The sequence below is a fragment of the Podarcis muralis genome, chromosome 9 (genome assembly GCF_964188315.1).
Source record: "Podarcis muralis chromosome 9, rPodMur119.hap1.1, whole genome shotgun sequence".
Lineage (NCBI taxonomy): Eukaryota > Metazoa > Chordata > Lepidosauria > Squamata > Lacertidae > Podarcis > Podarcis muralis.
The window spans coordinates 59443797-59575103 of NC_135663.1; the positions used below are offsets into that span (position 1 = coordinate 59443797).

Below are 131307 nucleotides of genomic sequence, written 5' to 3' on the forward strand. Positions count from 1 at the left end.
TATTTAAATAATCTCCAAATCTGAGAGGATAGAAATGCATCTGCTCCACCTGCTCCTGTTATGCAAAACATTTCGCACATCTGGACCTCAAAAGCATCCTTAAATGAGATTGGCACTAGAGGGAGTAGTAGCTACAATTTTTATATCATTTAACTTTTAAATTTCCCCCTCATCCTTCTCTGTGTCACAGCTTGCTCTTGTTCTGTCACATGCACACATTCTCTGTCTCTCTTGTCTCTCTGTCTCTCACTCATTCACACACACACACACACACACACACACACACACACACACACCCCAACCCCACAATGTGCACCAGGCTATCAGACTAGCAAACAAACCACAGATCTTTCCATTCAACGGATAACTGCAGCTCCAACGCCACTTCTGACAGATTAATTGCAGGCTTTAACTAAGCAACCTCTGGGCACTTGAAGTAAGTCCTGCAGCTAGGGCTGGATATTGACGTTTCTAATCTATAAGGATTTCTCACTATTGCACAAATATGGCAATCAGTTAATGAGTTGTGTGTCGTTGCTCTTTTCGGAATAGCCAGAATAAATTACTGTTATGTCTACGACACCATTTGCCTTGCAGCAGTGGTAAATTGAAATAACAATTAATACGCAAGGGGAGTGATTTGGTTGGTCTTCTTTAAAAAATATCAGCCTTTTGAGAAGCCAGGAAATGGAGAGCCTGGTCGATGTAGGGTTGCCCCTAAAAATGGCACAAAGGTTCAAAGGGGAGGAGCTAAAAAAAAATATCAAATCCCTCCGCTCGCTCAAATGAAGTCTGGCTTCAACCCTGGATTGGTTGTAAGTTAAGAGGATAAGAAGAAGAGAAGAGGAGGAGTTTGGACTTGATATCCCGCTTTATCACTACCCAAAGGAGTCTCAAAGCGGCTCACATTCTCCTTTCCCTTCCTCCCTCACAACACACACTCTGTGAGGTGAGTGGGGCTGAGAGACTTCAGAGAAGTGTGACTACCCCAAGGTCACCCAGCAGCTGCATGTGGAGGAGCGGGGAAGCGAACCCAGTTCACCAGATTATGAGTCTATCGCTTTTAACCACTACACCACAGCAGGTTGGGGGGGTTGACTGAGGGCAAAGTGAGGTTGGTGCTGCCCCTATGGACCAGCCCCTATTGACTTCTGCTACTAGCCACCTTCCTTTGGGGGGGGGGGAGCCTTATCTTTGGGATGGGGGATAATTTCAATTCAGTTGGCATTCTTACTTCGTAAACCAATACACAAACTGGAACATAAAAGGTAAAGGTAAAGGACCCCTGACAGTTAAGTCCAGTCACAGACAACTCTGGGGTTGTGGCATTCATCTCGCTTTATAGGCTGAGGGAGCCGGCGTTTGTCTGCAGACAGTTTTTCCGGGTCATGTGGCCAGCATGACTAAGCTGCTTCTGGAGCAATGGAACACCGAAACCAGAGCAGCACACAGAAACGCCATTTACCTTCCCGCCAGAGCGGTACCTATTTATCTACTTGCACTTTTTGGCGTGGTTTCGAACTGCTAGGTTGGCAGGAGCTGAGACTGAGCAACAGGAGCTCACTCTGTCACGGGGATTCAAACAGCCGACCTTCTGATTTGGTTTAGACCACAGTGCCACATAGCTACCCTTTTAAACTCCCACCTCTGTGAATTTTGCAATGTAATTCTCCAGCCAAGTAATGTGTACAAACATGCATATACTGGAGGAAAGTGTGTGTGAAAATGTGTTATCTTAGAGGAAGTTGCTCTGCAGAAATGTCATGTTGGGCAAAATTGCATACAAAAATAATCTGTGTATATTAGGAGAAATTCATACAAAGATGCTGTTGAATTTTCAGGAGAAATACGTTCATATTCCGAAGAATGAACTGTTTCTGTTGCATTACAGAACAGACTTCTATGCAAGTTTTGTCTCTGGTGACCACAGAATTTTATTTTTCAGTGCTATTGCCCCTATTCACCCACTGGGTATGTTTGACATTGTATGCCTTCATTAGCCCCTAACCCTGCCCCATGCTGCCCTTTGCTTGTTTTCACTTTAAGCTGTTCTACTTTGTTTAAAACTGTTGCTGGGAGAGAAATCCCTTTTCCTCCCCTATGACAGGAAAGTTATTGACATGCCAAGGAAGATAGATGCGATGGCCAAGAGCAGGAACAGAAAAGATCCCGCCATGGATGCTAAGAGGAAATGGACTGCGCTGCAGAACTAACACTATCAGGGCAACAAATTTCACCAGAGACCAACTCTGACATTAGTTTCTTGGGTTTCTCCCCAGCTGTGCAGCATGTCCAATTGACTAATAATAATAATAATAAATTTTATTTATATCCCGCCCTCCCCAGCCGAAGCCGGGCTCAGGGTGGCTAACAACAATCAAATAATCCAACATTCTAAAAACATTTCATTATAAAAATTAATTAAAATCAAATTGATGACAACCGTTAAGCAAAATTCTGCGCAGATTGCCAGAGGAGGGAGTCAGGCTGCACCCTGACCAAAGGCCTGGTGGAACAGCTCTGTCTTGCAGGCCCTGCGGAAAGATGTCAGGTCCTGCAGGGCCCTGGTCTCTTGTGACAGAGCGTTCCACCAGATTGGAGCCGCAGCAGAGAAAGCCCTGGCTCTAGTTGAGACTAGAACTGGGGTAGCCAATGGCGTGCCTTCTAGATATTACATTCCAACTCCCATCAGCCCCAGTCAACATGGCCGATGGTCAGAGATTATGGGAGTCCAATAACATCTGAGCAGAGCACTGTGTTGGCTGCCCCTGGACTAGAATGAATACTTGATTTTACAATGACTCTTCTACTTCCAATCCTGCACAGATAATATTCATGAGAATTGTATCCTTAGCGTTGTTTGTGGAAAACCCTGTAAGCTGTTGGCTTTCAACTGGAAGGTGGGTCATGACAGTGGCACTGCAAACATTTTCTTTTGTGGTGATGTTGCATAGATTTTTTAAGAGGAGGAGAAAGGAGGGAAGAAATGAAAAAACACCAAGAGAAGGGGAATAATAGTCGTTAAAGCAAGAGAGTAGCAGGTACTTATGGCAACCAATGATAAGTGGATTCACCATTGAAACTTGGGGTTAAACATGGGCTCCAGATATGAAAAGCTTGACACTTATAAAGGACTAAAGTTTCATGGCAACAACAGTGATTCTTGGATATCTGACAAGCCAGGCATTTAAAATATAGCCTTCCAAAATTCTGCATTCAGTTTATGAGTGGCACAATCAGGGAGGAGTGGATTTGGTCAAATATCCTTGGGGAGAACTTCCCACCATCTCCCAAGAAAATTATCTTCTGGGAAATTTCTGCTCACATTAGGAATGAATGAACCTCTACTTCACATTGGTGGGTGAAGGAAGGAATGGACTAAGGAGGGATGCTTCCATCAACAATATTAAAGGATATGCGGTTGCACCCAAAATTCATGAATGCAGAAAATGAGGAGACCATTTCACTGAATATTCTTCAGGGAAGGCCTGAGATTCCCCAACAGTTCAGGAAGAGCTCAAAAAAGAAAGAAAAAGAAAAACCAGCATAAAACATGGGGGGGAGGGGGAATCTAAAATTCATTCACATTTTTAAAAGGCATGATTAAAGCATCCCACCCATTGAAGGAGTCCACAGTTGACTCAGAAATATTATCATTACCATTATTTATATTTATAAGCCAACTTCCAATCTGAAGGTTTTCAGGGTGGTCCACAACACTTAATTAAAATGCAACACCAGAAACACCACTAAGGCAATAAACAGCATAAGACAGTAATTCAGCACCGGAGAAACCAGTTCTTTGGCTGTTGTTTGATGTAAAAGGAGCTCTTCATAGTTCCAAAGGGACTGTTCATAACGGATGTCAAACATCAGTTGCGACAAAGGGGGCATTTTGTTATAGGTTGCAATAGGGTGACGGATTTCCTAATTAAGCAATATAATTCATTACAGATGTGTCTCAAACACACACACACACACACACACACACACACACACACACACACACCAAGAGACTTGCTGGAGCTCCTGCGATTCTCCTGGCTAAACTCCCTGTGAATTTAATTGGAGCCTCAGTTGCAGACAACAAATCAGGATGATGATCCCCGGGAAAAGAACAAAAGATGAATTATAGGGGGAAACCAAAGCCAGCTTTCATCGGAGAAAACTGAAGTGCCAGGCACATTAATTGAGACAAATACAAGCTGTGGCATCATCAAGCATCTTGAGTAGACAAGAGCGTTCAGGTAAGAGTGCCAAAAACATCCCCATATGTAACTTTCTTAACCAAGCTATGGACAAGTACAGAACTGAAGGCTTACCTCAAAATTGCTAGAGGGGGAAACAAGAATAACTCTTCATGCAGCAGACGTGTAAAGTTGTTGTCTGTTTACGTCCATAGTAGCCCTAGTCATAGGAGTAGTAATTTTGGCTGTTCAAAATGCTTTACACCAGGGGTCAGCAAACCTTTTCATCAGGTGGCTGGTCCACTGTCCTCAGACCTTGTGGGGGGCCGGACTATATTTTGAAGGGGGGGAATGAATTCCTATGCCCCACAAATAACCCAGAGGTGCATTTTAAATAAAAGGACACATTCTACTCATGTAAAAGCACGCTGATTCCCAGACCGTCTGTGGACCGGATTTAGAAGGCGATTGGGCCGGATCTGGCCCCCGGGCCTTAGTTCGCCTACCCATGCTTTGCACACATTATTTTCTTGTGAGTCTTATGACGATTCTGCAGAGCAAGTGCACCTTTTCCATCCTCTTGTGGGGGGAGCTTCTGTGAGGGATGACTTGCATGTAAGGGGCGGGGCCAGAGACAAAAGTGGGTGGAGCAATGGATGTGGCTCCTATCTCTGTTGAATAGGCAATACTGCAGCAGAGGGATGGAGGGAGGTTTCTGTGCAAACTCCTGCCTCCATCCAGACAAGCAAAAGGCAATCCAGGAGAATTTGCAGCCAGACCAAAACATTCAAGGGAGCTTGGGAGCAGGTCCAGTGAGGCCTTGGGCCTTGGGAGAGTCCGGGAGGGGCAGACAGAGAAACCTGGAGGGCCCTTGAGATGAAGATTCCCCATCACTGCTGTGAAGTATGTTAGTACAGGCATCCCCCGACTTGCACGCATTGTATTTTGTGTGCAATCACGTATACACGTGGTGCCAGGAAATCAATCAATCAATTCAAACCCGGAAATGGCAGGAGATAGTTGGAGAGTCCCCGTGGCTCGTGAGGAGACTTTCCTGAGAGTCTAAAGAGCACATCAGTGAGGTCGGAGGAAGCTAAGGCACCATGGAGCTTTGTTTAGACTGCTCCATTTCCCTGCCTAACAGCTGGCACACAGGGTAGCGCAGCAGCAGACGACGATGACACTTTCCCACATGTCCTCTAGCCTCCAGCCAGCCCCAGAGCTTCAACTCTAGATATTTTGGTCTAGATTGGAGAGAGAGCTGGAGAGCAGGGGGAAATAGGCATTCAGAGGCTTTTCAGAGGGTGCTCCCCACTTTATGCCATTTCACATGGTTGTAGAGTCCAAGAATGTAGCCCTTGTTTAAGTAGGGGGCACACATGTACTATTATTCTCATTTTACAGATGGTGGACTAAGGTGACTTATCTACTGAGTTCAGGGTAGAGATGAGAGTTGAAGGTGGACCTGTTATACTTTAAGTCATGGACGGCTAACCCGTGGCTTTGCGAATGTTACTAGACTGCAGTCTGGCTAGTGTACAAGCTGGATAGAGCATCTAGCTCTAGCAGGTACATTCTGGTTACCTGTAATCCAATTGATCAGGAGATGACCCAAGGGAGAGAGAGAAACTGCACCTTGTGCCTTTAACATCAGTCTGACATGCAGAAATCACCAGGGGAAGCTTTTCATTGCATGGATATCAATGTTATCACCGGCTCAAATGACACTTAAAAGACTAACAGATAAATTGTGGTATTGGCTTTCATGGTTGAAGTCAGCTTTTGGTGCATGGAAGTTTATTACCTAGCTTTTTAAAGGCACCACAAAACTCCTTGTTTTGCCCGCATACTGCCCACATGTTGGAGGAAGCTCTGAAGTGGGAAAGCCTTCTGAATGTGCAGAGTTCCACCGCATGGAGACAGTCTGTGTGTATTCAGTAGACTTATCCGCTTCTGACCTTTTTCCTGACGCAGGGGCAGTGTGGAGGTGGGGCCAGCAGTGTTAGTGCAGTCTCACTCTTCCTTAATCAATCCTCTCTCTTTCCAACTACAATTGGAAAGCAAATGACTCACCATTCTAGTTATTCAGATGTCCTGGCCAACATATTAGAATGTGGTGCTGATAACGCCAAGGCTGCAGGTTTGATCCCCCTAAGGGACAGCTGCATATTCCTGCATTGAAGAAGAAGAAGAGTTTGGATTTGATATCCTGCTTTATCACTACCCTAAGGAGTCTCAAAGCGGCTAACATTCTCCTTTCCCTTCCTCCCCCACAACAAACACTCTGTGAGGTGAGTGGGGCTGAGAGACTTCAGAGAAGTGTGCCTAGCCCAAGGTCACCCAGCAGCTGCATGTGGAGGAGCGGAGACGCGAACCCGGTTCCCCAGATTACGAGACTACTGCTCTTAACCACTACACCACACTGGCTCTCAACCATTGCAGGTGGTTGGACTAGAATCAGTGGTGTCCAAACTTTTTTCAAAGAGGGCCAGATTTGAGGAAGTGAAGGGCCATGAGGGCCGACCCAACTTGTTAAGGATTAAAGTTGTTTAGCTTTTTTATGATTTTACCCCAAAATAGTTGAGCTTTTTTTTGGGATTGAAGTTGTTGAGGTTTGGGGGGGGATTTTACCCCAGGAAATGAGCTGCCACAGGGACCGGATTAAACCGACCGGCAGGCCGGATTAGGCCCCCGAAACGGACTTTGGACATGCCTGGACTAGATGATCCTCAGGCCCCTTGCAACTCTATGATCCTATGTGCAGCAGGACTGTGGATGGAGCGGTGGCCCTGGGGGAGAGATGTCAGGATCGCTCAGGAGGCTTGTCTTTCTTTGAAACTGGTAATTATGAGCCAAACAGAAGCTACATTATGATAACAAGAAACCATCAGGGTACGATGGATCTTTACCAAGGGAGCGTTCAGGAAATATGCTAAGAACAGCAATCACTTCATGGTTTTTGGTGAGTGTGTGTGTGTTTCTTTTTCTTCCCCAAGATTCTGCATTGCAGTAGATTTTTGGCTTTGAAAATCCCGGGGAGGCGAACTTGCAACTGATGAGCATTCAGCATTAGATAACCTGCATGTGTCCTTTCAGAGCGACTCTGAATTGTTGTTAGCTTTTGTACTCCCGCTGGCTGGGCGACAAAGGCAGCGATGTCATTGTCAGATGTAGAAGAAAACGGAGAACAAAGTCAAGGCGGCAGGAAACGTAATTGAACAAAAGAGGCGTTTGACTAGAGAGGAATCAGGTATAAGTGGCTATCCATTTGCACAAATGAAGTAAAGGAGAAAGGAAAGGTAAACAAGGAAGTGGACCAGAATCCTTAGATATTTAAGCTTCCGCTCCTGAAGCCCCCCCCCCCCATTCCATCTGGCCCTGAAGCACGTTAGGCTTCTGGCAACAGCAAGAGAGGACCATTGCTCTCATGAGCTGCTTTGAGCTTGCAAGAGACATCTGGTTGCCTAATGTAGGAATTAGACTGCTATGGCAGTCAGATGCAAAAGAGGGAGCTGCTGCTTCTTTAATAGCTGTGTCAAATTTCAGCACCTTGCAACCCCATTCGACTCAGAGGAGGAGGAAGAAATTTCAGCAGCGCCTTGCAATGCTATTGAACTCCAAGGAGGAAGAAATTCCAGCAAGTTTGGATTTGATATCCCGCTTTATCACTACCCGAAGGAGTCTCAAAGCGGCTAACAATCTCCTTTCCCTTCCTCCCCCATAACAAACACTCTGTGAGGTGAGTGGGGCTGAGAGACTTCAGAGAAGTGTGACTAGCCCAAGGTCACCCAGCAGCTGCATACGGAGGAGCGGAGACACGAACCCGGTTCACCAGGTTACGAGTCTACCACTCTTAACCACTACACCACACTGGCTCTCTGAAGTTCTGGAGCTCTCTGAAGTTCCCTCTTCTACACAATTATTAAAAACATCGTATTGGGCCACAGTCTGAGAAAAGATATGATGCAAGAAAAGAAAAGAAAAAAGAATGCCCCCCAAGATTATATGTTTAATGTGCTCCAGAAAAAGTTTTCCTTCTTCAGAGCAATCTAAAACCCATGCAAACACCATTACTAGGATTGTTCTGTAGCGTTCTAACATAAAGAGTAAGCAGGCAGTGAAGTATTTCTTCTGCTCTCCACCCCCTTTTTTGTTGCTTTCTGAGAAAGCATATTTGTAGTTCCTGACATAAGGGGATTCATTAAGACTTAATAGGTTTGATTTATGCCAGCAATGGTTTTCTGTTTCATAGTTGTTGAGTGAGTAAGCGGTGCAAGGTTTCACAGGCTGGTCTAAATTGCGTTTGTTCATTAAGAGGTTTTCTAAAAGTTTTTGAGACATTCCAATTTTTTAAAGAAATTTCACTTTATCATTAAAAACGAGCACAATAATATCAAACAGCAATCAACAGCACATTGTGCAATGGTGAATCTTGGGGTTGAGAGAAATAATGAACAGCATATGCAAATGCAGTCAGTCATACCTTGGAAGTCAAAAGGAATCTGTTCTGGAAGTCCGTTTGACTTCCAAAACGTTTGAAAACCAAAGTGTGGCTTCTGATTGGCTGCAGGAAGCTTCTGCAGCCAACTGGAAGTCGCAGAAGCCCCGTTGGATGTTCAGCTTCCAAAAATAGTTCACAAACCAGAACAGTCACTTCCGGGTTTGCGATGTTCAAAAGCCAAAACATTCAGGAACTAAGCTGTTTGACTTCCAAGGTACGACTGTAATGGTCACATAGAAGACAAAATAGATTAGGATTGGCAATTTATAAAGTTATTTCTACTCAGAAGAACAATACACAAGATTAAAATTAACTACGACTCGTTAAATTGGCCTACCTAAACTCCACTAGCCCTCAAGTTAAAGCTTACTACATTATCCCACCCAACCCCAAGGCCTTTTAGTCTAAGAGAAGGACACACCTACCAATCCAGAGAAATCCAACAATATCTGGAAAGCTGCAGGAACAGCTTTCATATGCACACTCATCCCAGGTTGACAATGCAAATATATTCCTACCAACTTCAGAATCTGAGGAGTCTCTTCTGAGGAAAAATATCTGTTTTTCTTTGTAGGTTCAGAAACAGATTTCTCTCTGTATCTCTCCCTGCTGACTCCATTTCCATTTGCCAGAACACACCAAATCTGCACTCGGTTGGAAACCTAATTGTGTTGTGTTTCTCTCCCTGTTTCCTTATAATCAGTCAAATATGTACAGCTGGTGTTCTATCAGTGATAAATTTATTGTCACTTCCACAAGGTCCCTATTTCATTTCATTTTATTTTATTAAATCTGATTTCAGTGTAGCCCCAGTAGGCTGTGAAAATGGTAGGATTTTCTGGGAGAGAAGAGAGTGTGCAAAAACTGGTAAAAGATAGTGATTTTCAGCTTTCTGACGATCCCAGGCAAGGGATCTGGCAGATTTCCCAAAGAGAAGCGTATGAATGAAATGGATGGATGGATGGATGGATGGATGGATGGCATCCTCTTCTTCCTAAAAGGAGCCTAGCCCTTACAAGCGTTCGCATTGGATAATTCTTGTAAAACACCCACTTGCACAGAGGGCTGGCCCACCCATCAGGCAAGGTGAAGCAACCACCTCAGGTGGCAGGATCCACAGGGACAGCAGATCCCAATGTGGATCTTCATTCTCGCCTTATTCCTGATTTGGCTCTTCACTCATCCCTCCTTCTGTATGTATGTATGTATGTTCTTTGGTAATTTAATGTTGTGAACTGCCCTGAGATCAATGGGTATAAGGCGGTATACGATTATTGAATATTACTTGGATTATTGAATATTATTTTATTTGATAGAAGTTGTTTATTTTAAGGTTATGTTTTTATTATATTTTTGTATTGGATCAGGTAGTTACAAGGTGTGCAATCTTTGTTGTTTCTTCAGCTGGTAAACCATCTTGTGCACAGAAATACAGAAAGGTGGTATACAAATTAAAAGTGAAGTGAAATGAAATGAAATTGTAATAATAATAATAATAATAATTTTGTAGTTTGCCTCAGGTGCCAAAATACCTTGGGCTGTCTCTGGGTGCACAGAACATCAATTTCATACTGGGGATTCTGGGGATTCTCATCAGAAGAAAAGACACTCGGCTGTAGACTAATCTACACTGGTGAGTTATAACTTTAAAAATGTGTTATAAAAATGTGACACCAGTGCAGCAATCCATCGCCAATGGAAAACTGCATTGAGAGCTATATTTTTAATAGCGTTTTTTATAGCGTGTTTCAGATCAGTGTAGATCCAGCCATCACAACTTGCCAGGGCTGCTTCAGCTACAGGTCAGCATGAAGACTCAGAGACGAGCAGTAAAGTTGATTCTTTATTCATGGAAGTGGAATACAAACAGAAAAACCTGTGGACAAGACTGGCCTGCAGTAAAATAGTTGCCAGAACTGACGATCTGGGCCTCCCGCTTCCCTTTGCGTCTCCTAATCGTCTGGATGTTTTCCAAGCAGCCTTAAACTCCTTTGAGGAGGGGGGGCCTGTGCTCTCTATGCTCTTTGTTCTGCTACATGCTAGGCCCTCTGTGACTTTAGAGACAAGGAAGGAGGGGAGCTGAATATTACCCTTCTCTGCCTGAAAGTTGAGTTTTGGGGGTCTTGGGGCAGGGGAAGAGAGAGGGTGCAACAGAGCTGAAGTCAGCACAATCGTGCTTCCAGAATGCTTCAGGCATAGCTGGGTTTGCAATCGTTCATCTATGTGTTCACCCCTGCTCAGACACTCACAGCACCTTCTGCTTTCTCTTTAAAGATTAAAAAAAGTGGATAGATTTTCTAGCTGTAAAGATAGACTTGAAAGCAGACAGGCAATGGTTGCTGAATTCTCAGAAGTCAGAGGAGTAATAATAACTGCACAAGCTTTTTAGTAGTGGGGTCCAGGGTTTCAGTGCTCTTCATAACCCTTTGCCCATCTCCATGACTACAAAATGCAGAACAAATGCATTCATAATAATACAAGAAATTATAATTTCACATCCACTCTGTGTCCGTCTGTTCCATATTTAATGCTGCGTTGCCCTGCCAACAAGGGTATACTTTTACTGTTTCATTTAAATAACATGTAGCCAAAATGATTGCCACATTAAGCGTGACTCATCCACAAAGGCAGGGCCAGCTCTGCAATGTAGCAAAGTGAAGTGGCCACCTCAGATGATCAGTTGTAATATTATTAGGATTTCTTTACCATAGGATCCCAGGGTGGGTTCAAAGAATATAAAAATACAGTGGTACCTCGGGTTAAGTACTTAATTTGTTCCGGAGGTCCGTACTTAACCTGTAACTATTCTTAACCTGAAGCGCCACTTTAGCTAATGGGGCCTCCTGCTGCTGCGCCGCCGGAGCACGATTTCTGTTCTCATCCTGAAGCAAAGTTCTTAACCTGAAGCACTATTTCTGGGTTAGCAGAGTCTGTAACCTGAAGCATCTGTAACCTGAAGCGTATGTAACCTGAGGTACCACTGTACAATATTTAAAACAGATATTGGACATCAGCGAAGGGTAGAAAATTTGCTTTTGCATTGTTGTTTTTAACCAAAAATAATAATTTTGGCATATTTGTGCACATGTGTGAACCTAAAGTTATTTTCTTTGAGGCCTTTCAAGCATTTCTATCCCCAGCTCTCCTACTCGCAATATTAAATAGTGGTGTTATAGTAAAATTAAACAATAAATACTCCATGTCTGTTCTTGGTTTTCTCCAACTCTCTTGAGCAGATTGGGGAGAGGGGAGGGGGAGGGAAAGTTCCTTTGCAGAAGCGAAAGTTCTTGTGCAACTGGTACAATTGTCCGCTTTCATGGTAAGGCATTGCATCCCTTTCACAACAGCATATCAGAGTCCATTCATTTGGTATTTCATTGCCCTACCTAGGCAACTAGAAATGATAACCATTCAGGTTACTCCTCTGTTGCTTAAAAAAAAAAAAAAATTCAGGGGCTTCAGATCTCACCAGAAATTGTACGAGAGCACACAAGATCTCACATGACTTCGGGCGAGATCTCACCCAAAACTGGCACAATCCTTCCCCAAATCAGTGCCGATAGTGGCGCCACTTCTCCACCAGCAACGGATGCAGCCGGGCTCATGGCGGCTACAGGAGCAGGCAGGCGGGGGTAGCAGAGGCAGCAGAGGCAGGGCAAAGCAACACTTCCTGTTTCATCACTGTGGGAATGTTCAGGGGGGCAGGAGAGGATATATTGTTTATTAATATCCTTCCTAACCTGCGCTAGCAAGTTCCTTTACTTAGCAGAGTTTCACATTCCCCTTTTAAACGCACAGCAAGTAGCTGGTTGCAGGCTTGTGTAAGCCTCTCAATATCCGGTTCCTGGTAAGTTCCCTTATATCCCTCTTAAAAGAATAAACACGCCACAAAGTATATAAAAGTAATTTACTCACATTCAGTTCACAGATGGATCCCTGAAGGCAGACTTAGTTACAAAGTATATACATGTGGGGCTATCCCATATGGGGATAACCCCAGTGTCCTCTGGAAGCCAACAGAGCATCTCTAGCGAAAAGCTGCTCCAACGATGGAGGAAGTCAAAAATAGGGAGAGTGCTGTGTGCCTTATCCCTTTTGTTACCTGAACAGGTAAGGCCACACCCACCTCTAGTCACATGCAAAGGAAGTATGTCCCAGCCAGGAGGAAACAGGAAGTTTTTGACTGGCTGGACCAAACATTCCCCCGCATGTCCACTCTAGGAAAACAAGGAATGTTGTACTTGACTGCTACTTACGTATCACATCCCACAATCACAAGCACTGAAATGGAACATGCATCCTTTGCAGAGCCCTACCAGGAGCTCCCTCCCTCACAGCCCCCACTTGCAGAAGTGATTCCTCATCCAGCTGTGAATGTGTGTGTGTGGATGCTTGCATACCCTCTAACATTTCTCTAATGAAAATAGGGACGTCCTGTTTAATAATAATAATAATAATTTTACTATTTATACCCCACCCACCTGACTGGGTTGCGAGAGCCACTCTGGGTGGCTTCCAACATATATAAAAACATAATACAGTGGTACCTTGGGTTAAGTACTTAATTTGTTCCGGAGGTCCGTTCTTAACCTCAAACTGTTCTTAACCTGAAGCACCACTTTAGCTAATGGGACCTCCCGCTGCTGCCCCGCCGCTGGAGCACGATTTCTGTTCTCATCCTGAAGCAAAGTACTTAACCCGAGGTAATATTTCTGGGTTAGCGGAGTCTGTAACCTGAAGCATATGTAACCTGAAGCGTATGTAGCCCGAGGTACCACTGTAATACATTAAGCAATTTCACTGTACAGGGCTGCCTTCAGGTGTCTTCAAAAGGTTTTATAGTTTAGGGTTGCCATATTCCGGGCACACCCACCCACCATCCCTCATCTCCCTTGCTTGCCCCCTCCCTGCCGCTAACCCCTCCCTTGCCCGTTTGCTCCCCCCTTCTTCCCTCCCCTCTCTTACCTTTGCTGTCTTCGACTTCCTGCTCATGATGGGAGGTTGGGTGGCCCCAGGGATGTCGCGCAAGGCTTGGTGATGGCCAGGAGTGGCCCAGGGCCCAGCATGGCCCCAGGAAAGCCGTGCCAGGTTTGGCAGCCACCGGGAACAGTGCAGGGCCTAGGACGGCTGCAGGAAGGCTGCTTCAGTTCACCTGCCTTCTGAGCATGTGAATTAAAAAAACATAAACGTAAAAAACAAAAAAACCTCAAGCCCAGACATTTATTCCAAATTGCAAAAATCCACCCGAATGCGGGTGCTCCCCCTCCAAAACCGGACATGTCTGGGAAATCCTGGACGTATGGTCACCCTAGTATAGTTACTTGTCTCCTTTGCTCGTGGGCTGCATAACTCCATTCCCTCCAACATTTTTCCAATGAAAATGGGGACGTCCTAAAGAAAAGTGGGACATTCCGGGATCAAACCAGAAATGGGGACAAATTCTGTAAATCCGGAACTGTCCCTGGAAAATAGGGAGACTTGGAGGGTCTGTGATTCTACTGGTCCTTGCCTATCTTCCAACTTTCTTACTTCCCATCTCTCTTTTGCTTCTCCATCTCAGTTTGGTTTGACTCTCTTTAAGAATGTTCCAGCAGTGCCTCTTTGGCAGCCTTTTGTTTTACCTCCACACGGCCACACCTGCATCTCATTTTTGCGGCACAATCACTAAAATAAGGCATAGCATTAGTTGGTTGACATCTGTCATCATCCCTAGGCTTCTTCGCTCATCATTATATTTCTTAGGTAATTGCTTCAGAATATTTCTGCTCCCAGAATAGCCCTGCTATTCATATTTGTTCCTGAATGCTGCGTACCGATTTAGAAGGGCCTATTTTCAGCTCGCATTACTTTGTCATCATGTGTCAGCCGTGTCAGGATCCCCCTCAAAAGATAAGGCTTCTGAATGATTCAGTGCATGGTGGTGGTGGAGGAGGAGTGGGACTGGAAAAGAACTCAGCCCCTTTAATTACCCCCCCCCCCCATTTTGGCAGGGGGAGTGTATACAGTTCTGAATTTCCTGAAATGACAATCCTTGCTGTCACTAAATCATTTGTTGGTAGTTACAAACAAATATGAAACTTATGTGCTATACCTTGGCCTGTTGCATCTCAGCAAGAATATGTGGGGCGACTTAGGAAGCCGTGGGGAGTGGAGAGGGTGAGCTGAAGAAGCAAGATTGCCTTCCTCTAGTCTTCTTCCCCAGAAAGATTCAGGGCAAGCAAAAGGAAGGACTTCTTCACACCATGCCTAGCTAAACAACAGCATTTGATCCTGCATGATATAGTGATGGCCACCAACTTAGATGGCTTTAAAGCACGATTAGACAGATTCACTAAGGATAAGGCTAGCGATGGCTACTACATAAAACACTCTAGCTTGCAAAATATCAACTGAGACCAAATGTGTTTCGACCTTGGCGTTTCCTCTGTGGTTTCTGTTGTGTGTACGTAAATATTACTTGGCATGAAAGCAAATGTAAATGTACAAATACGAAAACAAATGATAGATGATAGATATAGATAGATAGATAGATAGATAGATAGATAGATAGATAGATAGATGATAGATAGATAGATAGATAGATAGATAGATGATAGATGATAGATAGATAGATAGATAGATAGATAGATAGATAGATGATGATAGATAGATATAGATAGATAGATAGATAGATAGATAGATAGATAGATAGATAGATGATAGATAGATAGATAGATAGATAGATGATAAATAGATGATAGATAGATAGATAGATAGATAGATAGATAGATAGATGATAGATAGATAGATAGATAGATAGATGATAGATAGATAGATAGATAGATAGATAGATAGATAGATAGATGATAGATAGATAGATGAAAGATAGATGATAGATGATGATGATAGATAGATAGATAGATAGATAGATAGGTGATAGATAGATAGATAGATAGATAGATGATAGATAGATAGATAGATGATAGATGATAGATGATAGATAGATAGATGATAGATAGATAGATAGATAGATAGATAGATAGATAGATGATAGATAGATAGATATAGATGATAGATAGATAGATAGATAGATAGATAGATGATAGATACAGTGGTGCCCCGCAAGACGAATGCCTCGCAAGACGGAAAACCCGCTAGACGAAAAGGTTTTCCGTTTTTGAGTTGCTTCGCAAGACGATTTTCCCTATGGGCTTGCTTCGCAAGACGAAACATATTGCGAGTTCTTGCCATTTTTCCCCCGCTCCCCCCCTTTTTCTAAGCCGCTAAGCCGCTAATAGCCTTTTAGCCGCTAAGCCGCTAAGCCTTTAATAGCCGCTAAGCCGCTAAACCGCTAATAGCGCTAAGCCGCTAATAGGGTTGCTTCGCAAGACGAAAAAACCGCTAGACGAAGAGACTCGCGGAACGGATTAATTTCGTCTTGCGAGGCACCACTGTAGATAGATGATAGATAGATAAATAGATAGATAGATAGATAGATAATGATGATAGATAGATATAGATAGATGATAGATAGATAGATAGATGATAGATAGATAGATAGATAGATAGATAGATAGATAGATGATAGATAGATAGATAGATAGATAGATGATAGATAGATGATAGATACATAGATAGATAGATGATAGATAGATAGATAGATATAGATAGATGATAGATAGATAGATGATAGATAGATAGATAGATAGATAGATAGATAGATAGATAGATGATAGATAGATAGATAGATAGATAGATAGATAGATAGATAGGTGATAGATAGATGATAGATACATAGATAGATAGATAGATAGATAGATAGATAGATAGATAGATAGATGATAGATATATAGATAGATAGATAGATGATAGATAGATGATAGATAGATAGATACACACACACACACACTTGCAAATGCAAAATCTAATGGTTAAGATATGGTTGAATATTTAAAGCAACACTCTGGTTTAAAATAGAGAATTATTCAAATTTAAAGTTCTATAAGATAGTTCAGAAGTCAAATCCTGCTGATTTTAGTGGTGCACAGTTCCAGGTTCCAGTGGTGCACAGTTCCAGGTTCCTTTTTGCTCTCAAATAATAATATATATTTTACTACCTGATTCTAGCCTGGTTTTCTCCAAAGTACGTCCCACTGATTTCAATGAGACTCACTTCTGAGCAAGTATGCTTTTGATTGCATCCTTAGTAATACAGTGGTAAAGGTAAAGGTACCCCTGCCTGTACGGGCCAGTCTTGACAGACTCTAGGGTTGTGAGCTCATCTCACTCTATAGGCCGGGAGCCAGCGCTGTCCGCAGGCACTTCGGGGTCACGTGGCCAGTGTGACAAAGATGCATCTGGCGAGCCAGCGCAGCACACAGAATGCCGTTTACCTTCCCGCTAGTAAGCGGTCCCTATTTATCTACTTGCACCCAGGGGTGCTTTCGAACTGCTAGGTTGGCAGGCGCTGGGACCGAGCAACGGGAGCGCACCCCGCCGCGGGGATTCGAACCGCCGACCTTTCGATCGGCAAGTCCTAGGCGTTGAGGCTTTTACCCACAGTGCCACCCGCGTCCCCTACAGTGGTACCTCGGGTAAAGTACTTAATTCGTTCCAGAGGTCCGTTCTTAACTTGAAACTTTTCTTAACCTGAAGCACCACTTTAGCTAATAGGGCCTCCCGCTGCTGCCGCGCCGCCGGAGCACAATTTCTGTTCTCATCCTGAAGCAAAGTTCTTAACTCAAGGTACTATTTCTGGGTTAGTGGAGTCTGTAACCTGAAGTGTATGTAACCCGAGGTACCACTGTAATTCAAAAACTCCTGGGTACCTTGTTCAGAGGCACTCCATACAAAACAAAAATGAGCATGGACTGGCTTTTGAGGGAAAGGTACTGCTGTTTTATCAGCCCCACTGCAGAAAACAAATACCCACTACTGGAAAAGGACAGACAAGAAGGAAGAAATTAAGAGAAATGAGGTGTCTGCCTGCCTGTGGAAACCGCTATTAGGAAAACTGACCCAGAAGGACACAAAGATGAAAACCCGATGGAACTGTTGCCTTGATTTGAGTTTATTTACTGTAAATTGAATCACAGTCTGTAGTGCCCGTTTCCTGCCATAGGGTTTTATCTCGTACATATGACCTTGTCTCCACTAAATACAAAATTATGACCAATATGTTGTTTGGTCTAGCTATAAACAGCTGACTTCTATGACTTCTTGTTCTACCAAGTTAAGTCTTCATGCTAGGAGTATATCATGTTCCGTGAAAATGTACACATCAGCCACCCTCTCTGTCCAACTCCTGCTTTTGAATCACTTTTTTGGTAGGGCTGGGAAAGAGACCCTCAGAAACGTGTGAGGCTGTGCTTGGGGGACCTGCCAAATTTCACTAGGAAGAAACTCTGCCACCACAAAAAACCCTCTTCCTCTTAGAAATAGGGAAATATCACTGCTTCCCCATCCTTAAGGACGACACTAGTGCCATTGTGACATCAGGAGCCATTCTACCAATCCCCACCCTCATCTCTGACCTATTTGCATGCCTATAAGGCTACACACCTCAGACAGAAGCTGTGTACGTGTTAGCAGCTTAAAATGTAGCAAGGCCCCCCTCCCAATGGCATTTCAAATAACATTTGTACATTGCTGTACACATCAGTAGTTTGATGTGTTTGCAATTTGCCCACAATCTGTCCAAACCACTGGGTGGAGACAGGGTGTGGATGTCTTTGTGTTGCTTTCACTGTCATATCAGATCAAAGCTGGCTTGAGGGGAAAGGCATGAAGATGCAGTATTTCTCAAGGAACTACAAGAAATACCGTATTTTTTGCTCTATAAGACTCACTTTTTCCCTCCTAAAAAGTAAGGGGAAATGTGTGTGCGTCTTATGGAGCAAATGCAGGCTGCGCAGCTATCCCAAAAACCAGAACAGCAAGAGGGATTTCTGCTTTCACTGCGCAGCGATCCCTCTTGCTGTTCTGGCTTCTAAGATTCAGAATATTTTTTTTCTTCTTTTCCTCCTCCAAAAACTAGGTGTGTCTTGTGGTCTGGGGCGTCTTATAGAGCAAAAAATACGGTATGTGTCTTGCAGCTAACTTGGTGCGCACGCTGCTTCACAAACTAGCAGCAGGAGTGCGCCAGAGGCAGAGTAAAGAGGGGTGTGCATACAGCCTTAGGGTAAAGCAGGTGTAACGTTAAGCATGCTTTTGATCATATGCTTCTGAGTGGCCAGATCTTCTTCTTCTACTACTTTTTTTAAATGTATTTTTATTAAAGATTTTCTTAATTTACAAAAGTATGTGCAATGTCTCTCTCTCATTCCCCCCCCCCTTCCATGTAACATTTTTACAAATCAGTTTCATTTGTTAAGACAGTAGGAAGAAAAGGAGGAAAGAGGTGGGGGGAAGGATGGATGGGGTCGGGTGACGATGTTTCTATTTTACTTAATATAGGTAGGGTTTGGTGTCAGCGTTGCTTGTGCAGGTTCTTTGCTGTTTGCTTGTGTTCCTTTGGTGGTGAGAGAGGTTGGGGTTGGCCTAGGGTGTGGTTGTTCATTTGTGGTTGGCCATGGTGGTCTTTGTTTTCAAATGTGAGTGGGGTGGGTGGGTGTTTTGGATCAGGTTAGCCATATTGATTTGTATGCTGTGGGTGGATTTTTGTCATTGTCTTGTTGGGCTGTGTGTGTGATAAAGGGGAGCCATACTGGGGTGAAGGCGTCTTCTTTTATTTGTTCCTGTGTCAATTTCAGTTTATTGGTTAGTTTTTCTAGTAATACTATTTGGTACCATTAGTCCATGCTTACAGGTCTCTCCAGTGTCTGGCTATGATGTTTCTGGCTGCTGAAAGTAGGTGGGTTATGAGTTCTTTTTTTTTAAGCAGGGTCCCCTGATCCAGAACTCACATCTCCCACCCACCCACCCACACCCTGACATACTATGTTTGTTAGCTTTTAATGGGGCATATATATTATCTATCATTTTCACTTTATCACCGTGTATCAAATTATAAGAGGATATACTGCTGGTATTTTTAACTCCACAGCAGTTTGCAAATATTGATCCTATTATAAGGATCTACATGTATTTAGCAAGGTTAGGTTCTTTCCTGAGCCTCTCTAATATCAGGAACAATGCAGAAGTCTAGGTATGAGGCAGTGGTGTGTTGTCACTGGACCAGGGGGACCAGGCTGGTCCCCTAAATATTCCTGGTAAATTAGAGTATTAAAGTAGTAAAGCCAAGTGCCTCCTTCCCAAGGCCTGGGAAGCTTCTGTCCAGTTCTGGCCTCAGTCCAGTATATCTGAAGGAGCGTCTCCATCCCCATCGTTCAGCCCAGACACTGAGGTCCAGCGCCGAGGGCTTTCTGACGGTTCCCTCACTGTGAGAAGCCAAGTTGTTACAGGGAACCAGGAATAGGGCCTTCTCGGTAGTGGCACCTGCCCTGTGGAACGCCCTCCCATCAGATGTCAAAGAGAAAAACAACTACCAGACTTTTAGAAGACATCTGAAGGCAGCCCTGTTTAGGGAAGCTTTTAATGTTTAATAGGTTATTGTATTTTAATATTCTGTTGGAAGCTGCCCAGTGTGGCTGGGGAAACCCAGCCAGATAGGCAGGGTATAAATAATAAATTATCATCATCATCATCATCATCATCATCATATTAGGAGGCAGGTGTGATGTTCCAACAGAGTCCAAGAGCCCTTCTGCCACCTTCCCAAAGCCCATCCTGTTTGGGGAAGGAGGCAGGAGGGCTCAAGCAACCTGTCAGAGATCTCCAGCATCCTTTCCAAAGCCTGGGAAGCTTCTGCTCAGCTTAGTGAGGGAGGTGAGATGCTCACATGCATGACATTGTGATGTTGCCCCCACCCCCAATTACCCTTGCAAGCTGGCACCTCTGGCATTACTGTTCCCCTACAAAAAAAAATAAATCACCACACTCCACTGGTATGAGGAATTCTTCCAGATTTTTTTCTGTCCAGTTCCTCTTCTAAGACAGCAAGTTCTTCAACTGGGCTGTTAAAAAATCACATCAAATGTCATGCTTACATTTATTTCAGTTGAGCCATGCCATCTCAATTGACATTCACAGCTCTCATGATTTCCAATGGGCCTTCAGATAAGGACCCGTTGTTTTCAACTGGCATTCTTGCCATTTGCTGTAGTATGTCCCCTGTCTGTGTGGTGCTGTATGCGGTATATTTTGGAGAGGGAAGTGTGAAAAGGGCATTGTGGGGCAGTTGAGTTTACTGAGAAGGGCACAGGATGTGACAGATGGGCAGAGAAGCAAAAGGACCCATGTCCTCATACTCAAGAAGGAAACCGAGTTAACTGGAAATGACACTTTACTGGTGCGGAAGTTTGAGTTCACTGGTGGGGAATTCATGAGGGCTGGCAGGGAATTTTCTCCACTACTTAATATATTTTATATATTTTTAAAATTCTTATAGATTCTCTGAAAACTGAACCGTGACTAAAACATTCTATTTTAGCTAGAAACTTAAGAACAAGGGGAAATTTTATTTGACACCACATGATGCACACTAATAATGCCCACTGATGAAAGTGTGGTTTAACAAAATATGGTTTGTCACTATGATGTCCAAGCTTACAGAATTTGTACAGCTTAAGATATAGGAAAGAGAACCATTTGAAACATGTTGGTCTTCCTCTATTACTTATACAAAACAAAGGTTTTATTGGGAGCTTTCTCACTGCTGAAGCAATATAGTAGATAAAAGAATGTATCATGGTAACATAAGAGAAGATATATGTTTCTGTTTTCTAGAGACAGTCCTGGATTTACAGAAGCTGTCCTGGTTTTTTATTTGATCCTGGAATGTCCTGCTTTGCCTTAGGACGTCCATATTTTCATCAGAGAAATAAATGTTGGAGGGTATGGTAAGACATCCCTATTTTCATTGGGAAAATGCTGGAGGATATGGAGTTATGTGACCCCTGAGCAAACTAAATAAGGTAACTATACAACCTTTAGAATGCGTCTAAAGGCAGCCCTGTATAGGGAAGTTATATTAATGTTTAATGTTTTATTATGTTTTTCTATATGCTGGAAGCTGCCCAGAGTGGCTGGAACAACCAAAACGGATGGGCAGGATAATAATGATGATGATGATGATGATGATGATGATGATGATGATGATGATGAAATGGGACATGCCAATTTTCATTGGAGAAATGTTGGAGGGTATGGGAAATTAGTGAACATAGCTTCAGGGAGAATTTTAGCAGAGAACAGCATGGGAGAAAGGATTAAATCCCCCTTCCCACCTGTGCCACAGTTTCAGTTCAGTTCAAGACTGCTTCGAAGGGAGGGGGAGACATGGGACTCATCTACACAGCTGCAAATAAAACGTTTTAAATGTGTTGTAAAGTGCAATAGGATTGCCTGGCGTGTTCTGGTCCATGGGGTCACGAGGAGTCAGACACGACTAAACAACAACAACAAAGTGCAATATACAAATGAGACACTAGATGGCAACAGTGAGCTATGCAAAATTAAACTTGTTTTTCGAAACTTTTTTTTTCCAAAGAAAAGCATTTTCACAGTGTTTTTTTATATGTGTGTAGATTCCACCATGGTCTAATAAGCATGATTTTAAAAAAATGCTTAAGGCCATACCTGGTGTGACCCTCAATAAAGGCTAAAAGAATGGAATGGAATAACTGAGAATGCTGGAATGGTAGCAAAAGAGAGAAGGAAAACTATAGGCATCTGTAGCAGTCAGTGTGGTGGGACAAAGCTGCCAAGGTCCCTTCCCAACACATTCATGCAGGATGGGACTGGATTGGGGCAGTGTAATGAACACACTGGTGGGTCAATCTGGTGGGTCCACCTGGCACTCTTGACGGTGCAGCCGCAACCTCGCTCCACTCCAGTCACAATGATAAGAGTCACAGTGTCCAGCCCAAATTCCTTTTGTTTGTTTGCTGACAAGTCTGTGCCTTCACTGCAATATTCAATCTTCTTCCATCGTTTTGTGCTTCTCCTGCCACTAGAGGACATAATGAGCATTATAAAACAGGGGACATTGGACAAAGCGTCGCCTCTGACAGGAATAACATCAGCAACACTAATCACTGTTTTGCTTCAAATGTGAGGCATTATTTCTCCGTTCTTTGCTCTGTAAATCAGGCAGAAAAGGTGTACCCCAACCATTCTGAAACTGGAGGCAAACTAGAAATTGTGTGTGTGTGTGTGTGTGTGTGTGTGTGTGTGTGTGTGTGTGTGTAGGTAGATAAATAGATAGATGAGAGAGAGAGATGATAGATGATAGATAGATGATAGATAGATGATGATATAGATAGATGATGATAGATAGATAGATGATGATAGATGATAGATAGATATAGATAGATAGATAGATAGATAGATAGATAGATAGATAGATAGATGATAGATGATAGATAGATAGATAGATAGATAGATAGAGATAGATAGATAGATAGATAGATAGATAGATAGATGATAGATAGATAGATAGATAGATAGATAGATAGATAGATAGATATAGATGATAGATAGATAGATAGATAGATGATAGATAGATGATAGATGATAGATAGATAGATAGATAGATAGATAGATAGATAGATGATAGAGATAGATAGATGATGATAGATAGATAGATAGATAGATAGATAGATAGATGATAGATAGATGATAGATAGATAGATAGATAGATAGATAGATAGATAGATAGATGATAGATGATAGATAGATAGATAGATAGATAGATAGATAGATAGATAGATAGATCAGTGTTTCCCAACCTTTTTTGGGCAAAGGCACACTTGTTTCATGAAAAAAATCTCGAGGCACACCACCATGCCAGATGGGGAAAGGTCACTTTTTACTTATGTAAAAAAAAAAAAAAATAGTAACAGCATAGAAGGTAATGGTTAGGCTAGCATCCCTCTTCCAAATATGCTAGGTTTTTATTTGCAGGGACTGTTCTACATGGGAAAGCATTCAGCACTGTCATTCTCCCATCTGCCATCTGAATTGGTACTATTCTGGGTCAACTTACTCTGCTGCATGTGTAGATGAAAATGGCACCAAGTGTGGGGGGTTTTGGCCCTCTCTGAAGTGCTTCTCTGCAAGATATGGTAGGATGTGTTACACAAGTAAACACTTGCAGGGTATGATAAAGAGAGCATTCCAAGAGTGACTTGGGATGCTATGAAGATGCTGCAAAAGTGGGCATGTGATTATTGCATGCCTTAAGCTAATGCTGAATACCCAAGAGTGTACAACTGGACTGCTGAATCCTAACTGGGTGTACTGAAAAGATGCTGGATGAGACCCAGACCAATAGTACCTGCAAAAGCAGCGTTATTAAAAGCAGCTTTCCCTTTGAACATCTCTTTGTTCAAAGTGCATCTGAAAGCCTAATGACCCACTGGTTCCTTAGGAGTGAGCTTTAATGCAAGGATTTTGATGTTAATCCATGGATCAGATGTGTGTGTGTGGATAATCGCATTGTTGGACAGTCCTTTCTGCCTGTTGGCCGTTAGCCAACGACCCCCTCCTCCGCCTGAATGAAATGTGCCCCGTGGGAGCGTTGGAACATCAGAACCACGAGTTATAGTTATCAGGGGCGCCGACTTATAAAAAATATTGGGGGGTCCTGCCGCTGGTTCGCTCGGGTAGCCGGGAGAACGCAGTTCAAGGTGGCGGTGTTGGGGAGAGACCCTCGCTCAGGGCGCCACGAGACTTGGCGGCCGGCGGCCTATCTGGGGGGTTTTGGAGCATATTTCGGCGGAGCGATTGGGGAGGAGGGGGCTTGTTGCCGGATTCTTCAGCTGGGCCGGAGATCCGCTGCTGGGGGTCCCTGGGCCGAGTTGTGAGCACGGCCTGCTGAAGGGAGATCCAGCCGAATGCGCGACGGGGACGGCCGGGGCTCTCCGGCTAGGGCGCGCGGCTGGCTGGCTGGCGAGGGAGCAGGTGGGGAGGAGGCGGGGGTCCTCACTCTCTTAGGAAACACACCCGCGCGCCCGATTGCCACGAAGTCCGAAGGGTGCGTGTGTGGAATTAAAAAGCAAAAACGAGATACGGGCAGGGCAGGCAAAGAGTTTTCCGCAAGAGGATGGAGGGCAGGTTGAAGAGAAAATCACTCAGGATGAGACAGTCAAATCAGCCATGATAAAATGGGCTCAGGATATTGGGTATAACATCATGTTTGAGGACTGGGAAAGGTTATGGACCACCGGAATGAAATTCACGGCATGTAATGCCTTGAAGGAAAATATTATGAAAATGATTTATAGGTGGTACATGACCCCAGTCAAGCTTGCAAAAATATATCACCTGTCTGATAATAAATGTTGGAAATGTAAGGAGGCTGAAGGGAAATTCTTTCACCTCTGGTGGACTTGTCCAAAAGTGAAGGCCTTCTGGGAAATGATCTATAATGAGTTAAAAAAGGTATTTAAGTATACCTTTCCCAAGAAACCAGAGGCCTTCCTCTTGGGCATTGTTGGCCAGAAAGTGTTAAAGAAGGATAGAACTTTCTTTATGTATGCAACTACAGCAGCAAGAATACTTATCGCAAAATATTGGAAGATTTGCCCACACTGGAAGAGTGGCAGACGCAATTGATGGACTACATGGAACTGGCTGAAATGACTGGCAGAATCCGAGATTTGGGAGAAGAAACAACGGAAGAGGACTGGAAAAAATTTAAGGACTATTTCCAAAAGCAATATAAGTTGTATGAATGTTAAAAATTTACACGATTCGGAAACTATAGCTTCAGCAATTAGATTTGGGAAACAGAAAATTATATTTTAAGTAAGAAAAGGTCAAAATCTAAGGTAATACTATGTTTAATTTAAGATATAAGTAACTGATGAAAAGTATGTTAAATTTAGAGGTATAGTATTTGAAAAGTACAAAATAAGGTACGAAACAAGGTAATAATTTGCTGATATCTTTATTATAAAGAATGCAGGGTAAGGGAGATGCGACTAAGTCCAGTTAGTTATATAAAAAATGTGTTGAATGGTTGGTTTTCTTTTCTTCTTTTTCTTTTTCTTTTTTTCTTTTTCTTGTTCTTTTACTTTTTTCTTCAGTGTATGTTTCTAACTTTGTATTTGAAAACTTAATAAAATATTTATATATAAAAAAAGGGAAAATCCTTTCGCTTTTCTGGGGTGCAGGGAAGTCTCAGAGCCGGAGGTTGGGGAAGGGACCCCCTTTGCTCTGCCCTCTTCTCCCATCTTAGATTCGCATGGGGGTCCCCGCCCGAGCTTGCCTGGCCACCGGGCCACACAAGGGCCGCGCTCTACGCGGCGCACCTTGCTAGCCGCGCAGCTGTCCTCCGCGGCTGCGGAGCGGCCCTGCGCCGGTGCCCAGCCCCTCTGGGCGCCCGCTGCGCTGCCAATGACAAGCGGGCGACGTCGCGGGCAGGGAAGGCGTCGCTTTCTTTCCCGATCCTTCATCCTCCCAGTCTTCCAGCCCTTTTTTGGGTTGGAAGCTCGTCTCGTTCGCCCTTCTCCTTTCTTCACCCTGCGTGCAATTTTCCTCCCTCGTCTCCCTCCCCATTTCTCCTTCCTTCCTTCCTGACTGACGGGCTCGGGCTTCGGCTCGGGCTCGGGCAGCCACAGCGTCAGCGGTGTTGGCGATCGGCGGCGCGGGGGGATGGCCCTCCCGGGGGAGCCGGCGCTGCTCAATGGGGTTGCCAAGGAGACAGGCCGGCCGCCCCCCTCCCCCGGCCCGGCGCCCCCCGCCGCGCCGGTGCCCGTTATCGAGCTGGTGCGCGCCGGGCGCCCTATAAAAGCCGCGGACGTGCCAAGCTCCCTCTCCCGCCGCGCAGGAGCGATGCCTCTCTCTGGCTCTCCCTCCGCGCAGGCTGAGGGAGGGAGGGAGTGGCGCGTGTGACCCGTCTCTGCTGGGAGACCAAACCCAGCGAGGCAGAGTCGCGTGGAGGCGCCCAGGCAGCGCTGCCGGCTGCGAGGAGGAGCGCCAGGCAGCAGCAGGAGGCGCGGCCTCTCCTCGCCGCCGCCGCCCCGCCTCTCGCCGCCGACTCGCCCGCCTCCCTCCAGGCAACATCTCGCGGCACACTAGGCAACGTCTGGCGGCACACTAGTGTGCCGCGGAACACCGGTTGGGAAACACTGAGATAGATAGATAGATGATAGATAGATAGATAGATAGATATAGATGATAGATAGATAGATGATAGATAGATAGATAGATAGATAGATAGATAGATGATAGATAGATGATAGATAGATGATAGATGATAGATGATAGATAGATAGATAGATAGATAGATAGATAGATAGATAGATAGATAGATATAGATGATAGATAGATAGATAGATGATAGATAGATAGATAGATAGATAGATAGATAGATAGATAGATAGATGATAGATAGATAGATAGATGATAGAGATAGATAGATCATAGATAGATAGATGATAGATAGATAGATAGATAGATAGATAGATGATAGATAGATAGATAGATAGATGATAGATAGAGATAGATAGATATAGATAGATAGATAGATAGATAGATAGATAGATGATAGATAGATAGATGATAGATAGATAGATGATAGATGATAGATAGATGATAGATAGATAGATAGATAGATAGATAGATAGATAGATGATAGATAGATGATAGATAGATAGATAGATAGATAGATAGATGATAGATAGATAGATAGATAGATAGATAGATAGATAGATAGATAGATAGATATAGATAGATGATAGATAGATAGACAGACAGACAGACAGACAGACAGACAGATAGATAGATAGATAGATAGATAGATAGATGATAGATGATAGACAGACAGATAAATGATAGATGCAATAGCCTATGTTGCATACTAGAAAAACAAAGTCAAATAATATGTGTTCACTGATAATGCTTACACATTTTTTTGTGTGGATGCAACCTTTATTAAAGAAGGTCACCCAATTTGCATTTCCTGATCTTGATTCTGCTTCCACCAACCAAATCTCTATAGTCAATGCACGTAAGAATTTTTTTTTAAGGTACACATCCAGTGTGTCCCACTGAAATAAATGAAGCTGGTGTCTGGTTCATGCACACATGGTCACCACTTAATAATTTGCAGGGGAGAATGGGCAATCACAGTTGACACACCACAGACAGATATTCTTCAATGTCCTCTCTTAGACACAGTGCTCGGTTCATTTACATTCACTTGCTAGTCATCAAATGCATAGAAATGAAGTGATATATGTGTGTATCAGAGTTAACTACAGTGGTGCCTCGCAAGACGAAAATAATCCGTTCCGCTATTAGCGGCTTAGCGGCTTAGAAAAGGGGGGGGGGGAGCGGGAAAAAATCGCAAGACTTGCAAGACGTTTTCGTCTTGTGAAGCAAGCCCATAGGGAAAATCGTCTTGCGAAGCAGCTCAAAAACGGAAAACCCTTTCGTCTAGCGGGTTTTTCGTCTTGCGAGGCATTCGTCTTGCGGGGCACCACTGTATATTAGTACATGTTAGGAAAAACTCTTTGGGTATCAAAGCAGAAGGGTTAATAAGTGAAAAGGCATAGGAATCTATATGGCATAATCCATCTCTAAAAACAATTTTGGCTCGCCTTCAGGAAATTACCCTTAAAATGATCTTTGGAATCCCACATGCCTTGCAACTCCACCCTTAAATCTAAAGAATGAATTTCTTTCCTGTTCACAGCAGCTAGACTACTTATTGCCCAACAATGGAAGGAAACCTCTAATATACCAGCAGAGACTTGGGTTAATAATATCTGGAGTATTGCTCTATCAGAACGCCTCACATACCATTGGCGACTAATCGAAGGCATCTCCAAAAAATATACCTTTGATACAATCTGGTCTCCCTTTTTCTCTTTTATTGAAGAAAGAAAGGATATTTTAATGCCATCATCACCACAGAGGTGTCTGTGGAGGGGATATATTCATTGAAAATGTTACCTTTTTTCCTTTCCTTTTTTAAAAAAGGAACCTACCTGTTAAGTCTAGCTCCAGAGGTCCTTCTTTAAACATCCTTGCCACTCTGTAGGCTTTCTTAATAATAATTACCACCATTTATATGGCACCAGGGTTGCCTAGAGAGCCATGTGTGTTGTTGTTGTTGTTGTTGTTGTTGTTGTTGTTGTTTTAAAAAAAGATTGCCCAGGATTTAAACTGGTTTTATATATATTGCTTTTTTTTATTTTCACTGTTGCTATGATAACTGCTTTTGTTTCTGAAGTTTTTGATCTGTTTTATATTTGTTTTATGGTTCTCTTTTGTAGGCTATCTTGAAAACCAAGAAGAAGAAGAAGAAGAAGAAGAAGAAGAAGAAGAAGAAGAAGAAGAAGAAGAAGAAGAAGAAGAAATAATTAAGGGTATCAAAGCAGAAGGGTCGATATTCTGTCAACTGAAAAAGGTAGGTGTAGATGATATGACATGCTACTGGACAAAAAAATTACACAAATTTGCCACAGTTTTACCTGAAGCAAAATAATCTGAAGGGTAAATTGGTAGTTCCTGTTTCGGTAAAACATTTGAAGCAATTTCCAGAGAAACTGGTTTTGGTAAGCTTAGGAACAAGTGGGAGGGGTGTGAGTATCTAGACAGTGCCCTAGATTGACTGTGCCCAAGATTGTGCCCATGTCTGCAAGCTTCCAATAGAGAGGTTTGTCCAAGCTCACAAGATGCCTCCCAGATGGAAGAGAGAATCAGAGAACTTGACTGTCATCTTGTCTCCTTGATGGCCTAACTCTGAGAGAGGCATAGACTATGGCCCTATTGCCTGAAGTGTCAATTCAGCTTTTTTTTATAATTCTGGATTAGTTTCACACATAATGCATTCCTTCTCTCTCCCTCTCACATAAGCCCCCTTATGTGAGAGAGCCACTATTTAAATGATACAAAGAGTTATTTTTAACCTGAATTGGCTGCTTTCAAGGCACTCTAAAATTAGACGTAGGGATAATGCACGTCTGCTGAGCAATGAAAGCGGACAGAACCTGGAAGTAGAAAAAGCCAATGGAAGTCTCTTTTGTTAGATCAATGTTTTTCAAACTGTGTTTTGGAGAATGCTGGAGTTACTTAGAACCTTGTCAATGTTCTTCTGTGAAAAGACCCACCACTATAGGACATAGATTACCACAGTAGAGTGTTGGGTATGTTGTTGGACATACCCTGAATTTTTAAAAATATAATTTAAAATATAATTTCCATTTAACATTGTACATTCACATCATCTTTATCCATTATACCGCCTTGGCTCTTAGAGCCTATCAACTTCCTTCCCTCCCGCCTCATGGCTTTCAAAATTTACCTTTATATCACTGCAATGTATACATTTTCCAATTCTAATTACACTCACTACAGAATATCTTTAAAAATTAAATAAATACGGAAAGATAGAAAATTTCTCATTACATGTCTTCAGACAACCCTGCTAGCAATGTTAATTGCTTACAATGATCTTTCAGATATCATATAAATATACTCCAGTCTTTTTGGAAATACTTGATCTTGCTGGTTTCGGATTTTTCCTGTCAGCTTTGCCAGTTCTGCAACTCTTCTTCTGCCACTCTTCTTTCGTTGGCACTTTTTTATTATTATTGGCTTAAATATATATATATATATATACAGACAGCAAAACAAAGAAGCTTAAATTAACATTGCCTTCTACCGATAAGAAATAATAATAACTATTACAATAATGAAAATACTAAAAGTACATTTACTTCCCCTTTTAAACTTCTATTCTGGTTACAATATATTATTATTCTATAAGAATCTATTATATCCTCTGCTGTCCCATATATTATTTTATTTCCCAAATTCAACCTAACTCTCTCCTCCTCCCCACTGCTTCCCTTCACCTGTGTGAGATCTTCCCATCATAATATTTCTTTTCTAGTTGCCTTGATAAAATAGAATAACATGAAAACTGTTAAATTATAATGACTTCTTTTGTCCTTACACGCTTAACAATTGCATATTAAGAGTTCTGCTTTAACACCGTATTTCTTCATGTATTCCCCTATGCTTTCCCATTCTGTATAGAATTTTTGATTGGAGGAGCCCCTGATTGCTGCAGTCATTTTTGCCATCTTTCGTTGGTACTTCTTGTTGTTTCCATTTTGGGGCTAAAAGAATTCTTGCCGCAGTTGTTGCATAGGATGTACACTGAATTTACATGGGAAGGATCAGGCCAGTGGTCCATCTAGGTCAGGATCCTGTTCTCAAATGGTGAACCAGATTCCAAATGGGATGCTCACGAGCAGAACCTGAGCTCAAGAGCAGTCTCTGTTGGGAAACTGTGTACGTGCAGCTACTCACACAGAGTCACTTAAGGTTTGGCAGACAGCCAGAAGGTCACGTGAAGGAGTAAGTCTGCCTGGTGATAACAGAGATATGGAGACTGCTCCCTGATTGGTCAAGCTCTCTCAAGGGAGTGATAATTAATGGCCTACCAACTGGTAGTTCGTGAGTTCAGAAGTTCAGTGGTTCAGTGTGTCAGGGTAGGAGTTGTGAGTCGTGTCAGAGAGAGCTAGCTAAAGATCCGTGTTCTGTTCCTGTAAATAGTCCACTGTATATAAGGTAAAGGTAAAGGTACCCCTGCCCGTACGGGCCAGTCTTGCCAGACTCTAGGGTTGTGCGCCCATCTCACTCAAGAGGCCGGGGGCCAGCGCTGTCCGGAGACACTTCCGGGTCACGTGGCCAGCGTGACAAAGCTGCATCTGGCGAGCCAGAGCCGCACACGGAAACGCCCTTTACCTTCCCGCTGGTAAGCGGTCCCTATTTATCTACTTGCACCCGGGGGTGCTTTCGAACTGCTAGGTTGGCAGGTGCTGGGACCGAGCAACGGGAGCGCACCCCGCTGCGGGGATTAGAAGCGCCGACCTTTCGATCGGCAAGCCCTAGGCGCTGAGGCTTTTACCCACAGCGCCACCCGCGTCCCCTGTATATAATAAACACCTAATTACAAGTTCCTGGTTCCTGCTTCGTCTATCCTGTTTGCAGCCAAGTCGCCAATTGCTTCCGTGGATTCTGCGTTGACTCTGCTAGGTCTGGCTAAGGTCCTGCGACTAGTCAGAAAGTTGCGAAACACCAAATAGGTTTTACCAATAGTCTCGCCATCACAACACAATTAAAATAATCAAATACAATAAATAACAACCAAGAGGTCAAAAAACCCCTAGAGTTCTTATAGTGGCAGGCATCAACAGCCAGCCCAAGACATGGTGAACAGAGATGTTTTCAGCCTGCACCTGAATTGCCCTTGTTGGTGCATGCCTTATTTCCAGAGGAAGACTATTCTAGAATTGTCTTGAATTATTTTTCATCATAGGTTTCATAATAATAATAATAATAATAATAATAATAATAATAATAATAATAATAAAAAATTTTATTTATATCCCACCCTCTCCAGCCGAAGCTGGGCTCAGGGCGGCTAACAACAATCAAAATAGTCCAACATTCTAAAAACATTCATTATAAAATTAAGTAAATCAAATTAAAATCAAATTAATGGCAACCATCAAGCAAAATTCTGTGCAGATTGCCAGAGGAGGGGGTCAGGCTGCGCCCTGACCAAAGGCCTGGTGGAACAGCTCTGTCTCGCAGGCCCTGCGGTAGGATGTCAGGTCCTGCAGGGCCCTGGTCTCTTGTGACAGAGCGTTCCACCAGATTGGAGCCGCGGCCGAGAAAGCCCTGGCTCTAGTTGAGGCCAGCCTAACCTCTCTGTGGCCTGGGATCTTTAGGATGTTTAATTTGCAGACCGTAAATTTCTCTGTGGGACATACCAGGAGAGGCGGTCACGTAGGTACGAGGGTCCTAGGCCGTATAGGGCTTTAAAGGTTAAAACCAGCACCTGGATTTTAAATTTAAATTTTTAAATCATGCTGGATTTTATACGGAAGACGGTAAATCCATTAATTTTATAAATGTACTTCAGGCAGCCTTGGCTTGCTTGATCTTTTGTTTTTAAGCAATGAGAGGTTCAAAGGAGGATGTATTTGTAATGATTGCCCACCTAAAAGGTAAAGGGACCCCTGACCATTAGGTCCAGTAGTGACCGACTCTGGGGTTGCAGTGCTCATCTCTCTTTATTGGCCGAGGGAGCCGGCGTACAGCTTCTGGGTCATGTGGCCAGCATGACTAAGCCGCTTCTGGCGAACCAGAGCAGCGCATGGAAACACCATTTACCTTCCCGCCAGAGCGGTACCTATTTATCTACTTGCACTTTGACGTGCTTTCGAACTGCTAGGTTGGCAGGATCAGGGACCGAGCAACAGGAGCTCACCCCGTCGCGGGGATTCAAACCGCCGACCTTCCGATAGGCAAGTCCTAGGCTCTGTGGTTTAACCCACAGCACCACCCACGTCCTATTGCCCACCTAGGTCATGCATATTCCTACCCACAATGTTAACCAGGCCAGTGCTGTTCAGCCTGATTTCAATTGCAAAATATCTTAGTAAGGAAACAGCTGTCAAGCAAGATTTAATAAACAGGCTCCTGGGTGGCTGTGGTTATAAATCTGAAAGACAGCTTGCCTTTGAGAGAGGAGCCCTTAAATATTCTACCAAAACTGGGACCTAAAATAAGATTTACATTTATTTATATGTTTTTTTGTTGAAAGAGAGGCTGGAGAAATCTTCCCGGGAAGAAAGAAGCATTAATGAGTCAGTCAAGAATGAAACTTATCTAGTAGTTTAGAACTTGACCTATTTAAGCTTTCTGGCTGGATGAATGGAAAAAGCACTATAACTGCAAACTTCAAACAAGAAGTAGCAAGATACCAGCTAATTAAATGACTACAATAGATGGATAAAGATGTAAACTCCTGCTGAGATGGCAGCTGGCAGCGGGGAAGGAGAGAGCCCAGGATACAGGCAGTAAAACTATCCACGCAATCCTAGGCATGTCTGAGTTGCATGGGGCTCACTCCTGGGCAAGTGTGCATAAGATTGCATCCTAACTAATCTTAAAGTACACAGTGTGGAAATGACAGGTGTGTTAAAATGGTGGGCACTATTTTCTCAATAGGCAAATTTTGAAGAGCAAAACATAGGACACACTTGCCAACATCTACGTTTAACTATGGATCGTTATGACGCTTCTCATTCTACATACCCATGAAAAAGAGGACACGTCCTGGAAAAAGAGGACATATGGCAACCTGGCTGTGAATACTTTAATGCAGGGACGGCCAACTTCCAAGAAACTGTGATCTACTCACACAATTAAAACTGGCAGTGATCCACCCCTTTTGGGGGGGTTCAGGTCAAAGTTGTTCAGCTTTTTTGAGGAAGGAACAAAATCTTTATGGAACAAAATCAGGGATCTGGGAGAATGGAGAATTTTAAAAAGTCGCTCACCAAGAGAACGCTAATGATACACTAAGCCTCGCAACGAGAGCTCCGTCTTTTGGTATAGCGATCTAGAGGGTGGGGCGAGGGGCCGAGGCCGGATGGAGGAGCCGGCGATTGGCCGCGATCTACCAGAGCCTCCCAGGGATTGGCCAGTAGATCGCGAATGACCTGTTGGAAAATATGTGAGTTTGTGCATGTATGTGTGTGTGCGTGTGTCACATACTAGTGAGAGAAAAATGAATAGACAAATGTGGTCATTTAGATGGCTCTATAGTCAAGGAGATAGGGACGTGGGTGGCGCTGTGGGTTAAACCACAGAGCCTAGGACTTGCCGATCAGAAGGTCGGCGGTTCGAATCCCCGCAACGGGGTGAGCTCCCGTTGCTCGGCCCCTGCTCCTGCCAACCTAGCAGTTCGAAAGCACGTCAAAGTGCAAGTAGATAAATAGGTACCGCTCTGGCAGGAAGGTAAATGGCGTTTCCATGTGCTGCTCTGGTTTGCCAGAAGCGGCTTAGTCATGCTGGCCACGTGACCCGGAAGCTGTATGCCGGCTCGCTCGGCCAATGAAGCGATATGAGCACCGCAACCCCAGAATTGGTCACGACTGGACCTAATGGTCAGGGGTCCCTTTACCTTTACCTTATAGTCATGGAGAAAGCCAGTGGCAGTTGCTCCACCTTCGCCCAGACCTCTTCTCTCTCTATCCCATGAGACCATGTTTTTAGGTGTTCTCAATGTTTTTAGGTGTTCTAAATGTTTTCAAGTGATATTAAAACAGTTTAAATATATATTTATTTTAAATTGTATTGTTTTAACATTTTTATGTTTGGTGCCCTCTTTGGGCTCTTTGAGAGGAACATCAAAGTACAAATTAAATGAATGAATGAAACAATTCAGCCTCTTGCCTCTTAATGTGAAATGAGCTATGTTCACAGGCATGCAAATAGTTCCAAGGTGAGGATCTGCCTTGGAATAATGGCTGCTGCTGCCACAAAAGTGCTGATATCAAAATAAAACATAGTATTCTTCTAGGAAATAGAGGTGGCGCAGTTCCGTCCCAGAAGAATGGATTGCAGGTTCCTCAAACACTCTTTGTAGACAGGCCTAAGGTTTCCCAGCCCTGCATTAAGGGAAGCAGGAGACCTTCAAATGGCTGAGGTTGGTAGAGCTTGAGGACTGAAGGAGCTGAAGGGCCACAGGACGCATGTGCAAGAATACAGAGCATATAGAGAATACAGGGCCAGAGTGGGGATTTAAGAAGGGGCACCATGTGGTCAGATTGTGGTGATGAGAAAGACGAATGAATGGTGTGACAGGGTTCCACAGAGGTGAGGGAACTGAGAAGAGACAATGGGAGTCTCCAAAGGAACGAATCGCGGTAATGAAGGTGAGAGATGAACAGAGGCTGAACCAGAGCTTCCATCAACAGGGTGGAGAGAGTGTGCTGTAGCTTTGCAGTGTTGTAAATGGAAAAGCAACATGACTTGGCAATTGCCTGGGAACTGAAGGGAGAGAAGAGAGTCAGGGATAAAGCCAAGGCTTTAAGAATATATAACAGAATGGAGTGTGGCATTTTCAATGGATATGAAGAATATAAGGTGAGAATGGTAGAAAAAGATGAGATGTGGACTTAAATATATCGAGTCTGAGAGTGGAATTGATTAAGAAATCACGTTTTATCTGCCGTGCTGTATTAACACCTCTCAAGCATCAAGCATGCACTGCTGGAAGGGAGAGCAAATCACCCATTTTACTCATAAATAACTACTATGATTATTTGACAGAGCAGTAGTTTGGAGAGGAGATGGCTAGATCTGTAGTAGATCTGTAGTAAAGTGCTTTATTTAGAAATGCTGTTTGCATCTCTGTTATGACTGAAAATGGTGCAAAGTGTAGGAATCCACATCCTGAGATTGGCTGGTCACAAAAGTGTTTCCACTGACTGCAGGTGTTGATTTCAATCTGTTAGAACATTCCCCCTATTCTAAGAGCACTGGTTTTTTAAGGGTCCTGGGTGTCGCTGTTTGCTCATCCTTCAACTGTTAAGCAAGGACAGCAGGGTTTGGATCGATGATTCCATATACCTCTCCTTGCCCTGATCTGGATGCACAGGCAAAAAGAAAAAGTATCAGCACCATGGATAGCCCCTAAACCTGATGATAGACCTCCAAGGTCCTAGTAACTACACATGTTTGGAAGCCACCAATGGGGGGAGTAGCTTCTAGGTGCGTGACTGGGAGCGCAGAAGAAAATAGAGAAAGAGTTCAACACCCTTGCTCTTGCCACCTTTCTGCTCCAGATCGTCCCATCCCAGAGGTGCATTTGCTTACAAAAGTGATGGGTGGGAGTTGAAAAATGTAAATAGACTTCTGCTACTTCAGAATATCTATTCAATGCTACTGGGCTAAGATCCTTCACTAAGCCTAAGCTCCCATGCATGTTGCAGGTCTTTAAGGTTGTATGTCTGACAACTTGACGCACGGTTGCCTCTGGCCTGTGACCATGTGGCCCTTGTCTAGAAGGGAATGGGCCAAGAAGGATAATGCAAGCAAAGAATAGTGTTTTCTGGCTCAATGTGATGAATGTCTACAAAATATAGTTGCTAAATTCCACACGTCAGGGCTTTTGTTTCTGACCCATGGCAGAACCTGGACCACAGCGATGGGTAATCTGTAGCCCTCCAGATGTTGTCAAACTCAACTCCAGATGGTCAGGTATTATAGACACTGTGTAGATCAACCACATCTGGAGGGCCAGGGGCTCAGCCAAACTTGCTGTACTGAGTCATTTTGAAGATGAAATATAGGTCCTTTCTGGTTCTGGTTCCAAACTTATTATCTTGGACATTCTAAGCTGTACGTTTGAGCTTAAACTCTCTGAGCACCACAACAGGATGCTTCAGCAAAACAGGGAGAGAATAGAATCCTTACAAAGAATGTAAACAAGATGATTTAAAGGCTACTCCTATGGTGGTGGTTGTTTTAAGATTTATATTTCAAAAACTTGTCACTGTGGCAGCAGCTAAAATGGAATATTTTATAAAATAAAGGAGGGAAATTAAATAATCAAAATAATAATACTGGATGCGGCAAGCAAGCTGTCTCCAGTCCTGTCAGTATTGCTTTAGATGATGTCATTCCAGACAGAATGTAGCTATCATCGGGGGAAATAGAAGGTTTGCTTATATTTGTGTCGCATAAACTTTGCTGTTGGTAGGCATTACTTAGATGTGCAGCTTTTAACCTCTGTTTTGAATAGGTATAAAGAGGTGATGTTGGAAAGCATACAGGAGCTCTATGCATTCATCAAAACATGTACTTTCTGGCTAAAGTTGTGTATATAAAATGGTTGTTCATCATTCTTGTCATCAATTTGAATGCATCTCTGTGTTTCGAAAGGTTGGCTGTGAGTGTTAACATGTATAAGGGTGCAAGGAAGTTGCTGTGCTCCAGAATTAAGTGATGGGTTATGGGAATGCAACTCTGTTGTGTCAAGTGAAGAGGTGACCCCTCTTTGTTCAGCTTAATTGCTTGCTTTAAAAGCCATTGGCAGCTGAGAACCTGAAGGTCACACCCACCAGGCAGGATGACAAGGGGAAAATCTGCTTCCTGTATGTGTCTGTGTGCCATAGGAAAACAGTTTGTGTTTAGGCAGTGAGAGAAGACAACCCAAGTTTTACAAACAGTGGGCAAGAAGCAAATTTGGGAAGTTGTTTGTTGTTTAGTCGTTTAGTCGTGTCCGACTCTTCGTGACCCCATGGACCAGAGCACGCCAGGCACTCCTGTCTTCCACTGCCTCCCGCAGTTTGGTCAAACTCATGCTGGTAGCTTCGAGAACACTGTCCAACCATCTCGTCCTCTGTCGTCCCCTTCTCTTTGTGCCCTCAATCTTTCCCAACATCAGGGTCTTTTCCAGGGAGTCTTCTCTTCTCATGAGGTGGCCAAAGTATTGGAGCCTCAGCTTCAGGATCTGTCCTTCCAGTGAGCACTCAGGGCTCCTTCAGAATGGGTCGGTTTGATCTTCTTGCAGTCCATGGGACTCTCAAGAGTCTCCTCCAGCACCATAATTCAAAAGCATCAATTCTTCGGCGATCAGCCTATTTTATGGTCCAGCTCTCACTTCCATACATCACTACTGGGAAAACCATAGCTTTAACTATACAAACCTTTGTTGGCAAGGTGATGTCTCTGCTTTTTAAGATGCTTTTTAAGATGCTGTCTAGGTTTGTCATTGTCACTGCCTTGCCGTGGCGAAGGGGCTTGAATAACTCAGAGAAGCTATGAGCTATGCCGTGCAGGGCCACCCAAGATGGACAGGTCATAGTGGAGAGTTTTGACCAAACGTGATCCTCCTGGAGCAGGAACCGGCAAGCCACTCCAGTATCCCTGCCAAGAAAACTCCATGGACAAAGACAACAGGCATATAAAATTTGGGGAGAGTTGCAAGTAAATGCTGTTGCTTTTGGGGAAACGAATGCTGCTGCCTCCAGACTGAGACGTTATACCTCTGAATTGCTGGCAGCCACAAATGGGAGAGTGCTGTTTCACTCAGATCATCCCTGCAGACTTTCCATAAGCATCAAATTAGCCACTGTGAGAACAGGATGCTGGACCTGATAGGTCTTTGGCTTAACCCAGCAGAGCTCTTTTTATGCTCTTCACTAGCATTGTGTGTCACAGTTTTGGCTTGTTCCCCCAGCTCAGCATCAATATGCAAAATAAACAGCTATCACAGCAGTACAAGCCTGCCAAGGGGACTCTCCCTGCTAAAGCGTGCCCCAAAATGTCCTGTTAGTCGAGGAAGTGGAGAACGCAGTAAATAAACCAGTCAGTATATGCTGCGGTTGATGATTAATGTGTTAATACTGAATTGGGGGGATCGAGCCAATCTCACATAAAGCCATTATTATTATTATACCCCACTTTTCCCCCTCACATGAACCCAAGGCAGTTTACAGAAAAAATAAGAAGAGGTAAAACACAGAAAAATAATAATTTAAAAACAATTAAACATTGATCAAATATATACATATACATTCAAAGCAGTCACTTCCCCCAAAGCCTGCTGGTACAAGAAATTCTTCAGCTGTAAGGGAAGGACAACAAGGAGGAAGCCAGCCTAACTTCTCTAGGGACAGACTTCCAAAATCTGGAAGCAGTGTAACTTTGGGATATACTTGGGTCTGGATATTCAGTAAATATGTTGCAGTAATCAATTAGATGGCACTTTGGTTCGATAGACCTCTTTTTGTTTCTGGCTCACGCCCAATTCTACCCAAATAGATCATATTTATTGGTGTGGCGCTGTTTGCCGGCACCCAGGGCAGGAGTGTGTGTGGATGCGCCCCCCACCCCAGCAGGGCAGAGCACTCTAAGCTTGCCCCCACCGCTTCCGCTGTCTGGCGGCTGCAGGCCTTAAAAAGTGCTCTTCACCCTCCACACCCCACCCAGCTCACGGGCTGGAGCAGGGCAGGGCATTGCACTCACCCAGACTCACTGCTGATGGGTGGGCGGTCTCACTCTGGTGCCTGGTTTGTCTGCCCCCCCCCCATTCTGCACCTGGGGCCATGGCCCCCCCTGGTTCCCCATGCTATGACAGTGGCTGTGAGCCCCCCCTCCTTCCCACATTATTATTACTAAAGTGGGTGACCCGGAAGCTACCTCTGCCTGGTTCCCTGTAGCTTTGCTTCTCACAGTGAGGGAACTGCCAGAAGGCCCTCGGCACTGGACCTCAGCGTCCGGGCAGGACGATGGGGGTGGAGACGCTCCTTCAGGTATACTGGGCCAAGGCCGTTTAGTGCTTTAAAGGTCAACACCAACACGTTGAATTGTGCTCGGAAACGTACTGGGAGCCAATGTAGGTCTTTCAAGACCGGTGTTATGTGGTCTTGGCGGCCGCCCCCAGTCACCAGTCTAGCTGCCGCATTCTGGATTAGTTGTAGTTTCTGGGTCAGCTTCAAAGGTAGCTCCACGTAGAGCCCACAAAGGCTCCAGGCAAGTCTCCCTGGGAAGAACATTCCACAAGTGAGGAGCCACCACAGAAAAGGCCTGTTCTTGTGTTGCCACCCTCCAGACCGCTCATGGACATGGCACACAAAGAAGGACCTCAGATGATGATTGCAGGGCCTGGGTAGGTTCATATGGTGAGATGCAGTACTTGAGGTATTGTCCTTCTGAACCATTTAAGGTTTTATAATCATCACTTCCCATGGGCGTAGTGATTCCCTCGAGATGGAAAAGATTAGCCAAGCCTGCAAATTCTAGAGGAAGCTCAGTGTCAGAACACTGGAGTCTATTTTGCTTCACAGCTAAATTTGCAAAAGCAGCTGTGGTAAAAACAGATGCAAAGCAGTCTAAAATTAATGGACTGCTTTTCAAGGGTAGTCTTTCTGGGGGAAAATAAAAAAAACCCAAATCCTTATGTTTTTCATCCTGCCTCTCATATTACAAATTCTGGTGACAGGCAGGATTGAAAACATCAGGATTTGAATTTTTAAAGATTACCCTCGCAAAAGTGTAATAGGATTCAGAATGTATCTAGGGCATTTTAACTTAGGTCTTATGTCATAATGTATCACACCTCTGAAAGTCTGTCCATCTCATCCTCTCAAAGTGTTTTTCAGGTGTGGATAGAAGAGGCATTGTCTGAAAGTTGAGAATGGGGAGAAGGTAAAGGTCTGGATTTTGAGAATTCTCAGTCTTTCGCTTTGCCAAGAGCACCTCAAGTGCTATTTTTCTTGAAAAAGAGGTGTCAGAATTAAACACAAACGCCTCCCTTGTTCTCTTCTAATGGCAACGGCGCCCACCAGAGAGCTGCCAAAACTGAGTACCAGTGAGTTCTGGCTGGAAAAAAAGCCCTGGGCCTCCCCCACTAAGATTTGCTTTGGAAAATTGCACTGTTTTCCTCTGCTTAAGGGAAACCCTAGCCCCTCTTAGGATACCGGCAGCCATTATACCAATCATTCACCTCCTCTCAAACTTATTTGCATGTCTAGCAATCAGCATAAAAGGTAAAGGTAAAGGGACCCCTGACCATTAGGTCCAGTTGTGAACGATTCTGGGGTTGCGGCGCCCATCTCGCTTTATTGGCCGAGGAGCCGGCGTACAGCTTCTGGGTCATGTGGCCAGCATGGCTAAGCCACTTCTGGCGAACCAGAGCAGCGTACGGAAACGTGGCAAATGGAGCTCATCCCGTCACAGGGATTCGAACCACCGACCTTCTGATCAGCAAGCCCTAGGCTCTGTGGTTTAACCCACAGTGCCACCTGCGTCCCTAGCAATCAGCATACTTCATGTTAAAGAAAGGAGCTAGCAAGGAACACATTCTGCAAGGCTTTGACAATTAGAGTGGGCATCTTGTGAGAATGGCCACAGAGCTGGGTTGAATAGGACTGAACTGGAAAAGAGGAAGGAAGGATGCAGATGAGGCAAGGGTGGAAGAGGGCCCCAATGGATTGAAAAAAAGTGGACAGTGGGAAGGAAACTGAGGCCAAGCTGCCTGGGAACAGAAGCTGGGCCACATCTTATCTCCATTATCTATAGTTACCTTTATCTTCTTCCAACAAGCTTTTAAATGGAGGTCTTAACCCTGGTCTTTTATCTGCATTGGACTAGAAAATGTGTGTGTTTTTACTGGTGATGTTTTTACTGTTAATTGCTTTGGGGTGCATCATGGGAAACGATTCACAAATGAAATAAATAATACAAATAATTCATGCTTTAAATAATACTGTGCCTTGTTCTGTGGAGTACTATGCAGTCAGGTCAATCTTTTAAATGCCAGGGATAGTTGGCAATTTTAGTATAACACCTAGAAGTGGCAGGGGAAGGGAGAAGATGTGAAAAAATGTTGTCTGGCAGGGTGAAAGCAAAGAATGTGGAAGAAAATCTTCTTGGTAAAATTTATTAGTTCCTAGTTTTACAGTGCAAGCCACTGCATGTCAATTCAGGAGTAAGCCCCAATGAGTTCAATGGGACTTACTCCACTGTAAGTGTGTATAGGATTGTGGCCCAAGTTGCACTGCTGTCATTTTGGCAGCCCCTATCAGGGGCAAGACCATAAAGAAGAATTGATGCTTTTGAATTATGGTGCTGGAGAAGACTCTTGAGAGTCCCTGGACTGCAAGAAGATCAAACCTATCCATTCTTAAGGAAATCAGCCCTCAGTGCTCACTGGAAGGACAGATCGTGAAGCTGAGGCTCCAGTACTTTGGCCACCTCATGAGAAGAGATGACTCCCTGGAGAAGACATTGATGCTGGGAAAGATGGAGGGCACAAGGAGAAGGGGGCGACAGAGGACGAGATGGTTGGACAGTGTTTTCGAGGTTACCAGCATGAGTTTGACCAAACTGCGGGAGGTAGTGGAGGACAGAGGTGCCTGGCGTGCTCTGGTCCATGGGGTCACGAAGAGTCGGACACGACTAAACAACAACAACAACATCAGGGGCAAGAATTACTCAGCTCAGGAGGGTGACTAGAAAGAAAGCAAAGTCAGAGTTTTGAATCCTGCAAAGATGCAGTGATCAGCCTTATCTGTCGGTTGAACTTCGGGCTGATTGGAGCTGTTAATATTTCTTGCAGCGGTTCCATCACAGAACACAAGTATGCCTGGCACACGGTTAGGGGATTCCTGTGAAAAGATTAATCAGGAGGATGTCCTGACCATGTTGCTCTTGGAGGCAAGTCTCAGGGCCACCTGGCATAGCTGTCAAGCGTCCCTTATTTGAAGGGACAGTCCCTTATTCCAGCGCCATGTCCCGCTGCTGTCCCTTATTGATGGATGTCCCGCTGCTGTCCCTTAAATGATGTCCCTTAAATTTCAAAGGAAGCAGCTCCTCTCCCTCCCTCCCTGCCGGCCAGGGAGGAGGGAGGCTCCAACTGTGTTGCTTGGCTGTGTTGCTCACCCAATAAGAAGTCTAAGAACGACTGGGGGTGGAGCTTGCATGCCTTGTGCCGATAAAATCGGCTGCGTTGCCTGGGGACTTTGCTCAGCGCTTCCCAGCAGAGAGGCAACGGTGGTTTTCCTTGAGACTTCGTTTGGCTGCTGGCTGGGCTTTCTGCCTTTGGCTCAGAGGGGCTCAGAAGTTGAACATAACTGTGCTGAGTGCTCGGATCGGAATCGGATGGATACGTCATCGACGGCCCACTCACCCTTGCCAGCAAAAAGGTCTGTCTGGAGCGGGGGCACATGGTGGGGGGGAAGGAAAGGACATCTCATGGGAGGGGGGGCTTTTGAATTTGTTTTGGAGGCTCCTTCGATTGGCTTATGGGGGAAAAGAAAGGAGCTGGTTGACTAAAATTGTGGGTGACTGGTGATCTCGTGGCGAGGGGGGGCTGTGTGTGTGTGTGGCTAGTTAATGCAAGCTGAGGGGGTTTTTGAATGCTGGACACCATTTTGTTGCATGTGCTGCTGCAAACTTTGCAGTGCAAAGCCAGACTAGGGAGCCATCTTAAGTTGAGGCTGCATAGGCCTTGTGGTGCATGTGATTCAGATTCTATTCAGTTGAACCTCTGGTTACATAGTTGGTTGGACAGTGTTCTCAAAACTACCAGCATGAGTTTGACCAGACTGCAGGAGGACAGGAAGACTGGAGTGCCTGGAACAGGTGAGGCTGCAGGTCCCTTATTTTGGTTGCTGATCCCTTATTTTCAAGCCTGCTGGTCCCTTATTTTCAAATCTGTAAGTTGACAGCTATGCCACCTGGTGACATTTAAAAGAGAAAGCATTGAGACCAAATGTGTGTTCTCCCTCCCTCCCTCCCTGCTCTCTCCTGAGAGTTGCATCTAAGTTGTGATTGCCAATTTCTTCCATATCTCTCCACTCCCAAAATGGCATATCCATTTGTCCAGGAACTAACATGACTAATTTCTCTTTCACACACATTTTATACGGTGCTATTTGTCTAGAAAAAGAGGTGCCAGAACTAAACATGAATGCCTCCCTTGTTTCCTTATAATGGCAATAGCGTCCACCTAAGGATTGCTGGAACTGAGTCCCATAAAGTTCCAGCTGAAAAAAATAAACTCTGATTTTATAATTTGTAATCTCTGGCTAAGACAAAATGGCGTCGGCCCACTGTCCCTGAAGGAGCGTCTCCACCCCCATCGTTCTGCCCGGACGCTGAGGTCCAGTGCCGAGGGCCTTCTGGTGGTTTCCTCATTGCGAGAAGCAAAGCTACAGGGAACCAGGCAGAGAGCTTTCTCAGTAGTGGCACCCGCCCTGTGGAACACCCTTCCATCAGATGTCAAAGAGATAAAGCCACTCCCGACCTAAAGAGACCTAGGGGCGGGCTTACCAGGTGCTCTTAAGGTCGGGGCAGCCCTGGCTCGCCCCTTTTCTTTCCTACAGCAGCTGCGGTAACCCCTTGGGGAGCGCCAAGGGATGTGCATCTCTGGGGTCCCCCTGCTGGTGCTTAACCCTTCCCGGTTAGACCGGATAGTCTGTTAGGGCCAATGCCTAAAGCCAATACCGCTCTTACCTGTAATCAATAAAGTTGTGGCCATTTTCGCCCATTAACCTAAATTCTGGTGTCCGGTGTCTTTATTTACTCCATCTGTGGGAGGGGGCGGGAATCGCCACGCAAACAACTACCTGACATTCAGAAGACATCTGAAGGCAGCCCTGTTCAGGGAAGTTTTACATTTTAGTGTATTTTTGGTTTTTGTTGGAAGCCGCCCAGAGTGGCTGAGGAAACCCAGCCAGATGGGCAGGGTACAAATAATAAATTATTATTATTATTCATCTTCTTTTACAAATATTTTTAGTGATGCTAAATAATGCCTCCTTTCCTTAGTGCTTTGGAGGGGAGGGGTTGTTGCTCCTTTAAGCAATATTATTTATTTAAACTGCCCTCAGTTACCATGACTTCCCCCATCATTCCACAGCCAAATCTGATTTCATTTCCTCTACTGAGGACAATTGCCTTCAACCGGGTGATATTCTGTGAATTCTGATTGGGTGGGATAGTCCATGTGACCACAATTCTGAAAAAGAGTGGAGCAGTAAGGGAGGAGGGAAAACAGGACCAAAATGGCAGAGAGGGTTACAGTGGCATTAAGCAGATTTGGGGCAGAGGGAGGGTGAATATCCAAACACCGTTGCACAGGAGGAATTCTACATCAAATCTGCAGCATTAAAAGCTGAAACTGAAGTGAATATTTAGCACAGATCTAGGAAATTTGCATAGGAACATTGATCGTGAACTAGTTTCAAGCTGAGAGGCAGCTTCTTGAGACAACTCAGCCAGAGATATTGGTTTACTCGTTCTGCTCTTTCCTGTACACATCTTCAGATTGCGGCACATTATTTTCCTTCTCCTTCTGAGACTGTCCTGTAAGGAAGACAAACTGTAATAATACTTTCTGCCTAAGGGATTTGTTCTACCATTGTATGGAGCTACCAAATAATTTTAGCCCAACAGAGTTCATATCCATAGCCAACTTTTATGTCCATATTACAGATAAAGAGGGGAAATTACAATAGAAGGAGGCTGTACAATCATTGCTTATTTCAATTTACAGGAAGGAAGATATATTAATACTATATTTTCACACCCAGCTTTAAGACTACTATGTTTTCTTGATCAGCTGTGCCTCACAGCTCCATACACTACTAGAGGACTTGGAGAGGCCAAATGTAATTGACGCTTCATTCCAAAACTGGTCATTTCTTTGACCAAAGCAGACTCCTAATTTGAACTTCTGCATCTGGATTTAACTCTGGACTGATGCCTTTGGAAACAGCAGGATATGGCAAATATCATATATTTCAAATTCACAAAATTGATAGAGTTTGCGCACAGTTTGTACACAGTTTGTACACTTTCAGGAGGTGGTGGAACAGAGTCAGTGTGGTGCAGGAAGAGTCCCAAATGCCAAACAGAGAGACCTAGGTCTATGATGGACTGGGAGAAGGGAGGAGGCAATGAATTTTCTTCTCTCTTTAATTCTTTTAAAGCTTCACCTGTCATGACCCCGCACCCCAAAAACTCCATATTCTGTTCACGTACGAGCCCTGCTTCCAAGTGGCCAGACCAGGAAGTGAGACAATGAAATGACCAAAGGGAGCTTGTTTGAAATTAACATGCATTCCGGCGAGGACATCAAATTTCTCCTAATTAGCTTGCACATAGAGATGATAGCACACATCTTAAAAAAACACCCATCACACCTCCCTTAAAAGCTCTGAACAGAAAATGAACTTCTTAAAAGTAATTGGGAGAGGGCAGAGAAGAATGCAATTAGTGCCCTCACATTAGAGACTCCACCTCAATTAATACAACACTAGAATTATCAGTCTGGTTCAGCAGCAACAAAAAGCCCCGAAGAACAATGTGCCACCTTAAAGACTGTTAAAATGTATTGTGGGATAAGCTTTCAAGAGCCAGATCTCACTTAAACTAAAGCAGGGATGGGGAATCTATAATCCTGTAGCTGCTCTTATCCCCAGTCAGCTTAAATAGATATCACTTGCCAAAATGGCTTCTAAGCAGGTAAATAAAGGTAAAGGTAAAGGTACCCCTGCCCGTACGGGCCAGTCTTGCCAGACTCTAGGGTTGTGCGCTCATCTCACTCTATAGGCAGGGAGCCAGCGCTGTCCGCAGACACTTCCGGGTCACGTGGCCAGTGTGACAAGCTGCATCTGGCGAGCCAGTGCAGCACACGGAACACCGTTTACCTTCCCGCTGGTAAGCGGTCCCTATTTATCTACTTGCACCCGAAGGTGCTTTCGAACTGCTAGGTTGGCAGGCGCTGGGACCGAACGACGGGAGCGCACCCCGCTGCGGGGATTCGAACCGCCGACCTTTCGATCGGCAAGTCCTAGGTGCTGAGGCTTTAACCCACAGCGCCACCCGCGTCCCTAGTAAGCAGGTAAATAAGTAAAGGTAAATGACCAGTGGATGGTTAAGTCCAGTCAAAGGTTGGTACAGTTTGTGTACCATGGGATGTGGTGCTCATCTCACTTCAGGCCGAGGGAGCCAGCATTTGTCCACAGATGGCTTTCCAGGTCATGTGGTCAGCATGACTAAACCACTTCTGGCACAACAGGACACTGTGATGGAAGCCAGAGAACACGGAAACACTGTTTACCTTCCCACCGCAGCGGTATTTATTTATCTACTTGCATTGGTGTGCTTTTGAACTGCTAGGTTGGCAGGAGCTGGGACAAAGCAATGGGAACTCCAATCAGCAAGCCCCAGAGGCTCAGTGGTTTAGACCACAGCTTCACTCACGTCCCTCATGGTGGTACAAAGAGGGAACCAGAAGGCCGGATCATATTATTATGTGATCAGTTTCATTCTGAAGAACTTCACTGTCCAATTTTGTGACCTGCCAAGTTTAATGCACCATGACCCACCAGTCATAATGACGTCCTATGTTCCTGAAAGCTCCTCTTCCCAGTTTTACAGTTCCCAACCAAAAATGAAAAACTGGAGACTTATGGAGCCATTGATGAACCACCACACGCGGCTAGTGTGCTGCTTTTACCCTGTGCATCACAGGATATGCAGGCTTGCTGCAGAACAATATGAAATGATAGTAACTCATGCATCTAATTTGTGGACAACTGGCACTCAATGGGACATGGATGTTGTGAAAGGAAACAACAGCCCATAGCCACAAATCTATCAAGCAGACAGGGTGTCATCTATATTGAACACTAATTAGCATCAGGGTGAGAGAGAACATATTGATCCTGAAGCAAACCACAGAGAGAGGCATTCAGTAGCATTTCTAATTGTTTGGCTTACCATTTTTCACACTGGCTGGCCTTGAGTGTACCAAAGAAACTTCTTTGTTTCTTTATTTGTAAGATTTCTACCCTGCCCTACTGGATCATGCCAAAGACCCATCTAGAAAAGCACTCTGATCTCACAGAGGCCAAGATGGGAAGCCCATATGCAGGACACAAGTGAAGTGTAACTGCACTCTCACATAATCATGTTCTCTGGTATACAGAGGCATACTGCCTCCAGCTAAGTATTAGCTCATTTCCTGTGCTCCTATGACATCAGAACACATAGCAAATTGCACTACACATTACAGAGGCAGAAATCAATATTGGGCTACTACATTCAGTGGTAGCATGGAGCATGCAAATAATAATAATAATAATAATAATAATAATAATAATAATAGTATAAAATATTGAAGTATAAAGCATCGTTTTCAGATTTCCTTTTTTTTTTAAGGCAAAGGATGTATAAATGAGAGATGTGGAGAGAGAATGAAAACAACAATAACAGGAAATGTATTTTTTTCAGAACGATGTTGAAAATGCACATTTAGTGGTTTCAACTGCAGGCATAGAATTAGCTTAATTTGTTTAGCTTTTAGCTGATTAATGGACCGAGCTGCATCTTGACAATAATATTAGGATGCTCGCCAGCTTCTGTGCCACTTCAATAAATTATACAGCACTTTAACATTCATCATCTCACTGATGAAGCCCATCCTCTTACCTGTCCATCTGCAACATCTTAGTGATAAATCAGTGGGATGACTACAAAAAGGAGCTCTGAGTCCCATGGTTACAGAAGTTTGAGCAAAAAATTGTATCCTTATGAAGAGAAAGGAGATACTGCAAGAAGACAAATTGCACCCCTAGACGGATCCTATCGTTGTAGGCTTTGTCTCTGTCCTGATGCTGATCTCCAGAGCAGATGTTGGTGATGATGATGATGATTTTCCATAGGACAGAATAGCACTAATTCCCTTACGTGGGGGAAGATAAAAGGATGTACTCTGAATAGATCTGCACAACTTGTGTTTCACCAAGCCAAAAACATGCACACACCAGAAGGGGCCCTTTGATACAAGCAGTGGCGTAGCGTGGGTTGTCAGCACCCGGGGCAAGGCAAGTAATTTGTGCCCCCTAACCCGTGGATTTGCGCCCCCTAACCCATGGATTTGCACACCCTAACCCTACCCCCCAGATGTTGCGCCCGGTGCGGCCGGGGCCCCCCTGCACCCCCCACGCTACACCACTGGATACAAGTTCCCTGGAACTGCAGACTCTCCAAGTGCCCCTATTTTCCAAGGACAGTCCTGGATTTACAGAAGCCATCCCCGTTTTTGATTTGATCCCAGAATGTCCCACTTTTCCTTAGGATGTCCCTATTTTCATGGGAGAAATGTTGCAGGATATGGAATAGGACGTCCCTAGGGCTTTTTTCCCGGCCAGAACTCACCAGAACTCAGTCCCAGCACCTCTCAGATGTGCACCATTGCCCTTCTAAAAGAAAGAGGGATGTGTTCATGGTGAGTTCCAGCACCTCTTTTTCTAGAAGAAAGAGCACTGAGGCTGTATCTAGACACATCGAAGAAGTGTTACACGCGTTGTAAATTTAAACAGGGAAAACAGGTAGAGACAAACAGGACTCCACTGCGCCATCTGGTGGCACAATGTTATATTGCATATACAACGCATATAAATCTCTTTTTCTTTGCCAATCTAGCTGAGTCCTGGGTGTCCCTATTTTCATCAGAGAAATGTTGGAGGGTATGGCCATAGGATGTGCTTTTCATTGGAGAAATGTTGAAGGGTATGGAACTGCCGCAGTGAGGGGGTGGACTCATTTGGGGAGAAGGTCCCATGGAAGATGTCTTGACCAAGGGCCCCCCAGAATCTGGAGCCGACACTGGTTAAGAACTCTCACAATATAGTATTTTATTGACATCAGCAGCATACATTGGAATATAACAGGAACAGTTTTGCACAACCTCTCCCTTTTCAAGATGGATTTCTTTTTTTTTCTTCAAAAGACACAGATGTTCATAATACAGGTAAGGTAACAATTAAGCTGCACAATACCAAAACAAGTTTACAGTTATTTTCACCACTCTGGATTTTTGTGGTTTGGGTCAGGTGACCGAGACTGAATGTATACATTCAGATTCAATAATTAGCTGGGCTATTTTATCATCGTCGTTATTATTTACTCATTAATCCTCTGGGCACATTGCTTTACCATGCAATCCTACATTCGGATCTACTCAAACATTAGTCCCACTGAGTTCAATGGGCCTTACTCACCAGTAGACAGGTATAGGATTGCACATGTACAGTGCAAATCTATACATGTCCATGCAAAAGTAAACCCCATTTGGTTCAATGGGACTTATAGGAGAGTGTGAATAGAATTGCAACTTGTGATGAATGGACTGGGACACTTTTGGACTTGATGACTCAGATGAATGTGCTGTGTCCATTTCAAACAGCCCCCAAACTCCATTTTAAGAATCATCCCAGCTTGAAACTAGCACAATCAAACTAAACTGTGCAGAAGTTCGATTTCCTCTGCATAATTCAGTGCTGGATGGACCTGTCACATTTTTCTTCTTGATCAGGTTATTTCTAGGATGTGGTTGTGTATTGTCTGCCTACCAATCTCAGTGTTTTCTCCCTTTTAAATGGAAATCTGCCTTGGTTAGTAAGCTGAGATTCAGGTATCCAACTTGATGTTATGCCTTAAGCTGTTCTGATTGGCTTTTCACAAGCCCGAAAATCTTCACATACTTGAATAGGGCATGAAGAAGGAGAGGAGGAGGAGGAGGAGGAGGAGTTTGGATTTGATATCCCGCCTTTCACTTCCCTTAAGGAGTCTCAAAGCAGCTAACAATCTCCTTTTCCCTTCCTCCCCCACAACAAACACTCTGTGAGGTGAGTGAGGTTGAGAGACTTCAGAGAAGTGTGACTGGCCCAAGGTCACCCAGCAGCTGCATGTGGAGGAGTCGGGAAGCGAACCCGGTTCACCAGATTACGAGTCCACCACTCTTAACCACTGCACCACGCTGGCTCTCTTTACACGACAGTAAACAGGGCTCTCTTTTTGCTAATTGTGAAGATTTTCCTTGTCATGAAGCAAGATTCGAGTGCCTGAAAAATTCAGAGTTCATATCCAGATAGAGTTTGGAGTTCAGTGACGCTGTGGGGTACAGTGCTACCTCAGTTTATGAACAACCCTGTTTACGAACTATTCGGTTTACAAACTCCACAAAACCAGAAGTAGTGTTCTGGTTTGCGAACTTCACCTCAGTCTATGAATGGAAGCCAAACGATGGAAGGGCCCCAGCGGCAGGAGGCCTCATTAGGGAAAGTGTGCCTTGGTTTAAGAATGGATTTGGTTTAAGAACGTACTTCAGGAACGGATTAAGTTCATAATCCGAGGTACCACTGTAATTTCTTGCAGTGCTGGGCCTACCATCCTCCAGAGTGAGATTTGTCAATGTGACTGCTGAAAGTGCTATAAAATGGCCAATATTCGAAATCTCAGCTGTGGCCTTCCGTTTTCAACAGCTCCTCTTTTACTCTGCCACAGTTCCAGGTCTTCTGTTTTCTTTCCCCACCCCGTCTAACATTTCAGCATATAGTTTTGTGTGTATAACATCACTGGAACTTCCAGTTAATGGCTATTTCAACATACAGCTTCTTGTGTACAAGATCTCAAGTTCAGTCACTGGCATCTCCAGTTGAAGAGGCCTGATCTAAGGGGTTAAGATAAGATGGCAGATCCCGGAAATGGTAGAGTGAACCAAACCACTGCAGGTAGTCAGTGCCACTTTGAGTGGTCTTTCACACTAAACAACAACACCCTACATATACAAAACTATCGCAGCAGGGAGAATGTTGTGACACAGCCCATTCCTACTGTGCTAATTCTCTAGCTGTGCAAGTTGCTTTTTTCTATACAGGGCGCACACCAAAATGTGGCCCTCTCTGCCTGCAGTGTAGGGCATCTTTCCCATCGTGCCACAGATTCTGCTGCACGTGTAAACCAGACTTCAGATAGTAGAGCAGGGAATGCCTTCGGCCTGAGCCCGTCAAGAGCCGCTGGAGCCAGTCCACATCAATGTGCTACCTGAGGCATTGGTCTGAGTCAGTATTAAGAAGCACCTTTTACCTCTATTTAAAATACACATTGACAAATTAAAGAGTTGTTTTTGTGCTATTGATTCCAGCAGGCATGTAACTGGACATAGGACAACTCTTTTTTTCTGACAGTCAACACAATCCGCCCTATGGAACGCCCTCCCATCAGATGTCAAGGAAATAAGCAGCTATCCCATTTTTAAAAGACATCTGAAGGCAGCCTTGTTTAGGGAAGTTTTTAATATTTAGTGCTGTATTGTTTTTAACACTCAATTGGGAGCCGCCCACAATGGCTGAGGAAACTCAGCCAGATGGGCTGGGGTATAAATAATAAATTATTATTATTATTAAAAAATATTAGTATTATTATCATGCCATCTGTGCAGGTTCAATGGGAATGAATGGGTGAATTGTATTAAAATGCTACAGTACTCTCACCCAAGAGTTGTTCCTAATGAACATGGTACAAATATCTAGTTGCACACATTTGCAACTTGTTCATACAAGTTGTTTACTGGCTTTAAAACTAAATCCATGATAGTGTAGGTGACCACATTTGTGATGTATTGGTGATATGCAGAAATTCTGAAGGTTGTGTGGATCACGCTGAACGTTTTTGCTGTGGAGGGGAAGGGGGGAGGTAAAAGTGTTTTCTGTGGACAGGATTCAACCAATGTGTCCTGTCAGTGGAAGTCTTGCAGAAGGGCTTCTGCTAGGACAAGGGGCCTTTCCCACTTTCCCTCATCCTGCACCCCTCACAATTGACTCAAGGGTCAAGAGAACCACTGGAACAGCAAACAGGGGGAGGGGAGGGAGATTGTTCCATCTGGCAAGCCAAAATGTTTTCCCTGATGGAAGGATCGCCTTATGGCAATGTTGAATTCCTCCTTCCATCTTCAGTATAACAACCGTTTAACAGTGTGGGATATAACAAGGAAACATTGGCTGTGCCCTGTCCTCAATGGACTACCACCACAGCAAGATGGAAGCAACACCAGCTGATGTCTAAGAATGAGACCAAACACTTTGAATAACTATAAACTAAGTCTTATTTTTAAAACTTTTTGTAGTGCTTCAAAACCCTGCGAAACCAGTTGGGCCAGAGGCAACAAGGAGAGAAAAGAAACCACAAATGCCTCTATCATGCTACTGTCAGCTCCTAAAACGCTCTTGTCTCCAATATTTCCAACCCTAGATTTGAAAGGAACAGCAACAACAACAAAATAACCCCAGACAATAAGATTGTCTCTCTTCCAATTCAACCGAAACAATGAAGCACATACATAGTCATCTTTTCCCTTCTGAAAATGCATTATTCATGGTTCCTCTTGCCATGAAAGTGAATAAGCTCTGAGCTGCTGGGGAGGGAGCCTATGACATTAATTGGTGCAGTGATGAGGTTTATAAGCCCCTTCAGCTGAAATGTGGAAGAAAGCAAAATATTCATGATTTCCAGGCTCCCTGGTTTCTTATGTTCTCACATAAGAGGACAACAAGCTGTCATAATTAAGAGTCAACAAGCCAAGCTACAATATTTTAACACGTAAAGTGACTGAGTTTGGGAGTCCTGTTGAGCAATTCATGCAGATTTCTGCCTTCTCCATCAATCTCCATTCCACCTCTCTCTTTTTTTAATAATAATAAAAAAAACCAATAAACATGCTTATAAATAACAGTGACTTGAAAAGAAACACCTTTTGTTCTGTATGACAACCACAGTTATACAGTCCTTGTTTCTTTGTAGAAGAAAACAGTGGCTTTTGATAAGTCACTCCAGAAGACAATGTGGATACAGAATTTTGTTAAGTTGTACAGCAAGCATGCTGAAACCAGATAATCGGAAACAAGTTAAAAAAAATAAATCAGAGTAGATCAACAAACTAATCAAAGTTAATTATAGCAGTACACATAATACACATTAGTTCTCTTGTCTCATTATCTTCCACTTCTCAATGCCTGCAAGACATTTGATGTTGCAGATAGAAGTGTGGGGGGTGGGGAATAAAAGGAAACAGTTGCAAATGAGCTTTGCTTGGTAAGATGTACAACTTGTGGGTGTGCACACACTTTGTAACTCTACGTATTGGGAGAAAGATAGTTGTACTTAGGTGCATTGAAACCAGTGGGGGAACTAACTCAATGCTCATTCCTTTTGATAGGACTTAAGCATGGCAAACCTTCTTGGGCTCCAGGCCTGCTAAAGACTATGAGTTGGATCTTGCCCTCTTGAACAAGGGTGCTGCTGCTTGGAGGAAACTTTCCTTCCATGAACTTCCTTAAGTTGATTTAGGAGCCAGTCTTGTTTGAGGTGTTTCCTCCCTCTCCCACCTGTCCTCCCCTCACATTGCTTTGGAAGACACCCACCCACCTGCAGGGGGAAAGAAGGGATGGGGAAATTGTCTTCAATTCAATCAACTTATCTTAGGGGCCAAGCCAATGGCCCTAATCCAACTCCTATTAGTAAGGACTAAGCCCCATTAAAAGCAACTATCCTTGAGTTAGTCACTACTATCTTGTTCCATTGATTTCAAGGGGAGTAAGTGCTAACTAGCAATCTACGGCTGGACTGAGAGCACTGTTGATGAAACATCTACGTTGGGCTGATCCCAGATATTTAGGCCCAGTTCTGTAGGCAGAGGGAAGATTCACTAGGTAATGCTGGTTGTGATGAAGTTAATTTATTTATTATTGTTGTGTTTCTACTCCCAAGAGGTGCTAGTGAGATTTCCTCTCCTCAAGTGCTGAAATAACTTGACCACACTTAGGCTGGATCTACATTGATTCTTAAAAACATTATTAAAAATAATGTTATATAATGCTCAATGCATTTTTCCATTGCTGGTGGATCGCTGCTCTGCAGCACACTCAGGTGTCACATTTCTAACATTATAACCAACGGGTGTAGATGAGTCCTTAGATTCTATGCAACGTGACTTGCTCTGGCCAGGACATTTGCTGTGAAGGCAGCAAAGTGTATTTGTCAGGGCCCTGGTGATAGCCCCCACACCTTGTGGAAGCTCCTCTCAAGAAGCATCATGAGAAGGAACCATTTGTGAGAACCAGCAGCGCACTGTTGTGTGCTCTTTGTGCAGCTGGAATTGGAAAAATCACACAAAACATGCTAAGCACATACACTGGAGGCTGGTCCACTTGTCAAAGAGGTACTGGGTCACCAACCTCACTTTGTTCTCAGCCAGCCCTCCACGTCCTTACTGGAGGCTGGGGGCGGATACTGTCTTTCAGTTTCCTTCTCCTTTCCCATGCACAACTCAAAAGGGAGGAAAATGGGGACAAAAGATGAATTAGTTGGCCCTGCCTGTTGATGTGCCTCCACCTACTGATGGTCTCCCTACCTTCTGCCCTAACATTCCCATTGAGCACAGGGCATCACTGATCCTATATTGAACACCTATGTGAAAGTACCAGTCCTCACAAAAGATGCCTTTTTATGGATGGAACCCACTGGATGACCCCTTCATGTTCCCAAGGGACTCTTGATAACAAGGAGCTCTAGTTTATATAAGTCATATGTTTGATTGAAGAAAAAAAATTCACACTGTTTCACACTGCCCTTTGAAGAATCTCTGTCTGGATTTGAGAAGTTTTCTGAAGCCACCTTCACAGAATTGCATCTGTTCTTGACGCATTTGCCGATTTACAAAGGAAAAGAAGCTAATTTACAAAGAAAAGCTAATTTACCAATTAAAAAGGAGGATTCTCTCATTGCCTTCTTCAAAAGGATTGAAGACACAATTCAAATTTTACATTCCAATAGACTGGTTTGCTTTGAAAATCCTTATAATGCAAGAACACAGGAAAGATGTCCCCCAAAAGTAAATCAAATTACATATTACAAAGCAACACAATAGAAAATATTTTTTAAAGCATATCTGTTGCATCAGCAGATTCAGTACTGGAAACCAAACATGCTCAGCTGGCGGTGCTTATACATCAACAAAAAAAAAAAAATACATTTTGCTTCTCAGAGACTTAAGCTCAGAACACTTAAAAAAACACTGTATAAAAATGATAAGGATGGTTGTTCCTTCTTGACTTGGAATAGAATTATCTTTATCTGTGTTTTGGGGATGTAAGCACACAGGTGTTGAGAGGTATTTATATGATCCCTTGTAAAATGACAGATTAAAAGGGGAAAGATTTGAAAATAGCCTCAGAAACTTTCTTAAGAGGGAAAGGAAATCTTGCTCTGTATTCAAATCTATAAGGGGCTACTTCCATTCTCAAGTTGTACAATCCCAGGGAGATATTGGTTGCCCTATTCCTTTGCCAGTTCCTAGACACTACTGTGTTTGATCCCAGAGTTGGGAGGTGGGGAACTGTAGGGAAGCTGGGGCTTTACTCATGATTTCCCAGCATTTTTTAAAATGGCCATTGGTGAAGAATGACAGCATGAAAGGACAATCACCATTCAAATGAAGAAAGAAGTACGAGAGGGAGGGTGCATGTCAGATGAGGGAAGAATGTAGATTGGTGAAGAAAGCAACCTTAACAGCAATATTGCAGGCTTCTGAGGCACCCAGAAAATCTGTGTCTCCTCTGACTAGAAACTACTTCAATGAAGCCCAGGTCATCTGAAACAGAGGGGAAGCAAGCAATTTCGCATGCTTTATTGGAGAAACCAGTAAACAAGTTGTATTTGTGGGTTGTGACTCTGCCTGGATAGCTCAAAGAAGGAGATTTGATTGTGAGTTATTAACTGCAGTGGGCCCAGCTACTTGTGGGGCTGAAGACAGATATGGTGCAAGAAGAACAATGTGAAGAACTCAAGAAAGATGGCACCCATGGTTGGAGCATGGAGTGTAGGAGGCTGGGGCCTACTTCACATGAACAAACTATTCTTTTGCCACACACAGCAGTGTACTTGGGTGTCTGACCATGTGAAGAAACTTCAGTGTGAACCTACTACTTACTCAAGGACAGCTGCAGCCATCTTGATGAGCGAATATAAACAATTAGTCGATTCTCAAGAGAGGTCTGCACAACTCGCAACCCACCAAGCCAAACACAGCCCACCAGTCATGCACTGTGGCCTGCCAGATAGCTGCCAGCATACTACAGAAAATGATAATTTATCAAGCCCCTGGTAGCCCACTAACTACAGCTAGCAGACTATATACAGCTTGTTTGCTTAGTCATCGTGCAGGCCCAATTCCCAAGATGGCATGGAGGAAATGAACAATGTGATTTCATAAAGGCAGAGAAACAATAATGTAACCCAACCAAAAAGCTTTTACTATCTACTACTTGTAGGTCTTTGAAATCTTTGAATCATTGTTATGTACTTTCAGCAGAGTCCAAAATTCACAAGGTGTGACAGAGAAAAAGGCTTCTGTAAGTGCCATCTGTAATGCATTGATTTCCTCTGATTTCCCCAGTCTTTGCTTCATAAATGTACTACATGACTCAAAATAAATACAAAACATTCCAACTGGACAGCTACAATATTGAAATTTCCAGAATGTGGAGGTGGACACATATTTTACCGTGAATCTGCACCTGAATGATTCAAACAAGTTTGCCTTAGAGTGAGAGGACTCATTTAAGGACAATTTGATCACCTGTATGGGCTCAGGCTTAACTCTGATTACCACCTCCCCCTCTCAGAATCTAACTTAGATATGGGGCAATAATAAAACCATTAATTCATTTCACTAGTTCCACCATCTATGGAATTCTAATAACATTGGGCTTACCAGTTGTAGAGTCTGTTAAGCAAGAATGGCGTCATCTAAAGATAGTATTCTAGCTAGCTGCCATGCATAGAGCCATCTGTACCACAGTCGGAGTTACTGCCATGAAGGTAGAGACAGGTCACCTGGTCACACCTTTAGCTCTGCCTATTTTATTGTGCCGTTCCTTTTGACTGCTCTTCTGTTTGGCTACTACTTCTGAAGTGAGGCCCCTCCTAAACTCACAGAGATGCCCCACATGTTTTAAAACCCTAGAAGATCAGGATTCAGAAATGCATGGGGAGCCTCCATTAGAACAGGAGGTCCCCCATTTCAGAAGTAGAATTATTATTATTATTATTATTATTATTATTATTATTATTATTATCACGGTAATACCCCACCCATCTGGCTGGGTTTCCTCAGCCACTCTGGGTGGCTTCCAACAGAACATTAAAAACACGATAAAAGATCAGACATAAAAAACTTTCCTAAACAGGGCTGCCTTCAGATGTCTTCTAAAAGTCAGAGAGTTGTTTAGTTCCTTGACATCTGATGGGAAGGCATTCCGCATTGCGGGTGCCACTACTGAGGAGGTCCACTGCCTGGTTCCCTGTAACCTCACTTCTCGCACTGGGGGAACCACCAGAAGGCCCTCGGAGCTAGATCTCAGTGTCTGAGCTGAACGATGGAGGTGGAGATGCTCCTTCAGGTATATTGGGCTGAAGCCGTAAGAATGCAAGTAACTTTAATATCAGACCAAGCACCCATCTAGTCCAGCATCCTGTTCTTACAGTGGCCAGCCATACCTGAGTATGACAACACTCTTCTCTGTCCTGAACCTTCCAACTTTCAGCTTCAATGGAGGACCCCAACTTCTTGTATTTTTATGGGAAAGGGAGGAAAACTTGTTTCAATTCACATTCTCTGCACTATGCATAATCGAAAACAGTCAAGAGTCACGCAGTGATGGGCAGTGCTTCTTCATGGCACTTGAGAAGGCTCTTTTTAGAACAGTATGAAACCAGGTGAACTATAAGAAGAAAGCTTGGAAACAGGCATTTTTAAAGGGACTTTGTCAATATATCTTTGGAAAACATGGGCAATAACGGCTGCCTGCTTTTAAAGGCACTGAATACACTACTAGAGAGAAGACAGAAGTACAGTGGTACCTCGGGTTACAAACTTAATTCATTCCAGAGGTCCGTTCTTAACCCAAAACCGTTCTTAACCTGAGGCGCACTTTCGCTAATGGGGCCTCCCACTGCCGCTGCACTGCTGGCGTGCGATTTCCATTCTCATCCTGGGGCAAAGTTTGCAACCCGGAGCAACTACTTCCGGGTTAGCGGAACTAGCAACTACTTAGTTAACTACTTACTTAGTTAGCAACTAGCAACTACTTCTGGGTTAGCGGAGTTCGTAACCTGAAGCGTTTGTAACCCGAGGTACCACTGTAGTGTTCTAGGGGTGATCCTAGAAAGTTATTCATTCACCTGAACCTTCACAGCTTGCATTACAGACAGACATACCAAAATGTTGAAGGAAGTATTCCTAGTTACTTCCCATGCCAATGTTCTGACCTACCCCTCTTGTACCATATTGACTGTCTACCTTTTGGTAAAACATTCAATCCAGGGAGTGGGGAGACTCGTGGACAGATAAAGAAGAAATGCAGAAATGAGCAGAGACAGGAGGAGAGAGACAATTTTGATGGAAACAAAACTTTCCGAGCTTGATCTTTCTTTTCTTTTCAGAGCTGTAACTCAAGAGAAACACAAATGGCTCTCCAAAGCAATCCCGTAGGACTAGCTCACAGACTAGCTCCAGCGCAATGTTATCATAATGTTGCTGCAGTGCTGCCAAAATTTAACATTTGTAGTTTGTAGCTGCCACTAATCCACATTCTAAATATTTATGGGTTGGTGCTGTGGGTTGTACAATTCGGCTAAACCAGTAAAGTGCTTAAAACACGGTACTCTCGGAATTGGCTCATTTCTTATGTTCTGACACTGGTATGGGAATCGCTTTGCCATGACCCAGTTCCATGGTCAGATAGAGTCTGTTCAACATTCATGTGGGAAACATAGGTTCCTACATACAAATGTCACAGAAGTACCTAGGTTAAAATCCACAGGAAGCAGCCCCAGTGCCACAGTGGAGAGACCTGAAGTTACTGTGATTAAGGCCACTGAAACAGGAACAACAACCAGGCCCTGGTTCAATATTCACATATTCAAACTAAGATGTATTAGAAATCTAAGCTAAAGTCATCAAAGCAAGTGAAGAGGGGAAACATCCTGGCAAGCGAGGGAAGGAAAAACAAAAATATCACGGAAAGTAGAGGGGCAAATCCATCCATTTGGTACTGCTTTTCTATAAAACAACTGTTGAAGGGTAAACATTAAGTGAACTTGAACCTAACATAGCTTAAATGGAAGAATGATGCTTAAATGATTTATGGAGGATGCACATGAAATGCAGGGCAATGCAACTAGCAAGTTGATTTAAATGATGCAAGTTCCAGTTTACTTAGACAGGTTATATTATCCAATTCAAGCTTAGCACTATTGTGTCCCATTCATATTAGTGGAACTGACTTAAATTGGGCTTGGTCATGACCCTAATTTGCCAGCCAAAAATATTTTGTGCAAGTGTTTTACCTTAAGACCCGCCCAAGCTTAGTTCAAAAACATAATTGCCTGTGCATTTTGTTTAGTGGAAATTATCTACCCCCTTATTTGCATAGCTCTTTTCTCCTAAAGCTTCCCCACATACAGCAAGTTTTTTTTTGCTTTGCTTTCCACTACATGAATGCTTGTGGGGTTTTTTTCCAAGGTGTGTCTTTACCAGCAAAGGTATGAATAACCTCCAATTCACAGCCACCCCAACTCACAGGAGAGAATACTGCCCTGCAGCTAGGCCATGAAAACATCAGCTTCTACTTACTGATGCACACTTTCGGGAAAGCCAGACCACATTTATTGTATACATGTATCTGCATATCACTATAATATATTTGCTTCCCATCTCTGTTCTTCCCAATGGCCCCATGCATTTTTGTTCAAACAGAACACCATTTCAAGAAGGCCTGGAAGACAGTGTCCATACTCCCTGCCCCTCCATTTTGCTGCGTTAATTTTCCTAATAATACCTGCCCTTTACCATGGGAAAACGAGCACAGAGCTTTCTCTCTCTCTTTTTTTTTATAAAATAAGCATTAAAGGTTTCTTTTTTAAAAAATAGCTTTAAAAGAAGAAACTCTGCATTCAAATGTGTGTAGAATAAATTTCAGAAAAAACCTACTACATAGCAGCAAGACTACATTAGACTTTTCGATTTCTCCATCGTGTCCTTGGATAGATACACCACCCAGTAGACCATATTAAATGCTCCAAAGGTGACGGGGAACAAAATGCGTGCATATTTGTCTATCTTACTGGTGCCAGAGCTTGAGGGTGGGGGAGGAGGGGGAGGAGCGACGACTGACGACTTGGAAGGCGCCCCCAAAGTATTTGCTGTAGTCTGAATCTGCTCCAGTCTAGATCCAAGTAAACGGTGAATGGTTGGAGATCCAGCCGTGGCTTGCTGGGGAATATATCCTGTTAAAACTGGGGTAGAGGGAGGAGCTGAAGGAGTAGCTCTTGCAGAAGCCAATGTTTCTGATATGCTAATTCGGCTGAAGGGGTTCGGACTTGATGCTGAAGGAGATCGGGGCATAACGTCCGAAGGCCCCTGAGTTACCGTTGAAGGTGGCATGGAACTGTTTCCTGTATCAATTCTCCTGACGCCCTCCGTTTCCGCCTGTACGGTGGTATTAGTTCTTTTTCTCACATTTGAATTCGAGTCCGTGCTCTGCAATATGAAAAAGAACAACATCAGAAAATATCATGAGCAGATCAAATCGCGAGCAGGATTTGAAATATGAGCAGCGGTAGAAAATTTGATAATATATGAAATAGAAGAGAATGTCCTCGGCGAAACGTTTATTAAAATGCAATATGTAAATGGGATGGGATTAAGAACAGCACGGGGGGGAGCAGGAGGTCAAAGTTTAAAGAGAAATGTATAACAAATTTGGGATCTGGAATTTATATCTAAAGATTTTAAAGTTTAATAAAAAATTGACACAAAAAGAACATCTGCAGCTTTAGAAAAAAAATTGCATAAGCAAAATCCTGAAATTTAGGAATGTGGCTAGGGCATTCAGTGCAGATTTGTTGATCAACATGAAATCTCTTATTCCCATTACATTGCAACATATTCATATGGCCAGTTAGACAATCATAGTTAGAAAACTATCTCACTGAATTTTCGTTGTGATGTGGCAATGTAGACACTAGACAGCTATTTTGGTTGGGTTGCTGACGATTGAGAAGCTATTCGGCATATTACATAAAGTTATATCACAGTAGAATTCCAGACTGTAGCATTTCATACTGCAGAGTACAGGGAGTTATTTGCTCCCCTACATAAAGACCTCCCAAAATGTAAAAAACCAGTAGATCAAGGTCATGCTAAAACTTTCAGCCTGAAGAGCTACTTTGCATAGAGTAGACGGAGGATACATACAATGGACAAACCTCTCAATGTGAAGGAACATTCCACTGTGCAGTCAGAAGTGGTACAGTTCATTATTCTACCACTTCTGTCTACAACCTCATTCTGGTAATATGTTGAAAGGCTCTGACAACAGGGACAATATCCATGGGAAAGATCCATGTAAGATCCATGTGCAAGCCACATCGATATTTCTGGAAATAGCCCAGGTACTCAGTTGTGTTCTAGCGCAACTCTATGCCCATTTTAATAAACCCCCGGGTAGGAAATGTTTTCAGCACACTGTAGTTTGCATAGTTCATGAGGACTGAATTTCAAATCTGGATGTAAAGCTTATTCATAGAGATTGTATGCTTAGCCCAGTGTGAAATGGTGCAGTGTGACTGACCTTAATACTCACAGCTATGGCTAAATGTGGCTCCAATTTTCAGGGAGTAAAAAAAAATAAAAATCTTAATTGAATAAACACCAATGATGTAACTCATTTGAGCATTCTTTCTTCCTGACAAAATAAATCTTGACCCAAAGTAATCCTCTCTCTTGCAGTACGAAAGAACATAGGAATTTGATGAGTCTGTGAAATTTTTTGAACGCTGTGGATATCTTTTTGTATCCAGCATTGCTTCTGATGACAAATGGTTTTACAGCAGAATTCTGTATGTGCCTACTCAGAATTAAGTGTCTCTGAGTTCAAAGGAACGTATTTGCAGGTAAATGGGTATAGGTTTGTAGTCTTTAGTTGCAGCCATGCATACATTTACGTCCAAACACACTGCCCAGGCCTGCAGCCACAGCAGGCGCTGTGATTCTCCAGCAGTTTCAGAGGTGCACTCCATTGTCTTGTGAGACAAAAGGATGCCACCAACCCTCTACATGTACAAACATGCAATTTGATGTATAAATCCATCTCCATTTTTCCAGTGTGCTGATTTGTTAAGGCGTTCATGCTGTTAGACTACAACTCCCATCATCGCTGATCATTAGCCATCCTGGCTGGGACTGATGGGAGTTGGAGTCCATCAACATCCCAAGTACCACATTGGTTATGCCTTGGCTTGAGTAAGTGGAATTGGGAGGGGAAATAAGCATAGGCAAAGTTGAGGAGAGTTAGAAGAATGGCATGCCTGCAGAATGGCATACACTTAGTAGAGTCCCTTTGTTACACATACAACCTAACATGTGGCAGGATATACACGTATACAACTGAGCTTCACAATTCTTTCATCTCGAAAAGGGGAGAAAGCAATGTACCATGTGGACTTACACACAGGTTGTGTAATTTTGCATAGAAGTTTATAACACTCTGAGAACAGAGCATTCACTGCTACTTAAGAAATCCTTGACAATACAGTGGTACCTCGGGTTACATATGCTTCAGGTTACAGACTCCACTAACCCAGAAATAGTACCTCAGGTTAAGTACTTTGCTTCAGGATAAGAACAGAAATCGTGCTCCAGCGGCACAGCAGCAGCAAGAGGCCCCATTAGCTAAAGTGGTGCTTCAGGTTAAGAACAGCTTCAAGTTAAGAACGGACCCCCCCAGAACGAATTAAGTAGTTAACCCGAGGTACCACTGTAAAGCACTTTAAGCCTTCAAACATGCAGAGAAATCCAGTGGCAATGTGCACATCTTTGAAAACACAGAGTAATTAAATGGTAAGAAAACTCGGTTACGCCATCGAGTGCTCTACATGATGGCACAATGGGGGTGGGGATTTGTTAGGAAGGAAACATAATTGTTTCCCACACAAATCATTTACATTTGAAGAGGAACCCAAAAATATGATTGTGTGCTGCCACAATAATGTATAATATACAGGAAGAGCTCTTTAATGTGGTCTTTTGAACCCTGTTACTATTAGGCCTACTGCCAGCGTTTCTGCCACTTGAGAATGCACCGCATGAAGAGACAGAAGAAGAATAACAGTGGAAAATAAAACCGTTTAAAGATAAAGGTTTGTTTCTAGGACCCCTGCCTGATATGTTATTATTGTTTATTTACTAGAGTGGTGATTATGCAGGGTTGGGGTGTTGTTTTGATGAACAGGATGGTTTTTTTTTATGAACAGGGTAACCTTTGATACTGTTCCCCACAGAAACTGATACAAATTACATTGCAATGTGTCAGGGACCTGCCATCAGTGCCGGAGGGAGAGAGCAAGATCCAGAGGGATTGCAGAGAGCGTCCCGGGATTGGGAGAGGCAGCCCATCTTCTGGGGAAGAGAATCAGCGTAGCACCAGTGGAGAAGGGGGGCAGATGGGGGAAGCGGCGAGGCGGTCCCATGACTCCTTGCCTGGGACCAGCGGGGAGAGTAGGGGTCCGCCACTGCCTACGCCCTCCTTGCGCAGAAGGCTTCCGCGCAGAGAGAGTAGGAGGAGACTGGGCGTCAAAGAGCTTCTTTGCTGGAAGAAGTTTAAGAAACGCCCACTGACGGATTCTGCCAGCGATTGAGACAGCCACGGGAGAGTGGCTGTCCGGACAGAAAAGGTTCACTCAGGCAACCCAGCCAGGTGTTTGCACCGGCTTACGCACGAGCAACCCCTAGAACCATTACACAATGCAAATGCTTTCCTTTCGAAATGGAATCCGAAGCACCTTATTGTGGAAAAAAAGATAGCTTAATTTTCCTCAGAGGTGTTCTCTGTTATGCATTCAGCTGACAGTGTGTTCCTGGCCTTTACTTCAGGTAGGCCAAAACTTGCAGTATTAAGCAGAATTTACTTCTGAGATCTCCCCTTCCAGAAACATTTAGTCATTACCTCTCCAACACAGTGTTTTGAAAAGGTGTGTGTGTGTGTGTGTGTTTGACAGCCAGAAACAGCAGACTTTTAACTTTTTTGATTTCTCCCAAGGGCTCGCACAAGATGCTCTTTTCATCAGTACAGTCACTTGTGGAAATCTTATCAGCTCTATTTGGCACAAAGGTATGATAACTAGGCAAACTTCCTTGCAGGCATGTATAAATATTGTAATTAATGCTGCAGCCGTCTCTTTCCAAATGGAAGCACATTTAATTGACCGTGTGTAATCCAATGGAGTATGCCGTTGGCATAATTTGCTGCAAATCTGTCTAATCTATTGTTAAACATTATGGCAGCTCTGTTCAATAAGATTGTGTGTCTCACCTTATGGTTCAAAATCCATCTTGATACAATAAGGGGCGGCGAGGGGTGGGGGGAGAGGAGCTACTAATCTCTGTTTGCAAAAACAACTCACAGATCCTCCGCTGCTTCCTCCTCACCAACTAAACTCTCTAGGTGTGACCGCTTGTTATCAAGCAAACGTGGTGCTCAAGTACAAGCCAACCCATGCTCTTTGATTTTTAACAAGGTTTGCCCATTAGAAACAGCTGTTCACCTACAGTGCAAATTTTGAAGAAGAAGAAAGTCCTCTGAGCCACTGTAATCCTCCACTTGAGCCAGAAAAAGAAGTATTATATTGTTTTGCTCGTATTAGCAGCTTATGACAAGCAAGCCAATTTTGCACTCCAGTGAAGTCAGATTGCAAATTTAGCATGAGCTGAAACTGTGCATCCCGGCACAAGCTGAGATTTGCAGCAGGTGGCTCACCTGCCTACTAATCAGCACCACAAAAATTACAAACAAAAATTACAAACAATGGAACCAAATGAACAAGTAAAAAACATACCAAAGTAGATTTAGAGAGCAAGACACAGAATTCCAGAATATCATGGAGATGGTATATCTAAAGGTATGTATCTGCCCCACAAGCTGAACAACTGCAGAATTTAATATTTGGGCTCTTCCTAGCACACAGCAGCCAACACTCTTATTCTTCATTCTAGAATCTACCCTGCCCTCCCAGTCTACTTTAAGTCCTCCTGGGAAAGACTAACCCAGCCTTTCCCAACCTGGTGTCTTCCAGATGTTGTTGGACTCATACCTGACCATTGGTCGTGTTGCCTAGGGGTGATGGAGCAACATCTGGAGTGCAACAGGCTGGAGAAGACTGGACTAGCCTATGATTATTCTAAAATAGTAACCTGAATGAAGGAATGGCACTGTTGCAGTAGTTAGAGTGACACCACATTCAGTGTTTTGCTCTCCGCCGGAAGCAACGTGCACTGAACTGGCATGGAGATGGGGGTGGGAATGCGCAATACAATGGCATCATGTTATTGTGGGAGATTAGTAGCCAAACCTAGCATTCATATTCTTGCTAGTTAGCATGAGAAGGGGTTAATACAACAGAACTGCATTGCTGATACTCAGATACTCAAACCATAGAAATACAATTGGGAGGGAGGGCTTTGTGTGATGTCATTTCCCCTCCGCTGCTGGAAAGGAAGGAGAAAATGATATTTCCTGTTCCTCTCTCTCTTCTGTTGACCAGCAATGGATACAAGAGATGCCTCCACTTGCTCCAACTTTAGGCACATGCCAAAAGCTGTACCTTTACCTTTACCTATACTGTAAGTATTTTCCCTGCATAGTTTTTACTGCTGCCATTGCAATATTATAAGTGAGTAATTCATCTTTTTAAACTTACTTCCCAAGTTGTTGCCTGATTCTTTGTTAAGCAGGGTGAGATAGGGAGAGCCACAGCTCACTCCATAGCTGGACTTGCTCAAAACAAGGTTTTACAGTCTAATTTCTATGCTTTTAATTTTGCTGCCAAGGGTGGGGTATTAAAGCTCCACTCAACCCCCACAAATGGGCACCTGGAGGGATAAATCACAATTAATATCCTCTCCTGCCCATTAAATCCCATCCCACAGTTATGTGTTTCTTTTACTAGACCTTGTTTTTGTAAAGTGCCTAAAGGTTTTCTTACAATCAGGCAGCGTATACATTTTATTAACTAAATAAAATAGATAAAAACCAGCAGGGAGATGGGTGGAATACTGATAGCAGACACATATCCTCCAAAAGAACTAGTTAGGTTCCCCCTTGGGATTTTTCATGAAAATCATTATTATATTCTTCATGCTCCTGAGTTAGGTTCTTCTTGTTTTTATTCCAATAAATTGTATATTTAAAGATGTATGGATTTTCTTTTAAAAAAACAAAACAAATTCTTGTGAAAAAGCATTTCCTTGCGAATCAGGTCAAGGCAAAATGTTTCCTTTTCTGGTAATCTCCTAATCTTTATTAGCACAATATTTAACCCTTGTCATGTACCCCTGGAGAGCGCAGCTTAGAAACTAGGTCAGCTTCCAGCAAACCCTCTTCTAACATTCGGTGTCTGCTTCAAAGTAAATGGTAGGATTCCCCACCCCCCAAAACTAAAAGTTAGTGGCAATTAAAACTAGCAGAGTTTATTCTCTGATTATCTAGGCTGCTTTCCCATGTAGCAACTACAGGTTGGGTTTTAACTTCTGTTCCGAAGCCAGCACAAAAGGAGGCATGCTAGTTCAGAATGTTTCCGAATGTTTCCCATTATGCTCATTATCTTTCCCTCACAATTGTCCTCCAATGCTCTGTTTGTTGGAAGTCCTCACAAAGAAGCCCCCTTTGGTGGCTTCGGCAGGGCAATTTGGCATGGGGAGGCCAAGGTGGGACTGGCATGCGCGTTCCCATGCTCCCTGCTCATGTCTTCATTCACTATTCAGGCACAACTAAAGGGTTAATTCCATTAGCGCTGAAGTCAACTAGCCAAAAGGGATACGGCTGGAGGTGTTGCTTAGCAACCAAGAAGAGGGGCATAAATTTGCTGGGGTGCCATGTGTCCTGATTAGTTCTGTAGTTCAGAGGGAGTTTTCCCCCTTGTATTGGTTGAATGTCTCCCTCTGATGTACAAAGTCCGAAATAAGAAAGACAAGACCTCTCTGTTCCTTTCTTCTCAAATTATACCAGTGTCCTCAGTACTGGTGCTGACATTTAAAGCCCTAAACGGCCTTGGTTCTGTATACCTGAAGGAGTGTCTCCACCCCCATCGTTCAACCCAGACACTGAGGTCCAGCACCGAGGGCCTTCTGGCGGTTCCCTCACTGTGAGAAGTGAGGTTACACAGAACCAGGCAGAGGGCCTTCTCAGTAGTGGCGCCCGCCCTGTGGAACACCCTCCCACCAGATGTCAAGGAAATAAGCAACTATCCTACTTTTAAAAGACATCTGAAGGCAGCCCTGTTTAGGGAAGTTTTTAACGTTTAATGCTGTACAGTGGAACTTTGGGTTACATTACCGGCCCCCCCGGAAGTGTTTCGCTGCGTGCGCAGAAGTGGTCTACTGCTGTGCGTGCATGCACAGAAGCAAAAAAACCGCAGAAGTGCTAAATCGTGCTATGCGCAGAAGTGGCACCTCCAGTAGTGTAAACTTCAGGATACAGCCAGACCTCAGGAATGGATCCCATTCGCAACGAGAGGTACCACTGTGTTGTGTTTTTAATATTCGATTGGGAGCCGCCCAGAGTGGCTGGGGAAACCCAGCCAGATGGGTGGGATATAAATAATAATATATTATTATTATTATTATTATTATTATTATTATTATTATTATTATTTGCTATTAGGTTTTATTTTCTCTCCAGTCTCCACCTGCATCATTTAAGTGACTTTGCTAACACTATTTACTCTCACACTATACATTATGACTCACCAAGCCAGACTCACGTGGCCTATCAACCTTCTATTGTGGCTTGTGAGATACTTGACAAACTTCCCTTTCTGAAGTCCAAGCAAGGCAAAAAAAAACCACCTCTCAACCCCTAGGAGACTCATTGAGCATCTCTGTAGCATCCCTCTAGGGCAGGGGTAGCCAATGTGGTGCCTTCCAGATGTTTTGGACTGCATCTTTCATCGGCCCCAGCCAGCATGCTTAATGAGAAGAGATAACTGGAATCCTGAATACTGCGAATAATTCAGAGACGTTTTTTAGGTGAACACTCAGTTCATCCTGGCTACTGGCTTCCTTGATTTCACCCTATATAAACAGAGTGCATGCCCTGGAATAGAATTATAAAATAATACCCCACATTCCCTGCAGATGCACATTGCAGGAGATGATGAATAGTGATAGCCCTTTTGGAATAACTTGCTTAGCAATTCTGATCTTCTCATTAAGGATTCTCAATAAGCTTCGGAGGAACTCCAGGGTTCCACAGAACATAATTTGAAAACCACTGGGGAAGCCGCAAAAGATTGAGGGGGGTGTGTGTGTGTGTTATAAGACTGTTGGAAGGGGCAAAACAACCTTCCTCCAGGTCAAACCCCTTGTCACAAGGGAGGGCATCCATCTATCAGCCTCGCACACAGTAATCCATACAATCCAAAGCATGGTGTTTATAAGTAGCAAGTAGCAAAAAGGTACTAACCCTCCAGATAGCAAGTAAGTGCTTTTCCTTCTTAGAAACTAAATGTGGGAAGGGCTGTAACTCAGTGGCTCAGCATCAGCTTGCATGCAGAAGCTTCTATTGCAGGTACCTTCAGTTATGAATACGAGCGACCCAGACCTCCAAGTGTCCCTATTTTCCAAGGACAGTCACAGATTTACAGACGTCATCCCTGTTTCTGATTTGATCCAGGGCAGCTGTCTACCAGCTCCACCTGCTACGGAGGCTGAGACCCTACATGCCTGCGGACTGTCTTGCCAGAGTGGTGCATGCTCTAGTTATCTCCCGCTTGGACTACTGCAATGCGCTCTACGCGGAGCTACCTTTAACCCGGAAACTGCAATTAATCCAGAATGCGGCAGCTAGACTGGTGACTGGGAGTGGCCGCCGGAACCACGTAACACCAATCTTGAAAGACCTACATTGCCTCACAGTACGTTTCCAAGCACAATTCAAAGTGTTGGTGCTGACCTTTAAAGCCCTAAATGGCCTCGGTCCTGGATACCTGAAGGAGCGTCTCCACCCCCATCGTTCAGCCCAGACACTGAGGTCCAGTGCCAAGGGCCTTCTGGCGGTTCCCTCATTGCGAGAAGTGAGGTTACAGGGAACCAGACAGAGGGCCTTCTTGGTAGTGGCGCCCGCCCTTCAGATGTGAAGGAAATAAGTAGCTATCTTATCTTTAAAAGACAACTGAAGGCAGCCCTGTTTAGGGAAGTTTTTAATATTTAATGCTGTATTGTTTTTAACACTCGATTGGAAGCCGCCCAGAGTGGCTGGGGAAACTCAGCCAGAAGGCCAGGGTATAAATAACAAATTATTATTATTATTATTATTATTATTATTATTATTATTATTATCCCAGAATGTCCCACTTTTCCTTAGGATGTCCCTATTTTCATCAGAGAATTGTTAGAGGGTATGGAGTTATGCGACCCCCAAGCCAATGAGATAAGTAACAATACAACCTTTAGAAGACATCTTAAGTTTCCTGTGTTCCTACAAATGGATTAACAAGCCTAATTTGAAATGTCACCATAAGTGACCTTCAGATCAATCTTGCTGGATCCGTATTTCCTATCACAAATATTCTGAGGCATCTTCTCCCAAGCTACACTCCACCTGTGTATTTTCTTTTCAATTATCTTCAAACTGCATACTATAAATATGAACTCCTGCAAGCCAATTACTTCTTATGACTTCACCCCAGCAAAGAAACTCTGAACCTAGAAGCAATCAGAGGCGAAATGAACTCTTATATGTAACCCATTTTTATTTCAGATGAAATAAAGTTTGTTGCTGGAGTGGAGAATAGGGCCCATGAATTTTGCATGATTTTCCAGTTCGTGGAAACCAATTATTCACTTGTTGCCTCAAAAATATGGGTAACGAAAGAAAAACAATTTAGATAAAGCAGCACGGCAAGCTTTTGTTTTAATGCTATTATTTTATGAGAAGCTGGGGACAAATAAAAGAGGGGGAACCTGGGGGGAAATGCAAGAAAGGGTGATTGCTTTTGCAGTGTCCATAAGGAAGGGGCTAGTAAAACCAATGTAGGGCAGTGTTTGTGCATATACAATGAAGTAACCAAAGTTAAATTAGCTTACGAAGGGACATGTGAAACTTATAGCCTTTGGAGGCCTGTTTGGAGAAGTTATTGCATTGGGTTAACCAAGAAAAAAAATTTAATTGCTTATGCTTTAGGCCAAATGTTGGTACTTGCGGTGGAAAGAGCGAGGGCAGGGAAGAGTTTAATTACAGAAGTACAAGTAAATCTCAGAAGGAACCAGAAGGTTTGAAATTATTTCCAAGTCCCATCAAACTCTTTCATTACATTTGCATTCATATCACATGAGACTGGCCATGGATGGTGCCATTGCGTCCTGCTTTACAGATGACAATCCGTTAACTGAAGAAGACCTCTATCTGAAGGGCAGCCTGGCCCAAGTCCAGTTTAAAAATGAGGAGCCATAAAAACTTCTGGGAAATGATATCTAACGAGATGAAGAAAATGTTGAAATATACATTTATTAAAAAACCAGAAGCATTTTTATTAGGCATTGTAGGAGATGATATAAATAGAAATGATTGTAAGTTGTTCTTATATGCAATGACAGCAGCAAGGATCTAAGTGGCATGAAAATGGAAGCAAGAAGAATTACCGACGAAAGAAGAATGGAGGATGAAACTGATGGACTATGCAGAACTTGATAAACAGGAAGAATTCAAAACATTTGTAGGTTTGCAGGAAGTTTTGTAAGGGGTGGCGGAAATGACCGGCAGAATCCAAGACCAGGGAGAAGAGTCGGTGGAAGAAGATTGGGAAAAATTTTAAGTATATTTACAGAAATACTGTAAAATTAATGAATGCTAGAAGGATGCTGGAAGTAAGTTATAGGGCTTTAGTAGAAACGCTATAAAGAACTAAGTAAGTATAGTGATAATGGGTAAAGGTGTAAAATGTAAAGCTAAATTGCGTTAAGATAAATTATGGAACTAAATTTGAGAAAGAGGAAAAGGACTTGCTGAAACAACTAAATTGAACTAGAATACAAAAAAGGGAGGTGTGAGGAAGTCAAGGAAAGAAGTAAATGAAAGATAAGGACATGAAAATATTGGTTTTTTATTTTCTCTTTTTTCTTTTTTAAATGTCTTTGCCTTTTAAATGTTTTTGTTCTTTCTTTTTTAATGTTTTGATGCACTGTTGGTGTTTTTTCTTATTGTATTTTTTTCTTTTTTAATTATCTTTGAAACTTTTTACTGTATTTGTTAAACTCTAATAAATATTTTTTTTTTTTAAAAAAAGGAAGTTTTGTAAGGGGAACAATTTGAACTATTGCCTTATTGAACGAAAGGTTGACATTGGTTATGATATGAAGGTAATATGAATTTAAGAAATGCAGGAGAAATTATTAAAATGGGAGATCATCAGAGGAGCTGATGGAAGTCCAAAAGATTGTATAAGAGGTGGACATTTGTAAAATGTATGACAATATAAATGTTTTAAAATGAATAAACAATTATAAAGAAATTAAATAAAAACGAGGAGCCATAAGAAAGGAGAACAAAGGCTTTGAAGTTGCCCATCAATAGCTCCTGAATAGGCATGGGGGCCACCTTGCCCCAGTCTCCTCCACTGCGGTGAGATGTGTTCTTATTTAAATTATAGTAATTATATTTGGGGGATGCGGGTGGTACTGTGGGTTAAACCACAGAGCCTAGAACTTGCCGATCAGAAGGTCGGCGGTTCGAATCCCTGCAACGGGGTGAGCTCCTATTGCTCGGTCCCTGCTCTTGGCAACCTAGCAGTTTGAAAGCACGTCAAAGTGCAAGTAGATACCGTATTTTTTGCTCTATTGGACGCACCGGACCATAGGAGGGGGAGAACAGGGGGGGAAAATTCTTGTTCTCCCCCTCTAAAACAAGGTGCGTTCTGTGCGTTCAAGGTGCGTTCACCCAAAGCCTCCAGAGCCCAGTGGGAGTTCCCGCTGGGCTCTGGAGGCTTTGGGTTCCTTTTGACCTGCTCTTTGGGGCTGGCGGGGGGGGAGCGCTGCTTTCCCCCACCACCAGCCCGAAAGACCAGGTTAGGGAACAGCGGGAAGGCGGCGCTCCGCCTCCCCACTGTCCCCCAAGCTTGTGGGGCTGGCGGTGGGGAAAGCAGTGCTTCTCCCCACTGCCAGCCTCCAAACCAGGTTGGGGAACAGCGGGAAGGCGGCGCTCCACCTCCCTGCTGTCCCCCAGCTTGTGGGGATGGCGGTAGGGAGAAGCGCTGCTTTCCCCACCACCAGCCTCCAAACCAGGTCGGGTTTGGAGGCCACTATCCGCAAGCCTTGGGAGCCCGGCGGGAGTTCCCGCCGACCCCTCTCGCTCTCCAGGCTTCAGCGAAAGCCTGCATTCACTCCATAGGACGCACACACATTTCCCCTTCATTTTTGGAGGGGAAAAAGTGCGTCCTATAGAGCGAAAAATACGGTAAATAGGTACTGCTCCGACAGGAAGGTAAACGGCGTTTCCGTGCGCTGCTCTGGTTCGCCAGGAGCGGCTTAGTCATGCCGGCCACATGACCCAGAAGCTGTACGCCGGCTCCCTCGGCCAATAAAGCGAGATGAGCGCCGCAACCCCAGAGTTGGCCACGACTGGACCTAATGGTCAGGGGTCCCTTTACCTTTAATTATATCTGGATTGACATCTATACATATACATTTTCATATTATATGCAAATCCATGTCCTTTTCGCTTACTTATGTACTTCTTCTTTTCTGATGATTTAATATGGGGCAGTCAAAGTGCTTTTCCTTTTCCTTTCCTGCTCCCCACTTCCTTTTTTAAAAGCTTCCCACCACATCAAGCATCATCTTGCTGGCTGCAGCAATCTTGTGGCTTTCCTGGGAATAAAATACCCTTGGGAATGATGCTATGTTATCATTCCCAGGAGTATTCTTCGGGGGGGGGGGAGGTGGCTGATCCCAAGGGGAGACTTTGAACACTGAGTGTGGGGGCTGGGAGTGAAGAAGAAGGAGACTAGAGCTCCACGACATGTAGGATTTATCAGCCCTGTTGTGTCTCCCTTCTTGGCTGATTGGCAAAGGAACCTTTTCCTCTTGTGATGGATCTTAAACCCTTGTTCCTCACTCCTGAGCTGAGCATGCGCTGGATATGTCAGCTGTTCTATTGCTGTAATATTTTGAGTCTGAGTGTAAAGTACATGCCCAGCCTTTTTGGCCAGTTCAGATGGTGTGATAGCACTTTGATGGTGTGGCTTTATCTCAGGGTCAGCCTAAATGAGCTGAGGCTTCATTTTATACAGCAATGTCTCATGTGGATGTCTGCTTCCGATAACAGTTTAATGGAGGGTAATTTCCTTCAGATGCGTCAAGTGAAAATAAAAGCCTCTGCGTTTCCTGTTCATTTTATCGCACCCTTAAAACATGGCACTAAACAAGGACTGTATACAATTCCATCTCTGCCTGTAGTGTCCAATCCACTTTCTTAGGACTGGGCCAGGGAAACTTTTTGAGAATATGCAGCCTGAAGAATGGTCTCGGAAAGGATTTTCCAAAATGTCGTTGACACATAGTAGGCACCAATTTGAAAGATAAAATTGTGAGAAACCAATTTGAAAGATAAAATTGTGAGAAGCCTTCCCAGCTTCAAAGCTTTCTAGCCTTTTCTAGCCTTGAAAATCCTAGTTAAAAGTGTACAGAAGAGTCACACCATGAGTCCCAGGATCATAGGTTGGAGTCAGTCCCAAAAACTAACCCCACAGCAAGTCCAGCATCCAATCTTTAAAGTAATCATGGCGGTGCAATGTAGACTGAGACCACAGCATGCAAAGAAGGGAAGTTTAATCGTTCCTTTTCCCACTATGATTTCCCCCAGAATCAGCCCCACACCAAGTAGTGAAAGGTGAGTGGAAGCTCCCATTGGTGCCCATGGGAGATTTTTTGTATTTACTACTTAGAGCAGTGTTTCCCAACCGGTGTTCCGCGGCACACTAGTGTGCCGCGAGACGTTGCCTGGTGTGCCGCGAGATGTTGCCTGGAGGGAGGTGGGCGAGTCGGGCGGCGAGAGGCGGGGCGGCGGTGGCGAGGAGAGGCCGCCCAGCGCGGGGCTCTCGCCGTCTGCCTGCCTGGCTGCCTGCGTGGCGCTGACGTCACGGGGCTGTAACGTGCCCCACATAGGCACACGCGGGGCGGCGAGCGAGCTCCCTCCCACATCCCATCGCCGCTCGCTTCGGCCAGCCTACTGGGCTGTCGCAGGCGGAAGGCCTGCGCATGCGCGAGGTTTTTGCGCCTTCGGGATTCCCTTCACGCCTTCCTCCTCCCGGGTCCTTGAGAGCGCGGGAAGCGGCAGCGCGAGACCGGCGTTGAGCCTGGTAGGTATTGCGCTTGCCAAGGCAGTCATTTGGGAAATGAAAACTTGCAAAGCAAGCAACCAGTTCAATCTGAAGTACGTGTATGCTTAATATCCTGTATCTGAAACCTGTTCTGCCCCCTCCCCCACACTTGGTGCCATTTTCATCTACACATGCAGCAGAGTAAGTTGACCCAGAATAGTACCAATTCAGATGGCAGATGGGAGAATGAAAGTGCTGAATGCTTTCCCATGTAGAACAGTCCCTGCAAATAAAAACCTAGCATATTTGGAAGAGGGATGCTAGCCTAACCATTACCTTCTATGCTGTTACTATTTTTTTATTTATTTTTTTACATAAGTAAAAAGTGACCTTTCCCCATCTGGCATGGTGGTGTGCCTCGAGATTTTTTTCATGAAACAAGTGTGCCTTTGCCCAAAAAAGGTTGGGAAACACTGACTTAGAGCATGGAGGCGGCTGGGAATGATGGTACAGGAGATAATAAACAAACCTTTCTTCCCCACATGCAGTGATCCTGATCTGGATAAGGGCCCCACAAGCTTACTTTTAAGTTTAAATATGCTGCATGGAGCTGCCTACTCTTGAACATAATCTATAATTTTGACCTTCAGACCTCCTTGCCTATCTAGGAAAATGGCAACAAGGAAGTAAAGCAAAGAGGTCTGGTTTTACGGGGAGAAAAAGAGTGTACAGGGGTATCTCAGTTTTCGAATGTCTCCACTGACGAACATTTCGGTTTTCGAACACCATAAACCCAGAAGTACCTGCTTCGGTTTTCGAACACACCTCAGAAGTCGAACGTGCCACGTAGCTTCCGCTGAGTGCAAGATCCTGAGGCCTAGCTGCTGGCTGTTGAGTTTTTGGTTTTCAAACGTTTCAGAACTCGAACTGTCTTCCGGAATGGATTACGCTCAAAAACCGAGGTACCACTGTAATTGCTACTGGTGTTGCAGATGCACTGCTTTCTGCCTTAGTAACACTGAAATGTTACTGTAGTAACACTGAAATGTTACTGTAGTAACACGTAGTAACACTTAGTAACACTGAAATGTAAGACTGAAGGGAAATGACAAAGAAGTCAGTTTAAGTAAGGGTGCAGTCTAGGCTGTGGACAAAAGTAATAGTCTCAAAGGAAGCTAGAGGACAATGGAAAGCAAGATGGGCTCAAACCACCCTAGAATGGAAGCTGACCATGCACTTCACCCCTGACACAGCTTTGAATGCACTTTTGGTCAACATTTCACTAGTCACGTTTTTAAAAGGTAAAGGTACCCCTGCCCATACGGGCCAGTCTTGACAGACTCTGGGGTTGTGCACCCATCTCACTCAAGAGGCCGGGGGCCAGCGCTGTCCGGAGACACTTCCGGGTCACGTGGCCAGCGTGACAAGCTGCATCTGGTGAGCCAGCGCAGCACACGGAACACCGTTTACCTTGCCGCTAGTAAGCGGTCCCTATTTATCTACTTGCACCCGAGGGTGCTTTCGAACTGCTAGGTTGGCAGGCGCTGGGACCGTGCGACAGGAGCGCACCCCGCCGTGGGGATTCGAACCGCCAACCTTTCAATCGGCAAGTCCTAGGCACTGAGGCTTTAACCCACAGCGCCACCCGCATCCACGTTTTAATGCATATTAAATAGACTAAGTACCGTGGGTGCCTCTTCTGCACAGTTTTCCTTCTGCATGGGAGTCGCTGGAACTTCAGGGGCAGATCTCGCAGCCTTCCTTTTGGCTTTCTCCATCTGAATGTTAGTGAAATAGTTGACAGCTGCAAACTCAATCAGCGCAGAGAAGACGAAGGCGAAGCACACGGCAATGAACCAGTCCATGGCAGTGGCGTAGGAGACTTTGGGCAAAGAATGCCGCGCACTGATGCTCAGAGTTGTCATGGTCAAAACCGTTGTTATCCCTGTAAAAAGAAAAGAAGCAAAGCAACACTGCTGCATTTGAGAATCATATCAAAAAAAAATTTTAAAAAAATCACTCCAATATATTTGGGGCCATAGCCGAATACAAAATGGCGCAAGCTGAAATAGTTTGGAAGTGTTTCAACACTCTTCTTACCAAAGGGGGGGAGTGCATGTGAGGATTTCATTAAAAAGCATTGAGACAAATGAGACCCCAGCTGAAATTAAAGTGGGGAGGATGAAACACTGTATGAGTGAGGTATTGATTGATTGATTGATTGATTGATTGACTGACTGATTGATTGATTGATTGATTGCAATCATATCCCTTTTCCTAGCCCAGGGGTCTGCAACCCGCGGCTCCGGAGCCGCATGTGGCTCTTTTGCACTTTTGCCGCGGCTCCGGGGCGGATACTAGCGAGGGGAGGAGGCACATTGTGCGCCCCGACACTCCCCACTGTGGCGGGCGCTGTACTGGCTGTGACATCGCAAGGGGGCGGTGTGTGTGTTAGTCACGCACTGTCCCGACGTCACCTTCCTGCCCGCTGTCAGATCGGACATTAAGGTAAGAAACAATATATGCAGTATTATATTTGTTTTAAATGTCGCAATGGTTTTGCGGCTCCCAGGTTTTTTTTCTTCGGAAACGGGTCCAAGTGGCTCTTTTTGTCTTAAAGGTTGCAGACCCCTGTCCTAGCCCAAGGAACTCAAGGTAGTGTCAGGGCTGGGTCCAGATGTCGGTCAGCACACAGGAAGCAGAGACTATTGATGCAGTTAATTCTTTATTCAAGAATATGCCATACAACTTAGCAAAACTCCCAGCAGGACTTGCTCTGCTAGTTCCCAGGACTGACAGTCCTCGCCTTCCACTTCCTCTAAGGCTCCTCCTCTGCCAGATGTTTTCCAAGCAGTCTCAAACTTCGCCTGGGTGCCTGTAATCTCTGCTCCACTCTACACATCACATTGCATGTCCTTGGAGACTAGAAGAGAGGGGAGCTTGTCGCAGTAAGAGAGGCAAGCCCCTGGGATTTTTCTGCAGCCTCTTGCCCCCACCCCCTCTGCTTTAGCCTCTGAGTCAGAACAGTTCCCGGTCACCAACTCTCCTGCTCCCTCTATCCTGCTGCCTCTCAGCCTCCAATCACTCCTCCCACTCTTCTCCCTCTGACCTCCATCAACTTCCTGGCTCTGAGCCTTCCTCCTCTGGGGTTTCCCATGGGGGTCTCCCGCCTGGTACCTCCTACCATCCAGCCAGTCCATGACAGGTGGCATACATGGTTCTCCCTCTCCTCAGTTAATCCCCACAACAGCCCTGCAAAGTAGGTTTGGCTGAGAGGCAATGAGAGGTCAACCAACAAGCTTCTAGGTAGGTTTGGCTGAGAAGTCACCCAATGAGCTTCATGGTCAAGGGCAGATTCGAACCCTTGGTCTCCCAGGTACTAGTCCAGCACTCACTGGAGAGCCAGTGTGGTGTAGTGGTTAAGAGCAGTAGACTCGTAATCTGGTGAACCGGGTTCGCGTCTCCGCTCCTCCACATGCAGCTGCTGGGTGACCTTGGGCCAGTCACACTTCTTTGAAGTCTCTCAGCCTTACTCACCTCACAGAGTGTTTGTTGTGGGGGAGGAAGGGAAAGGAGAATGTTAGCCGCTTTGAGACTCCTTAGGGTAGTGATAAAGCGGGATATCAAATCCAAACTCTTCTTCTTCTTCTTCTAGCCACAATGCCACACTGACTGTGTCTAAGTTACTCCAGTGTGGTGAAAACTCTCCTTTAACAGCACCATAACTATTTTAGATTAATGCAGAAGTTAAAACGATGGCCTCACCCATTCCGTATTTTTATTCCTAGCTACTAGAGATAGCCAGGATCCATGAGACATCACAGGAATTAACATGGGGGCTGCCATTTCACACGCACCCTAATATCATCTGGATACAGTTGCATGCACTCATTATAAGCACTGAAAACAAATTCATAATTTTACAGTAAAATGGAGTCATTACTTCCGTGAAAGAATGCGTAGAACTCTGATTGTGGTCAAAAAAGTTTTCATACTTGAAAATTGATCAAGGTCTTGGTGGAGCAGTCAACTGATTATTTTTTCGCCTGTTTTAGCAATTGAAACCTGCTGTGCTATGTGCTGTATGCTTTTCCAGTGTATTTTTAAAGACATACCACCACAGATTGAAACCCTGGGTCAAATACATCTTGTTATTGCTTTTTAAAAAAATCTTACTTAGTTGTGGTCTACCTGACCCCAATAGCAATTAAAGTGTTTTATCCAAGGAGGGTTTGTGTGTGTGTGTGTGTGTGTGTGTGTGTGTGTGTGTGTGTGTGTGTGGCAAAAACCTATTTTTTGCAAACCTAAAAGGCTCCACTGAAGCTCAGAGCTCTAAAGGACAGTGATTCCACTGCAAATTCTGTTTATGGCTCTCTCTCTCTCTTTCTCCACCAGAAGGCAGAGAGGAAGAATGAACTCAATATTGCTTTAAAATAACATGAGAGACTATACATTTTAATAAAGCAGCCAAGGAGACAGCGGTATGTGATCAAATACAGCAGTACAGTGTTCCTCCTGACAGTTCTGTAATATAGCTCTAATGATATGGAACAATCCACTTACAGCTCTTGGACTGAGGCTGCAGCTTGAATTAGTACAGAGCATAACCACCTCGGGGAAAGGCTCTCTGTGTTCTGCAATGCTGTGTGCATGTGTGTGCATGCACACATGTGCTCATTCCAGCAAAAGGAAAGCTGTACATGGAAAGTTTGTGGTTAGACTGTACACTTTCAAAACTGTATCTGTGTCACAATGCACACTGGAGACATAATTATTATTATTATTTATTTATACCCCGCCCATCTGGCTGGGTTTCCCCAGCCACTCTGGGCATCTGTCAGCACATATAAAAACATATTTAATGTGGATTCAGGATCACCTGAAGTGTGGGTTTGATATGCACATTCCCATCTGCCATGCAATGCAGAAGAGAATAAAGAAATTAAGAGAAGCAGAGAGGAGGTGACCTCAACATTTGCTAGACCTACACTGAAAAGACCTACACTGGCTCCCAGTACGTTTCTGAGCACAATTCAAAGTGTTGGTGCTGACCTTTAAAGCCCTAAACGGCCTCAGCCCAGTATACCTGAAGGAGCGTCTCCACCTCCATCATTCTGCCTGGACACTGAGGTCCAGCTCCGAGGGCCTTCTGGCGGTTCCCTCGCTGCAAGAAGCCAAGTTACAGGGAACCTGGCAGAGGGCCTTCTCAGTAGTGGCACCCGCCCTATGGAACACCCTCCCACCAGATGTCAAAGAGAAAAATAACTACCAAATTTTTAGAAGCCATCTGAAGGCAGCCCTGTTTAGGGAAGCTTTTAATGTTTAATTGGTTGCTGTATTTTAGTGTTTTGTTGGAAGCCGCCCAGAGTGGCTGGGGAAACCCAGCCAGATGGGCGGGGTATAAATAATAAATTATTAGTATTATTATTATTATAGACTACAGTCCATTGAAATGAGGCTGAGCCCAAGGGATCTTGGGTAGAAAACTCTCATTTCGGAGCAGCTTTCCTTACTCAAGATTGATGCCTCTAACAATGGCAGGCCAGATGCCTCATTAAATAAAGATCAGATACTGTAAGGGGGGCAAATCAGGTTTCAGCAGTCGACAGCATCAACAATCTGGCCAAACTGAGGGCACTAAGAAACAATTCAGGGTCGCTGAGGACCATTGGCAATGCACGATAAGTGTCCTCCCCCCCCCCCCCCGCCCTGAGGTATGAACAGAGACATGGAATTTGGAAGGTTGCCATGGTAACTGGGTGTGATGTCACAAGAAGAGGTTGGGGTCTTTGGCACGAGGCTTGGGGGACAGCTGAGATCTTGGATGAAGGCAGGCCGGGTGAGATACCTTGGGCTCCAGTGCTGTACGGCTGTGAGGAACAAGCCCCTCTTGAGCTGACCATGCTGACTAAAGGTGTAAATATGTGTAACTAAACCATATTTCTGAAGACACATCCTAACTCTCATGGGAACACAGGCCCTGGCTGAGCGTCTGGAACCTCCTGGAATCTTGCCACAGCTTAGCAGAGTTTGGGGGTGGCATCCAAACTTTGTAACACAATGCCCAAGTTGCTGCTCTCCTTGCTGTGTCCAGCAGGGCAAATGTTTGGAGACTTGGCCTCAGATCCATGAGGGATCACCCCAAAGAGTTGCTTCCCTTCTGGCAGCCTCCAAGAGGCAGCCACTTCCCAGATCTCATGCTGGAGAGTTGGGCAGTACAAGCAGAAGACACAGGGGAGGGGAATTGTGTTGCATTATGTAGACAAGGATTGTATCCTGCTGGAAGACAATTCCTTTATTTGGGAACTTACACATTTTATTTTGAAGGGGCCTTTCAGATTAAAATAGTAATTCCAAACATAACAAAAGACTACTGTTAATCCTTCTGATTCTCTCTGGGTATATACACAGAAGCACAGCAGAGAAGTGCTCCCCGGATATTTAATTGTTAAGTATTATCCTATCGTGTATTTCATTAAAAACTCAAGTCTTTTTAAAGAGAGTATCAGATTGCCTAATTGGCATATGAATGCTAATATATTTATGTTGTAGCCTAAACTGTGACTGTTCTTATTCCTCGCGTAATCCAAATAAAACTGGTGACATTGATATTAATGGGAACAATTCACTTTGCTGCTTGGAGGGAAAATGGCAGGGTTATCACTTGGCACTTTTTAAGGAAGCTCTTTATCTGTTAAATCTTTCTGCAGGAAGACTACTAGGAATGAAATTGAACCGGGAATATGGAAAGAGAGCATACCCTCCAACATTTGTCCAAAGAAAATAGGGACATCCTATCCCATCATAATAATTTTATTATTTATACCTCACCCATCTGACTGGGTTGGCCCAGCCATTCTGGGTGGCTTCCAACACATATAAAAACACAATAAAGCATTAAACATTTTTTAAAAACTTCCCTATAAAGGGCTGCCTTCAGATGTCTTCTGAAGGTTTATAGTTACTTATCTCCTTGGCTCGGGGTCACATAACCATACCCTCCAACATTTCTCCAATGAAAATAGGGATGTCCTAAGGCAGGCGTGTCCAAAGTCCATTTCGGGGGCCTAATCCAGCCTGCCGGTCAATTTAATCCAGCCCCTGTGGCAGTATATGTCCTTGGGTAAAATCCTTAAAAAAGCTCAGCAACTTCAATCCTAAAAAAAATTCAACAACTTTGGCAGGCCCTCATGCATGTTCACTTCAAATCTGGCCCTTTTGGAAAAGGTTTGGGCACCCCTGTCTAAGGAAAAGTGGGACATTCCAGGATCAGATTAGAAACCGGGACGGCTTCTGTAAATTTGGGACTGTCCCTGGAAAATAGAGACACTTGATTAGTCTGCTTCTGGTGAGTAGAATGGCATAATATTCGCCTCAGACAGAGAAATGTCTTAGCTGGCCCTTGCCCTTCCTCTAGTGTCACACCTAGAACATCTCACTGTTTCATAAGCATTTTTTGCAAGGGAGGGGGATGATGAAACCCTGATCCATTGTTCATGTTTATTTTACATGAAACTGGCTCACATTAGCTATCCCTGGCTCTTGGCATCAACTGTACTTATAAGAGCTTCCCATTGAAAACTTTTCACCCAGACAAAAGCTGCTGGGTCTCTGTAAACATTAAAAATATAAAGAGCTTCTTCATGCCTGCTTGAAGATGGAGAAATGTAATCTGAATGGCTACGCAAGACCCTGCTTCTCATATAATCAAATCTAACAAGACAAAGGCAGGCCGCTGGGAGCCCGAAGCTCCTTTGATGGGAAAGAGAACAAACAAAGCAGGAAACACTGAACTGTACTTCTTGGAACGATGGAATTTTCCAAACTTGCTGCAAGACTGCTAGCTGGGGAAAAAATCCATAGAAACTATAAAGTATTTTTTTTAAGCATTTTCACCTTTGAGCACAAAGACCAGCAAATGATGGTTTATTGCTACAAATGTATCACTTCAGGGTGCGTTCAGATGGGGACTTAATACCACCAATGGTTTATTGGCAACTAGGTTTTTTGGTCCCATCAGCTGCTTGCAAATAGAAGGGGAAGAAATGGAGGCAGTGAGAGATTTTACTTTCTTGGGCTCCATGATCACTGCAGATGGTGACAGCAGTCACGAAATTAAAAGACGCCTGCTTCTTGGGAGAAAGGCGATGACAAACCTAGACAGCATCTTAAAAAGCAGACATCACCTTGCCGACAAAGGTCCATATAGTTAAAGCTATGGTTTTCCCAATAGAGATTTATGGAAGTGAGAGTTGGACCATAAAGAAGGCTGATCGCCGAAGAATTGATGCTTTTGAATAAAGGTGCTGGAGGAGACTCTTGAGAGTCCCATGGACTGCAAGAAGATCAAACCTATCAATTATGAAGGAAATCAGCCCTGAGTGCTCACTGGAAGGACAGATCCTGAAGCTGAGGCTCCAATACTTTGGCCACCTCATGAGAAGAGAAGATTCCCTGGAAAAGACCCTTATGTTGGGAAAGATGGAGGGCACAAGGAGAAGGGGACGACAGAGGACGAGATGTTTGAACAGTGTTCTCAAAGCTACCAACATGAGTTTGGCCAAACTGCGGGAGGCAGTGGAAGAAAGGCGTGCCTGGCGTGCTCTGGTCCATGGGGTCACGAAGAGTCGGACACGACTAAACGACTAAACAACAACAAGGTTTTTTAACTGATTGGATTTTCCATGGAAAGGGTAAGTCTAGATGAAAGCTGCAATACCTGGTTTCCTGGGAGTAAGCCTCATTGGGTTAGGTGGGACTTCCAAGTAGACACTTCTAGGCTTGTTAGGTAAATAAGGGAAGGGGGAAAAATACAGGCTGGCATTTGGATGACATTGTGTAGAGCTCAAGAAGCTTGCCTGCAGGAGCAGCACCCATCCTACAACAAACAGTTCTCTGGCAACACACACGGTACAGCAAGCACATTGCTAAATGCTCATCAGCCTTACTTATACAGGACAGTCGAAGGCAACAATGTTATTTAAGTTACCATGGATCATTTGCAACCTTCTGAACTCCACTTGGTATGGGTAAGCCAACCCCCGTCATAATTGACAGCCACCCACCACAGCCCATTACAGCATAGACATCATCACCTGCCTGCTAGGTGCACATACAAAAACTATCCCACTAAAGATAGTCATGTCAGCCATGGGGGCGGGGGGAGAATCCAAAATTCCTCCAATTTGGAATCCTGTCTCCCGGGTCTTTTGTGGGGGGTGTCTGTGTGTGAGGGAGAGTCTCCAACCAACCCTCTAAATCAGTGTTTCCTGAACTTGTCTCTCCAGCTTTTTTTGGACTACAACTCCCATCATCCCTAGCTAGCAGGACCAGTGGTCAGGGATGATGGGAACTGTAGTTCAAAAACAGCTGGAGACCCAGGTTTGGGAAACACTGATGGAGTCATATTAGGAGTTCAGGGCAACTCAAAAACTTTTGTGACCTTTTGGTTAGCCCAATAAAGGCATTGCCCTAATATGGATTTCTGAATCCATCCCGCCATTATTTATTTATTCATGAATTTAATAATCTGCACTTTCGTAGAAATCAAGCAAGGTGGAGTACAACATATAAGGACAAAATCAACAGCAGAGCCATAAAAACATCGATGAAACATCAACGTCATCTCTGACAAAACCTATTTATCAGGCTTTAATTTATTATGGGAACCTGTCTGAGCAGAGACAACATAGGATTAGGTGGGGATAAATCTACACACCCCAAGCCAAAATGGATCTATATCAAAGCACTTTCAGTTCTTTAAAACCTATTACCTTTCTACAGCCTCAACAAGAAAAGGCGCCACTGGAGTTTTCTTTTGCGATTTCTTGCTGGGATGAAACGGAGGAGGGCTAAGTAATACATACATATTCAGATTTCTCTTTCAGATGGAAAGTCCGCCCCTGCCAGGCCTAATTTTAACCTCTTTTATTCATCTCTCTCTGAAATGTACTGCTTAATAGGTCTTTTGGTTCAATGGTCTCCACTTGATTAATCCTTCTCCAATGCATGGCAATGCTGAGGTTTAGAAAGATAACTTCTTTAGAAAATTGCTTCAGCCGTATCTGTATTCTCCTCTCCTTTGTCAGAAACCCAGATTTCCCCCTCAGCTCCCTGTGCTCCATGCCGTTTGTCTCCTCTTGCTTTCAGTGTCAATTGGAGCATCCTCTTTCAAATTGCATTTTAATGTGCCTCATTCTAATATCGCGTAATCGATTTTCCTAATTGCTTTTTCAATTCACTCTCGCCAAGGCAGGAGGAGAAAGGGGCCTGTATCAGCGAAGCTGACATTACAGATTCAGAGCCGGAGGGCATACTCCTTCCTTGGCCAAATCTCTCATTCAAATCAGTTGGGCTCCTCAAGAAGACTAAAAAGACATACAAAGTCAGCAGTAAGACTTACCAAAAACAGTTCTGGCAGGAACAGACTCCTTATTGATCCAAAATGAAACTTGGGAGAGGATCACAGTCATGATGCATGGAATGTAGGTTTGTATCATAAAATAACCCATTTTTCGTCTGAGGTGGAAGTGTACTGTCATAACGACATATTCACCTTAAAGGGGGGGAAAGCCAAAAGTGATATTTTTAATAAAAAAACAACAACTTTCAGTACACCCAGATTTATTTTCTTATTTTAACATATTCTCCAGCTACTCAAATTGCATTCAGTTCATTTGACTCTGAAAACATGAAGTTTCACTAAAGTGAAAAAAGTTTCAGCCTAGCTAAGACAGCAGTGGGAGCTCACATGAGTCACTCCAAGCTCCACATAGGAAGAACAGGATATATAATAATAAACAAAAGCCATACTGAGTCCAGGGAAAGTAAGTAGATCTTAAAATACTATCCAGGAGGTGGGATGTAAAACATGAAATAATAGGGACTGTTTGACATCCCTCATACTTTCACGTACCATAAAGACACTTAGGTATACGCTGGAGGGAGGGGAAAAATAAGTATAAGTAAAATATTAGCTATCTGTTCTGATATAGCAGCATCTGGAAAACATATAATTACTACTTCAGGATTATCTTTTCAACAGATGCACCAAGAAAATGTCTTCCTTTCATTGATTTTTTTAACCAATGAATACCAAACATAGTTGTTATTCACCAGGTGAAGCTGTCCCATTTAAACCCCATTAAAATGAATGGGGATGGCACAAAAGCACCTCCCTGGGCTTGTGTAGTTGAGTACCCATTCATTTCAGTGGGGCTGCAATGGAAAATTTTCCATAATAGTGACTGTATGGAAAGTATGTTTGGGACCTTGGGACCAGTCCAATGCTCAAAGCAGGAGGGGGGGAATGAAGTGAGGTGGTTATAGGTCCATCTGAATAGAAATGGAATGGCTCTCTATCCTACTTGGAGTCAGGCTTAAAGGTAAAGGGACCCCTGACCATTAGGTCCAGTCATGACCGACTCTAGGGTTGCGGCGCTCATCTCGCTTTATTGGCCAAGGAAGCCGGCGTACAGCTTCCAGGTCATGTGGCCAGCATGACTAAGCCACTTCTGGCAAACCAGAGCAGCGCACAGAAATGCCGTTTACCTTCTACTTGCACTTTGAAGTGCTTTCGAACTGCTAGGTTGGCAGGAGCAGGGATCGAGCAACGAGAGCTCACCCTGTCGCGGCAATTCGAACCGCCGACCTTCTGATCAGCAAGTCCTAGGCTCTGTGGTTTAACCCACAGTGCCACCTGCATCCCTAGGAGTCAGGCTTAGGGCCTACCAAAAAACGCCGCACAAGAGCAAAGGAGTTTCAAAGCCAAGACAAGTAAAGAGCTAAGGATTATCAAACATATTGAAGGCTTGCATGCCTTCTCCCATGCTCATGTCCTAGTCTACAGAGCCAGACATAGTGGACTAGATGTGTTGTAGCTGGCCACCTGCCCGTCACTGTTTTTCCATCCCTGTTTCTCCAGTCTAGGGCATGCATTAAGAACAGGAGGTTTGTTAAGCCCATGGTGGGTCAGGTCTGTTCCAAAGTGCAACTGTGTGCAGGATAGAACCGAACCAATGTTCTTCATTCCACACAGTGAAAAGAAATTGCCTGCCAAAACTCAAAGCATGATCAAAATGCTCAATTAATTGCCTCACTTCCGCCCATCTTCTCCTCCCACATACCACCCACCCACTTAAAGGAAAGCTATAAGCAACCTGAGCCTTCTGGTGGAAGTTCTGGTATGAAACTATCATTTCAGATTTGGGCTGCTATTCAAACTCAATTTTAAAAGAAGTGGAAGGAAATGTATCTTGCTGGGAAGTCCATTACACTCCAGGATCTAGTTGTTTTATAATTACCATATTTTTTGCTCTATAAGACTCACTTTTTCCCTCCTAAAAAGTAAGGGGAAATGTGTGTGCGTCTTATGGAGTGAATGCAGGCTGCGCAGCTATCCCAGAAGCCAGAACAGCAAGAGGGATCGCTGCTTTCACTGTGCAGCGATCCCTCTTGCTGTTCTGACTTCTGAGATTCAGAATATTTTTTTTCTTGTTTTCTTCCTCCAAAAACTTGTAGGCTGGTGCGTCTTATAGAGCGAAAAATACGGTACATACTGAGATTTATTACCAAGATCATGGAGACACCTTCTTAAGAAGCAATCTAAGAATCTTGGCCTGATATTCCATTATAGATCAGTGATATCTCACTTACAGATAATATCCAATACATTAGGAAAATATTGCTTCATCTTGCTATCAATAACGACACTCGGAAATCTGTCGCCTACATCTGCTCCCTCTGTTGCTTAATTCTGTCGTGATCTCTGCGAGAGCATGTTTCAAACTGCACCAGTAATAGAGCGTTTAGCAATACAATCATATAACCAACCAACAGCCATCATTTTTTTAAAAATGAAAAACAAAAACACCCACAGATCTTAAAAACTGCCACTTCTCACACTGCTGCCTGTTGCTATTTTTTATCACTACACAAAAATATATAAAAAAATATAAAAAAAACAACCCAGCAGTAATAGCTGTTATGTTTAATGTGTTTGCTCCAACAGCAATTCTAATAGGGATTTAGTTGGACAATCTGCGTGCAATTTGTAGCATGATAAATCACAAAGATCAACACTTGCCAGCAGCACGGCTATGAAAATATTTCGGTAGCTACGATCTTGCATTTTCAACCATTTTCACTTTGCTTTCCGAAGAGAGACAGCACAGCACGCAGCAACAGGCTATCTGCATTAATGTAAGCCTGGAGATAAATGGTCTAGGATTTGTCATATGCTTATTATGTCTCTTAGGCTACACTGAGATTTCCAAAGCATCTTTGGCTAAAACAAAATTCCACCGCTAACTCCACCCCTTAAGTTGATGATCACCAATTGGATTCTTACCTGTAATGGATTTAACAGTATCAGTGGATGCTGTATGCCCAAGCAGGTCATACTGAACTAAACTGGAAGACTCTTCAGGAACTTCCACTGAATTCTTAGGTCCTTTTGTCCAGGTGTAAATCATTTCACTCTTTGGATATGCATCTGGGGGGGGGGGGAATACATACAATTAAAATGTTGGGTCTTGACTTATTGATGCCAACAGGCCTTTGGAGCGCTTCCATTTTTGTTTTGTTTTTTACTTTGATTAGCCAGTCACCTTAATAATGATATTTTATTTTTTTTTTACTAGGGAGTGAACCACTGCTCAGCTCTGCTTGCCAGACCCACCACTGCCATTCACCCCATATTAACCCCTAGAGCTTCCTCTTCCCACCCCATACAATTACTAAGCTAATTTTTCACCTTCCCAACCCCATTTCTGAAGCAGTTTCTCTCTTCAATTCTGCACTTTACAGCCATTTCCACCTTCACCCCTATATCCATGTCTCCTTCTCCTCTCCCTCCTTCTGTGCAACTTCCTCTTGAACACAAACTACCCTATTGGTAAACTCCTGAATCTTCCTCAAGCCACACATAGCAATTAGCTTCATTTTCACCTTCCAATCAGTTGTGAAACCACCACCCCATTCTATTCTGCATTTCTTTTCATGGCACTTCTCCCATTCCCTTGCCTCCTCTCCCTTCTTTTTTTGCAACACCCCATTTTTACCTGCAGCCCACATTTCCTCCCCCTTCCTCACTTTTCTCAGCTCTTCTTTACACCCAGATCGCCCCCATGGCCATCTTTGTGCACGCACCCCATGATGATATATGTTACTGTATCTTTAAGATTAACAGAATTTTAAGAGCAAGCCTGCCATTGAACTTGTTCACTTAGAGAAGGTTAAGTTCAGTTGATGGGTGTTGTACACATATGGGTGTCTTCTTGTTAATGAAATAGATATATATTCTAAATTAATACATTGCACCTGGAACTTCACGTTGTAGAAAACACATGGTGCCAGGAGTGAAACACATTGTACTATGGAATATTAGAGGGCTCCACAAACTTTATCTCTGTCAAATGAGCTGCCGAGAAATGGATGAGGGAGAGCTTTGAGTACAGTGAGAAGGGAGAGAGACTTAAAGGGGGGAACAGCTATTTTAAACAATAGCAGAAGTTTGAGTAAGGCAGGGATGAAGAAACACTGACAGGAACATGGTGGTTTTAAATAGCCGCACAACTTTGAGTAAAGCAGGAATAGAGAAACACTGAGGGGTGGTTGTTTTTAACACACACACAAAGTTTTAACAAGGAGAAATGGCAGAGGTGGGTACCACACAGTAGGCCAACACCAAAAAGCAAAACAGCAGAGCTTTTCCCAACTCCCTTCTCCCTTGTTTTAAGCTGCCATTTCTCAACCAGTCCAGTGATATCCCCTGCTCTTAATTTCAATTGACCTAAGCCATGCAGCTCTGGATATTATCTGACCAGTTTCATACATAAAACATTAAGTAGAGAAGGTCTGTGTGACTTACAACTCCCAAATTTCAGAGGACAGGCGTGACCATCCATTGGGAAATCGACCAATCTCATGGGGCACTCAGCACTTATGGTGAGCCTATAAGGAACAAAATGGAATTAGCCCCAGAATGTGTTCCCTCTCTCACGCAAAGTAAAATAAAAGAACGGAAAGATAGATAAATCAACTACCTCATTGTATAAAGGATGGTACCATTTCTCATGATTCTGAATAGTTTATTTGGGGCTGTCATATTATGCGAGACAGATTTTTTCCCATTCCGGAAGAAAGTGTCTGGTGTCCACACTTTGGTAACCATCAAGTTGTTAAGTCTTAGAATTTCAATGGGACCATCATATCTTAATCTTTTGTCGACCCACGTCTGACGAAAGAAAACATCCATCGTGTATTCCTACAGTAATTTGGAAGAGACACAAACTTAATATGTTTTATAAGCATATCCTTTCTATGAATATCCCTCAAGGACAAATTAGTCACTGGTAACTGTAAACTCCCTAAACACATTTCTATCAATTAAACAGAACTATGTACTCCTTTAATACTTTAATTTTCCACATTAGTCATATAAATAAATTGCTATACATATTAAATCAATCAAAAATAATTACTATAATCTAATAGAATGGCAAGAAGCACGCAATTAAACTTGTACTCTAGCACAGAACTGGAAACAGAATGATTAATTCATTAACATATGTTAATGGTTTTCATGTCCACGCTATTTTTTTTAAACAGATGGACAAATTAAAATATGCAGTGGGCCACATGATTAATTATATCAGCCAAAATCAAAGGAATATTATCTAATTTCAACAAATAAAACACAGATGGGATGATCCAAATGGGAAGTAGTGTGTCACAAAATGATCATGCAGCCCTTTATTTGGACACCACTTATGAACAAGCATGTTTCCAATGGCCTTCATAAATGTGTTCACAGGACTAAAAAAATGTGTGCGTGTGTGGATAAAGATCTATAGGTGCAGGCATATGGCTTGATGCAGAACCCTATGTGAACTGCAAAGGTCATATGGACATCTAGAGCAAAGAGGCTCCAGAGCAAATGCGTACAAACCTCAGCAGAGAGGGCAAGTCCATATGGAAAAGGATATGCACACGAAGTTGATATTTTCAGCTGAAATCAAGTCCCAGATAAATGTGACTAGGTCTGAAACCTTAGCGAACCCATTGTGAAATCACTGGGCACTTGAAAAACATGCACTGGAAAATGCACGGATTGAGCAAGAGCAAGGCATAGACTAGAGTCACGACTATGCATTTGCTGCGACTTCCAAGCAGGAAGAGAGAAAATGTGTGGAAGATGGAACTGGGTGTGAAACTCAACTACCTGAGAACCTCAGCTTGCACTTACAGTGGTACCTTGGTTCTCAAATGCCTTGGTTCCCAAACACCGAAAACCTGGAAGTAAGTATTCCAGTTTTTGAACATTTTTCGGAAGCTGAGTATCCAATGCAGCTGTCGGCTGTTGTTTCTGGGGTGCCTGCACCAATCAGAAGCTGCGCCTTGGTTTTTGAACATTTTGGAAGTCAAATGGACTTCCGGAATGGATTAAGTTTGGCGCTTTTGTTTTTGCTATTTATTTTGCATTTTTTGTTCTTGAGGCTTTTTCAGTTAATTTGTTTTTGTGACTGTGTGGAACCTAGTTCATCTATTGATTGATTGATTGATTGATTGATTGATTGTGTGATTGCGGAAATGGATAAAAGCCACCTATCCAAACAATGACTATCATCAGTGCAGGTAAGAACAAAATTTACCTTATTTTTTGCACCATAACACTCACTTTTTTCCTCCTAGAAAGTAAGGGAAAATGTCTGTGCGTGTTATGGAGGAAATGCCTACGGGTGGCATGCCTACGGATTTTCCTCCTCTAAAAACTACGTGCGTGTTATGGTCGGGTGCGTGTTATAGAGCGAAAAATACGGTAATTTTAATTTTTATCATCTACAATACTGTCTTATTTTTTTATAGTACAGTACATTGATTATTGCTTTCATTTTATGGATCAATGGTCTCGTTAGATAGCAAAATTCATGTTAAATTGCTGTTTTAGGGTTGTTTTTAAAAGTCTGGAACGGATTAATCCATTTTGCATTACTTTCTATAGGAAAGCGCGCCTTGGTTTTGGAACGCTTTGGTTTTGGAACGGGCCTCCGGAATGGATTAAGTTTGAGAACCACGGTACTGCTGTATTTGTTTATCTATTGGGAGGATTTATAGTCCTCACTGTTGGAATGAGAACAAGCAATACCTGATGAAACTTCAGAAGATTAATAAGATTTCTAGTAACTGAGGGCACAGCCTTATAGCTCTGCATTAGCTTCTTGCCCCTCCCTGTGACTTAAAGGAGTAGTATAAATTGTGCAAAATGAGGCAACTCAGGGGAATGGACGTCTTTTGCTTAATATGTACAGTTCATAGACTTCAGACTTCCATGGCTCAGACTGAGTCTTTGATGCCAGTATCCAATACCTCTGTTTCTGCCATTGTTGTCCTTTGCATCCAGCAAGGTTATGAATTATTCTATATTGGGGTGACTATTCTCCAAAGAACTGGCTATATCATTTCCATAGCTGGTGTAAATCTGCTGGAAGCGATTTAAACAAAAACCAAAAAAACTCACACACATTGGTCTAAATCCAGCCTGCATGGGAGGACCAGAATCAGGGCTGCCACATCTAAAAATAGCCTGAAAATTAGGCTGCTGCTAATCTTCCCTACTTTGCATGATTGACAGCAGTGCACAAAGGCATCTGAATTAGTCGTTCACTCATTACTGGGGTTCATTTCCTCACCGCCACCTCAACCCTACAAAATCAAAGAAAGCGAGTGATACCTACCATCTCTACATCAGAAACAGGTCCAAAACTGGTGACATAGATATCTGTTTTGACTTCAGTTACAGGACCTAATATATATAAAAAGGAAGTGAGCAAGGAAAATTGGAATGTTTCAGGTTTAAAAGCAGGAAAGATTGTACTGGCAAAAAAAAAAAAAGCCACATCTTATGCAATTGTCACTTTGACGATTCATTTGACTAATCGGAGGAAAATGCGCAGGCAGCATGTTCTTCCAACCAAGCCTGCTGAACTTGGAAATTCTTGCATAATGTTGATTTTCATGCCATCTCTTGACTTACATAAGTACACTGGTATAATTCAGAAATGCTTTTGTAATGCGTTGTCTCGGGTTGACATGGGCAAGAAAATACATGCACATGAAGATCTGGGAAAAGCTCTTATTTATAAAGCGAAAAGTGTTCTGGTCCTTCAAACTTTGCTTCAAATTGGGTTAATAGGGAATATACAACTGCATTCGCAAAGACTCAGTTCACATATAACACCAAACCATGGTTTGACACTAGAGGAGCAAACCCTATACTCCTTTGGTCACACTCCCTATCCCTCTTCCACTTTTGTGCTCCATCTGCTGCAGACCATGCCATTTGCCACAGACCATATTTTGCAGTTACATCCAAGCTGGCAAACTATGGTTTGTGCTCGTTTTGCAAATCAGTGTAACACCCTAAGATCAAATACTATTTTACAGTCCCATTCTGCAACGTAGGTACATGCCATAGTTTGCCAGTTTGGATGCAATGGCAAACTGGTTTACCAACCATCAGGAAGTAATCAATTGATAAGGGAGTGTGGAGGGAGGAGGATGGGGTAAAGGTGTGGGCACAGAGTTCATTCCTGCGTGTGAACCTATCCAGAGTGTGATCCAACTACACGAGAAATAGAAAACATAAAGGAGTTAGAATTCCCAATGCAATCCTACCACACCTCGCTCAGAATACACACAGGTCCCACTATCCACCTGCTCATTATGTGAAAATTCACTTATCCAAACACAAAGAATTATGCCAAAACCTTGCTGCACACATGGCTGATTCAGATATCCAAACAGCCAGAGTTTGCCCACTTCCTTACTTTTTTTTGTGCTTTGCTGGCTAGGGGCTGCCATTTTAAGGTAAAAACCATGGAGAGAGGAAGTGGGGAGAAAGATTCGGACAAATCACCAAGCAGGATAATTCAGACAAATCAGGGAGCAGGAGACATTAGACAAAATCAGATTTTTCCTCTGCCTCTCTTTTGCTAGTTGGCTGCAGGAAGATAGCTCATGGATTAGAAACGTTCCCATAAGAAATAATGGCTCATCAGCTCATTATGTGAATGCTCACTTAACAAATTCTTTCCTGGGAATCCATTGTGTTCAGAAGGTGGGACCTGCATTAATTTATGAGAATACTGTGGCTCCCAAGCATTTTCGGGGGGGGGGAGAGATTTGCCCTCCAAGTCATTTGAGTTTAACATCCTTGACCACAATTAATGTCCAGGCTAATCAGTTCACAGCAAAGGAAGGAGCAAAGTGGCCGTGCGTGCAGTCAAAATGCTCATACATATTTTGTCTTAATAAGCCAAGTTATGGTTTATTAAGCCAAGTTACATAGCCAGCATGTTCACATACTGAGCTGGAAAACAAGTCACCAGCATCTATTGTCCATTATAGCCTCTTAATACCCTACGCCCCATTTTAGTTTTTCAAACACTTATAGCAAACAAAATAGCAACAGTGTCCATAATATTTCTACAAAACAATTTATCCTATTAGATTTTTTAAAAATCAGCATACTGGCTGACATTCTTTGCTGCCTCCAAAAGCTATTTTGTCTCAAGTAGGTATATTTGAAAGGCACAATCTATTGGTGCTTGTTTGAGCACATCCTTCCATCCCCTTAAACTATTATCCATAACACATTTATTACTTCAACCCCCCTGAAAGGCACACAGACTTACACTTAGGTAAGTCTGTGGTGGGAAGGAATTATTTAGCTAGGCAGGCAGAAACCTCCACCATGCTCTCTCCAGGTTCAAAATCTTTAAAGTATCATGGGGGCAACCTTTGGTCCAATCTAGCAGAGCTTTTCTTATGTTCTTATGACTTTAGCAGGTGGACAGGGATAATAATATAGATGGGTTCTGCTGCAAAACTGTGTATCTTAAAAAAGACCTCAGGCATATAGAATTTTTTTTATTTTATTTGGTTGGTTGGTTGGTTAGTTAGTTAGTTAGTTAGTATACACACACACCCCTTCATCCATAGATTCAAGGCAGTTCACAACATAAACGTCTAATGCAGGAATCTCAATGCTATCAGTGATGGACCTCCATTTTGGGGGCCCTGAAGCTTGAACCATCATGGAAACCTTTTCACAACCAGCAATGAGGTCTGGGCATAGCTGTCAACCGTCCCTTATTTGGCGGGAAAGCCCCTTATCCCAGCACTGTGTCCCGCTGCTGTCCCTTATTGATGATGTCCCTTAAATTTCCCGGGTTTCAAAAGAAGCAGCTCCTCTCCCTCCCTCCCTGCCGGCCAGGGAGGAGGGAGGCTCCAGCTGTGTTGCTTGGCTGCGTTGCTCACCCAATAAGGAGTCTAAGAATGACTGGGGGGTGGAGCTTGCATGCCTTGTGCCAATCAAATCGGCCGTGTTGCTTGGGGACTCGCCTTTGCTCAGCGCTTCCCAGCGGAGAGGTGACGGTGGTTTTCCTTGCTGCATCCCCTTTGCCGGGTTGCTGCGCTGTGGGAACCACCGCTTGAGGCTTCGTTTGGCTGTTGGCTGGGCTTTCTGCCTTTGGCTTGGAGGGGCTCAGAAGTCGAACATACCTGTGTTTGGAAAATCCCTTATTTTGGCTGCTGGTCCCTTATTTTCAAATCTGTAAGTTGACAGCTTTGGGTCTGGGTAGCCACTATTATCTTCTGCAATGGGCTTGTTCCACGACAGATCAGCACACCTTTACAACATCTGTGCTACTGACTCTCAAACTTTGGGATGGTTGAAATATATGCAACAAATATATACAACTCAGATGGAGTCATGTGACTCTAATTGGGTCGCAGTGTGGACGAAAGTCACTTCTGGGGCGCCACCAGGATTAGGAGCCCTGAAGTTTAACCTTCATTAGTTTAATTGTTGATTCATCCCTGATTGTTATTCTCTTTGGCTATACCAAAGAAGAAGACGTTCCATATATTTCGAAGCCTTCAAACTTCCAGGCTGTTGAGTTTATTGGGCTCTTTTAAACAACTCTTGCAGCCTAGCAGGCACAATGTGACAACACTGTGAAGATTTTGTTGAAAGGTAAAGCGCATTTGCCTTGTGCCTAACATTGTTGTGTGCACAAATGTCACTTAGTGTCAAAATGCAGAAAGGAAGCATAAGCAATGAGAAAAGTGAAATTATTATTTCCCATTGGCCCGATATGGAGGTTTCAAGCTGCTAACTGAACACAGAACAAAAGCATGTAAAATTACCTCACTTCACAGTTTGTAAATTACACCTAAGAGTTCAGTTCGGAAGAAGATGAATGCAGGAATCACTAGAAGTTTTCCCCAACAAAGCAGCAATATGCAAGCTATGTTCGGATCACAGTCACCTCAATCTGCTCCTGCAATTTTCTAGTTCAAAAGTCTTCACCTTCTATCTCTTTTTTCCGACTTTCCATTTTTAATTCATAGGTCATCAAGATTGTGCAGCTGCTTGAAATCAACTCCTAAAAGTCCCCACATCTTCCTGTTGGAATGACAGCTTTTCTGAACATGGCTTTATTCGCTTAGCACAGGGTTGACAAACCTCTGACCTATGGGCAAAATTAGGCTTGCCAGGTCTCCCTATTTCACCTGCAAGGCCATTTTGGACTCACTGTACATCTGGCTTGGATGTCCTTGTTGTAAACTTATTGCTTATTGCAGGGCATTTGGTTCCATGCGTGTAAAGCTTTTGCATTGCTGGGTTCTCTTTTACACACCTGAAGTTCTTATATCAGTAGTCAAGCTAACATGCCAAAGCACACAGAACTAATGCTTCAACTGTCATTGGAAATCCATCGGATTGCTTTTGTTTGATTCAAAGCCAGCGGACCTGATGGGATACCTGCCGAAGTCTTCAAAGTGGGCAGAAATGAACTGACACAACAACTTCACAAGCTCATTGAAAAAAAATCTGGGGGAGAGAGGAGATCCCAGCAGACTTTAGGGATGTCAAAATTATCAACCTTTTTTTTAAAAAAAAGGTGATAGAATGGATTGCGGAAACTATAGAGGCATCTCTTTATTAACTGCGGCCTGCAGTTAATAAAGATCTTGTAAGGATCTTAGCAAACTGTCTCCTAACTATATCTGAGGCTGCCCTTCCTGAATCCCAAAATGGTTTTTGACTTTCTAGGGGGACAGTGGACATGATTTTCACTGCTTGACAGATTCAAGAAAAATGCAGAGAGCAAAACCATCCCATGTATATGGCATTTATCAACCTGACTAAGGCCTTTGACACTGTAAATCGTAATGCCCTGTGGACTGTCCTTCTGAAAATCGGCTGCCCAGATAAATTTGTGGATATCCTTCAGCTCCTCCATGATAATATGACAGAAACAATTGCAGATAACAATGGCTCTCAAAGTGAACCATTCACAGTGGGAGCAAGTGTTAAGCAGGGTTGCGTTATTGCCCCAACTCTATTAATTGTTTTCATTGCCATGATCCTACACATTGTCAAAGGGAAACTCCCCAGCAGGGCAGAAATCATATATCAACAGATGGAAAGCTCTTTAACTTGAGTAGGGTGGTTACCTACTCAAAGAGTAAGTTACCATAACTTCCATCATAGAGCTTCAATATGCTGATGACAATGTAGTGTGTGCACACTCAGAGGATGACTTCCAAACCATTCTAAATATCTTCACAGAAGCCTACAAAAAGCTTGGCCTATCACTCAACATCCAAAAAAAACCAAAGTGAGGCACCAACAAGGACAAAACAACCCCTCTGTAGTGCCACAAATCCAACTCAATGGTGTAATGTTGGAGAGTGTCAATCACTTTTCCTACCTAGGCAGTTATCTTGCCACAAGGGCCAACATTGATTCCGAAATTCAGCATCTCCTGAGCTCGGCAAATGCAGCTTTCTCCCAATTGAAGAACAGAGTGTTTGAGCACCAGGACATTCTCAGGGAAACCAAAATGCATGTTTACAAAACTATTGTACTACCAGCCTTACTGTATGCTTGTGAAACACGGACCACTTATAAACGCCATCACCAACTCCTCGAAAGATTCCAACAATGGTGTCTGTGAAAAAACTTTCATATCACTTGGGAAGACAGGCAAACTAATGCTAGTGTACTGGAAGAAGCAAAGATCACCAGTGTCGAAGCAATGATTCTTCAACATCAACTTCGTTGGACTGCTCGTGTTGTTTGCATGCCTGATTATCATCTTCCAAAGCAACTACTCTATTCCGAACTTAAAAATGGAAAGCGTAATGCTGGTGGTCAACAAAAGAGGTTTAAAGACTTTCTCAAGACAAATCTTTAAAAATGTATATAAACACCGACAACTGGGAAACACTGGCCTGTGAGTGCTCCAATTGGAGAACAGCCTTTACCAAAGGTATCGTAGACTTTGAAGATGCTCAAACTCAGGACAAAAGGAAGAAACATGCTAAGAGGAAGGCACGTTTGGCAAACCCTCACCTTGATCAACTCCTGCCCGGAAACCTATGCCCCACTGTGGAACGATGTGTGGATCCAGAATTGGCCTCCACAGTCACTTATGGACTCATTGTTAAAACCATGTTTATGGAAGACAATCTTACTCGGCTATGAGTGATCGCCAAAAAAGAAGAAGACATGTGCAATGGTAGAGGCCTGGCTGGAAAGATTAAAACTCGCCACTGCTACACAGGAGATAGAATGAAGAAAAGGAAATACGAATTTGCTCTACCCCATAGCTTGACCAAATGTGGCTAGGAGCTAGGTGGAGTCATAAGGTAAAGGTAAAGGGACCCCTGACCATCAGGTCCAGTCGTGGCCGACTCTGGGGTTGCGGTGCTCATCTTGCTTTATTGGCCGAGGGAGCCGGCGTACAGCTCATGACTAAGCCAGCATGACTAAGCCGCTTCTGGCAAACCAGAGCAGCGCACGGAAACGCCGTTTACCTTCCCGCCAGAGCGGTACCTATCTACTTGCACTTTGACATGCTTTTGAACTGCTAGGTTGGCAGGAGCTGGGACCGAGCAATGGGAGCTCACCCCGTCACGGGGATTCGAACCGCAACCTTCTGATCGGTAAGCCCTAGGCTCTGTGGTTTAACCCACAGTGCCACCTGCGTCCCTCAAGGTGGAGTCATAGATCTTAACAAAGTGTAGACTTGCATTTTGACTTGAAATGTCCGTTTTGAGCTTCTCAGAAGTATGTAAAGGCAAGAAGTGGGTGGGGAGCACTGGCCCGCAATGGCGCCTGCCAGAGAGGTGCCGGAACTGCGCTCCAGTGCACATCAACTGAAAAAACACTGATTAAAGCCTTTATAGATACATTTTTTAAAAGCCCACATTCCTTCTATTGCTTCCCTCCCTCTGCTTCCTGCACTACTGATTGTTAGTTCTTTTTGGCAGAGACCTGCTCTCTCTTTTTTATTGTGTTGTTCTCTGGAATTCCATGTGTCATGAAAGCACTATGAAAATTAAATAATAATATACTTTGAACCACCCAGTGCATGCGACACGTATAGTAAACAACCAGCAATGGGAAACATCCATAGTAAGATCTACTAACTGAACCTCAAGCTAATCCTAAGGGAGTACACATACTCTGAAGCGTGAGACCAAAAGCAGTCAGGGAAATGTTTAGGAATTCAAAGACTAATTTAACACCATTTCAGACAGTACAGAACACCCTGGGTGCCAGCTTGCGTGCTGAAGTGTAAGACACAAACATGAAATGCCAGCCAGGACCTGCTTATCCTTAATACCTAAATTTATTTTGGTTTAGAACTTAACATACCCAGGCAAAGCGGCACAACAAGGTGCTACTGAGGGAAATTGTTTTATTACCACATTGAAAAGAAAAGGGAAACATCTGCTCACAGTCCAGATGAACATTCTGATGCTAAGGTATACAGTTATTACACAAGAGCAAGCTAATGCTGGGTTGGAGAAAATTAAAAACTGCTTCTTGGTGGACCTTCTAAAAAAATCCCCATTTGCCTTCTAGGAACTATTTATAGATTCAGTGGCGAGCATTTTTAATGTCAGCTAAATAGTAGGGGAGCTTTACACACACTGCAATGGGCACTGTCAAGTATGAATCACCGCTCAGAGGAACAAACATTCCAAAGAATGGAAAGCAACTGAGTGCAAAATCCAATTATTACTCAGTTTCACATCAGACAGGGAGAGTGTCCAGTGGCTGCCCCACCCCCCATCTCATGTCGGCTGCCGAGCCTCACTCTCTGCCACTCACTTTCGGCTGAGATGATAACAGGCAAACTGGGAACAGAAGAACAGAAAAGGGAGAGTTTCGGTGTGGGAAAGCACGACCATTTGGAGCAGGCAGATCTGTAACTTCCCAGCAAATTACGCCTTTAAATTGATAATAAATATTTATGAATATAAAATGCTTTTATTGGTGGGCTGGGGGGGGGGCAGTTGCACTTCTCTCTCTCCTACTCAGATATCTAGGCTGGTTGCTCAAGAGCAGCAACAGACTTCCAGTTCATTAGTATTCCAAGTCTTCTTTGCCTGCACTGGCTCCTCGTTAGTTTCTCAGCCCAATTCAAGGGGCTGCCTTGAAAGCCCGCAAGAGCCTTTGTCCTGCGCACCTTACGGAGCATCTCTAATATGCTGCTTCATGTTCTTTAAGAACTGGTGTCGCCTAGTGATGCGTAAGGATTATATAACCTATCTGAATCTCTTTGAACACTTGAAAGCACTAAGTAACACTTAGCATTTATAATTCTTTGAATGTGACCTTGGACCATGTCCCATTGCTGGTGCTAGGCAGAGACTCAGGACTTCTCTAAGATGGTATGGTACTTATACTTTTTTCATAATGCATTTAATGCACACAAAAATATTTATATCCTGCTTCCCAAGTTCATCTCCAGGTTGCCCAGGGTGGTGAACACCATCAGAATTTAATAATAATAATAATAATAATAATAATAATAATAATAATAATAATAAATTTTATTTATAGCACACACATACAGAGATGCAAGCTTACAGAAAGAGCAAGTTTTTTTTATTTTAAAAAGATAATTTTTTAGCATTCAGTAACCAGAAAGGCCTGCCAGCACACACACACATACAAAATTCACTTTGTGCAAAATACCAACACAGACAGCTCTCTTGGAAAAGAGAGTGCTGTCAATTGGGTGCTGACACAGAGACGGCCTTTTCCTGAGTCCCCTCCAACAACATGTATGGCAGACAAGTGGGGGGAAGAAGAAGAAGAAGAAGAGTTTGGATTTGATATCCCGCTTTATCACTACCCGAAGGAGTCTCAAAGCGGCTCACATTCTCCTTTCCCTTCCTCCCCCACAACAAACACTCTGTGAGGTGAGTGGGGCTGAGAGACTTCAGAGAATTGTGACTGGCCCAAAGTCACCCAGCAGCTGCATGTGGAGGAGCGGAGACGCGAACCCAGTTCACCAGATTACAAGTCCACCGCTCTTAACCACTACACCACACTGGGGAATCAAGCAGAGCTCCTCAAAAGTCCTGTGTGGGCAGACAGGCTCATAGAGTTAGAGCTAGTAATGGCTGGTGCCCATTTGGGCTGGCAGGATGGGAGACAGGGAGGTCAGCAGTGGGTGGCACCACAGCCAATGACAGGCAGAGCCACCCTCTGACTGGTTGCAAGTAAGAAACGAGGCAGCCTGGGGCTTACTGAGGGCGCACTGAAATTGGTGGGTTAATACCTCGTTTGCCCTAATGAAACCCCTTCTATTCCTGGAAGTATTTTGGTCCCAACTATTTAGGGTGTAAGTATGGTGCTCTCCGATCTCCCCCTTTTTTTTATTTAAGTTTTTTATCTTTCAGGTCGCTGTTAGTGTTTCTATGCGATTTTGAACCTGTGCATCGATTTGAGCGTGGTACCTCGGGTTAAGTACTTAATTCGTTCCAGAGGTCCGTACTTAACCTGAAACTGTTCTTAACCTGAAGCACCACTTTAGCTAATGGGGCCTCCTGCTGCTGACGCACCGCCGGAGCACGATTTCTGTTCTCATCCTGAAGCAAAGTTCTTAACCTGAAGCACTATTTCTGGGTTAGCGGAGTCTGTAACCTGAAGTGTCTGTAACCTGAAGTGTATGTAACCTGAGGTACCACTGTATACAAAATGAACTAACCTACACACACACACACACACACACACACACACACACACACACACACATGCAACTAGAAGGGCAAATGTTCTCCACATCCACAAAACTATGAAGTCAGCGTATATTTGCCGCTTGTTTTGTATAACTGTACACCCTACTCGCAGAAAAAATGATGTTTTGGTCTGCATAGCTGCAAAAATAGACTTGAAATGGTTTCTCCACACACATCCAAGCCTATATATCTGTAGCCACACTGCCTAGAAATTTGGTTGTGTGTTTTTTAAAAAGACAACCACAGTTCTCAGGAGGCTGTAGTCATACTGTTTGCTTGTATGGCAGTTCTTCAGAATCACAGAAGCTCTGTAGCCCTGCTGCTGCGTAGTCTATGCAGTACCAAAAAGATCTACTTTATTGGTATGGTTTTGAAGCTGTGGCACTGCATATTCCTTAGGGAGGAAGGTCATAAGGAACCTCCTCTTAAAGTTTGTATGCCATTATTGGTTTTTCTTTTCTTCAGTGAGTAGCTTCAGACAAGTGTGTGGTATTTAATATGATGGAAAGGCAGATATCAACCTCTCCACCAAGTTTCCCTCGCAAGCTGACCATTGGCCTGATGGGAGTTCATCTATAAAGCACCTCATTGGCCACCACATGAAGATATGTGCTGGGACACCTCAATAAACAAAAAATAATAATGTCTACATAGAAAGCATCCCCTAAGGAAAAGAAGTTTGAAAACATTGCTGTAGAGGAGATAAACTGAAGATCGCAACCACATCTATGACATCTTCCTGATTCAAAGAAGGTCATTTGAAGAAATTATGAGGTAATTTGCTTTTCACTGTTATTCAACACTCAGCCTATCAGCTAAAGATGCCAACAAGGTATCAACCGGGGCCAATTTCGTGAGCAGGACACCTGTCCACTGGGGACAGTGCTAAGAATACCATCTAATTTTGCCAAGGTCACTGAGCAGTAGACAGATGGTAATAACTTCAGTCACTACCAACCTGGGAAAGAAATCAAGAAAGACAATGTATAGGTAAATACTAGGCCCATATCTTTTTAGCAGTCATCTGAGTCATCCAGTTTTGCCATTTGGACAGCTGCCTGGAAAACCGATCAGCCTCACTTCATGGCTTAAATGACACTGACAATTTTGTTTTTCAGGTAAGCAGAATAAGTTTGTAACAAAAGGATGAAGCCAATTGTACAAATGGCTTTTTGGAACACTTGTTGTATGAAAATTATCTCCGAAGAATCGTAGAAAACCACATTCTTTGCATTTCCAGTTTTTCTCTTGTTTTCTGACAGACTGGCTACCAAGGCTTAAGTCAAAGTTTGCACTGAATACAGGTGGGGAGCATTTCGCATGGGGGTTCCATTCCCAGCCCACCCCCCACATCGACGGAGTGCATATAAGTGTGCCCCATTATACCCCTTCTGCTCCACCTCCATTCCTTCTACAGTTCCACCCTCTTCTGGGTCCAAAAGGACCCCTGTGTTGGTGACTGCATGTCATATATGACTTTAGCTATAGGGCAGGTAGAAATATGACTGGGTCAAAAGCAGGCTAGAGGCTTCATCAGGTGATGAATAGCACACACAAAACATTTTGCAAGCACTAGCAAGTATTATTAAGGGACATGGGTGGCGCTGTGGGTTAAACCATAGAGCCTAGGACTTGCCGATCAGAAGGTTGGAGGTTCAGATCTCCGCGACAGGGTGAGCTCCCGTTGCTCGGTCCCTGCTCCTACCAACCTAGCAGTTCGAAAGCACAAAGTGCAAGTAGATAAATAGGTACCACTCTGGCAGGAAGGTAAACGGCGTTTCTGTGTGCTGCTCTGGTTCGCCAGAAGCGGCTTAGTCAAGCTGTGCACCGGCTCCCTCGGCCAATAAAGTGAGATGAGTGCCACAACCCAAGTCGGCCACGACTGGACCTAATGGTCAGGAGTCCCTTTACCTTTTAAACATATATTATTATTATTACCCATTCTTCATTCTGACATCCAGAGTGAGTGACAGCAATTCAAAATACAACATTTTAAAAAGTTTAAAACAATCAGCATCAAATGATATAGTCGCTTCCCAGTTCACAAGCTCCTGAACCAGACCTCATTATATTTATCATTAACTGCACCCACGTACGCACCCCTGCTGCAATTATCTGCCTGGTTACTGGTGAAGGAACTTAAGATCAAATCATATATTTTTTAATAAATAAATAAAAGGGTTAGAACTCCTGCAGAGAAATGTCTTTTGATCCAGGGTAAATGCAGTCACGTTTTCCAAAGGGTGAAGTTCTTTGGAGTATTATAATTATTACATTTTCTCTGAGCTGTCAGACCACTCCGTGTATAATCATCACAGTAATGGTTAAAAGAAGCCTTCAAGGTAGGTCAGTATATTTAAACCCATATTACAGATCAGGACTGGGGGCAAAACTCCCAGTACACACAGTAATAACTCGCCAACGATCTCCAAAATAATAAATAGGTAAGAAGGAAATCCAGGATTGGGCCATTTTGAGTGCATAAGCAGCAGAGATGGAAGAGGTGCTTAACCCATTTGTTAATGTCCCTAGCATAGCTGTCAACTGTCCCTTATTTGGCGGGAAACTGCCCTATCCCAGCGCTGTGTCCCGCTGCTGTCCCTTATTGATGATGTCCCTTAAATTTCCCTGGTTTCAAAGGAAGCAGCTCCTCTCCCTCCCTCCCTGCTGATCCCTTATTTTCGAGGCTGCTGGTCCCTTATTTTCAAATCTGTAAGTTGACAGCTATGGTCCCAAGCTCCACCCACTGCTACAGGAGCCCACGAAGCTTGCAAAGCCACGATGGGAAAAAGCAGGGAGCAGGGAGTTAAGTGGAGCAGAATACCAGTCAGCAGAAAATAGGATAAGCACCCCTCCACCCAGGCCCTTTCCAAAAATGTTTTTCATTTTCAAATAAAAGAACACAGAGGCTTGGTTAGGCTCATTTGCACCTAACACCTAGATTGCTCTTATGAGATACGGGTTTCAGTGCCGGATTTACGTATAAGCTAAACAAGCTGTAGCTTAGGGCCCCACTCTCTTGGGGGCCCCCCAAAAAATTAAAGGGAAAAAACCTGGATGTACATTTCCAAAATATAAGATAAAAAACGAAAAAAACAAAACCTACATATAGCAACAGTGTTTTGTGTTGTGTAGGCTCCTGTGATGTAAGTAATGGGCCCCGCCTGCTAGCCTGCTCCCTAAAATATCACTGGTTTGCTCATTTCTATATATAGGGTGCCTACATTCTGCGTGGACTGGTTGCATGGCAACATGTGCAAATGGCTTTAGATACCTATTAGGTCCATAAATTACCATATAGCATATATTCAACACACAAAACAGTGACTGTTTGTTGTTGACAAAGGACAGCTGTATTTTGGCATTTGTCCCGTGTTCAGTGCAATCCTATGCATGCCTACTCAGAAGGAAGCTCTGTTGTGTTCAATGGGGCTTAGCAACCCTAGGCGTACCGCAATGTGAGTTCCGCTAAAAATGACAGAGTTTTCTCTAGAGAAAACATTTCTGCTTCTGAGTAAACACAAACAGAATTTCACTGTGTATCATTTTCCTCTTTCCCACTTATCACAAGGGATCGTGTGGGTGTGAAATGTAGCCAGGGAAGGGATCATTCCCTGACAGGTGAAATGTGTGCTCATTGGCTAGGTAGGTTTCTCTGGTAAAGCAGGGCTAAATCCACATCCTTTTTTTTTTTGCCTTCTCTACACCATATGCTTAAAGTACATCCAACATGCATTACTTCCCCCAAAGAATGCTGGGAACTGTAGTCTACCCCCTTAGGTAAAGGTAAAGGGACCCCTGACCATTAGGTCCAGTTGTGGCCAACTCTGGGGTTGTGGCGCTCATCCTGCTTTATTGGCTGAGGGAGCCGGCGTACAGCTTCCGGGTCATGTGGGCAGCATGACTAAGCCGCTTCTGGCAAACCAGAGCAGCATGGAAACGCCGTTTACCTTCCCACTGGAGTGGTACCTATTTATCTACTTGCACTTTGACACGCTTTCAAACTGCTAGGTTGGCAGGAGCAGGGACCGAGCAACGGGAGCTCACCCCGTCGCGGGGATTCGAACCGCCAACCTTCTGATCGGCAAGTCCTAGGCTCTGTGGTTTAACCCACAGTGCCACCCGCATCCCTTCAGTCTACCCCCTTACAGAACTGCAATTCCCAGCACCCTTAACAAACTACATTTCCCAGGATTTGGGGTGGGGGAGCCATGTGCTTTAAATGTGCACTGAGTGTGCTTTAAAGTACACATTCAGCTTTTCTTGTTAAGGTTGCTTTCATGTACCAGTCCCCCATCCCTTTTTTTGTCCCAAATCCTTCACTTAGAAATTACTGAGCGCTTTGTGTGTGTGGCTATAAGCATCACTGCAGTCCCCCTGATTATTTCCTTCTGAAAGAACAGCAAACTCTAGTGATAAGTGGGAGTGGATAAGCTATGCTGTTGCATTAAATTAGTAACAATTAAAATGGCATGTTAAAGATTAAGGCGACCATCTGGGTAATACTTACAAGCTTGCAAATCCCATTGAAGAGAAGGCAAACTTGTAAGTCGTGTCAGGGCTACATCCTTTAATCAGTATCTGTGAGGAACAGCCACCAAATCCAACCTGAGAACACTTAACACTTAAATAAACCATTAAAAAAAACTAATTATAGTTATAGAATAACCAATCCATAATCACTCTTGGCATGTATATATCAAACTTCAAGTGGGCAAAGTGCATTGCATGCAACGTCTTCGTAGTTCTTACAACAACCCCAGAAGGTTGGTCTGTATCATCATCATCATCATCATATTGTACAAGGTTTGTACTCAAGGGGATAGTGGCTTGTCTAGTAAATTGACAGCTCAGGTGAAACTTTTGGTATGAATACTTCAGTAGGACAGGGATATGGAACCTGTGTCCCTCCAAAAGTTGATGAACTCCATCTTCCCTAGCATTGACCTGTTAGGATTCTTTCCCCGTGTTGCAGTCATGGGATTGGTTATATCACATGACGGTCTATGTTTTCATTCCACATTGTGGGAAGTGACAGAGACAGGATGTTTGTATTACTGTGTTTCTGTGATGTAGGACATTTGTCCTTTGTTCTTTCTCTTTGCTGTCTGAGATGAGTTACGATGCTCCGAGTGTGTATATGTAAAGAAACGTAGATTAGTCAAAATGTTGGGCTATTGAGTGTGTACGCTGGCTGCCTGTAGTCTGCTGATCCTGAAGTGTGCTGATGCTTCTAAGGCATCAGTCGCTGTAATGTTCGGGCTGGACAAAGATTTTAAATCTCCCGAACGAACGAACGACCAGGAGGGAGAGAACATACCAGTCAGGCATGTGTCTCTGCCAGACTCATACTCATGTGTAGGAGTCTGAGGGGAACTGGGATCCGATATCGCCTGAAAAGCCACAAGTTTTCCATCCTTTGGGAAAGCATTGGGAAGTATGGATACAACACAAGAAATTGTACTATGCGGTGATTTGGTAACCTTTCTAGAACTGAGCAATGGGGAATGTATGGAGCCAAATAAGCAGGTGCAATTATAACACTGGTTTACTATGAGCTTGAACAATCAATAAATAGTGAGTGTTTGAGAAACAAGGCCAGAGGCCTAAATTGATATAATCCACGGCCACAAAATGGCTACCCCATTTGCTCCTCACAAATCCATTGCTGAAGTGTTGGGTCATTTTTCTGAATTGCTCAATGCATTTTTTATTAAATTAATAACCCTGACCTTTCTGCTTCTTTCTGCCATTACTACGGACAGGCCTTCCTTCTGTTAGGGAAATTGGCCCAAGATGATTGGCTGACAATTCTTTTCCTTACTGAGAGCTCATTGATATTGTTAGACATCAATTTTGAGGTGGTGGCATATCTCAGCTATGGGGAAGGAATTGATGGACGTGTGTGTGTGCACCGCACGCAAGCATAATCCAAAGGGGGTGAGAGAGACAAAATTGAAGACGTTAGAACCACCAAGTCTTGCTGGGCTTTTTATAGCCCTCCCTTTCATTCAGGAATGTGTTGAGGAAACCACAAACAGACTCATGCCCCACCAGTGAACCCCTCTCTCTGTTTATGGAGAGGAAGATCAGCAGAATGCTATGACCCCTGGGATGCCCATCCAGGAACCACAGAATTACATTCTGAAAGTTAACAGTGGCATTGTAAATTTGAACAGCTGTAGTTAAAGGCCCTTAAGAAAATAGGAAGCTGCTCTATACCAAGTCAACCCAATGGTCTATCTAACTCAATATCATCTACTCTAGACTGAATAGCTGTAGTTCTCCAATGTTTCAGGTAGGGGTCTATCCCAGTTGTTCTGCATGTAACGCAGTTGCTTTGCCACTGAACTATAGCCCTCCCCTGCTTCTAAGGTAGAGATATGGCTGATCAGTGAATTACTGCTGAGACACCAGGCTTTCAAGAACCAATCAATACATCTGTGCACATGGCACCTATAAATATGAGTCATCGTCCCCAGCAAAAATTGGTGGGTTCAACTCCCACTGACTTTAATGGCCACTCTTAATACAAAGCAAACACAGGGCCTGAGAAACTATTAAAGAACTTTTGCTCAGTTTGCAAGTAATCTGAAAATGAGCTAATATATTAAAATAGACACTTTAGCATGTTAATTCATGAAGAACTTTGTTATTGCCTCATCTGTCTTGGCTCTCCCAACTCTAAATATATGGCAAATCCTGAAGACTTTGGGGCATTTTGCTTGTTTCCCAGATTCATATTCCCTCTGTACATTCATGATGAGAAACTCAGAGTGTTTTAGAATTAAAGATAATAAAGCATCGCAGAAGTATCAAACTGCTGCTAGCATGATAGCCAAAATACAATAAAATGTTTTTTTATTTAAAAAAAATACATAGAGGCTGTAAATCCTGCAGTCAGTAGAAAAGGAAATTTTCAAGTTCACAATGCATGTTCATTATTCATAAAAGCCTTCCTAAATCAAAGAGTATGCACCTATTCTTTTTATAGAGATAAAGCCCTTTCGGACAGTCTGTATACGTGCCTTGTCCAAGGTTCTGAAAGGTTTTTCCAAAGCCTTGCTATACAGAAGATCAGCAGGAGATGGACAGCTCCATTTTCCCCAATTCTTAACTAGGACTAGCTGGCAGGGGAAGGCTCCATAAACGGAGCTATTTCTGCAGGTCCCGGCACCAGGCACAGAATCAACCATGTGAGGACACAGTATCGTCTTCCATGCAAGGAAAGATTAACCCATTGGCAGGAATCTATCAGCAAACTATTCCACTTAAGTTATTTGAGTAAGACTCACGCTTTCTAACTTACAGCTATACTTCATGATCATATAATGTAGCTGGCGAGAGTCTGACTTGCTTTTGCATGTTGGAATAATGTAGTGTCAGGTGTTCTGCTAATGAACAAGTGCTGTGCATCATCCTAAATTGTCTCAGTGAAATATGCCACATATATGATGCAGGTGGCGCTGTGGGTTAAACCACAGAGCCTAGGACTTGCCGATCAGAAGGTCGGCGGTTTGAATCCCTGTGACAAGCAAGATGAGCGCCGCAACCCCAGAGTCGGTCATGACTGGACCTAATGGTCAGGGGTCCCTTTACCTTAAGATAACAACTTCTTCCAAAGCTATGTTTTTAAGCCAAAGATTTTGATGACAAGAAGTCTTTCCTTTTATCTCATCTTCTCTCTTTTTTCTAAATACAACCATTTCCTTAATACTGGGTGAAATATAGCTGGTGGCCAATAAATATTGTTTCGCACGGTTCACCAGCGTTAATGATTTGCTGTGAATGTACAGATCTCACGTGTCTTGCCTCTCCCCACTTGTGTGCAGAAGCAACAAACCCAAATCCCTGGCTTAATGTTACCTTCAAACTGGGTATCATAATTTGTTTCACTCCAAACAAACCCTGAAGAATAAATCAAGAGCAAACTCTGGCTACAGATTTAGGTCTGATTGGAATGAAACAAATTATGATGCTAAGCCAGGGATCATGGTTTGTTTCTCCCACACACCAGTGGGAAGGATCAAAGCATGCAGGGATTGGCATGGCTTACTGTGATGTACAAACCAAGACCATGTTTCTGTATTTCAGTAAAGCGTTGCAATGAAGGACTGATATAAATGAGTTTGTTCCAGATGTTGCAAAGAACCAATGTGACTCTTTTTAGCACAAACCAATGCTGATTTTAAACAATTACTACTGAGTGATAAATTGACGACTATTAAGGAACAGCAGCTAGCAGATTACAAACATAAAATAGCAAGTGGTATGTGATTACAAAATATAGGCTATCAAATATTGATAATTAAATATGGAACATAGTTTTTTTATAATCTCACATCAAGTCTCAAATTCTTATTTCCCCCCCCCCTTTAAATTACCAAACTAGTCATGCTTCGTGACTGGCATTTGTTTCACGTTATTATATAAGTCATTTATAACATATACAGTTGAAGGAGAAGCCAGAAATTATATATGTTTCTGAAAGAAACCTACAGCAAATTGAATTCCTTTCTTACTGAGATCAGAAGTTATGATTGACAACATTTTACAGGAGTCACATGAATTTATCTTTATCATATGGCCTGCATCAGCTTATATTCTGGCTAGTTATCCAACAGTTTTTTCCTTAAGCATAGCTTTAAACACAAGCCTAAATCCTTCCTTGGTATCCTGAAAATCACAGATTCAGAACTCTTGGGGGTGGGGTGAACTCTTGAGGGGGAAAAACCAAGAAAACCTAATATTAAAAAAGGAAAGAAAAATACACAGTGCCAATAAACACTGTCAGCTCACACTGATGAGACAATATCAAGCAGTACTTCCATCCAAGATTGAACTTATAAGTCAATAAAAGCCCTCCAGATGTCCAAACAGGTATCCAACTATAGTAGAACTGTAATTGCACAACAGCATGAAAATCCCAATCACTTACTATCCATCAACATTACAAAAATATTTCAGGTAACAGCGCAGAGAAAACACAACGTAGTTACATTTTGAGATCCTATCTAGTTATAAATTAAAAGCTGGTCCAAAGTGCTGGTTAGGAGCCCATGGGTGAGTCACCTACACCAAAAAAGTGAACAAAGAGTGGTTCGAGAGCTGTCTTACACTCAATGCCTGTTCCATCACAATACACTTCCTGTCAGATGAATAACTGGTGATCTTAAGGTATATCTATGTCCTGAGAGACAACGACTCTTTTCCTGCTGCATTTCCTTTTTAACAATAGAGAAGGAAGGTCCAGCTTCAAAGTTAACTTCCACACCGGCTGGTCACTGCAAGTAACAGTAATGACTGCTCACCTTGCCCGTTGAGGGGGGCAGCGTTTGCGACCCACTGCGTGCTCCCCGGGCTCCTGGAGACACGCCTTGGCTGGCTGGCTGTTGCTCCATCACCTGGGATGGCCACTGAGGCTGCAGGGTTCCTGCCTGACCCTGGTGTGAATTAGCCAATAGGCGGTGACCAGGGGGCGGAGCCGGGGGCCAGGTAAGGAGGCTCCTGCTGATGCAGCCCTCACAGTTGGTGCAGTAAAGGTAAAGGTAAAGGTAAAGGTAAAGGGACCCCTGACCATTAGGTCCAGTCGTGGCCGACTCTGGGGTTGCGGCGCTCATCTCGCTTTACTGGCCGAGGAAGCCGGAGTACAGCTTCCGGGTAATGTGGCCAGCATGACTAAGTCGCTTCTGGTGAACCAGAGCAGTGCACGGAAATGCCGTTTACCTTCCCACCGGAGTGGTACCTATTTCTCTATTTGCACTTTGATGTGCTTTCGAACTGGTAGGTTGTCAGGAGCAGGGACCGAGCAACGGGAGCTCACCCCATCGCAGGGATTCGAATCGCCGACCTTCTGATCAGCAAGTCCTAGGCTCTGTGGTTTAACCCACAGCACCACCCACGTCCCTTATCACCCACCCTACCCTCCCTCTAACTGTTTTAAGGTTGTTGCAGGTTAACCTTTTCCTTTTCAGGTCCGTGGGCATTGCTGCAGTCGCACGATGGTTGCTGTTTCCCAGATTCTGCAGGCTTTGCCTTCCCCATAGCAATTGTCACAACTTTGGTGGTTTTAGGCCTTGGGCGGTATTCTTTAGTCCATCAACAGAATGGAGGGGTAGCATGGTTACGCAGCCCTCGTGCAGTGGTGTTAGCAGGGCCCCATTAGAGGGGTTTTCACAGAGAGTCACTGGCCACAAGTGCTCGGTGTATGGTCAGACTCCCAGAACTGGAGGGGGGCAGCTGCATAAACGTCCATTTTGCAGTCTCCCCCATATTTCCTGCCTTGCCCCTGTCCAGCCCCAGTCCCCAATTGGGGGCTGAGAGGGATACCCGCCCAATGCCTAAGCCAAGGTTTCCTACATGTGAAATTTAATAAAGTTGTGGCCTAATTTTGATCCTACTGCGTTGTGTCTTGTTTTTCCTGGCCCTGGCTCCCAGGGGTGAGGGGTCTGTGGCTGGGCACACAACCCATTAGTCTGTCTGATCAAGAGATTTGAAGTAAAATTCACCTCTAAAGGATGGAGGAAGAGAGGGGGGATGGAGAGAGGATTGGAGAGGAGAATACCTATCATGGTTCCAATCCTGTTGTAATTGAATGGACTTCCAAAATTATAAGTTCCAGCCCAGCAAATTATTATCAATGAAGAATCGAAAGAGAAGTTGGGGGGGGGATTATCATCTGGTTTCTTTTCTGTATTGACTGTCTTTTAATGCCTCTGTCTCTCTATGTTTCCCAGTAAAATACCTCTTTTGGGTATAAACTCCTAGAAGAAGCAGAGGGTGGATAACCAGGGGGGGCTGGAACTAACAGTGCCTGGGGGCTGGGCTGATGGCTGTTAGAACCATTCATACGCCCACTTTTAAAAAGCAGGGTGGTACAAATCCCCTTCTCTAGATGAGCAAGCCGATAGCACTTCCTACTCATTTTTCAGCCTTTTACCCTACAAATGCTAAGAAGTGTACTGACGGGGACTAATTTTAAGAGTCGAAGGCAATGTTGCAATTGATGAAATCTCTACTGAAGCCAAGATGGTTTCAGATTTCTTTGAATCTGGGCACATGCCATCTTTAGGAAATCAACAGAAAGCCAACAGTATCTCCACATTCCAGGAAAACTCTACGACAAAATTACTGATAAGGAAATATTTATCGGGTTGGGGGGGTGGGGAGTTTGGAAAACATCCAGGCTTCAGCAGACACTTCCACGTCATTCGGCTCTAACCTAGAAAGCAGAATGTTACATGATGATTTGTTGTAATAAACCGGCCGGATTTTATTTATAATTCACAAAGGGCACAGCCCAGCCAAGCTGACACATTTAAGGCCCATTAATTTCAGCAGGAAATCCATGTGACTTAAAATTTGGCCAGATCCTACCCAAGGTGTTTATCAGTAGAAGTCAGCCCATTCTGTTTCAGCCTCTACATTTTTCATGCCAGTGCAATTTTAACAGGGGTTAGAATGTGGGTGGTGCTGTGGGCAGAGCCTAGGACTTGCCAATCAGAAGGTCGGCAGTTCGAATCCCCGCTACGGGGTGAGCTCCCATTGCTCAGTCCCTGCTCCTGCCAACCTATCAGTTTGAAAGCACATCAAAGTGCAAGTAGATAAATAGGTACCGCTCCAGCGGGAAGGTAAATGGCATTTCCATGCACTGCTCTTGTTCGCCAGAAGCGGCTTAGTCATGCTGGCCACATGACCTGGAAGCTGTACGCCGGCTCCCTCGGCCAGTAAAGCGAGATGAGTGTCGCAACCCCAGAGTCATCCGCAACTGGACCTAACGGTCAGGGGTCCCTTTACCTTTAGGATGGAGATTGAAACTAAGCTAAATGGACATAGGCAGAAGTATGATAGAGGTAAAATGTTGGAGTCCAATGGAGAGAGAGATGGGGAGTGGAAAAGTTGCCTCACTGGTAGTCTCTCCCAGCCCCCTCAAGAAAGTGCTTTCACCTTTTCTTTTCTTTTTAAAAAAAACACAGATACAGGTCTTAAGCCCTTGCAGATAAGTGTGCTCTTTGATATTGGGTGTGGCCATGGTCACATGCTGACAGCTCCTCGGAGTCACAGGTGAAAGCTGTGTGCAGGGTGTGGACCAAAGGTGGACAAACTCCCCCACAAGGAGCACAATGTGTCCCCAACAAGAGATACTACCCCTCCCCTAACACTAAATAAAAGGTTGAAATGAAATGAAACTAAAAAGAAGGTTTAAGCAGAGGCTTCTAAACTGAGGTTGGGTGGCCATCTGTCATGGATGCTTTAGCTGAGATTTCTGCATTGCAGGCAGTTGGACTAGATGACCCTTCCAGCTCTACAATTCTATGATTCTGTGATTTTATGAATATTAACAACTGCCACACAGGTACTTTCACAGAATCTGTGACATGTCAACCCAGCTTCTGTGAAATCTGTACAGAATTTAACCAGAGCTAAATGTGCTGGAGAACATGATTCAGCAAGCGCATTAAATATTCCATTGCTTGTCAACCTGGAACACAACTTTAACATTAAATGTCCTCTTCTCATTGAATCTTGCCATGCTCTCTGACATTTGTTTACTTATGTGTTCATTGGTGAATTACATGATTTCCAAAAAGAAAAAGAAAAAAAGAAAAAAGTGAAACACTTTTGGCATAAAAGTTTGTCAGCAAAAAAGGGGAAAAAACGAAGAAGAAAAAGAATATTTTAATGATTAATCAGCTGCTGCTATTCTGAGTTATGTCAAAGCAACAAACCTTTGCACACTGCCATACAATCACGATTAAATCATAACATGAGTTATTTCTAGCAGAAAGGTACCTTTACTACAAAAATGGACAATGCAGGGCTAGATACTATCTCCCCAAATCAGAGTCTTCTATTCAATCTGCTTCTTAGGAACTTTAAAAAAACTGTTCACCTTTTTGAGTTTGGACAAAGAAGCAACAAAAATGGCCCAACACCCAACTTGGATTTCAAAGGTTTTCTTTCTAGGGCTTTCATTGAATTTTCCTTCCATTCCAAATGTGAACATAAAGTAAGCCCTATCTTATGCATGGTAGTTCTCCAACATTCCTAGTTTACAGGGTTGCTTCATTCATTTACATGGCAGCAACCCCAAGTCTGCTGCTGGATCTTCATTCAACAAGAAACAGCTGCCCCATTCCACACCTGAAGTGGTCTTCCACTGTTTCATCTTGGTCCATTATGTCCATCCATCATTCCGCTATCAAAACTTTCCACCTTCCTCATCACTCAAGACCATATAAAGCCCATCCTTAAATTCCTGCTTTGGCTTCCTGTTTGTAACGAGATTTTGCACATGTGTCTTGTTCTTATCTTTAGAGTCCTCATCACTCTGCGCTTGTATCCCAACAAACCTTCACTTATCCAGCTTCACCAACCTTAGCTGTCCAAATGCTCCCTGAAACGCCTCCACCTTTTCTCCCTTGCTGCCTAGGATCCACTCCTAGAATACACCTAGGAGGCCAACTACCTTCACTTCCTCCAGATCCCTCCTCAAAACTCTTCTTTTTCTGCAAAGCCTTTGGAATAAACCCCTACTCACAATACCCTACTACTGCATCTAAGACTGCCGTCCTGTGCACACCCGGCCGGCAATAAGGCTTAGTGGGACGGACTTTCAAGGAGACATGCCTAGAATTGCATTGTCAGTCACACGTACCTAAAATAAGTACATGCACCTGAAATAATTGCACATCCTTCTCCTGTTTACCCTACCTAAATGTCCTTCCTCTGACTCTGCTGTTCTGCTTGGGTCTCTTTTGAGGTTGTAAGCCCCTTGGAGTAGGGCCTACCAAGCCTACAGAGTACAAGGGTAGTGTTATAACCCAGGCTTGCCATCAAACATACACCTTCACCTCTCAAGCAGACATACCTGTACGAGACAAAGTGTTTCCAAACACATGCTTGTATCATTTACACACATTTCTCCTTAAAGTGTAAGCCTATAACTGTAATTGTTGAAGCAGCCCAAATATCCACTATCTGCCCCATGTTGGACCGGGGTGGGCAACCTTTTCTCCTTTTAAGGGTCACCATCTTTCCAGGGGGGGGTGCGGGTGGTGCTGGGGTCTAAACCACTGTGCCTCTTGGGCTTGCCGATCAGAAGGTTGGCGGTTTGAATCCTTGAGACGGGGTGAGCTCCCGTTGCTTGGTCCCAGCTCCTGCCAACCTATGTAGCAGTTCGAAAGCATGCCAGTGCGAGTAGATAAATTGGCACCACTGTGGTGGGAAGGTAAACGGCATTTCTGTTTGCTGCTCTGATTTCGGTGTTCCATTGCGCCAGAAGCGGCTTAGTCATGCTGGCCACATGACCCGGAAAAACTGTCTGTGGGCAAACGCCGGCTCCCTCGGCCTGTAAAGTGAGATGGGTGCCGCAACCCCAGAGTTAATGGACATGTAAAGTGAGATGGGTGCCACAACCCCAAAGTTAATGGACATTGCCATTCAATTGGTGTGCATGCATCGCTTCCTATGATTGATTATGTGGGTTGGGCCTTACCTGCCACTCCAATATTTTATTCAAGATGGCACCCCTACTGCCCAGTATGACCCAATTTAAATATATACTTAAGTGAAGGCAGAACTTGTCCATCAGCAGTTATCATTAGGAGAGAAGACAAACAAGTAGACAAGTCACCTGGTCACAGTCTTCTCCACTCTGGTGAGATGTATTTAAATTATAGCAATTATTTCTAAAATGGACTCTATGCATATATATCAGCCCATGAAAATTATATGCAAATCTCTGCCCTTTATAACTATTTTTATGTTATCTTACTCTTTTTCTTGATGTTGTTGATGATGGCTGCCCTACTTTGAAATTAGGCAGACCATCATGTGTGCAATCTTTTTGTCACAGGAATCCCACCCCAATCCAGACTCATCTCAGTGTGAATCCTGTGTAGCAATACTCCTATTTATCTGAACCACTGACTCTCCAACCATCAAATGGCCCCTAAGGGTACCTCTCAATTATATGAGTTTATGTGCCTCAGATAGATAATGTGACATATAATCATTTATGGGACCCTAAAATTGGCATTTGTTCCAGAAAGATTAACAGCCTCTTTCTCAGCTGACTATGAAATCTGCACAAGATGTAAAATAGATGAGATCATGCATTTTAGCAGGCCAGCTATGGTTTGTGGGACACATCATTGTGGAGCCAGAAGCTGATACATCTGTTCATTCAACACTTCAGGAGCAGATTCTCAGTCATGTAGGGGCTCTGGTTGCTTATTAATGCAAATGTTCGCTTCACTTTAGAGACAAAAAAGTTGTCATTTTGAGAGGGGTGTGTGTGTGTGTGTGTGTGTGTGTGTGTGTGTGTGTGTGTGTAAAGGACCTCTGGATGGTTAAGTCTAGTTGAATTTGACTTTGGGGTGCAGCGCTCATCTCCGCTTTCAGGCCAAGGGAGCTGGCGTTTGTCCTCAGACAGCTTTCCGGGTCATGTGGCCAGCATGACTAAACCGCTTCTGGCGCGACTGGACTTAACTGTGTGTGTACACCATTTTTAACCTTCTAAACATTTTTAAGATACATGGCCGGGGGACAGACTAGCAGGAAGCAATTCATTTTAGTTCTTGGGGTGGTAGAACATCATATAACTCAAAGACCTTAAACTCTTTAAGCACCATGTATGCTATTCAATAAGCAAACATGCGTGTTTGAAGCGATTAAGTAGTTGAGATGAGAGAAAATATTCTAAACATTACATGTAGTTGTCTGATCTTGTTCCACATATAGGCAAAAGAACAGTTTTAGGGTTGCAGTCTTAGACTCACTTACTTGACAGCAACCCCCACTGATTATAGTGAGACTTAGTTTTGAACAACATGCATAAGTTCATACTGTGCCTAAGCAGTTGGGTCCAGTATAATTTTTTATTCCTCCCCCTCCCTTTGAATTGTAGTCTCCTATGCCATCAGGACTGGCCCTACCATTGGATAGTGTGGGGCAGCTTCCTCAGGTATCCAATCATGAGAGCCAGGGAGTGGCAGCAAGGTGCTGGGGGGCAGAGATGTGTTTGCTCCCTGGCCTGGCCTGCACTCTCTAAGCTAGTCTGTTGCTCTCTATGAAAGCATAATGCCCCATCACCAGTGTTGGAAATAAGATCCAGCTACCAGTGTCCTTGGATTCAGGCAGCAAAATATCTCAGACTAGTCCTGCATGCCATATCACAAACCACTTTCATAATCTCCCTTATTTTCAAAAGGACTTTGCCATGTGACATGGAGAGCTGCTGTTCAAGAACCACAAATCCAAAAGCTCTCTTTATGTCTAACTTAGGCCACGGTTCTTTGGAGCTGAGCTAGAAAAAATTGGCTGCCTTTAAAGTTTTCTATTGTAACTCAAAAGTTTCCAGAACCTTATGCCAACCAAAGTGGATCAAGTAAAAGCTATCATCTCACAAAAACACATGGAAAACATCTATGTGATTTGTGATCAGACAATATCTGTGCATGCACGCTGGAGAGAAATGTATAAAAGAGACAAGAAAACCATCGTTGTGTCGCTGGTTGAGTGTGATGCTTTCATAAGGTTAACTTCATCTATGCTCCGTGTTCTTCAACAGACCTCAGAGCAGCCCAACTCTACTGAAAAGATGTCTAAAATAAGCAGGGACTGATAGTGCCAAGTTGCTTCCCATTATGACTGCACTGGGTAACAGCATATCTGGAAATTACCGGCATAGATGCCAGCGTAGGTGTATCACATGTCTAAACTAAGCACTTAAAGAAAGAAGCACAATGTTTTCACAGAACAAGCCTCAGCAAAGTCTTTGCTCAGTGCTGGTTGCATAGTAGCCTCCAAAATAACTCCATCGCCTCATCCTACATTTTGACACATGCCCGTTTCCAGCGAGAAGGAAGAGCTGCAGCCAGCCCTCAACACTTTGTCATGGAAGCAAAGGGGAGGCGGAGTGTTGCTTGATCCTGTGGGACTTTTTGCACCTCCTGGGTCACAAACCCAACCCACAAATCTGGCCATGGGTTGACTCAAAGTTCAGCCACCCAACCTGCTAAATCAGAAAAACGAACAAGTATAATTAACGCGGCGGCGAGGGCAGCAATTAAGCAAAGCCAGGATGAGCGGCTGCTACAAAATCTGGAGGTCCCCATGTATTGGACTAGAGCTAAAAAATTTGAGGGGGCATAAATGCGAGCTAAAGAAGGGGGCGTTCCACTTTCTGGTGCTACCGCCTGCAAAGGATGGGGCTTTCGATGTGAACGTTGTTGCCAAGATCATCAGATGCAGGTGCAAGATTTCTTTTAAAAACCCAAAAAAACCTCCCATAGCCTCACTGCCGGAGTGTGCGGGTGTGTTTTTAATCAGAAGCAGCAGCTGCATTTGCTCTCCTTTGACAATATGCCAAGCGAATGCTGCCCCCAAAGTGACAGGATCCAGGCAACCAACTCTCAACTTCTCTCCTACCACCATGTACACAATCTGCAGATGAGGTTGGGCGGGGGGTGGGGAGGGATGGGGGCCCAGCTGCTAAATCCCTGTTTTCTCTGCTTAATGTGGCGGAATCGGAGAGGGGCAGGGGAGAGGAGGAAGCCGAAACTGGCAGGGAGGAAGGTTCCCCGGCGCCGCCTTGCCACTGCTGGATCGCCAAGGATGTGAACTCGCAGGAGGAGACCAAACTTCCTCCCTACTCATGTTAAGCATGTAGCGGAATTTTGATTGACAAGCTGCCGCCGAAATCCAAAACAGGACCCAGGAAACTGGTCTGAGCAGCTGTGCTAGAACCAGTGGGTGGCTGTGGCGTTTCTAAGCATCGAAGGAGCAGCTTTGGGTGCCACAATCTGGAATGTGGTTCTCTCTTTTTTTGTAGGAGGGGGGATGTAAAGAATCAGAAGGCTCTCCCTCCCTTTTCTCTCCCCCCCCCCCACCTTCCCCATCCAAGTGATCAGATATAGAAGAGCTGGAGGAGGGAAATGGGTTCAACGCGGTTTGAGGAAGGCATACAACAAGAGAAAATCAACCATCATCATTACTTTGTTTTTGTTTTGGTTTGGAAAGGCACAGAAGCATACCTAGGCGAATTTCCCCCACAGACAAGACACACAGGCAGACTCAGCACAGACAGCAGGGACCGTACACAGTAACCATACCCCCAAATCCAGGACGCAGCCTGTTGTCATAACCATCCAGGAGACGGTCCAGGATGCGCGTGAAATTCTCCGGCCATAATTTCTCCTCCTTTTTGAGCTGTCCCGGGAGCACGGTGAGGCTACAAGGGAGTGGGGGGGGGGGGTGGAAGCACAAAAGCATTTTAGTGGGAAAGAGGCAAAGGAGAAAGGAGAGGCGGGGAGAGAGAGGTGGCAGCTTTGATTTAGCCCTCGCCAACTCACCTTCTTCTTCTCTCTCTCCCCTTCCCAAATCCGGGGCATCAAGTAAGGGGTGCCAGGGAATTGGACGGGGGGGGGGGGATGCTGCCCTGCTACTCACCAGGTCGTCAGGCACAGGAAGTGTAGGAAGGTGACAGACAGACCCCAAGGCATCGCGATCGCTGGCTCCTTGGCAGAAACCATCTTTGCTTGCCATACTTTAAGCCTGGTAGCACGTTCCCCCGTCACTAAACGCCTTGTCCAGAGATCACACAGCCGCGAAAAGGAGGAGAGGCGGGGTGGGGGGTGGAGAGAGAGAGAGAGACGGAGAAGAAGAGGAGCGGGGTGGAGTGGAGAGGAGGAGAGGGAGGGAAGCGAACCCACCACCACCGCCACCGGCGCACCCGCTCTTCCCAGCCACACGCTCGATGCGCCTGCTGCTTGCCTTGGAGAGCCAGCGAGGGAGCCTGGCAGACGCCAATCGACCAAAGCAGAGGAGGAGGTGAGGGGGCGAGCCTGGGCTGGGCTGGGGCCCCGATCCCCTGAGCCAAACCCCCGCCGCCCCGATCCTACATCGCGTCGGTTTCTCCGGTTGCCAAACGCGTGGCGCGCTCAGACGCAGGACGCGCGCGCAAGTTGCCTCCGCTCCCAAGTCCCTTTCCCTCCACTCCAGGGGGCAACAGGCTTCCAAACCCCACCTCTTCTTCTTCTTCTTCTTCTTTCTCCTGGCTGACTCCGCCCCGCTACTCCGCCCCAGGAGGATTTTTTATTTTTTATTTTATTCTGCAACATGGTTTCAGGGCCCCTCTTGTGGGTGTATGTTGTCCTTTTCTCTCTCTAGCGAGAGTTGGGGCGGCGGCGAGTCCTCCGTCAAGAGGCCCGCGCCAGAACCTCGGGGCTCGTATTCTCTGGAAATCTTACGCGATGGCAATGACATATTGTTGATCCCGCACCTCTGAGCGTGTGCAGAGCGCCTTTTCTTCCAAGTGCTACGCCCTCCCACTTGGGAACATAAGGAGATGGTTTATAGCGAGGAGACTATTCGTTCTTCTGCCTCAGTATTGTCAACTGGAGACAATGAGTCTCTCTCAACCCTGACTGGAAATGTCTGGGGTTGAACCCGGAACCTTTCGCATTGTGCTCTGCCTCGGAGCTACGCCACCATCAAATCCGAAGGACTCCCTTTGCAAACCGGTTTAATTAAAGCTCCTCTTCTTTGCAACGGAAGACTTTGCAGAGATCCCATTTAGGCTTAAACATGAGTCTCCTTATTAAGCCTGTTCCCGTGGCCAAGTCATATGTCCTGAAACATAAGAAACACTCAGAAAAGAGTGGCTTTCAGCATATGCTTAGCATCTTCCCTTCACAAGCCATGGATACGAAATGACCAACTTTTATACACCTGGGATCAGTAGGAAAGACTTCCAACCCATACGCTTTGGACAGGCTTCAGACTCCTTAGAAAACGCAACCTGATCAGCAACAGCCACTACTAATCTTCCCTTCCTTAATATGGATTAAAAACTGCTAGTAGTATCCCTCAAGAGCATTTTTTTTCCCTATGGGAGAGAAGAGAGCACACACATAGCAATTGGGAAGAAAAGTCAATTGCAAATTCCAGCAAGGACCCTCATTTTCAAACACACACACACACACACACACACACACACACACACACACACACAAACACACCCCTATCAACTGCCTGTGCAGACGCCTCTTTTTGCCTTCCCTTTCCTCCATCACAATGGCCCTCAGGGACCTTCACCCCCCTCTTCCTGTCATTATCCAGCCTCATTGCCTACGGGCAAGGCTACCACTTTCACTTCTGCTTCGAAACCCCACATCCCAGAATGACGCAGACTTGCTGTCACAGTTTCTCTCTAGCTATTCTGCTGTGCATGCCTCTGTCTCTCTCCCATTCCTTCCCAGATGTCCTGGCCGTGATCATGGTGATGAAGTCTTCATTTGTCTTGATTGTCTTTTGGAGGGAGGGGGAGAGGGAGGCACAAAAAAAGACAATGAAACCAGGGGAGAATAAAGAGCTGGGTTGAACACATGTGCGCTCCTTTGATAGGAGAGGCTGGGTGACAAGGCGATTTCTTCCTACAGAGATCCTGGCATAAAATTAAAGAGGAGGGGGCTAGAGAAAGAGGAGCCCTCCCAGTGCACTGCGATGCTAAAAACAGTGCTCTCCCTACCAAATGCATATAATCCGGCTAATTATCCCTGGCCACTCAACAGAGAGGTGTCAGCTTCAGAGAGGGTGGTAGACAGATAAGTGCCTTTAGAATGGCATGATCAAGTCCAGGTTTTGGTGACCCAAATAATTTCCATCACACCAGCACCAAGGGATTAGGTGACACTTCTCCAGATCCATTTTAGAAAGATTTCAGAGCTTGCTGTATTTCTTCTGGGATATGTGCTTCATGCAAACAGTTTGAGCCAGCCAGACCCACAGCAGGGATTCTTAGATCCAAAGGCCAGCCTGTTATTTAAATACAGGTGTGGAGGTATAACTTGAATAGTACAATCCTGTGCATGTCTACTCAGAAGTAAGCTCCACCGAGCCGACTAAGGCTAACCTTCCAGGTAGGTCTGTAGAGAACTACGGCTTAAATGATTCATTTATTCCTGCATCACCAACCAGCACACATGAGCGTCTCATTACTTTTTTCTTTTCTTTTTTTGCCTTTGAAACGGAATCTGATTATCTTCAATACTGTTGTACCCTTGAATCCTTCCAGATTGCACTTCAGATCTTGTTCCTCTAATGGTGCCCTCCTGAGTCCTTTGGAGAAAGAACACACAGAGAGACTCTGTGATGCTGTACTTAAAATTTACTTCACTTTATTGTTCATTCAGAGGGCTTCTATCTAGATAAGCAACTCTTTAAAACAAAGGCCTACCTGAGTTTGAGAAGACGGCAGGTTTATTTGCTCTGGCTGCATTTCTTTCTTCTTCTTCTTCTTCTTCTTCTTCTTCTTCGGAAATTCAGCTAGGTCCCATTTAGATTTGGTGTCTTTGCACACAGTATTCTGCATGAATTCTGTTACTGCTATATGGAAGTGTATCGGTATTATTCAAAACAGGAAAATGAGATTTACAGTTTTATAGTCCTGGATGCACATCAGTTTGGGGACCAGCAACTGGAGGACCTATGGCCAATTCTGGCCTCCCTGTTCCTGCTCCAATGAAGAGGGGTGTGGAGAGAGCAGTGACTGGCAACAGGAGTGATTAGCAGTTCACTCTGGGGCCACTGCTGCACATCAAAATGTTATGGTAGATCTTGGAAAAGTTCAGAAAATGGGCAACTAAAATAACCAAAGGGCTGGAAAAACTTCCCTGTGTGGAAAAGTCTGAAGCTGCAATATTTGGGGCTTATTAGTTTAGGGAAGGGAATGAATAACAGTGTATAAATTTACACATGGATGGTATGGAGAAGTTAATAAGGAGAGGTTTTTTTGCTTCTCTCATAATACCAGAACCTGGAACCATCCAGTGAAACTGAATGTTGTAAGTTTTAAGACAGGCAAAGGAAGCAACCTTTTATTGAGCAGTCATCCTCCTATGCTTGCATCAAGGCTGTTAAATCAATCACTCATTCTGATTTGTCTGCAGGGAGGTTAGAGAATGTTGCCTTGAGCAAATGTTATCATCTCATGCTCCCCAGTGAATTTTGCCATCACTTTCCTTATTGGGGGAAAAAATGGCGGGTGGGTTTTGTTACGCAAGAGTTCCAAATCAACTTTCTTGTGCAACCTGCCAGTATGTGATTGAATAGAGAAAGAGTGGCAGTCTGGAAATGCTGTGAGTTATTTGGTCATTTGGTTGGATGAGCTGGGAGAGAGACCTCAACAAACCGCAATCCTTCTCTCATCACAAAAGCAAAGTGAGTGCTCTACTCTGCTGCAGTCCCAGATGACTTGGTTCTGTTCTCTTGCCTACAACTTACCCTGATGCTCTCGCTTTCTCTCTCTCTCTCTCTCTCTCTCTCTCTCTCTCTCTCTCTCATGCACACACACACACATACACCATTCAGGAATTAGAGAAAGCAGTGGCCTGCATTCTTGTGTATCAGTTTCAGATATTGACACCTGCATACTGCACCTACAGCTAACAGGAAGGCTCCACCTGTTCAAAGAATGTCTAATTTTGACTTCTTCTTCTTGTACCATCCTTTCTGTACCCAAAACAATGAACCGGTGTGACTGTTTTCCAGTGATAGATATCATAGCCAAAGATTTCCCCATAAATACAAAAAATAAAAATAAAACATGTGCCAAGATCCACTGGAAATAAACTCAAATACCACCAAATGGCATATAAAATTGTTATACTGGATTCTGTCATATAGAGAAAAATGTGACAGTAAATTCATCAAACACATGTGCACTTCACAAGGTGCAATAAAATAAAAACCATTATTTTAGTTAATTAATTAACCACATTTAAAAAACCAGGGCAGCATACAATGGAAGAATGCAATATGCCACATGAAATTCAGAATAAAATAAAATCACATTGATCAAAGTTGCATGTTGCTGGGGTCACATTTCAGAGAAAGGCCATGGAAACAGAAAACTCTGAAAGAAGTTTAACACATGTGGTGCTTATCTAAGGTCAGTAGGAAGGGATTTCCATAAGGCAAGTGCTGCAACAGTGAATGTCCTGCTCCTAATGCCTTTGAAATGCACAAAGCCACCCATAGACTGTATGAGGGGAGGAAGCAGTCAGCTCTCCTTAAAGTGGTGCTAGATTAATTCAGCACTAAATATTGTATGGAGGTGTCCTGACTGATGATGTTAGAAGAACTTGCTACTGGCCTTGTGGTTGCTATGCCTGAAAAAGACTGTGAGAAGATATGAAAGCCATCTGCAAATATCTGAAGGGCTGTCACAGGGCTGCTCTGGAAGCTAGAAGGCAAACCAATAGCTTCAAATTACAAGAAGGGGGAGTCTGACTAAACATCAGGAGGAACTTTCTGACAGTAAGAGCTGTTCAGCATTGGAATGGACTCCCACGAGAGGTGGTGGACTCTACTTCATTTGAGGTTTTTAAGCAGAGGTTGGATGGTCATCTGTTATGGATGCTTTAGTTGAAATTCCTGCATTACAGTGGGTTGGACTAGATGAACCTTGGGGGTACTTTCCACCTCTGAATCTATGATTCTAAGTGCTCACAGACTGTTGAATGATCTGTTCTAGGACCTTCCCTGGTGTCATTGTCAAGCAGACCAGTTGGTAGTTACCTGGGTCTTCTCCCCCCCCCCCTTTTTTTTGAAGATAGGGACAACATTTGCCCAGTCTGCAGGGACCTCCCCTGTTCCCCAAGAATCATCAAAGATTATAGACAGTGGCGCTGAGATTACAGCCGCATGCTCCAGGCCCTGGAGATTTAAATTCATTTAAAATAGCTAGGTGTTCCCTTACCACCTCTTTTCCTATCTTGGGCTGCAGTTCCTTCCTTACACTGTTTATTCTCTTATCACCAGGTTGGGCATCACTTTCCTTTTGGGTGAAGACCAAGGCAAAGTAGGTGATGAGCAGTTCCACTTTCTGTCACCCAATAGCAATTTTCCATCTTCTCCACGCAGAGGACCTTTCGCTTGCTTCTTCTTCCTCTTGCTTTGACCATAGCCGAAGAAACCTTTTAAAATTATTTTTAATCTCTCTTGCAAGCCTGAGCCCTTTCTGAGCTTTAGCCTACCTGACATTCACCCTGCAACTGTTGGCTACTGGTGTATACTCCTCCTTTGTGATTTCCCCTTTCTTCCATTTCAGGTTACATACATCAGTTTGCTTTCAGGCTCATGCTTCCTCCAAAGGCCATGTGCTCTCTGTTTGCTCCACCTTTCAGTCTCCAAGTCACTATAATTCTAAGTCAATCATAGGGTTCATATTTTCTGTTCTTCAGCTACACCCATGTATTTTAATGTACTGAAAACATATTTGGCAAAACTATTTTGCTGATGATGGACAGGAGAGAGTAGAGGTGATTATGGCATCCATAGGAGGTGCTGTCATCTATGCATATCTCTGCATGTTATCATTTGCTTATAACAGTGTTTCCCAACCTTGGGTCTCCAGCTGGTTTTGGACTACAACTCCCATCATCCCTTGCTAGCAACACCATTGGTCAGGGATGATGGGAATTGTAGTCCGAAAACAGCTGGGGACCCAAGGTTGGGAAACACTGGCTTATAACTCCCACTCTTCCTAGTTTATATGTCTGCAGTGCACTCAGAATACATGCTGGGCTGAGGGTTGTGGTAAATGTGTGGGGTTAAAACCTTGTTTCAGATCATGACTGCACTGTACACCTCATGATCCTGCTGACTGAACATAGTGTTGTGAGTTTTGGGGTGTTGGGAGAGACTGTGTCCCTGAGTGCCTTCTAATTCCTGAATTCAACAAGGCACATTTCTTGGCAATGCCCTCTAAATATGGGTCATTAAGGTAAGAAAGGAAGTGGTTCCATGTCAGGAAAAATGGATGGGGGCCCCTCCTTCAGACAAAAGCCAGGGTTGAATTGTGTGAGCTAGAGGCTAGAAGCAGGCTGGGCATTTGAGAGACAGAGACATGCCTGATTTCTGCTGAGAGCCAAGGCCGTGGCTATGGGAGAAGCAAGACCTTCTTGGGGTGTTGATGCTGTGAGCCTCTCCGTTGTAGGCTCAGGTTGCATATGTGTGTAAATAAACCATATATCATAATGATACCGCAGTCTCTGCTGTCCCTCATTCTGATGAAACTGAACCTTTGGTGAGAGCCTGGAACCTCTGGAATCTTGCATCGCTCAGAGATTGGGGTGGCAGGCAACACTATCACACCACCCATGTATGGAAGTCCATCAGGACAAGGCTGAATGATAATGGCCTCTCCAAATTGTCCGCCATATTTGTGGTTAGTGAAGCATGGAGGTTTGCTGAGTATACTTGATGAGAGTGGTAGAATTCTACAATTTGAGAGGGAAACCGTCTCTGAACGTTTTTCGTTGGGGGTGGAGAAAGAGAGAGAGAACTCCTCTATCGTAAACACTTCAGCTCAGTTCATACTGAATGGAACTATATTTCTAGTTCATACTGGCGGATGAAGGAAGTGATAAGTACTAAGGGCTGGAAGGGGTGGGCAGCGAAAGTGATGCCAGAACCAATCCTTCTAAATCATCCATCAGAGGTTGATGGATTGATCCAACAGGGCAAGCCAATTGCTTCCTTCAACAATGTTAAACTAATATTAGATCGTATCAAAACTAGATTTGTGGATGCACCTGAAATTCTTCACTCGGTTTTGAGGCAAAGAATTTGCCACCTTCCGGAATATTCTCCTGGGAACTGAAATGCCTCAACAGTTTAGGCAGAGCCTGAAAAAGAAATGAGCCTCAGAGTCCCAATTGGCAATCCAACCAGTTGTGCCATCCTAAAGCCCATCCCCTCACCAGGGAGGAAGCTAAAAAAACTAGCCTGGCCAGCGAAAGTGGAAGGAACTGTTTTTGGGAGTAGAGGTTTGTCAAGATAAAAAAGAAAACCTGAAAGCTTTTCTAAACTTTCAAAGCCTTGGTATCCAATGGATGGTACTGTTGTTTATGGGCCAGATGCAGATTCGGACTAGGATTGGCTGCTTGGCTGCTGTCTGCTCAGTCTCTGTCTTTCAAACTGAAGGATTATTACACAACATGTCATTTTTGTGCCTTCTTTCTATTCCATGGGAAATGGATTGTGTAAAGTCGCCCTGGAGATTTTACTAGTACTTCAGGTGGGTAGTTTTGGACTCTGGTCTTCAAAGAATTATGAGAGGGGCTCTTTAGATGATAATGTGCCTTCACTGACTTTAAATGTAGCTGGGGAGGAATCAAGTTTCTCTCAGTTTTCCTCCCCGTTCTTAAATTGAGTTCTCCACATTCCAGCATCAATTTGGGGAGGGGGGGGGGTTTAAAAACACACACTTTTTTTTGCATGCAGTTTTTCCTAAGATGCATATTTTGCAAGCAATTCCCCCTAAAATAATGTTATTTTCCCTAGCATACGCCTTTATGAACACATTCCCTGAGTATAAGCATTTTTGCACACATTATTTGGTAAGAAAACTCCATGGCAAGCTTGGAGAACTGTGGACGTTGAAGGATTGCTGTATTTCTGCTCACATATCATTTCAGAAAGTGCAAATCAGGTTGATTTTTTTGCCTGTAAATGTGCACTGACTTAGATTTCTTCCCCCATCCATAAATGCAGCGTTGCTGTGTTTTGCTCATTCTGCTGAGTGGGGCCCTAGACCTCTGCCCCCCAAGTCTTGCTCCAATGGTACCTCTCAACACTGCTGGCAGTCATGTCAGATACAGCCTCTGTGCAAATCTAGACTTATCCTCAGTGGCAGGTAGCTTGACATCTGTCTCCACCTTGGATTTCTGTGAAAGTCCTGCTAGATGATATTTTGTTTGGCTTGTTTGTTTGGAAGAAAATGCAATACGCTTGGCAGTATCCAGAGGAGGGGATCCTTTCTTCTGCTAGTGCTCAGGGAAGCAAGAACAAATAAGAAACAGAAGTAAGCCGATGAAACAAAGGAGGCCTAAAGGATATGTCCTGTCTACTTCCTGGTTGCTCCCAGCTGTTTCTTAAATGGCTATTTCGACTTCTGATAGCCTGCAGCAAGAGAGAGAGCGAGGATGTTTGGGAGGAGTCTTGGGGAGAGCTGTTCAGCACACAATGTTCCCCTTCTGAGGCTTCTAAATTATGATGCAAAACGTATCATAAATTCCTGTTGCCCTGAGCAACTGTAACAATCCCTCTACAGTTTTCACACGCTGCTGCAGGGCTGTGGAAAAGGGGCTGGCAGGCAGAGGCGAGGCAGTGAAGGGAAAAGGCCACATTTCCTTCTGTGACCATGAAGGTGAGAGCAAAGAGTGGGGCGGACAAAGACCTAGAGTTAGCCTTTGCCCTCAGCTAGAAGCAAGAGCTGGTGCAGCTCCAGAGTTTTCAACCCAGCTCCCAGCTCCCCTTTGCCTAGAGGAAGTGCCACCTGAAATGTGAACTCCAAGATGGACCAATAAAGGCAAAGCACTTGATTCTCACGCAAATTTAGCAAGGGGAGCGCATTATTGCTCACACTCCATGAATAGAAACTGTGCCCCCAGATCAGGTGCCATTCTGAGCCAAACTCTTAAAATATAATGGCTTCAGGTGCTTCCAGGCTGTTGCCACTTACAGCTGGGATTCAATCATGTTCTGACAATCTCAGGCTGCGCAATCGATTTGGGCACTCTGGCACAACAAACCCGCTTTCTGCAAAGATTGGGCAAGGACAAGGAAAGTGGGGGGTGTGCTTGCTTAAAGCCATCTAGAGCCTCCCCACCGGATAATTAGAATGAATGCTTGATAAATAGCTGAGGTCATCTAACCTCCATGCAATCTTCGTGCGAACACATCGGGATGAATGCACAATAAGCCGCTCATCTGGGAGGGACCTTTCACTATTTGAGCCAGCAAGCTTGTCTGCAATCCAGATCCCTGTTTCAGCACTCTGCTTGCAGTAAACCCTAGCCACGAGCAGAGACGAGCATGTAGAGCTCACACATGAACATACCATGCTGCTATCTCCATGACCCTCCAGCTCACGCAGGGTGACTGCGTGAAGCAGGAAGCCTCTGTAAGTCGAGGAAGCTACTTGCTTTAAACAGTGACGTTTAAGACGCTTACCATGCTCATCCATTCCGCGCTCACCTGTGAGGTTTGCACACAAGTGCAGCATGACCCAATAGCAGGGGTCAGCAACCTGTGATCCACGAAGGTCATTTGACCTGCCCACGAGCCGCCCCTGAACCAAGCTGCCTGCTTGCGCGCTGCGCTAAACCGGCGCAGTGTGGCACGGGGACTCGCTTCCGCAGTGCCGAAAATCACATCTGCACACGCAGATGCCCAAAATCGCTGGAAACCGCAGGCAATCTGGCCCACAGAAAGATCTCTGTGGGACTGATCCAGCCCAGGCAAGATAAACGTTGCCGACCCCTGCCCAATAGGGCTCTTGAAGACCCCTTGTTTTTCATGGAAGATATAGTTTTGCCCTTATAGGTTTGTACTATCTCCATACTTGGTTAATAGTATTCAGTGGTAGCTGGTGTCTATTAAGCTTGGTCGTGTGGAATACAGGGAACACGGACAGTAAGTGGAGCCTGACCCAATGACAGGGAGAGTCAATTGATTCTAATTCCCACCCATCCCACATCCACTTCTCTGTTGAGTTTTACAAGGACAACAGTGAGGCCAAGGAAGAGGAAGACTGACAGGCAAGAAGACTGACAGATTGAGGTCAATGGGGCAGTTCTCCATTTACCCTAATGGACCAAGCTCCATGGATAGTACCACAAAATGTAGAGGAGAAATATTCACACAGCCAGTGCATATAATAGTTAACCAAGGTAATTTGCTATATTGAAGGGGAATATCAGATTTTAAACACTATATATTAGGATAGTTTACCATTTGGCTTCAAATAACATTTTCTGAGTGAACATATTAGGTCCAAGAACCAGAATCCCTTATTTTAGAAAGTAAACACTGTTCATACCGCCATTAAGAGTATTCTGCGAAAACAGT

The 131307-nt window shown here is 44.0% G+C and overlaps 1 protein-coding gene across 1 annotated transcript; it reads right to left on the reverse strand.

The window, feature by feature from the left end:
• Positions 1-49683: 49683 nt before the first annotated feature.
• Positions 49684-121374, reverse strand: GABRA4 (gamma-aminobutyric acid type A receptor subunit alpha4). The gene is made up of 9 exons (XM_028744253.2): positions 120841-121374; positions 120504-120622; positions 93012-93079; positions 90321-90541; positions 90146-90228; positions 88625-88768; positions 85679-85831; positions 76962-77221; positions 49684-61447 (listed from the first exon to the last, which is right to left on the reverse strand). The coding sequence occupies exons 1-9, from the start codon at positions 120921-120923 to the stop codon at positions 60914-60916; spliced, it is 1665 nt and encodes a 554-aa protein (XP_028600086.2). The 5' UTR covers positions 120924-121374; the 3' UTR covers positions 49684-60913.
• Positions 121375-131307: the final 9933 nt, after the last annotated feature.

Bases quoted from the DNA above. Each gene is read 5' to 3' on its own strand.
- GABRA4 (XM_028744253.2), bottom strand. From the start codon at position 120,923: ATGGTTTCTGCCAAGGAGCCAGCGATCGCGATGCCTTGGGGTCTGTCT. The intron at 90,229-90,320 runs GTAGTTGATTTA...TGTTCCTTATAG, and splicing joins ACCATCCTTTATACAATGAG to GCTCACCATAAGTGCTGAGT. The intron at 77,222-85,678 runs GTAAGTCTTACT...TTCTTTTTACAG, and splicing joins TCCTGCCAGAACTGTTTTTG to GGATAACAACGGTTTTGACC.